Genomic DNA, 144,179 nt, shown 5'->3' with positions numbered 1-144,179 from the left:
GGGATTGAGCAGAGGAAGCAATTGGGCTGCAGTGGAGTCCCAACAGAGCTTCTTCCAGTCCTATGACAAATCCGAAGCTGGAACGGCCGTGCAAAGTTGCCTGCGTCAGAGCAAGGTCAGACTTCAGTCCCCTGCACCAACCAGTCTTTAGATGCAGGCAGAGGCAGCACGTTAGGCAAAGTGACTCTTCCCAGCCCAGTGCAGTCACCAGAGAACAGACACTCAGCTCCGAGAAGTCTGCTGTCACGCTCCCCGCGGCTGAAGGAGTGAGAGCTTCCGCTCTGAAGGGTGGATCTGAGCGGTGCTCCACCGCACCGAGCACACTGAATATACCGACCTCTTTCTACACTCATCAGAATAAAACATTTAACTAAGCCTGTTGTTTGTGTGGCTCAATTGTACACCCTTATTCTGCCACCATACCTATTCTCTAGGTCATTCATTAAGTCATTCAGTTTGGTTCAATTCAACAACTGTGTATTGAGTACCTACAATAGGCAAAGCACCGGCCAGCTCTAATGATATGCGAATGGGTACAGTGTGGTACAGAAGAATGATAGTCACCTTAGAAAGTGTTTATTAGGCTTTTACCACACATGACAGGTACTGTGTATATCATTCGATTTTCTAACAATCGCATAAGTTAAATTCTTCTCCATTTTTCAGTTGGGGAGACTCTGCTGAAGAGGTGTAGTAACTTTGCCAAGGTGACTCGGCTAAGAAGGTGTGGAACAGGGTTTCAGTCTGAACAGAACGCAGAAATAAGCCCCTAACGGCCAGGCCTGGAGAGCTGGCAGAAACATCCTGAAGCACGTAATCCCGAGAGCAGCTTTGGGTGATGATTAGGATAATCAAGGAAAATGAGGGTTAAAGGACATTCTAAGAAGAAAGACTACCACAGCCCAAAATAAAAACAAACAAACAAACAAACAAAGAAAACCCCTGAGGTGGAACCACAAGGAGTTCAAGGTTACTAAAGCAAAGCAGAGAGTAGCAAGGTAGGCGGAGATAGGGGCCGGGTGAGCCTGCTAGGCCACGCTAAAGAATGTTTGCTTAATCCTAGAGGACAGAAAGATATTGAAGGGTTTAAAATAAGGAAAACAAGGTGAAATTTGTGCTCCAAAAGGTGTCTGTGCTTAGTGGAGGATTTGGGGTGCTGAGCCATACTGAAGCCATGTGCATTAGCTGAGGAGGAACAAGGAAGAAAGAAAACACTGCGATGGCTGGTAGCTGCCTGGCTCTTTGGTGGTATTGCTAACCCAAGAAATTCAGAAGGTGGGGCTGACTGTGAGGAGGAACAGCTAAAGAGCCCATGGTTAATTCAGGTTTGCTCTTGTGTTTAAGGAGCTTATGAAATATACAGGTTAATATGTCCACTGGGCAACTGGTTATTTAAATCTGAAGTGCACATGAAAGGTGAGGGCTGGAGTAGTTTGGAGGCTATTCTATATTAAAAACCATAGGGATAAAATGACATTGTGGAAGTTTTCTATACTGAGTGTAGAAAATAAGAAGAGTAGTGAAATAAGGACCACACTTGGGGAAGAGTGAGCAGGGAAGAGTTTACAAAGGAGGTCAAAGGGTTAGAAAGGGAGGAGAAGTCCCCAGTGTCGAGAGAGAGAGAGAGCTACAATGAAAAGAGCAGTGCCCAGTGTCAAAGACATGGAAAAGGCAAAGTTTAGATGATGCCAGTGCTGGAAAGTATTTATAGGGTTTGGCAATATTGGACCCAATGTAGACTTTCCCAAGTGGAGAAGGTAGGAATTCTTTTACCCTGAGTTGGAAAGGTGAATGGGAAGTAAAGGGGAGCTGCGTGGTGTTGAGAATTTGTTCAACAAGGTTGAAGGGAAATGAGCTCAACAATGGCTGCTAAAGGGGGCCCAGTGTCAGAGGGACATTGCTTTTAAAATTTTTTTCCTAGACAACTAATATATGTCAGACGTTAGGGAGACAAAAATGATTCACATCATTCTGGCCCCTGCCTTCAAGAGACTCATAATCTAGTGCAGGAGACAGACATATAATAGCAACAGTAAACTGTAAAGAGAGTAGGAGCCCTGGCTGGTGTGGCTCAGTGGTTTGAGCACTGGCCTGCAAACTAGAAGGCTGCAGGTTCAATGCCTGGTCAGGGTAGACGCCTGGACAAAGCCAGGCGAGCCAGGTCCCCAGTTGGGGGCATGTGAGAGCCAGCCGATCAATGTTTCTCTCCCTCTTGTTATCCCCCCACCCCCTCTCCCTAAAAAGGCATAAATGAAATCATAAAGAGCGTAAGAATAGCAGTATGATCAAAGAACAACAGGAAAAGGGAGGAGAAAGCCCCTGACTTTGCTTGCAGGTGAAGGAAGTAGATGAATCAGTAGAAGATCCACAGGTGATCAGGAGGACATGGAATAGCTGTGGACAGCATGGAGGAGTATAAAAGATGGGCACGTTTGTCAGAATGAATGTGCAACATGGCGGAGTGCAAGAGACTGGTAGAGGCAAAAGACGATGCTGGAAAGGTGACTGAGTTCAAATCACAAAGGGCTTTGTTTGCCACATTGAAGATTTGAACTTTTTCTGCTAAGCAATGAGGGAGCTGACTGAAGAGCTTCAGGCAGATCAAGTAATAGGAAAACTGTGTTTTATGAGCTGGTAAGAGAGAAGTGGGTGGCTTAGAAGAAGCAACTCAGGAGTTAGGAAGACCAGTTACGAGATCGCTGCCATTTACGATGGGAGAGTGACTAATGCAGCAAGGATGGAAAAGAAGAGGAGCCATAGAGTTGAAAGAAAATTAAGAGAATTCACAGAATATGATTATACTGATGGGAGGACAGGCAGGAAAAAGAACAGTGAAGGGTGCTTCCAGATTTCTAAATTGGTGGCTGAATAGATGGCATTAGAATTAAATGAAATGTAAAACAAGAAGGTTTTAAAGTTTATCAAAAATAACAAGTTTGATTTTGAGATGCCTGTGTAACACCCAAGACTGCAGGTTACCCATGAACCCAGGGCAATATGTGGAGTCAGGGGATGAGTGGGATTTGGAGGTAGGTATTCGGCAAATGGCAATTAAAAGAGGAGAATGAGCACAGAGTGAGGGGCCTGAGGTCAGAATCCTGGAGGGCACACATGTAAGGGTCTGCGGAAGGAGTAGAAAGTGCTTGGACAAGCTGTTGTATGAAACGAGAGGGAGAAAAGGCCAGGGGAACATAGGACTGCCGAACCTGGCCCGCAATGGAAAACTTCCTTTTGTAGGGGTGCTACCCACAGGGCTGTATGAGTTTCCATAGCACTGTTAGGGGACCCGAAAGGATAAGGAGAATTGACCCATGCTGGGGAGTCTGCTAGCACGGAAGTCAGGAGGAAGTAATGTCAAGAGGTCCTGGGGTACAAATCTTTTTGTTGTAAAAGCAATATAACAACATTTTGAAGAACAGAGAGGGACAATCTTCGCATTGTCATTATCTCCACAACTGCTGTCTGAATGAGGGTATCACCATACACACAATGTACATAATTACAACCATATCTTACTTATAATCCTCTACCTTTTTATTTTAATGTAACCTTACAACATAAGCATTTTAAATGTTGTACCATGGCTATTATAATTAAGCAATAGGTTTTAATAAGTGCTTCAAAATACAATTTTGGAATACTCCAGATCAAAGATCAAGATCCTCCTTTTTGTGAAAGCAAACAAGAGGATTGTGAAATTACAACCAAATTATCAGAAATAAAGAGAGACATGACTCATTTCTGTATTACTGTTAGAGACCTATCATATTCTTATTGCTCTTATCTTGAGGCTACAAAACATTACTTTTCTCTTTTGCCTGCTGCATTTCTCAACCATTTGAAGTTAGAGATATTAACATAAATTTGTTCAGAGTACAAATTAAGGTCAGTATCTAGTAAGTGCAAGGATTTCATTAGTGGGTCTTCCTCTACCTCCAGACCTAGTACATAGTAAGATACATAGTAAGAAGATACTCTATTTATTCATACCTTAGATACAACATAAGAAAATTATAAACTTTCACTGCTTCTCATTTCTTTCCCTGGGGCCACAGGGCATCTCTGGTTTCCTTCTTGGTTGGAACAGATTTAAGCTTTCTGAGAGACTGAATGATTTAGTGGAGTGAGAATTTATTTTACTTTATTGCTGAACCCCTGTGAGTTTTCTCTGGCAAAAACAGATCCAAACACACATGAAGAAAACTTATCATTGTTCAAATTAGAATTAAAGGCGTAATAAAATTTGCAAAAATCAAAACACAGACTCAAAATCTTGTGCCTGTGTTTTTGATTGCGAGTTCTGTGTTAATGAATCTTTAGAAACATGGTCTTGATATGTGATCTGGAGTATCTCAATATTGTAACCTGAAACACATGCGAAGAACTCATTGGTCAATTACAATAATTATGTTAAAACATTAAAAATGTTTACATTATAATGTTAAATATTAATGTTAAATTAAAATAAAAGTAGAGATGATCATAAGTAATCTATGGTTATAGTTATATACGTCATATGGCAGGCGATACACCAGTTCAGACAGGAGTTGTGTGGATGGTGGGAAATGTGAGGATTCTCCCATCTATTTTCCAGAATGTAGTTATATTTCTGTAGTTAAATGGGAAAGAAAACCCATTTGTGTTTGCCACAGCTAAAAAATATGTAAAGCTCATTCGAAAGACATGATTCTATTCCTTGGCATCTTGTCTTTTCTACTCTAATGACCTTCAGCTCCACCTACTTTGAAAACCAGACCTTGGAGTTTGTCACTCACTCTCTGGAACAGCTAAGCCTCTGGCATCTTAAATCCCATATTTCATCCTTAGACCACAGCTGGCAATCCTTCTAGCTTGTTCATGCTTTTACCACGGGACCTGCTTTTCAACGTCATCAAGAGCTCCAGTTCCTTCTGTCTTACTTTATTCCTAGAACAGCCTCTTTTTGCTCCTTTGACATCTCCACATTCTTGACTCATCAATTCCGTCAATATAACATTTTTCGTGTTTCCTTATCTACATTCCAAAGCATTGATTTCCCCTCCCCACAGATGCATTATGTTGGGAGAACATCTAATCTTACAGGGATTGAGAGACTGAATCCCAATCAGGAGGCAACTTGGCCCACTGCTTATGGGAGAGATAGGTAATTGCCTCCTCCACATCCTTCTTCCTTACTGATAGAATCTAATTTTCATTAGCATGACGGTACCCATGCCCAAAATTACATTTTTCAGAGCCTTACAAATAGAGGTAACCAATGAGCTACTTGCCGTAGTTATCTGCTCAGGTGTTCCAGAAAGCTCTGTAAAGGGAGTTGACTCACCTGGGAGGTGTGCTCCTTTGCACCTTTGTCCTTTCCTGCCTCTTTATGTCTTTAGCTGAGATATGACAGCTGGAGCATTAGCATAAATTTTACAACCATGAGGGAACCTTTTTAAAAAGTCTCTGCATGCGAGGGACAGACAGTGGGACAGAAGCCCAGAGGAGTCTGGGTGCACAGAAAATATTGTGTAATTACAGCATAGCCCTGAACCACCAGTTGCAGGCTTTTTTCTGTGAAAGGAAATAAACTTCAATCTTCTTAAAGTCGCTATTATCAGGTAATTGTTACTAATAATTTGACAATTCCTAATAAACACACTTTTTCATTCACTCATTTACTACCATGTATTTGCTGACTGCCTGTTTTGAATTCAGCATTACATTACAAGTTTAGGTAAAAAAGTAGAAAAATAGAAAAAAAGTAGGAAAGTAGTGTTCGAGTACAACTAAATCCCTTTTTCTCCTCTTTAGAGAAAGACAGGCATAGCTTACAAATCAAGATGAATTTCATGGCAATGTGCGCTACTTTTCAAGTGCACTAAAAAGTATAGGCAACAAGTGTGCTGGGTTATAAAAGATGGTAGAGGTGAGATGGGGGATGCAGTGATTGGGAAAGGAGGTGGTGAGGCTTGAGTTGAATTTAAAAAAGAGAGAGAGAGGGATGGGGGAGGGTTAAACCATTTCTCTTCATGCTGGGAGGGAAATCATGGGCAATGGATCAGAAAGAAAGATAAAAATGATTACGTTCAGGATGCTAAGGCCCAGTGCCTGGCAGGACTCACCCTGCCAGGAGCCCCCAGGGCAGGCAACCAGCCCCCTGTTCCGGGGCTCTTCCCCTTTCAAAAATACCACATGTTTATAGCGTGCTTGGGGACTGTTAGTTACACTCTGTACAACACTGTCAAGGGCACAGTTTTTTTGTACAACACCAAGCTTTCTTCATAAGGTGGTTGTAAGAATAACAATGGTATGGGATTACTAATATTTCACAGCCCCGGGCCTTCATGTCCCAACCTGTCAGCTGATGCCTATGGCATCTGTGCCGAACAAAATTGCTCTTCATGGTGCAGTTTATTGAGGCCTCTCTGACATAGAGAAAACTGCCTGGCTTCCTTTACACAGCGAGTGTGCCTTACTGTGCTTTTGTCTTGTTGTGCTGTATTGTATCATGCTCTCACTACAGGTTTTGCTGTAACCTTTTACCAAATAATAACACAACCAGATACACTCATCTTCCTATGGTCACAGTTTAGAGAGCTACACTGGCTAGTCAGTTCCTTAAGTTACCTGTATGCAGTCTTTAACCATCTGTGTACTGCTAATGTAAGAAAGCAAGAAAGAAAAAAAACACTGACTATAGTAAAAACTAACCCATTTCCGTTTCCTCCTTTTCTCCTCAGTACGGATGCTGACATGTCTCTAAGCGTTCAGTTAACGGACCTTTTTCCTCAATACTTTTTTTCCCCTCATGAGTCAGCTGCTATCTCTTCAAGTCTTTAATATTATTAAATGCTGTTTCTCAGATTTCTTCTACAGCCATTTAGCATTTCAGTGCAAGGCTAATCTTTCAGTAACTCAATGCCTTAACTTTTAAAGGCCTGAACCTGCACAAACACTCTTAGCCTGTTTTAATTTTGATGACCTGACTTCATTTTCTAAAACCTGGTAACGTTTTTTAAAAAAATGTCACAGGCTGTGTGCTGGGCAAGCCAGAGATCAAGCTTATAGAACCTGTGGAAGGAAGGTCCTTGGGAAGACTCCTCGGAGGTGGGAGAGGACAGATCTTTACCTACCCCTGCTCCGAGATAAGGACCGCCGCCCTTGCACCAACTTTGTTATGGCTCCCAGTGTGGGAGCTGGTGGCAAAGATTAGGGTCCTTCTTGAGGCCCTAATTGCAAGGCATTAGACCCAAACATATTCACCACAAGGAGCAATCAATCACTCAGGGAACAGCATTTTCTTCAAACAGCCCCTATGAAAAACCAATATGAAGGGCCTTAAGTCTTTGGATAAGTTTACCAGCTTCAGTGTTAGGTGTGATGGAAAAGTCCTATAAACACTTAAAGGCACACTTTTTTATTTATTTATCTATTTTTTTGAACTTGGACTATGATATTAAAGAATTGAACACTGACTCTTTCTATTCAAGATCTTACAACAAATGAAAAGTTAACTATTCTATTGTAATTGAAGCCCATGCCAGCTATGAGAGGAAAATGCACCGCTTTCTACCAAGAAGATTAGAGGCTGTTTCTAGCAAGGCAAAAACCAGTTATTAAAGTTTTCTAGCTAAATAAAGACTTTGTGTGTTACTGGGGATGTGTAAGCAATTAGCTCCTGCCATCACACACAGGATACGTAAAGTGGGATGTAGGAGAAGCATGGGCAGGGGCTTAAGTAGAGCTCTACTGAGCCCCACCTAAATACACTTTCCTGCCTTATAAGGTTAACATCTACCGCAAGATACCCCAGATGAGGTGTGCGGAACTTAAAACCCCTTTTTACAGAGAGTCAGGGTAGATTCAGGATCTGCACAGAGAGCTTCAGATCCTTGCTCTGTCTCTCACTGGTGGTGGATCGTAAACAATTCACATAAACTCTTTGAGCAACAATCTCCCATTTTGTAAAACAGTGTGAATAATACCTACTGTGCAGGGTTGTTGAAATATTTAACTATAATATACATAAACTATCTGGCATATAGGAGGGTTTCAATACATGATAAATATTGCTATAAATATAACAAATCTCCATGTTTCCCTCCAAATACACACACGTGGGGGGTGAGGGGAGAAGTGAGGGGGAGAGAATGGGCAATAATTATATGCTGTTGAGAAAAAGGAGGTCTCCAGAAACACTTTTGTTACTCTATCATTTCACCATTTCAGGTATAATATAGAATTTACCCAAGCTATGGATTTTACATCAGGTCATCTTCCATTCGGAGGGACATATTACTTTGATTTCCCAGAGAACGAACAAGAAATATTCTTCAGGGGAGAGGGAGAGGGAGAGATTGCCCATCAGTCATGTCTTCCTCAAGAGGCTGATCAGTGTGAGTCTACCTGGCTAACCCTCTGAGATCACCTGAACTCTTTTTGCAAGAGCTTCAGTAATACACCCATACATTGAACACAAGTGGGATATGTGAAGGGGAGTGAGCAGGTGAACATCCTCTCCCTCATTCCTGCTTACCACCCCCAACCACATACACATGTCATTCTCCATACGATGATCTGCCTTTCTAAGACAGAGAAACAAAGCAGGGACCTCCTTTCTTAAAATACTACCTTCAGTGCCTGACGTTTCAACCACGACTCTGAGGGTCTGTAGTGGAAACATGGTGTGCGACCCAGAACCCCTGTATGCGGAGCCTGTCTTTCCCTCCACTGCTAGGAGAATTGCCTGTTGATGACTCACAACTGACTCCCTCTCCAGGCATTGCCCTCAGTCAAAGGGAGCTACCTTGCTGTCCTAGGGCAGCCAGCATCCTGTGACTACTTGGGGTGAAAGTACAAAGGCCCTGCGCCCTTGCCTCAGTTCCGGAAGGGCCGCTCCAGCTCTAGAGCTCTGCAAGGGGTCCGCGGAGGCAACTGATTCACAGTCCAAGTTTTCTTCCATCTCCTCTGAATGGATGCTGACTCTTCTTTTTTCCCTCGCCCCCTAATAGGTGTTTGTTCCAGCTCTCTCTCCTTGCATGCAAATCTCCATCAGAGCCTGTGTATAAAAACTCAGTCTCTGAAAGATTCTGAAGATCAAGCAAAACTCAGATAAATACTCAAATACTTAACCACTTCCACATATCTGAAATATTGCAATTGAAGGTGGGATGTAGAGAGGCCGAGGGGAATCTGAGCTTACATTAGTGCTGTAGGATGCAAAAGAGAAACAGGCTCCAGCTCTTGAAACAATGACTGGACCGCTGCCAAGGGTTTTGCAGAGTGTACTTCTGGACTCTGTGTGCATAGAAAGCAGAGGGGGATGATAAAATGCCAGTCATTGTCCACTTCAAACAATTCAGAATCCACCCTGAGGCTAGCTGAAAACTGGCTTGGGAAGTAACAATGACGTGAGCAAATACAGGAAATAATCACAATAATGAGCTTTAGTAGGGTGCTTCACAGATTACAAGGCATTTTCAAACACTGGCCCTTTCCATCCTCCTGACAGAAAACCACCAGATAAGTAGGCTTGTTCTTGGTACTACCACCTCCCTATGAGGAGATAGATACTGGCTCAGAGAACTTCTCCCTGTCGCACACCTGAGCCGGGACCCACATGTAGTGGTCACTCCATGCCCTGGGCACATTCCCCCAGTCGAAGATGCTTATCCCCAACAGTACCAGCTTGACGTTCTCTCCTTGGAAATTTCATCACAGACAATTCCGTATGTAAGATAAGGAATGAAGTCAGAAACATGAGCCACTTGCTTCATAAAGGTGTATGATCTCGCTTCCCAGAATAAGGCATTCACTCGGTATGAAAGATTTTTTTCATGGGTGTTGTGAGGACCAAATCTGAGAGTCTTTAGAGACTATCTGATTTAAACTATTGAAGTAGGAAGCATGCAGTGTGTATTTGTGGAAATTTTGTGTTCTTAATAAATTTAGCCTTTGTTTTCTATGAGACCAAACCACTCAGGCTCTTTGCTTAAGAACTTGCCTGAACCGAGAAACACAGACTTCTTCAGTATGAGAAGGTGGAGGGATTCGGAGTGAAGGATAGGGCAACTGAGTAGTGATCCCCTCAGAATTCTGAGGAGGGGAAATCAAGACAATATCTCCTGTAATTGCTCTCATGATTTAATTGTTTTGTCCCCTGCTCAACCCCATGAACATTTACTATTTTTACTGCCTGACTTCAGGATGTATCTACTGAAGAAGCAGCCATGAGAGTGATTTTTCAAGTATGTTTTATTTTTTTTTTTCATAACCTCATAAATGCACAGGCTGCTGAAAAAAAAATAGCTGAAAGAAAATCTAGAAAGGATTGTTATCCTGACCTAAATGTTGCATTGAGGTGTATGGGACCTAAAAATATACATATATATGGCTGTCATATTCCATGAGGGAAATGTGGGTTAAATATTCTTTGTTTGATATTCTACTTAGTTTTGTTGAACCTTTAAAGCCATTTTCACTTCTTAAATTGCACTACTAGCACCCACAAAGAAGATCAAACCTGAATTTCTTAATAGGATATACTCAAAGCTTAAATATGTGTTATATGATTTAAGGAAGCATATATTTGATTACTGCTAAGTGGATCTCCCATTTGTTTCAGTGTGATTTATGAGAAGCTATTCTTAAGCTGTTCTACTTCCTAGCTGTTTTGATACCCAGGGTGTCCATTTATGGCACGCCAGAGGGAAGCATGGCATTAGGAGTAGATTTTTCTTACAGCGAAGTCGTGAGTCTGCATGAACTTTTTAAACAAGAACTTTGAGTGCACTCCAATCTGGAACACATAATTATTTCATGCTGACTAAAATCAAGAAGAAGAAATATGTGACTATACTCACAGATGTAATTACAAATTACTACCTATGCCTCATCATTCCCATCTACTCAAAATCCTTGCTGGATTTCTTTACTTGAGCTTAGCCAAAAGGCCGAGAAGCAATCTTTGCTGGATTTCTTAAAATGATGACTTCTTATTTCTGTAATTGAAGGGAATTTTGAGTATAACGTCACTCTGTGTCATTTCCAGGCACTTTTTAATGCCTGATGATATTGGTTAGAACTTGAGGGATGATTCTAATGACATTAAAATAGTTTCACAAGCACACAGGAAAAATTCCTCTCCCTTTCTGTCCTTTTATATTTATTTACTTTTTCCTTTCTACACAGAATGGCAATAGTCTACAATAACTCCTGAATTTTTTTTCAGTGTGACTGAATGTTTAAATGCATCATTTTATAGATATCGTTTGACTTTTTTTTTTTACATAAATGCATGATAGCCTATGTTTGTCAGAAGGAAGCTCATTTGCCAGTGTCCTGTCCATTAACTCAGTCTCTTAGATACTGCTTCAGTTTCCCTCTGTATCAGGCATCTTTCCACCTGGAAAAAATATCATATCATTTTTTTTAATTTGAAGTATTCACTTATTTATAAAAGTTTTAAATAAACCCAATTCTAGTACTGATACTAGGTAACCTGGCTATTTCTACTCTATGTTATTTAGAAAATACTTATTCTTCTTTTGTTTTAGATCTTCAAGCTAGTCATTTCTCTATGGCAGAATTTGTTCTTCAGTCCCCTGACAACTTTAAAAAATCTTTCTCAGATTTTTGCTCTGACCAAATGCTTATTTGTATCATTACAGAAAAATAAAACTTTCCCCCCATCAATTATGTTTCTTGGGCATTTAATTAGTCTCTACTGAATCCTGGCTTCCAACAGCTATCCAGGTGGAGAAATTAAGCATCCTAAGCTGTGGCTTTTTCTGTAACCCTTCCAATAAATGGAGGCCATTCTGGAAATCCATCAAGAATGCTCTGTGGTACTGTAACTGGGAAACCTTTTCTTACCTTTCCCTATGTACACTAATCCTTATCCTTTAATATACAAATCAAATTTTATCTCCATTGTGAAGTTTTCTATGATTCATCTCATTCCTATTTGAGAATTGACTCATCTGCTTGCATGAGCAAAACCAAGCATATTTGGAAGTCAGTGGCTGGGATCACTTTATCCTCAGAGTCAAGTGGGTTAGAAAACTGGTTGGATGAGCTCATGGAGCTATTTTAAGGTAAATAGAATAGTAAGAGAGTTTTTGTTGAACAATCTTGACCACGTCATTGCACAATGGCTTTAGAATCAAACAAATCTAGTGTGGACTCAGTGAAATGGATACAAATTTATTTACTTTTGTAGACATAGGGCTATTCGTGTACTCTATTTTTTTTGAGGGAGTTTTATGGTTTGCTCTCTTCAGGAAGTTTTCAATTTTTTTTTAACTTTTGAAGTTTTTTATTCCTTTTTTGTTTTTTACTGTTCAAATTTTCCTTTAAAAGTTTGGAATGCTTCAAGAATCTGCGTATCATTCTTGCACAATGGCCATGCTCATCTTCTCTGTGTTGCTCCAATATTAGTATACAAACTGCCTGCGTGGGCACAAATTGGTCAGTTTCATATGAATTGTTCACAATAAACCCTTACTACTACCCTTTAAATGTTGGTGCTGATGGAAACCAAAATTTAGTGTAGACTCATTAAATGTTTAAAAACTATAATTAAGTTGGTTGGATCTGTAGTGTGAGCTTTCCCCTTTCACTTGAGATATTGGGATATTGGTTACGAGTATCCTTTCTCTTTTTCCCTATTCAGTCTGCATAAAGTTTTATCCATTTTATTGATTTTTTTCAAGGTACCAGTTTTTGATGTCATTTATTTTCTCTATTGTTTTTTTTTTTGTTTATTCGTTTATTGATTTCTGTTCTTATCGTCACTATTTTCTTCCTTCTGCTAATTTTGAGTTAAATTTACTCTTCTTTTTCTAATTTCTTCTTTTTATTGATTTTAGAGAGAAAGGGGAAGGGAAAGAGAGAAACATCAATTTGTTGTTCCACTTATTTATGCATTCATTCATTGGTTGATTGTTTAGGTACGCTGACTGGGGATCAAACCTGCAAACTTGTTCAATGGGGACAATGCTCAAATCAACTGAGCTTCCCAGTCAGGGCCTTTAGTTTCTTGAGATTATTAATTTGACATCTTTCTTCTTATCTAATATAAGCTTTTAGTGTTATACATTTGTCTCTAAATATTTCATTGGCTTCATCCCACAAGTTTTTATATGCCATATGCTCATTTTTGTTCATTTCAAAATATTTTCTAAATTTCTTTTTCACATGTACACTATTTAGAATGTAGTGTTTAAATTCCAAATATTTGGAGATTTTCCAGATAACTTTGCTATTAATTGTTGATATCAGCTCTCCATCTGGCCCTGAGTTTGAAGTTATGACTCTATCTTCTCTAGGATATGATGATGGGTCCCTACTAGTATATGATCCCTGAAATGTGCCCTCCAACTTCATGTACCCCACCCTCTTGCCCTTCAGTATTCCTCATAGGACTCATCTGAATGTGCCTGACTCCCAGTCTTCTACATGATGTGATAGAGGGATCAGAGACAATGGCAAATTTGATAGAAAATCAACAGATATCTAATTTAATCAAATTAAAAGACTACCAAAGTGCATTAAGTGTTTGGCAGAGGTTAGATAAATAATACACAGACTGCATTTCTCTGGAAATAGGCAGTGAGAAAAAGGGCATTGAAAATGCATTATGTGGTTTTACTCAAACTTGATAATTAATAGGGGTGATAAAATTAAGGTATAAAGGACTCAAGATTGTTAGTGAAACTTTGACATAACCCTGCAATTCTTTCATAATTGTGTTCCTCTTTTTTAACATGGCATTTTTTCTCAATTTTATTGAGAAATATTTACATATCTCACTGTATAAATTTACAGTATACAGCAGGATGATTTGATTTACATATATTGTGAAATGATTACCACAATAGGTTTAATTAATATCTATTATCTCATATAGATACAACAGAAAGAAAAATAATTTTTGCCTTTGATGAGAACTCTTAAGATCTACTCTCCTATGTATCATAGCTCAGTGTTAACTTTAGTCATCATATGTACAATTACTAATACTTATTTATCTTATAACTGAAAATTTATTCAGATGTGTGAAAATAACACACATCTGATGTCTCATGCACTGTTGGTGGGGACGCAGATTGGAGCGGCCACTGTAGAAAGCAGTATGGAGTTGCCTCAAAAAAATTAAAAAGTTAACTACCTTATGACTCAGCGGTTCCAATTCTGGGGATATATCCAAATAAATCAAAACACTAATTTGAAAGAATATATGCACCCCTATGTTCATTGCAGGGTTATTTATAATAGCCAAGGTCTGGAAGCAGCCCAAGTGTCTATCAGTAGTTGAGTGTATAAAAAACCTGCGGTACATTTACACAATGGAATGCTACTTGGCCATAAAAAAAGAAGGAAATCTTACCCTTTGCTAAAGTATGGATGGACCTGGAGAAGATTATGCTAAGTGAAGTAAGCCAGTCACGGAAAGACAAGTACCATATGATTTCACTCATATGTGGAATCTAATGAGCAAACAAACAAACAAAATAGAGACAGACTCATAGAGACAGAGAACAGACTGACAACTATCAGAGAGGAGGGGGGTTAGGGATGGGTGAAAAAGGTGAAAGAATCAAGAAAAAACACACCATCATAGATACAGACAACAGTATGGTGATTACCAGAGGGAAAGGAAGGTAAGAGAGGTAAAAGAAGGTACAAAGAGAATAAATGGCAATAAAAGTAGACTTGATTTGGGGGTGATGAACACACAATACAATATACAGATGATATGTTATAGAATTGTACACCTGAAACGTATATAATTTTATTAGCCCATGTCACCCTAATAAATTCAATAAAAAATAAAATAAAAATCAGCAAATTGATTTGTGATGTTGCTGAAGTTGACCAATCAATTTTACTGTAGTTTAAAGTTACTTCTCATTTTGGGGGATAAAAAATAATTTTCTTGTTAAAAATTAAGGCACATAATTTGCTCTTTTGGATTAATGTTGTGACCCTATCTAGCATCACTAACTGATAGAGTACTGATTGCATTATGTTAAAAGTCTTTGGGTATTGAATTTTAAAATGTTTTATAATCACAAAATGTATCCTAGAGATAAAAAGCAGATTTTATTTTATAATAAAAATGACTTAGGAAACTTGGTTGAACCGAAAAAAAAGGAAAAAGCAAAACAGAGGGGGGGAAAAATGGAAGGCTAGCGGTTGAGGTTTTAACTCTTAGGGAGGATAAAAACCATTCTTATAATCAAAACTTCTAGTTATTTATTATGATGGTAAAGAGATTGAATGACTTTTTACAATCTTGTCTTCCTGGCCACCTGTCCACATTCTCTGTGCCGCTGCGGCTGCTGCTCTAAGGGAAAATAAAGATGCCCTGGGTTGCTATTGGGTTTACTGTTAGTGACGTTCTCACTCGTGTGCCTCAGTCAGCCCTACTGAAGTCTGGAAAAGTGTGATAAATAAAAGTCAGATGATGGACTGTGAATTGATTAGGAGCTTTGATATCATGTTTAGCATTTGGTGGGTTTTGTTTTGTTTTGCTTGTTTTCTGGATCCATTCTACAACTCTGAACAGCTAGCATTCCATTTCAATCTCAACAGGAACTAAAGAATACTGAACACTATACTGTTTCAGCTATTAAAAGCCCAAAATATCACTAAGAACAATGGCTATGGAAGAAAAACAATAATAAAGTTTGTTTTGTTTGACAGCGACTGACAATGGTATCATTGTCCACACATGTCTGTCTATAAATACTGTTAGACATCTTGCAGCTCTTTCCCCTCTAGTATAATCCAGGCGTGGAATTGGTTGATCAACCCATCACCATGGATACTGAAAAATCTGCCCAAGAGACCTCAAATGCAGATCATGGATAAAATTGTATCTGCTGCTGTGACTGATGCCAGTTCTCTCTCCCTCTCATTAGGAAGAGCAGCCCCAGGGAAGAGGCCAGTGTCCCCAGAGGCCCCCATCCCCTTGGGTCCGGCTCTCACCCTTTACCTGCCTCTGCTTCCCAGTCTCTCCTGAGTCCTGGGCCCGCAGGTCCCACTGTGTATGCACACAGGAACCCAATGATACCAGCTCTGGGCTCACTATTTGTCTCTGGGATACCCACATCTAACCTTTAAGGATTTACCAATTTCTCTCTTGATCTAAACCAAGGATGAAAAATCTGTTACTTTTGTTTTAGCTTAGACAAAATGCTAAAACTGAGAAGAAAGCAATGAGTTTCAAAACAAAACTTAATTCAAATTCTTGTTCTTCCTTTAACTCACTATAGACTTTGAGTCAATTACCTCACTTTTAATTATTCATTCATCCAAGATTTTCTGAGGGACTACTATGCAAAATATGCTTAGGCCATAGATATGCAAAGGAAAATGAGAAACAATTCTTGTTCTCAAGGAGCTTACAGTGGAAAACAGAAGATGGAAATGCACAGCAATGTTTACATGCTGGGTGGCACAGACCATGGGAGGCGGAAAGGAAGGAATTCTTACAGGATCACCTCTCCCAGACCAGGAAGGTCAGAATGGGCTTCTGGGAGGCAGAGGGTCTGAGGGTAAGGACAAGCAGGAGGCAGTCAGTGCAAGGGGGCAGGTGGGCATAGAGGTACAAAAGGAAGAAAGAGTAAATGATCACGGAATTCAAAAATAGAAAATGTTATCCTGGCATGCCACCTGACCTAGCATGAAAAATTGTCATAACAATATAAATATCATTAATTAGTTATTCCTATTTTTAATTATATTTATTGATCATGCTGTTACAGTTGTCCAAATGTTTTCCTTTTAGCCCCCCTCTACTCAGCACTCCCCACCCCCTCAGGCAATCCCCCCACTATTGTTCATGTTCATGGGTCATATGTATAGTTTCTTTGGCTACTCCATTTCCTATACTGTACTTTACATCCCCATGGCGTGAATGCCTTTAATTAGTTTTTAAAGCTGAACTATAGACAAAACTATTATCAATGGTTTCAGCATATGACATTAAATATTAACATTATTTAACCACATAAAAGAAAATTATTACATTTACTCTCTGATGTAGGAATTCCACTCCTAGGTATTTCACCAAGACAAATGAAAACATGTCCACACAGAAACTAGAATAAAGATATTCTTAGCAGCTTTATACATATTAATCCAAACTGGAAACAACTCAAGTGTCTATTAACAGTGAAATGGATAAACAAATTGAATTTATACAATGCAATACTCTTCAGTGGTAGAAAGAGATAAACTATTGATACATGCAACAACATGGATTACTCTCACTGACGTTATACCAAGAGAAAGAAGCCAGACACACACAAGATATAAAATACTATGTTTATATTTATGCGCAGTTCTAGAAGAGGAACATCTACTCCATAGCGGAAGAAGTCAGATGAGTTTTTACCTCTGGAAGGTGCAGGGGACTGACTATGAAGAAGAACAAAGGGAAATTTCTGGGGTGATAAAAATGATAAGAGATGTGGATTACACAGGTATATGCACTGATTAAAACTCATTGGATTGCTTCTAATATTTGTGGCTTTCACTCTGTATTCTTGACCTAAATGAAAATAGCCATTAAATTTTCATTAATAGGTTCGCTTTTTTCCAACGATATCAGTTTAGCCATTCTGAGGCTACCTCCTGTGTATTCTAGGCTTGAGCAAAATTCTAGGCTTTTGAAAATAATGGGATCCAGCTTTCTCATGTTGAGGAATAGGGTAACAAATACAGAAAAGAAGAAGACAAAAACTGCTGTCCAATCTGGAAACTATTAGCCACATGTGGCTTTTGAACCCTTGAAATGAGGCGAGCCCAAATTGAGGATGTGATGTAAGCATCAAATACACACTAGACTAGAAAGACTTGGTGCAAAAAAATGTAAAAAAAAAAACCCTCAATGCTTTTTATGAATCTCAATTATATTTTGAAATGATAAGATTTTTGACATATTGGGTTAACTACATATTATTAAAATCAATCTTAATTTTTTTTTTCCAAACATTGCAACTAGAAAGTTAATAGTTACATATGCGGTTCGTATTTGGACACTGCTCGACTGGAATCAGAGCTATCATATTTCAGTCTGTCTATCTTATCTATCTTATCTATCTATCTATCTATCTATCTATCTATCTATCTATCTATCATCTATTTTTTTTCTTCTCCAAAAGGGTCTGGAAACAATGACATGCCAGTAACAATGAGCACCCGTAGTACCAAACCTTAGTACCATTCGGCATTAAAAGAAAATACAGCTGCTTGGAGAAAGGGCCAGTTTCAGGGCTGGAGCAGAGAAAAGTACAACATGAGCCTGGAACATCTTATTTCACAAAGAATATAAAGGATTGCTCAAAAAATGATAGGATATATCAAAATGACATAAAAGAACCCCTGGGGTTCCCACTAGCCAACTCTAGGATAATATGAGCATCAAAATAAATGATGACAGTAATGGGTTATTGACCAGCTAAATAATGTCCATGTTAAAAAAAAGTAATGCTATTACTTGCACACACATCAGAGTCAAAACAATTTAAATCAAATAACAAGTAGTCAGTAAATGCATATCTAGCCCCCAAATTTAAAACTCAGTCATATTCCTATAACTTTACAATTGAATACAGAGGATTGGGCAGATTTATTTACTAATTTGTTTGTTTAATTGGTTTACGATAACCTCTTTTCAAAAGGTTTGAGTTTCTTACAACAGAGGGCATATATGGACTATGCTATTCAAAAACACAAAAAATGTTTCCTGTTAGACTCATGGCAGGTTTGGACGCAAGGAAGAAAGTGCCTTCTTTTCGGAATTTTTTGAAAAAACTAAAGAATGTTCATGGAATCGAAAGCCAAACATGTAGTAGCTGACTCCACGGGAGTTTAAAAAGAAAAAAGAAAGCTTTTTCATGAAAGGGTTAAGTGTTGTCATAGAAAATGCAAGTATGAGTGCAGGGATAAAATTTGAATAAATAAAATGGCAAGAAAAACTGGCAGAGACTATGAATCTTTGAACTTCAAATTAACATTTGTCATCAGCATCAGAAGTACCCCAGATCCTTCACTGTCTAAAACCTCTTGGCCTTCACTAAAACACTTGGTGATGACTGTAAAGTAATACATTTTACTTTAAATGCAAATAACCCTTCGAAGACCAAGAAAGAAGAGATCTTTTTGAGACCTGATCTTTTGGTAAACATGATACCATCTACAACAAGAACATAATCATCAGATTTGATTGTCAAACCCTTCAGAGCTGCAAATAATTTACTATGTCCTTTAAAACTTATTGTCTGCATATATTGAAAATAAGAAAACACTATACTTCATGAGTGCGTGTGTGTAAAGTAGCAAGGTTGCTAAAGGAAGAACAGCATGAAAAGTCTTTTAAGCAAAATCAACTGAGGGTATCTACAATCACTATTTTTTAAATATGATTTATTTTAATCTTCACAGTTTAAAACATTATAAAAGACAAAGAAAATGCACAACAAATGAAAAGGAGATAATTTAAACATGCCAACCCTGAGTAATGTCAGAGTTGCCATGAGTCTTTCAATTCTGCGTTGAGCTTCCTGGCAACCAAAACAATGGGCACACAAAATTATAATGCTTTGTTATTGGAATAAGGAAATATTCTAGTTCTTCAAAAAGGAAATGCTTTCTTTGACTTTAAATTTGAAAAGTGCTTCTCATGTGAAGAAAGGAGAAATATATCATGTAATCTAGTATAGACTATCTTTGGTTGGATTTTTATTGCTAATATCACATGATTGTCTATGGCCGAGCATAGGACACTAAGGTGCTGTTCAGTGAAGGCAGTCCTAGGAGGGTTAAGGAATGTCTACTAAGCATGCAGCCTTCCCACGCTCTGGGAATACCACTGTCCTCGGGAGAACACACTGTGTTCTTTAAGGTAGATCGAAGTGAAGGTATTTTTCCACTCGATTATATCATGTCATACAGACATAGTCCCTGAAGTCAACTGCCACAAAATTCACCGATTGGTTTGTCAAATAAACATAGAAACAAAGGGTATGAAAGTTGGAAAGGATTTTAGAGTTCTTTTGGTCCAATAATAAATTAGAACAGCTAATGTCATAAACGGCATCTCTGCCAATCAGCATAGGAACTCAGCTTGCACACCAGGAGGGACAAGCGGGCTACTCTCTAACAAGGGCACCTGCTCACTGTCGGAGACAGTTCTTTTTCACGTTATATTGACAACTTCTGGACTATAGTTTCCACCAGCTTTTAAAATCGGTCCTCCTGATCAACTGAGCAACCATTTAAATATCAGAAGACACTTGTGATTTACCATTTCTGCCCTACCTTCCCTAAGCTAAACATCTTCAGTTTATACTATTCACTGATTTAAAATGATAATATGACTTAAAATTAATGTAACACTTTAAACTTTTTTTTCAGTGCTTTGTATACATGATCTCATTTTACCTTTATATCTCTGGATGCCATACAATAGGTATCTTACACATGAGTAAACTAGCTTGCCTAAGATCATACCACTGGTTTATAGCAGAATGCAGACTAGAGGCTGGATCTCTTCAATTTCTTCTTATTTCCACATTTAAATAAGCACTTGTAAACTAGACTGAACACTCAATTACCTCAATGAATATTTAGGGAAAGAAAATTTTGAAGGCCTTTTACTAATACTGAGAAATAATCAAGAAGACACATTTATGGTAATGATCACTCATAAATTTACAGATTTTTCAAAGTGCTAAGAACTTTGTATAGGCATCTGAAACTTCTACAAAGTATATTAAAAGAATTTCTCTTCTGTTTTCATCTAAAAGTTTGACCAACTATAGGTTTGAGTTCAAGCATAAGCTTTCTGATCATCTCAACTATAAGATAATGTACTAGTATAAACCCTCTGGTTTGCCAAATAAAACTAGAAATCCTAGACTAATTTTTAAAATGTGTGAGAATTCTAGGGCTTTTGTACTTCAGTCATTTCAGATACTGTTTTCCTGCTGTTTTTTCCTATATTCATCTTCACCTACTCATATTTATTGAATTTCTGGGCATTTTCTGGTTCTGCTCTTCTGTGTTCCCAGCAAAGAACCTCAGAATTCAATTTTTTTTTCTTTAAACAGCAAAAATGAAACTTCACTGCATACATAAATCTTCACCTGTTGTGATAAAATCCTTTAAGGCCTTAGAACAAAATATAAGGCACTCAATTTAAATTCATAGAAGTAGCAGTAGTTAATGGTATATAATAAAAATATCAGCTTCCAAGTGTGCCTCCAAGGCATTTCATCAGAGTTTAATTTAAAGAATTCTCATTGTGCCAAGGAGGTGTTCTACCAGACCCAAGTCCACTGAAAAATCGAGCAGGGAGACATCTCTGTGAGACACTCTGCCCTTTGTCCTTTGCACGTGGCAGTGTGTACCACCCATGACACTCTCCTCGGAGGGCAATGTGACACTGTTGTGACGGGGTGGAGGGAGAACTGGAGAGCCTCTTGACCTGTGCAGGAAATGGGAGAGAAAACCTTTGATGATGGGATGGGTGACTTGGGACTCACTCATAGCAGGTTGGACTACTGGGAGTATTGACCTGACTGTGCGTTCTATTTGGGTAGAATATTCTTTCTCTTTAGTTTCTCTTTTCCTTTCTGAGTGTGTCCAAATGCCAATTTAAACCATTTTCCTAAGGAACCAACTAATGCACAACTAATGGCTAAAACTAGCCATTATGCCCTCTGGCTACAAAATGGTCACAGTCAGAAAGGAACAGACTGGGAAGCCATGTATGAAATTTAGACCAACCAACCTGTCCTTCAGATATTGACAAAAGCACCAGCCAGGCCCAGTTCCGATGCTGAATCACCTAATCATTCAGGCAACGAACAGTTGTTGAGCACCAGTCACTCAAGTTACTGTGCTACTGAAATACAGTATGTAGTTCCTTCAACTTGCACCTTCCTGGGATTCTTTAGTAAGAGTCTTACCTTTTAAAAAATAATTTAAAAATTTTTTTCAATTACAGTTTACATCCAATATTATTTTGTATTAGTTTCAGGTGTATAACATAGTGGTTACACAATCATATACTTTACAAACTGAACCCCTCCCCACAATATTTCAAGTACCTACCTGGCACCATACACAGTTATTAAAATATTATTGACTTTATTTTCTATACTGTACTTTACATCCCTGTGACTATTCTGTGACTATCAATCTGTACTTCTCAATCCCTACACTTTTTTTACCCAACCTCCCAACCCCCACCCTTTGGGCAACCATCAGTCTCTTCTCTGTATCTATGAGTCTATTTCTACTTTGTTTTATATTGTTCTTTAGATTTCACATATAAGTGAAATTATATGGTATTTGTCTTACTCCAACTGACGTATTTCACTTAACAAAGTAGTGAGATTTCAAAGAATCCTAGCTTTGAAATTACCATTCCCTCTTCCCCAGTCTTTGGTGTGTTTCCTGTCAAGAAGCAACAGCATCATGCAGGCTTTAGAGTGAAATAGTCTGCTTCTAACCTAGGTCCTCAGTGAAGGGAGGTTATTTATTCTTGGCTCCTGGTATTTTCTTGACTCTAGAGAGACTCCATCAATGCCTTCCTGGCCTCTTCATTCTTTTGTCACTCTGCCTCAGGGAATGAAGAGCAACTTATTTGATTGGTAAATTTGTGAAGAGCAAGCAGGGCCCCCAGAGCTGACCCTTGTCATGCTTGAGGGATGGCTATAGTAATGCAAATATCCATGTCTTCTTTTCCACACTAAGTTTCATAAGGGGGAGCCCTACAGGAGGACATGTGTCCACCTGGGCTGGACTGAGGGATAAGGATGGCCGGTTCTGAGCTGCGGGGTTAGAAAACCTACAGTTGCTGCACTCCTAAGCCACGTTATCCCTCCCGGCCTCAGTCAGTAGTAGGTATGGTATTCTGATCTCCCTCTGTCCTGTTCCTTGCCTGTCTCTTAATGGCTTAGAACTCAGGCCCACTATTTAACTGTGTTTTCCTTGGAAAGTTATTTTACTACAGTCATCACTATCCGCTCAAGTTTTTGAGCATCTTCTGGTTCCTCTTCTGAACATTATCATTGTATCAGTCGGGCAGGACTGTGACTGTAAAATGCCTATTCAGATAGGGCTTTGTTTTCAGTTAAAAATTTACCCTCCCTTGCTATTATTTTAATTTTAATCTGGTCAGCACCTGATTGCCTAAATTCCTTCTTCCCTTTAACTTCCTCTAATAAATGATCTTCTATCTCATTTGCCTTCAACAATTTCTTTTAAAAAATATATTGTATTTCTTTATTTTCAGAGAGAGAGGGAGGGAGGGAGAAAAAGAGGGAGAGAAACAATGATGTGTGAGAGAAACACTGATTGGTTGCCTCTCGCACACCCCCAACCAGGGAGCTGGCCTGCAACCCAGGCACATGCCCCAACCTGGAATCGAATCCGTGAGCTTTAGCTTTGCAGGATGATGCCCAATCCACTGAACCATCCTGGTCAGAGCAACACTTTCTTACTAATCCTGTCTATCTCTGTAGACATTGCCCTAAATTAACCTAAATTTGGTTCTTAAAGTGTGGTGCCAGGACCAGCATCACCAGCATTTTCTGGGAATTTGTTGGAAATGGAAACTCTCAGCTCCTCTCCACCTCCCAGATCTACCGAATCAGAAACTCCGGGGTGCAGTCCAGCAGTTTGTGTTTTAACAAGCCATCCAGGTGACTCTCGGAGCACAGTCAAGTTTAAGAACCAGAAGCCTAAATCATTGTGTTTCTGTTCCGTTCCATAGCTTGTCTGTGCCCAGATATTTCTCTTTCTGCACTTTAGTCTCTTTTGTGATTACCATTTTGTTTAGTATCGTTATCTATTGTTTCATATCTGAAGGCCCCACTCTCCAACCAAAAAGGGAAAACAAAGGTAACTATTTTACCCTTAAATGATTTAAAATTAGATTCCACAAGTCTTTCTTATACAGACTTTTTGTCCACTCCTAATTATTATATCTGATTCATTGAAAATTCAGGCAACTTTGTTTTAATGTAGTTTACTAGGTGGTTCGTTTTCACAGTCATTGTATAACAAACCCACTCACAAACCTGTGAATCTTGGCTCTGTGTTTTGTTTTTAATAGATAAACAGAAAATCTCCTATCACAGGAAACAACAGGTAGCACTGAAAAAAAAAATTGGTTTTCACAGCTCTGGTTTCCCAACAACTTGAAAAGCATCAGGCAATTCAATTACCCTAAAATTGTCATCCAATTTGTTTCTCTGTGGGAGAGCTAGTATTCTTCTGTCATGAAGACCAGGAAATTATCTGCTTTCTGGAATACGTGAATCTTTTCCTTCCTATTTTTGCTGAATCTCTGAAGGAATATTTAGGGGCAGCAGGAATAGGGGGAGGGGTGGGGCCAGGAGCAAGAGGAGAAGAGGCAAAATGGGAGCTGAAAAATAGATGTTTTTCATTTAAAATGACCCCAAAATATCACTATTTACTTTGTTAAATATACTTTGAAATTATCCTTTAGTATATTTTATCTCATGCTTAGGTACTTCAAATATTTGAATGGTTTATGTATTTACTAATTTCCATCCCACCATTCCTCAAATGTTTATGCAAATTAATTTTTGATCAACAAAATTGGTAGACATTCATGATTTTACAACAAACTGGTATTAATGTGTAACATATTGGAGAAATGTCATCCTCATGCCATTCATTATGAGGCATTTGGGTGGGGAGGGAAGCAAGTCATTCACTTAAATTGTAATGAAAGCATTTCGTATTTATTAGGATATAGGAATCTTGTTCTCAAGGGAGTATTTCACAGCTATTATTCATTGAATCTGTTTCCCTGGAAGGGAAAAAAAGGGAGCCCACTGAGTGAAAGGCAATGAGTTGAGTCATTGTTCAGCTCCATTCCAAAGGACTACTCATTCTCAACCTTAGGTTCAAGATTCTCTGACTAAGGATATTCTTTGTGATCTATTCGCACTTGGCAACAACTCAGACATCACTTTTCTGGTCTCTGATCAGCTACCACCTACAGGACCCTGAGAGGCATCCATGGAACAAAAAGCCTTCTTGAGGAATGAGGGACTTTCAGGGTAAAGCATATATTCCTAGAGTTTCATTTTCAGAGCTCTTCTGAGATCCCCACATTATCTACAATGGCCAGGCATTGTACCTTATTTTCTATACTCCAAGAACTTAAATTTGGTGGTGGTGATGATAAGGGTCCTTTTTTATTTTATCTTCATTGATTTCTATCTTCTGTTCTCCCTTCATCTTACAGGAACAACATTTTGGTCTCAAGTCCTTTTTTCTAATCCTAGCTGATCAAGTTTCTTCTTGTGTCTCTTGGTCTACCAACCAATTTTGACTTCGTTTTTTTTTAACACTGTCTCCTTGAACACTTATTATACCCCTTAACTTTTCTTGAATCTTCCACAGTAAACTCAGTCCCTGATCATCTCAACTTTTTCTGTCTCCACATCTGAGCCACCAAAACTTTTGGGAAAGATTACAAAACCATATCAAATACTTCTTTTCAACAGTTCTTTCAGAACCCTTGAGTGAACTATACAGCCTCATGCAGGACAGTTGTTTGTTTAGCCTCCTGAAACACCCCATCACAATCCCAGCTCCCTTACTCTATGTAGGTGACCTTTTCCCTTGTTGTCAATACACCCTTTTCTGCCTCCCCCTTCAAACTTCCTTTGTGCTTCCACTTTTTTCTTTTTTCCTTACTCCTTCAAAGGGAGCTTTGCCTCTTCCATATTCAACTTAGTCATTCCTTCAAACTCTTCTCTATTCCTTTTCCTGGCATTTGCTCAACCCCGTCTCTGTCTCCTCTTCTCATCTCTATTCTTTTGTTAGGCCTACAAACACTCTCAGTACTTGCCCCTGCCCCCCTGCCAAAAAAAAAAAAAGCAAAACAAACAAACAAACAAAAAGAACAAGGAGGCAAATGTCAACTTCCCTTGATTTTGTAACCTCTTCAGATTCTTATCTTGGTTTCCTTCCAGGCTAAATGTGTTTGTGACTGGACCTTTTGAAAAATTGACCAATGCCACATTTTCTCATAGAAATGGTTTTCTTGGAAACTGACTAATGCTACATTGTCTCAGAGAAATCATAGAAATGGTTAATGGCCACCAATAAACTCTAATCACCAAATCCAATTGTTTTATTATTCAACTAACCTGACCTCTCCAACATGTCTGCTCTTACCAGCTCATCTTGAACTCACTCCTTGCCTGGCTTTTGGGGAACATACCCCATCCTAACTGTGACCTCTTTGCTTCCTTTAGGGGTTCCTTCTTCTTACATGATCTTCTGACAGGAGCTTTCTTCAGCCTCTTTAATCTTTTTTGACTTCATCAGCTCACATGTTTTAAACTATTGTTTCTTGTGGATCATTCCAAAATCTAAATTCCCGCTGCCATTGGACATGTCTGCCTTGGGTATTCTAGAGAAAGGGTTGTAAAACTATTTCTGTAAAGGACAGATAGTAAATATTTTGGGCTTTGCAGGCCATATGGTCTGTGTTTTGATTACTAAAAGCAGCTACAACGTGTAAATGAATGAGCATGGCTATGTTTCAATAAAATTTTATTTATGGGCACTGATATTGGAAGTTCAAATATTACAAAATATTTATTACAAAATATTTTTGTTCTTTGGGCTAAAAAAAAATACACAAATTATAAAGTTATTCTTAGCTCTTAAACAAAAAAGAACCCAACCACAGGCAGCGTGCCGGGTCGGGCCCTCTATGTCCAGTTTGCTGACCCTGGTTCCAGAGTTGCATGTTCCTCAGCCACTTACTCCTCCCTCCCCATTGTGACAGTTTCCTCTTTAAGACTGTCTTTATTTTTATTTTAAAATAAAGAGTTTGTGCTATGCCATTTCCTGAAGGTACAGACTTCCTCCGGAGTGGGCTTGGGGAAAATGTATCAATACCATATTCCCCTGTATAGATAGGGAGGTTAAGGCCCAGCTTGGATTTGTCAGAGAGTGAAGCAGTGCTAAAGCGAGCATTAGAATTCAGTTTTCTGGATTGTTTGGACCAAGACTGACAATGAATCATCACACAGCAGTGAACTGCCAATATATGTGGTTTATATATTTCAAGACAGAAAACTTATATTGTTTCTAGGCCTTTTGACTAAGATCAAGTACAGAAAAGTTATCAAGGTTCTTCTCAGATCTACAATCCATATGACATTGCAGGTCCCCCACCCCCCCAATAATGCTTCTGCTTAGCTTAGTCAGATAGCCAGAAACTGGTGGAAAAGGGGAAGCAATGTTGTTACTAAGGAAAAGTTTCACAGATGCTACTTCAAGGTTGAAGTAGAAATCTCCATATGCATAATGAAGATCTAGGTAACAACTATCATAATTTTGGTACTGGCAAAGAGAGTTAATGCCCTGTACTGCATTTGAGCGGGGGGAGCAAGCTGCATTTGCTATTAGTTCAAATATGTCGAGAGAATAAATTATTTTCCTGTAGCTAATGCCTATTTTATCCTCTTAAATTGTACTTTCTCAGAACTCACACAGAGTTCTAAGAAAACTAGTATTCACTTAGCTTTTATGAGGCTATAAAGGTCACAGGTTCTTTTTTTTATTGCATTTTTTCCATTACCATTGGTCAGAGATTCTTTTATAACTTCTCTTCCTACCTCTTCAATTTTAGAACTGTGAGAAATGAATTCATCTTTATAGGCTATGAACCTATATGTTTGATTCTTAGCCATAAGCCAATTTGGCACTATTTATTTTAACTTCCATATTCTAATATCTATTCTGATGAAAAACTTTACAAAGGCCTAAATTATAAGTGTTATTTTGCTTTGCGAGGAAAACAAAGCCAACCAAAAAGCACAAACAAAAACATACAGCAAAGAAGTACCATTAGGTACAACACCAATTGTGGGTATAAAAACAAACCATGAACAGATGTGTGTGGGATTCTACGCTCTATTTAATTTAAACTGTTTTTTTTTTTTGAAATTCAACTATATTAATTTGTTTAAGCTTCTTTCATTGTTGTATTATAATAAGAGTGACCCCTGAAGAAGCTTGTTTCTTGGGAGTACATTTGATCATAATTTGTCCCTAATTAAAACAGGATTATCACAGGATACTATATCAAAAAAATGTGCTTCTGAGGTCGATATTCTTTTACTTACTTTCCTTTAATATATGTAATGAAGGCCAAAACATACCACCCCTTTCAAATAATAACTCTTTGGCAAACAGATTTTCATGTTTGAATGGAAGGTTGAATTAGCTTTATCAATTTCTTAATGTATAGGGAAAAATCACTATCAGAATCAAATGAAAACCGTTTGAAGACTCTAGAGTTTTGTTTTCCAAAGAAAATTACTTTTTGCTTATATAGTTTCATTATTAAGCATATTGAGGTAAAACACTTCGTAATAGACATTCTCATGAAATAATTTTTGCAGGAGTGTTATTGTACAGGCTAAGCTGCTGTAAGGAAGCAAGCCTCAAAATCCAGTGGCCCGAAGGACGGTGAGTTTACTTGTCTCCCAGGTAACGGTCCAAGATAAGCTTTCCAACTTGGGGGGCAGCCCCGCTCCAGTCGGTCATCAGAGACCCAGGCCGGAGCGGCTCTGCCATCAACAGCTGGCTTGCAGGGTCCCTCTGGCCGTCGCCGTTCCAGCTGGCTAAGTGGAGGAAAGAGAGGGACACTCAGACTAGAGATAAGCAGACAAGGCAGGAGTTCCTCAAATCACTTGGACTCCTATTCCACGGGCAAGTATCCAGTCGCACAGCCACACCCAGCTACAAGGGAGGCTGGAAAACACAGTCTCTCCCCTTGCCAGCAAGAGAGGAAAAACAGAAACAGCGCACCACCACCGTCTCCACATACTCTGACCGTGGAAAATCATACATGACCAACACTATGCATTGCAAGGTCTCGAGAATGTTATACAAACACCATAAAATACAAGAAATAAACAGGTTAATTTTTTTTCTATGATGGAAGTATTCAAGGAGGTAAAAACGGAGGCAGGTCTCTGATTTTAGGTTACCACATCCGAAAGATTTTTGTTACCAAACGCACAGGGGAAATACCCAACTTAAAATAAATCATGTTCTAAAAGCTGGGAATTCATTTTCTCAGAGAAACAATGTTCTAAAAATGGCCAGCTTCCAAAATTATTTCAAAAGGGCTCATTTACCTCCTGTGGTACATCTGCAATGAAAAATAGTGGAAGACAATACTGTACTGTAGCACTCAAAATGGAACTGTTGGGTAGAAATAATTTTTAAGAATATTTTTAACAAGGAAATTAAGTTTAATTAGAGAAGGATACAGTGGGGAGTAGGAAATGAATACTTTAAAGTCACAGTGAACTCTCCAAAGTGTTCAGGCAGTAGTTCTTTACTTTGAATACACACCAAGATGTGTGCTCTTGGCTTTTCCCTCCTTCAGGGTTTATCACAAGCACAAGGAAAATGCTTATCAGCCATAAATTACCTGCAGGTTTTTTGGAACGAATGGGAGGGAGAACATAATGAACAGGGGTGTTAGAGTAGAGGAGTCTACAGAGTAATCAGGTTGCAGTTGGGACTGTCAATGGAAGAATGTGCAAATCGGTAGAGAATTTTTATAAAAATTTGAGCCAAACAGATGATATACCTGGACGCAAGATCTCAACAGACGGAGATTAATGCTTTTGAGAATAATGCTTCACAGTCTCCTTTATGTATTTGACGATACAGGAGAGAATGTAAAAAAGGTTACATGAAGGGAGGAGAAAGCAAAATACAATCAGATTGCAGGAGAGTTAAGATTATGTGCTCTCTTGCACATTTTAGAAGGAGGGGTCCAAAGGGTGGTCAGGTATTATAAGGAGGGGTCCGAAACGGGTATTTCAAAGATGTGTTAACCTCGATGCACAGAAACAGTGAACAGCGCTTGCTTAGAGCAAAGATAATCCTTTAGTAAAGAAGTTACACGCTTGGGGTGTGAGTACCCAAGATTTGCCCGGGTAGGAATTTATGATCTGATTATTCCATGAGCTTACTTTCCATTGACCGCCACCCCCCCAACTCTCCTGCTTTTTTTTTTTTTTAAATCCACAGGAGACAGAAGAGGAGGGAGTAAAAGTGTCATGTATGCATGTCTACAAGTACATGTAAAGAAGGAGATAAGCAGAGGGAAAGAAAGCAAGACTGACCTATGCATGATCCCTTATGGGAAAGGATGAGAACAGTTTGGGTTGAGTTTTCCCTGGTCTGACTTCCAGGAATTTGACTACTGCCTGCAATGAGGGTCTCAGATTAATAGAGGCAGCAAGTGACCATGTGGAGAGAAAGAATGTTCGTGAGCTGAGAGGAATTTAGGGAGTGACTGACTTCTATTTTTTTTTTTCTTAATTGGCACAAGGAAAAGTTCATGGTTTAAAATTAAGAAAAGGTGTCCTGGCTGGGTCGCTTAAGTTGATTAGAGAGTTGTCCCGATATACCAAGGTTGTGGGTTTGATCCCCAGACAGGGTACATAGAAAAATCAACCAATGACTGCACAAATCAATGTTTCTCTCTCTAAAAAATCAATTAAAAATAAAATTAAGAAAATTAAAATATACCAAAACGGAAATGAGAAGAGTCTCTATGGCAGAAAAGATACATCTAAACAGGGACCCTATGAATATAACCAGTGTAAGCCTCTTTGTATCTTGTAAGTACATATTTGTTTTCTTCTTTCTAGCTGTTCTATTTCAATACAACTTAATAGTTCCCCTACTGCTTATAACATGATTTCTGAAGGTGTTTGATCTTGTGTGAAAAGGCAGTTCTGAGCAGCTTGATCCGCTGGGACGGGGTGGAGGGTGCTGTAAGTCCTATGTCTTAAATGCAGTGGAGGGCTGTTCTCCGTGAGCCTGACTGACTGCTCACAGCTCATTCACTGTGGAAGGCACCAAGGAATGCTGAGTTTTTTCACCTGTCAACTATAATCAAAGAGACACGATACTGAGCTCCTCTCGGTTGCCTTGAATGGCTTTCCAAGTAGCACTTGGTCTAACAGTGGCACTGGCAACAATGGACCATTGCCATGGGTTTCGAGAGCCCAGCCTTTAATGCGTGAACACAGAACAAAGATCGCTTTAACTTCTGAAGATGAAAGCACCCTTTAAATTCTCATATTGGCTGCAAACTATTTAATACATGCTTTTTGTGGTGTCGGAGAATATCAATACAACCCCAAATATGTCAGCACAATTTTGCTCACAAATTTCCTTATTCCAGCTAATTGCTGTGTTAACTATTTTGCAGAGGTCAAAGGTGATGAGACAAGGGATAGAAATGATGTGAAGTTTAAATATAAATTTTTTTTTGGTATTCTGTCTTGAGTCTTAACTCCGAGTCTAATTAGCTGCATTATCTTGAGCAGGTCCCTAGACATCTCTGGATTTGATTCCTCAACAGAAAATTGAAGGGAGTGGATGAGATGAACCCCTCCAGCTCGGCAGGCTATAATTCAATTTTTTTCAGCTTCACTTGTACTGTGACGGGAAACTTTATTGGAAGCCTTGAATTTGCAATACTGCCCCTGCCAGCTGTTCTGGTTCCTTCTGTCAGAGGCCACTTGGATGGAGTTGAGGCCAGTGGAATTCTGTGTGCAGATCTAAGCTGCCAAGGGACTCTTAAAAAGGTTTTCCTTTACAACCTGACTATGCCAAGTCAATTTTACAAAGTGACAAACAGGCATTCAAAGTCATCACCAAGAAACCCTTCAATATTATTCTGCTGCTCAGCTCTTGCCCTGCCACACAGAATTCTAATCCAGAATATTAATGCTAAGCCTGGGGTCATATTTTAAATAAAACATTGATTTTTTTTTTAACCTGACATTTCAGAGGCCTGGTTTACCAGTATTTTCATTTGCAGTAATAAACTCTGAATGAGGATATTTATCAGCAGAATGGACCAAAAACAAAAACAACTGTACATGGAGAAACTTGTCTAATACTCGCCCACCTGGGAGCTAAGAGCTACAGCTGGTACTGGTACTGGGACCGATTTCTGAATTCTCGCCATGGCATCCCTTCCCTCTTTCCCCTGCTACTAACTGACACGTAGGGATTTCTGGTCTTGCTCCCCAATCCTTACCCTACCATGTGACACCACATCAGGGAAAGCATCTCACTAGAAGGTCAGGCCTCCATCCGGAAACTTCTGAATTCCCTAGAGAGACCGAGGGTAATAGCTAATTTGAACTGAGGCCTTCTCTAGGCCAGACACGGTCACTCATTCAAACAGTGTTCAGTAAATAAGTACTCACTATAGTCATCCCTTCTTACTCATGCAGAAGTTGAGACCCAGACAGATTAAACGAAGCACCTGGAAGCCAGCACCCACCCCAGTTCTAGACACTAACCCACACTCTTTGCAGTTTGCCGGGAGCCTTTTACAGTGCGCTGTTCTCCTGCCATCCAGGGTGGGGGCAGAGTAGCCAGAAGAATAAAGAGGGGTTCAAAACGGACAAAGAGCATCAGAAGACTTCAGTGTTTCATTTGCAAATATCCTATCTTTTTAATAATTGTCTTTACTCAGGCAGGTCTCTGAAGAGAGCTCTGGAAAGTATTAATTTGCTTTTCATTTATGTAACAAAAGGACTCACTCAAGCACCTCTTACATGCATTGTAACTACTGAACTGGCTACTGAAGAGTCGGTCTGAGAAGACACAAGAACTCCAAGACGTTGTCCATGTCCTACGAGGATTATAATCCCATACTTGAAGACTTTCAAACCACTTTTGCATCCATGTTACCTCCCAATGCACCTTCTCTTCTGCCTATATTACCTTCTGCATATATTAAGAATTTAGGAAATCTTCTATAGTCTGTTTTCTCTCAATTTTAGAAATTTGAATCATTCATGTGAATTCTGCACTATCTTTAAAGTATGTCCTAAGGATGTCCTTGAGCTCTCAGTAACATACTTATGTACAAAGTAGTTGCTCATCCAAATCACCACTTCTTCCCTTTTCCAGCCCCAACCTACTGGAGAGACAGTCATGAAAGTCACCTGCCTTGGCTGGTACTCCCAGGGGGTCCCCACTGGTTTCCTTTGTCTGAATGGCACCCAGGCTTGGGTGTGGGCTGCTGGGGTCTAGAATTTTAGGTTCCCATATTTCATTTTTGTCCCACTTTTATTGAACTTAAATTTTTTCCTAATGACTCCCTTCTGTCCCTTTATTTGCCCCTGCATAGAAACGGTCAGTTAGAGTCCTTACCTACAAGGACCCCCACAGCACAATCCTGATTACTTCTTTATTACAAGAGAAGGGAGTTTGTCATGCTACTCCATCCTTGATTAATTTCTAACACTGATGAAGTGTTTTTGTTTTAACCAACACTTCCCTAGGGAACATCAGCTGCTAAAATTAAAACACAAAAACAAAAACGTCAGTGCCCTGAGGAGAAGAAAAAGATTTCCTTTTCTTGGTTTACTCTCTGAAACGATCCAGGGCTGAACTGATTATCTAGTTCCGCCTAGAATCACTGGGGTGTTATGCAGTTTTTTCTGCAGCTTGACATGCTGTCATGACCCCTATTAGTACATGGACTTCCCAGTTTTGAGGGCAGCAAGTACCATGAGGCTGTTTCTTCTTAGGGTAGCCACTCTTTGTTCATTTATTTGTTCTAAAGCTCCAGTGGCTCATAGAGCTCACAGGATAATGATTTTTTTGGGGGGTGGGGGGGCGGGGAACTAATGCTCAGAAATTGATACATAAAATAAATGCTAGGAGTAAAGTCACAAAATACAGTAAAAAAAAAAAAAAAAGAATTATATTCCCTAGTAAAAAACTCTCTGAAAGCCTCACCTACATTTTATTTTTAGATCTTTGAGTTGGTTTCTGAATTGTGTTTGGGTCATTATTAGAAGCTGGAGCAAGCCTATTCTGCCATGTCTCTTCTCTTTCTGTGGCACCAATTATTTTAATTTCTGATTCATGTATTGGGAATGTGAGAGCTACATGTGACATCTGATGTAATTTTATAAGCTCTCGCCACAAGCACGATGCAGTCCCACCTGGAAATGCGGCCCTCCTGGAATAAGTACACGTGGGGGATACACAGGGACAGTAGAAGAAGAAAAGGGACCCCCATTAGGCAGCCAGATCTGCCAGGCAATGCTGGGGTTCAAAGAACCAGTGTCAGATCATGATTCCATCTTAGCGGGGTCCAGGGAGGCAAAGGGCTTGCCCAGCCAGGGTCACAAAGTTCACGTAAGCAGGAGACCTAGCACTCACTGGCTCACTTCTTAGGACGGTCCCTTACCTGGTAAAAGACAGAAGACCAGGAATTTCTGTACAATGCACATAGATAGTTAACTTAGTCACAGGCATCTGTGGGGACATGGGTAACAGTGTGGTGATTGCCGGGGCGGTGGGGAGGGAGTATAAGAGAACTAAATGGTAATGGGAAAAATACAATAAGAATTTTTTAAAAAAATGCACATAGTTACCTTAGCCATAGGCTTCTGTGGATGACTTTCCCAATTTGATTATAAACTAACTTGGAAACTCGTCAAGCATCCTGGAATAGTGGGCTAACTTACTTTGCTAGGCGTACAGCCCACAGCGAGGGGGCACTGGGCTGCTGGGCCTGCCCCATCCTTACCCCGTCCCACACGCCCCGCACACGCTGGGCACCAGGTGCAAGGGACCTGTCGAACCCAGGTCACAACTTGCGATTTTATTCTAATCTTTTCACCTTGAATCTGTGCCAGTTCTATGCTTCATTTTCTCAGCTATTTTTGATTCTTGACTCACTTTTTAACTACACATTGCGGTGGTAAAGAACACAGACTTTGAAGCCAGACATCCTGGGTTTGAATCTCTACTCTGCTACTATCCAATGATGGGATATGGACTGAATTACTTAGTATCTCTATGTTGCGGCTTCCTAATTTATAAAATGTGTATAATAATAGTATCTACCTGATATTATATTTAAGAACTTAATATATGAGAAGCATTTAGAACAGCGCCTGTCACAGAGTATACTGAAACAGAAAATTATAATTATTGGCTTTGCTGAAAATATCTTCTCACCCAACAGCCTGAAGATAATGATAACAACACTTATGTACCAGGCACTGTACTGAATGCTTTGCACACATTGTGCCAGTTAATCACAATAATTCTTTATGTGCTGCTATTATTATCCTCTCTCTCCCTCCCCTTATTTTAAAAGCACAGATGCCCTGGAAAGTCTTTATTAAAATCACACCTTAAAAAAAAAAAAGAAAAAGAAAGAAAGAAAACTCAAGTCAGAGAACTTGAACAACATGCCCACGGTCATTCAGGTAGTAAGAAGCAGAGTCAGGACTTGGACCAAGATCTGTCTTGGTGACTTCTCCATCTCTCCAAGAAAAGAGCCTTAGAGTTCTTTTAAAGTTCTTTTATTTAAATGAGTTGCCTTTACCTCCCAGTACAGGTCAGGAAACCTGGGATCTCCACAGAAGCCGAAGGGCAGCAGCAGGAAAGGAACGGCCTCTCCGGAAGGTGTCAGGCGTGGGATGACGGCTCGATCAGCGTCTGAGCCTGTCCACCCCTGCCTTCCACTGTGCCACACGGCACCCACTCCGGCGGTACTGCTGGAGGCCACCCCCAGCCCCTTGCTTACTTAGTACAGTATCAGGAAATGGTGTTCTGATTCTGGGCGAAGTGGTAGTATTTATAATTTCAATGAATCGTTCCTGCAATCATTTATTTCTACCCCAGCCTTAGAACAAAGGGAACATCTCTTTCTTTCCCAGATTCGAAAACAAAATACAATTTTTCTCCCTTCCTTCAAAGCCTGTAGTAGCCAGGATCTCGTCACTCTTGCCCCACACCCATTCCCAGCTGTCATCTTTGCTTCCATTCGTCTAAAATAATGTCTTCAGTGGAAGGTCTCAGGCTGCAGGGTCAGGGGAGGGAGGAGGCGCAGAGGAGCTGATTTTGCTGGAGGAGCACCATACACCGTGTCGTCCCTGCTCCTGCACCTCCTGCCCATTCCTGTGTCTCCTCGGGAGCCGTCTGCCTCCTTCGCTCCCACCTTGCACCCCAGAACCTTCCAGGACAGCCTCGGGGTGCTCCCCTGAAAATACAGGTGAATTAGCTACATAGCCTCTGTTTTTCCCCGCACACCCACCAGCAGCACCCATGCTGGGCTTGGCTCATTGGGCTAAATTTGGGGAGGGAATAACATGGGAAGGATTTTTACTGTTTCCTCTCCCACACCTGCCATCATCATAGTTAGCACACTGGAGTATGTCAGAGAAGCAGAAGATGAACGTTTGTTACATGAAGAGTAGCAGAAAAGCTGTTTACAGACAGACTCTGAGTACGGCTCCGGGGGGGGCCAGGGGAGAGAGAGGTTCCGGTGGGCCGCAAAGACACCAGCGGGAGACTAGAAAAGGGGAGACTGGCAAGCGGGCCTCAGATTTAAGCCTTATCCAAGGGTTCCTTGTTCTGTCCCAGCCTCTCTAGGTCTATCCTAAATTTTTCCAGCATCCTTAGTTCCTTCCCTGCTGGGCGCCATGCCTCAGTCTCTGAAGCCACCATCAACTGCCTCTCCTTAGCACAAAGGGTAGGTGAGAGAAGAGGGAGTTCCTAAGCCTGTGCTGGAAGAGGAGATGTCTTCCTTGCATCTTTACTTGTACTCTGAAAATATTTTCCTTTCTAAACAAGGTCATACCCATTGTTTGCCCTCTGCAGTACTGTTAGTAGCATGTTTCAGTTGTCACAAGATCCTCAAGGGTTGGTCTGCCGCTCTAACCCACATATGACGTGTAGTAGACGCTGGTGACCTGCCCAGATGACCTTCTAGGGCTGGAACATGTGTCCCTAGCTGCTGTGAGCATTGGTTGCCAACTTTAGAAGCTGCCTCACTCTCAGAGAATTAACTTTGCCCTTGGGGGAACAGAGGTGCCTTGCGTAGGGGCCCATGAGTGACTGACAATGGAGGAGCAGAAGGCCAGTCTCCTGCCCCAGGGAACCAGCTCCGTGGTGATTCCTGCTCGTCAGTTCCCCAGAGGATCAGTCTGAAGCTGGTTTCCAGCAGAGACCACATCCTTATGTAGCTTTACCCACCTTGCGCTATGCAACCCCTCACACTCCCTGTCACCTGAAGCATGCCCTCAGCAAGTCACTTGCACAAGAATCCCGATCTCAGGCTCCACTTTCAGGTAACCCAACTGAAGACTCGTGCTCTTGCCACTAGAGGTCTTGTACTGTCACCAGAGCAATACGTCCCTGGGGATCCAAGAGTGAGATGACGAGCAGCTTGACAGGACCCCAAACCTAATTTGAACATATAACCCAAGTTGGTTTACAATAGTCCTGAGCCTAAGCCTAATATCTGCTCTTTCGATGAAACTACCAGATCTGTTCTATCAAGGCCAAAATGAAAACTTATTTATTCATACTCTCAGGTAATTAACTACAAATATGACTTATTATACTTATGGAATTAAATACATAGCACTTACTATTAATCAATGCATTTGTTACAATTCTTAAAAATGTGGCCGAATGACTCTAAATTATTTTGTAATGATTATTCTTGCTATCATCATATAAATCTCACATTTTTAATCAGTTGTATTTTTTCCCCTCCTGAACTGTAAAATCTGCTATTGTGATTTGCCGGGTCCCTGTTAAGGAGGCTCTGGTTAGTCTAGCAGTGTTATTAAACAGTTCTGATTTCCAGTCTGCAATTAATAAAAATATAATTAAATACATGAAGGCAAAGCAGAAGATAATTTAATCTTTCTGCTATGATTCAGAAGCCATATTAGGGTCATCATTATAAACCTCAATTACAGTGTTGCGGAAGTGTAGGGAGATTGATGAGTGGCATTCAGGGCAAAAGAGTGTCAGATAGACCAGCTTTTCCTCCACGTTTTATAACATCAGATACCACATTCATTGATTTCTCCAATATACTGATCCTAGTATAAGCTCTTGTAGAATCCACTATAGTTAATTTCAGCTGACTAAATCCATTCTTCTAGCCTACAATAAAAAAACCAAGGTGGTTTCATTTTCATGGGGTTATCCTCTCTAAAAACATCTACCTAAATAAAGACCCAATAGTATTTTAAATTCTTTTTCAGAATATATTTGGTTGTATTCCTCTTGGTAAAACCTGTTGCAGTTTCTATTTATTTTCTTTCCATACTATACTTCATTGTTTAGCAAAATATACTGATCATCGCCTTCCTGCACAATCAGATTATTAGAGGGTCTTTTAAGGGGTTCTTGATGATTTGGTAACTAAATTTTTTTTAAGAAGAAATTATCATTAAAGTTAAAATTTCTACATATCTGAGTATGTTGGATGTTTCTAAAAAGCCCCTTTGTGTTGGTTAAATAAATCACAGTACTTATAGATCTTTGCAGTATTTCAGTATGTATATAAAATTTTCATTAGGAAGGGGAAAGAATACTGTATTTACTTGCTTTCTGCACACACATATACCAAAGGGACTTTTTTCTTTTTCCTTCCAAACTTATCACTAATAGTGACTAAATAAAGGCTTGTAAGATAGGCTGAATAACTTTAAATGATCCCATTTGTACAAATTTTAGCATATGACTAGGCTTCAAGATAGCCTTGATGTCACAAAATTCCTGCCGTAACCCCAGCTGTCATATCCACATCCCAGGCAAGAACCGGGCTTCAGTCAGCCCTGCCAGTACCCTACCCCCAGACACACAAATAAGTTTTCCTGGAAGCCCTATACGACATCCTCCGTACACATACCATTGGCCTATAATTAGTTACATCTGCAAGGAAGGTTGTGAAATGAAATTTTTCACTGGACACAAAATCAGGGTTTTGTTACTAAGAAAGAGGGGAGAAAGGGAATGGGATAGGCAGCTAGCATTATCTGCCTCATTTTCTCTTTTCGGATATGTTTCCTTAGATGAACTGTGAGCTCATAGAAGGCTAAAATTATGTCAAATTGATTTTTGTTGTCCTGGAACCTAGCACAATACCATAGCTCATTATGTTGTGTGTCTCTGTGTGTGTGTTTATTAAATACAGAAGAAATGGAAATTTTAGCTAGTTATAGTTTAGAATGAAGATCAAGGAAAATTATAACAGGGGAGCAGGGGGCATTAGTTTATTCCATTTATATTGTCATTCACTTGTTTAACTGCTATTTCAACTAACAGTGGGGTTCCCAGTCTGAGCCAGGCCCTGGGCCAGGCTTGGGGGATACGGGGGGATAAGCACAGCACGGTTCCTGGTTTCAAGAAGAGGGTAGGGGTGAGGTTGGGAGAGGAGAGCGAGGGCTCCCCACGTGAAGGAGCAGGTTCAGGGCAATGTCACTAGAGAACTGAGAAGTGGTCCTGAACCACTGTTGGAGAGGTTAGGGAGCTCGAAGTCGTGCGGGTGAAACAGAGAGTGGGGAAGGAAGGCGGGGGAAAGAATGATAGGTAGGGCTGCGTAAAAAAGAAACTGGGATTATATGGAGAAGTCCAAAATTTATTCCTCCCAGCACACATACCTATTTGCTGTGACAAAAATGTGTGTCTCTCCCTTGGACCTCCTCAGGAAAGGATTTCCCACCACTTTGCCCTGCATGGACCCGGCCCATTGATGAGCTTCTAACCGACCTACACTGCAGTCACAACTGTGTGCCGTGGACCGTGCGTACGCACTGGGCAACAGTCTTCCCAGCAGTCCATCTTCCAGGGTGATGTTCCTGGCGGGATGCTGGTCTAGACATTTATACCTCAAATTTGACAATATGACTTGCCAGGGATTTCCAGAGAAAGGGATTTATACCCGGGAGCTGCAGATGTGAACCTGGGATTCTTAGTGTGTTAATGCCTTGGGTTTCAGTTTCGTAAGTCATTGGAGGGACCCATGATTTAGTTGAACTAGAGTCACCATTACAGTAAATCCCTTTGACAATTTGACTAGAAATAGAGACACTGGCCTCTCTTCCTGTATAAAATTCAATTCACTTCATAGCATATAGGGCTAGACAGTTATCCACCCCAATTCCTATTATTTTTGCCTATATAGATTAAGAGATGGTCCCCTAACCATGAAGCAGAAAGCACAAAGAGAGAGAGATTTAAAGATGTCGTGTCATTGGCTTTGAAGACAGGGGGAAGAAGCCACAAGCCAAGAAATGCAGATGGCATCTAGATGCTGGAAAAGCTAAGGAAATAGATTTTCCCCTAAGGCCTCCAGATAGAACAAAGCCTATACTTTGATTTTAGGATTTCTGACCTCTGGAACTGTAAGATAATACATTCTTGATTTTTGCCACTGAGTTCATAGTAACTTGTTTATAGCTAGCAACAGAAAACTAATTCTACATAATTATATATCTCTAGGTGCTATCCCTCCTGTCCCTGTTCATTCCCACTGCTTCCTACATAAGTCTCTCTCCCTTGGTATTCTCCTCTTTTCTGAACCCTTTCAGATTGTTTTCTTGAAATTCAAATCTGATTACGTCATAGGGCTTGAAGTGCATGAACACTCACTGATTTCTAGGTAGGTTACTTTCTGGGAATATAATTAGAAACCAGAAATAGGGGTTGTTTACAACTCCTGTCAAGGATATTTGTTGTGATCTAAGGAAGGCTTAACAGGGATGTGATTATAGCTAAGAAAGCTTAAAACAAATTGCACTATACACTGAAGAAAGAATGCGTTAACCACGTCGGACTGAGGTAGGAAACAGATTTATCTGGATTTATCCAGGATTGGACAGGGGTAAATTTACTGACTTCAACAGTCATCAGCAAGGCACACTCTGGTTTATAGGCGGGGCTACCTCACCAGGTACGTATACACTAGTAAGTGCTTCTCCTAAAAAGTGATACTGGTTATTCAATCATAGTAAATTTCATCCTGATTTACATGCTAGTCACATGAAAGTTGGATGTCTTGAGTCGGGCAACTTGTTCATCCCTGGATGCATGATGAAACTGATGTCAGTACCCTACGGGGGACCAACAGAAATTATATCAAGGCTCTTCTACGTGGTATGATCCAGAATCCTGGTTTAGCAACAGCCACACTGCTGCCTGGTATAACAGACCACCACAAAAGAGGGATGACTTCACAACAACAACAACAAAGAAGGGGGAGGAAAGTTCTAAGAAGGAAGGAGAGAGAAGTCAACATTTGCAAATGCCACCAAGTAAGATGGGGATTAAGATTTTCCATTAGATTTGGCAATTTAGGTGGTGACTGTTCAGCTGAGCGAAAGGTTGAGAAGGGAATGAGAGCTTAGGATATGGAAACGTTAAGTTTGGAAAACTCTGAGAAAAGGATCCTTGCTCTACAGAGTGATCTTTAAATGAAGTTCCCTTGGTTTTTATGTTGGAATCAAAGAGAGATCTTCTTCTTCCTAAATCCTTCAAATGTTGCTTAGCCAAACTTGAGTCTTACCATTTCTTTCTCCTCAGTTAACCTCCGAGGTAGAGGAACTAATGAGCTGTGCAGTAACTAAAGGTCAAAAAACAAGAAACAAAAGGCCTACAAACCCCAAACTCAACACAAACAAAACAAATTGGGCCCTGAGTAAGATGAGCTGTAGCAAGTTGTGCTTCAAATTTAATATCCTCGTTTTGATGATTAATAAAAAAGTATCTGGAGAATTAAAAGGGGCATTTTTATCATTGGAATGCCTTCTTGCATCTCATCCATTATTTTCACCCCCGCCTTCCCGCAAATTAATTGCTGTTGCAGAATTGTGGGCATATGTGAGCACAAGCTGGACCAAAGTCTGAATTTTGTCCAGTGACTAGAGTAATTCTGTGTCCCTCCCCCGCAAAAAAAGGTGTAATAGTGAAAACAACATACATATCTGCATTTCTAGATGAAAGCACTGTTTCTTTCCTTCCTTAACTATTTGCTATATTTAAAGGGAACTAAGGGGAGGGAGGGTCCCGAATGTGAGCCCAGCTTTTTCTAAACTTGGTTACTAATGTCTGATTCATTCCCTGTTTTTTGTAATTTCTGTCATTGCCTGCTTCTGAGAAGGGGGTCGCTGAATCACTGCCACTCCAGACGATAGCAATTCAAACCCAGTCCTGGAGGTTGGAAGGGCTTTTTTTGTGTTTTTGGTTGCTTCTGCTGGGAAAGCCTCCTACTTTCCGGGGTGACCATAGAGGGCAGTTTTATGAGAGTCACCCCGGGCTATGGAAGATTTTGCTCTCGTGAGAGTCAGTGAGGCACTGGTCATCTCACCATTTTGGCTCTCTGGCGCCCAGGCCTCGGTGGCCTGGGAGTGCGTGGCGGGCGAAGAGGCTGCAGGGGCCGGAGCGAGCGTAGCCCGATGGGCCCGAGAGGCCCTGCCGTACTCCCCGCCGTTTTAAAAGCTCCCACAATGCAGCGCTGGCGTCCCAGTTCCGTTACAATGTCTCTCCCGGCGCCGGCGAACCGGCTAAGCGCGGGCGGGGGAGACGGGGAGCCGCGGTTGTAACCCGAGCGCCTGGCCGAGGGGGGCGCCCCCGCACCGCTCCTCTCGCGCGCTCAGACCGCGGCACGGCGAGGGGCGGAGCCGCTGGCCGCCCGGCCCGGCCCCCGGCCCGGCCCCCAGCCCAGAGACACCGGCCGCGAGAGCGAGCCGGCCGCCAGCTCGGCTGCCTGTGCTCGCCGGTGCCCCGCACCGAGACCGCCTCCCGGCTCTTGACCCGACCTCGCCCGCCCGCAGAAGCGGCGGCGGTGCTGGGGGCGGCTCCCGCCGACTGCAGCGCCGCCGCTGCCCGCGCGCTCGCACACTCCCGCAGCCCCGCCAGGGGCGTCCTCACTCACCTAGCGCCGGCCCGGGAGGTGTGCGGAGAGGACAAGCCGGGGCCTCCCTCCAGTGCGGAGCGCGATCCGCGGGGCGCCGCGGAAGGAGGCGCGCGGGGCTGCGCGGCCGGGGACCGGCGCTGGGTGGCCCCAGGGCTTCGGACGCCGCCGTGTCCCCAGCGCCCCGGCCAGTCCTGCCGGGCGGCCTGCGGGGGCGGCGCAGTTGCGAAACTGAGTGAGTATTAACTTTACTCGGCGGCCGCGGTTTCTGGGCAGCGTTTGGGACCCCTCCTTCCTCCTGCTGGAACCTCGGAGTCCCAGATCCCCACTCTGCACCTGGGGCTTCTTCGCCCATTCTGCCCCCACCCCACTTCCTCCCGTTCACCTTTTCCCTGCTGTGTTCCCGTTTGCGCGTTCTCTCCGCCGCACACTCGCGTATGCCTGAAAAGTACGAGCTTGTTCCTCGCTTCTCCGTTTCCTCCCAGTGTCCTTGGCAAGGGAGTTTAGAGGCCACTTTTGTTGGGAAGGGAAATGTGTGTCTGGTTTCTCTAATATTTTTTTCCTCCAAATGGAAATCGGATGCTCGATTGCCGGGTGGCGGTTTGACGAAATGCTTATTTTCTCCTCTGAAACAATGATTGGTTTATAGGTTTTTAAATTTTGTCTGAACGGTGAACCCTACTCCGTCCCTATTCCCCTTGGCTGCCAACCCGTATAGGGAAGGGAGTCCAGAAGAGGAGACTTTCAAAGTAGTCCTTCTTGCACACAGAAACTTTGAGAGGGTAAATCGTAGGAAACTTGAGATTTCACTTGAAGGGACGTGAGCTTTGAATGTGGGTCCTTGTGCGGCACTGAGTCTTACAAGCCGAGCACCTGGTTTATAACTGAGTGTCGCGTTGTTATTTTAGCATCATAGAGCCGCCTGGTGTTGCTAAACCACTACTTTCTCAGCATCAAATGGCATCTTGAACAGTGCAAGCATCAGACATAATTGCGGGTCAGTATTGCCCCTGATCTTTTAGGGATTTAGAAGGGAAATAGATATGCACGGCACGGTTCAAAGCTGATTGAAACCCATCAGGTTAGCCCTGTCAGTACATCAAAGCATTGCATTTAAAACAATTACTCCAGCCTGGTGATGGTGAGGACCAGCATTTATGGATTTTTCCAGTATGATGTGGCTCAGCAGTTCTTCATTAGATCTGTTGTGTCCCCACAAAGTGCCTTTTGATATGTATAGATGTGTTTTTCTGTCAGTTGCATTAAGTAGTCATTTTGGTAGACCTCAGGTAGTTTGTTTTTTGGTTTTTCCCCCCCTTTTTCTTTTTTAAAGTCTGTCATCTTTCGGTTGTCAGGAGTTAGCAATCAGGTTATGAAGGAACAGAAAATGGGAAGCTTTCTTAATGGATTTTCAGCATCCTGTCCTTTGCGTGGTTGAGACAGTAGTGAATGCCAGCTAGCCCTCTGCAGGGAGAGGTGGACACAAGAGATCAGGACACAGGACACAGCATTATCATTTTGGAGAGTGGTTTGTGGGTCTTCATCTTGTAGCGGACACATTAATGGTATTTTTAATTTTACGTATCTCCATGGAGAACTCTCCCCAAGCCATAAAAATTACATGTGACCATACGCCACATTAAGAAGACTGAACATAATTTGATGATTATTCTATTGAAGTATCAGACCCAACAAAATGTAATTTGTAATGTAGATGACAAAACCTTTCAAAAATCGCCCCCCTGCATCATTTTCTCTTTTTTTAAGAGTCTTGAGCTGGTACTTTCAATATAGACAAAATTGGCAGTAATGCATTGAGTTTTTTCCTTCTAGGCTCATTAATCAAGCCTGATTTCTGGGTTTCAGTAACTCAGGGGAACATCAGAGAGCTGAGAGAGAGAAAGGGAGGGGAAGAGAGAGAGAGCAAACCATGGGACTGTGCAGATAGGAAAGGCATTTCAGTTTGCCAGAGTGTCAACATGCTTCAGGGAATAGCAATTGAAAAGGAGAGAGAGAATGTTTAAGTGTTTTTAGGGTGAATGTTTACTGAATTTGACATTTGGTTGAGATATCTGGGAATTGCAGATTTTAAATTCTTTGTGGTTGTGGTGTCATTTCTTTTTGCCTAATATTTCTTTAAGGTTTTGATTTTTTTTTTTAAAATATGAATCTCAATCCTTGGCTTTTGTAGACTTCTGGCCTGGGTGGCTTGCATTTTTGACTTGAATGCCTTGTTCATTTTGAGGATTGATTAGTTTTTCAGAGTTCTTGCTTACTAATTGATCTGCATTTTTGACTCAGATGTCTTGTTCATTTTGAGAAATGATTAGTTTTTCAGAATTCTTGCTCATTAATTGGTCTGTCTTATGTTGATGTATGTAATGACCTGAGAGTAAAAATATGATTTGCTGCTGGATATTGCTGCTCTTTTCATTATGGTTGATTCCTGGCACAATGGCTTTGCTATTTATGGTAAAACATTAAGGTTCTAGATATCTTGTTAGTGTTCAAAAGATTGCAGAACTCTTTGCAGGTATAGATGAGAGTGAGAAAGGAAAACATGCATTAAATCTGAGGGTTTGGATTTAAGAAATAACGTATTACCTGTTAATTCTTGTTGAGTTGCTAGCTTGCTCCAATCATGGCCTTCAAAATTCAAAGTGTAGAGAGAGTTTCCAAGAATTCTGTATAGTGGAAAGAATGCTTACCCCGCAGCCAGCGAACCAGACTTGGGTGGCAGGTGTGACTTTGTCATTCCACGCAGAATGAGCTTGGCCATGCTACTTTAACCTCTGTGATCTATAGTTTGCTTCCTGTGAAATAGGGACACTGCTACTAAAAGGGATGCTGGGACAAGCAGGACACCTACTGTAGTTCCTGGCTCCTCTTAGGCAATGAATGGCAGCATCTCAGACTTCTCCAGAACTGAGACCTAGATTATTGAACCTCAGATTGTTTCTGCTCTTTTTCATTTCATCCATCCAGAGCGGCTCAGGCCAGAAGGCTCGAATTATCCTTTCCTCTCTTGTTCTGTCACCCCCACCCGACCCGTTTGACACAAAGTCCTATCCACTTTTTGGCAAAATCTCTCTCGAACCTGTCTGACTTTTCAGTCCCCATTATGCTACCATTTTAGTGCAAGCCACCCCTCTCTTTCCCCATTGCACACACTCCACACCCATTCCGATCGCTTTCCCATGCATCCCGAGAAAGAAGAAGACGTCACTTGGCTGTTTAAAGGCGTCACAGCTCTTAGGAAACACAGTTGTACTTGGGATGAAATATGAAATCCTTCACGAGCCCACAAGGCCCTCTGTGGTTTGGCCCGTGCTTGCCATCTTCATCTCATCGGTCACACTGGCAGTTACCCGGTGGACCCACCTGAGGGCTGTTGCTCATGCTGTTGGTTTTTCTTATTTTATGACCATCTCATTGAGTAAGTTCTTGTCCTGGGTGCTGGTTCACATATCCCTTTATAAAGTTTTCTCTGGGAAGGCCATCCTTAGCATCATGTGACTTAAAACTCCTTTATTTTCTTCCTCATAGCACAGTCACATTTCCCTTAATATTTTCCACAATTTATAATTATATTATTGAATTGTTTAATGTTTCTCTCTTGCCCTTGAGGGCAGGAATGCTGCCTGGTTTATTCACTAGTCAATACCCACTGCCTGGGGGGTGGGGTGGGGGTGGTGTATGCAGTGGGTGCTCAATAAGTAGTTATTGTTATAATGAATAAGATAGTAATATCAGTTTTATATTTTGTTTAGATTTCCTTCTCATCACTGTTAAATCTGCTTTTCATAACAGAAAATCCAGACTGGCACTCTCCTGTGTTCCTTTTTTGCTGGTTTTATGTGTGATATGAAACAGCCTTTGCAGCTATCTGGTAAAATTAATGCTTTTAGGCTCTGTGAAAAAATTTACAGTAAGAAATTGAGACACCTTTTAATTAGTGTTACCCTTGTGATTTTTCTGTTGTCGATAATCCTTTTTTCTAAGTACATCATTAAAATGATTATGCTTTTTTCATCAGCACGGGATTACTGAAAGTAAAAAATCCTACCATGTCATTGTTTTACACATGTCATGTGATAACATGTTAGTCAGCAGCTATTGATCGCTCACTGCTAGATTTCAAAGGAAGGTCGGGAAAACTGTAGTAGAAAAATGAGAGTCACAGCTTTAAGGATTTTAGTACTGTCCAGCTGTTGATGTGACTTGCATAAATAGCTAGGTTTCATTTGACCACTTAATTAAAGTGGAGGAGTACTGTAGTTGTTTAAAAATGGGAGCCACCTAGAGGTCTGGAAGTTCTTTTTCCCTGTCTCACTAAAGCATTTCTTGCTTTAGCCAAAAAAGTCTCATGACTTCTGAAAGCCAAGGAAGGTTTAAAGCTTTGCTTGAGTATTTTTGTCATGTGGTTGCTCTTTACACAATATTAGTTTGATGTCCTTACAACTCAGAAATACTTATTTTATTATTATTAATGTTTCTAGTCTCTATTTCTTACATAATCACCAACATTTTCCTTTGACTAGTTTTTAGGACTTTAGTTTCCTTTTAGAATTTTTCCATATACCCCTAGAGGATAATTAGTTCTTTTCTAGTTCTGTACCTTGTAGGCCACTAAGCATACAGGGAACTTGGCAGTTGATTCTAGTTCTTTTAGGATTTCTTTCTTTGTACTCAACCTTTAGATTTCCCCAAAAAGTTATACCTCTGAGTGGTCTGTAGTCTGAGGTTTTGCCAGCCAGAAGCTGGATGCCTTTGGGTTGGGAGAACAGGGAGGATTAAAGCAGCATTTTTAAACTCTATTCTGTGCCATGCTCTGGGCAGAGTGCTCTCACAAAAGAGGAGTGAATACTTCACCTGGTCAAAATCATAAAATGGAAGCCTAAGTGTTTTGTACATTCACTCAAGGAAGTTGTTCCTGTTATACCATCATTTTCCTACCCTTTGTTTTCTGGACAGGAAGGTGTGACAAGATTGAGATGTCCTCTCTAGCCGGACCCTTTACCTTGCCTTGGTGCTTATTTAATCCTGGTTTTACTTGTATAAAATGAATGGGAGTGGGGCCGGGAGGGGCACGCCGTGCGCTCTGCCTTTCAGGTAGGCCTGCGTGCCCCTAGGACGTTTGCATCATGAGCAGCCACCGCTGTGGAGGAGAAACAAGGTAGGGTTGGAGCCCTTGTTATTTTTTTCTTCATGTTCATATGCTTAGTGGTTACTTTGGGTGACCTTGAACAAGTTGCCTGGAGCTTTTTAGTACCAGTAATATTTATTACCCATTTATTTCACAGTCTTGCTTTAGGATTTAGAAGACTTATATTTGGCATTTTTTTTTTTTTTTTGGCCACATTCAGATATGTCACAAAGCTTATGACAGTTACCTCTAGAGCTGTCCAAGTGTGATGCATTTAGGAAAATGTTTTGTGAGAGAAATTTGACCTTCAGCTGCACCCAGAACCAAAGTCTTGCCCCTGCCCTCCCCGCTGCGACACACACACAGAACCAAGGACCAGGACATAATTGGAACTTGAACACTGGAACCCTTTCAGAAGTCAAGGGTCCGTTGTCCAGGAAGATCTGAGACTGATACCCTTTATCATAAATGCCAAGTTCCAGGGTCCTCCAATTAAAACGTGCCCTACCAGCACTCCTGCATACCTGTTCCCCTAATCCTTTAAAAACTATTAACCTAGTCCAGCAAGATGGATTTGAGGCACCAGTAGGTCTCCCATCTTCTGGGTTGGTGCCTTGTCAATTAATAAACCTTTTCTTACTCTAAAAAAGAAGGGAAGGGAAAGAAGGGAAGGAGGACAGGAGGGAGGGAGGGAGGGAGGAAGGAAGGAGGAAGGAAGGAAGGAAGGAAGGAAGGAAGGAAGGAAGGAAGGAAGGAAGGATTTTGTTATTCAGTGCTGTAAGAAATCAGATATATAGGTTATAACAAGAGAAGAGTTGTGATAGTTCCCAGCAGGTTTTACTCATGGGGGGAAATAACTACCTTATCACTCTTGTTAACTACCATTGGCTTCTGCAAGCTAAGTCACGTTTATTTATAATTCTAGAAATTTATTATTGGAAAATCACTTAAAATATTCTTACAGATGTAAGTATATACATTGAAAAACTTAGTGTTTCCTTAATGGATAGATATTGGACAGAAAAGTAAGACCTTACTCTTATTTTTGCTTAAAATATTTGAATATATTTATAATCTGTAAAACCCCACTGTAGAAATACTATTTAGTCTACGGTCATACCACCCTGAACACGCCCGATCTCGTCTGATCTCGGAAGCTAAGCAGGGTCGGGCCTAGTTAGTACTTGGATGGGAGAAATACTATTTAAAGATAGGTTGGGAATGCTTTGCAATATTTAAGGTAAAATTTGGCCATTTCTAAAGCAAGTTCTAATACCCGATGGCACTAGATGTCAGGAAATCAAACCCACAACCCTTCATTCAACAAAATAATGCTCCAGGCAACTGAGCCACACTGGTCGCAAGGCGCTCAGTCTCTCTTGGCGTTCCTGCTCCTTCTAGCTGTCTCCTTTATCAGCCATCTTCTTACAGGAGTGCTTAATGCTTCTGCTGCGTTACCTGCCAACTCACTCCCCAGCCAGGTACCATTTCTTAGACACATTTCTTCCCACAGGTGCCAATAACTTAATTGCCAAAAATCAATGGAAACTTTTCACCCCTAACCAAAGCCTTTTGTAGCAGTTTACACTGTTGGGCTGTTTCCCTCTGTCTTGAAACTTCTTCGTGACTTCCTGTCACAATTCTTTCTTTATTCTTTTATTCATTCAGAAATGAACTACATGTTCTTCCATTCATGGGGCTGTAGGCAGAGAACAAAACACACAACAAATGAATGAGTGATTTTACACTTTTTTAATATGATAAATGCTTCGGAGAAAAAGATGAAGCAAAGCGGAAGAACTGACAATGCTGGTGGCGGGAGGGCAGGTGTTATTTGATATTGGACTTCAGGAAGTCCTCCGTCATGAGAGCACATCTGAGTAGAAGCCGTAATGAAGCGAAGGAGCCACCTCTGCAGTGGGCAAGCACACTCCAGGTAGAGGAGGCAGTGAGGCCGAGGCCCGGGAGCAGGTGCATGCAGGCGTGCCCACGCCATCGCAGCCAGGCCAATGGGGTTGGGGGACGGCTTGGGGCAGTCGCAGGAGACGAGGTAGAAGAGGTAGTGGGAGGAGGGTCCCCATTGTATGGCCTCGCTGTGTCGAGGATCTTGGTTTTCGCTCTTGAGTAAGGAGGCAGTTGCGGGTCTTAGAGGAATAAATGAAGTGGAGGGCAGCCCGGAGTATTAGGGAAGAACGTGAACGCTGGGGCTGGCCGCCTGGGTTAAAATCCCAGCCCCAAGCTCACTGGCACTGTGACCATAGAGGAATTGTGTGACTTCCCTCTGTCTCATCGGTGAAATGGGAATAGAAGTGATATCTATCTCATAGTGTTGTGAGGATTAGGTGAGTTAATATTCGTAAAGAACAGAGCATGACAGATAGAGAGTGTTAAAAAAGTACAGGGCTTGTTAAATAAAATCAGTAAGATTGAGAGCCTCATTTTGCTGCCCTGTGGAAAGGGCTTGTCAAGGGGAATTGAGAATAGAATTAGGAAGCCAAGACATGGAAACAACCTAAGAATCCACCAGTGGATGAATGGATAAAGAAAATGTGGTTTATATACAAAACTGCATATTCAGCCAGAAAAAAAGAATGAAATTCTGCCATTTGCAGCAACACGGATGGACCTCGAGGGCATTATACTCTCTGAAATAAGTCAGAGAAAGGTAAATACGATATAATCTCATTTATATGTGCAATATTAAAAAAGCAAAAAACCACCGAGCTCATAGACGCAGAGCACAAACTGGTGGTTGCTGGAGCTGGGGGTGGGGAGGAGGGTGTGGGTAAAAAGATACAGACCTACAGTTTTAAGATAAATAAGTTCTGGGATATAATGTGCACCATGGTGACTTAAAAAAAAAATAACTAGAAGCAGGAAGACCACTTAGGTGATTGCAGTGGTTCACACTAGGGATGGCTTAGATGATGTGCTAGCGGTGGAGGTAGGGATGGCCCAGTGACCAAAAGGTTAGATGTGCTTTTCCTCCCATCTCTGATCTTTCTAAGACTTCTTTGTTACTTCCTTCTCTCCTGTTGGACCAGGGGCTCTCAAACACAGTGATACTATTTGGAAATATGTGGGGGCATTTTGTGGTTGTCACAGAGACTAGGTTGTAGGTATTTCCTGTTTACTGGGCAGGGGCTGGGCTGGGGTGCTCAGCATCCTGGGTGGTGAAGACTGGTTCCTTGCAATTTGTCGATAGTGTCTGGCTGAAAAATGCTTCTTTAGACCTTCTTACCATGTCTCCTCCCCGCTCCCAGGCCCAGGATTTCTTAACCTGAGTGGGCAGCAGGGGTCCCATAAGCTGCCTGTTATTTCTCCCAAAATGTTGTTTGTTAATGTACATTCTGGGCTGGGGGGTGAGCATTTTCATCAAGTTCTCAAAAATGTCTGTAACCTGAGAATGTATGAATTCCTGTTATGAGTGGGCTCACCCACTGTCATTATTTTTGCTCCAACCTGTATGGTGACGGACTTCATATCTGTCCCGGCACTGCTCTCTGCTCTCACTTCTGGACACCTCTATGCCGAACCAGTGGCAGTTCCTCAAGGTCAACACCTCATAACTTCTTCCTTTATTTCCTGCCTGGGTTTATAGCACCATCACTTACTCCTAATCTTTCCTTTCTCATGCCACCTCACCTTGATTAATTCATCTGTTCCTTCTGATTTTACCTCGTGGACAGCTGAGGAACCCTTTCCCATTTCCCCATCATTTGCTACTCTAATTTAGCATCTCATTTAGATTGTTGCCACTTCACTGGCCTCCCACCTGAGACCCATCTTTCACATGCAGACAGTTGAGCTCTTGGATGCACAAATCTCGTACTGTCACTGACTTGCTAAAACCTCAGCTCTGACACAGAACCTCTGAAACCTGGCGCTGGTCCCCCGCCCTGGGCTGGCTAGGTGGCTGTCCTGCCTCCACGCTCAGCTGTGCTCCAGCTCTCTTCCCTTATTTGTCATCTGCGCCTGGCTATAGCAAAACTAAATAAGCTGTCTCATGTGTCGATGCTGACATGTGGAAACATGCTATTGGTCACACACAAAAAATGGTTCAACCTCTCCCTTACCCACGAGAACACTATACTCTAAAACCCAGCCTGGCTCCCTCCCCTCCTCCTGCAGGAGGCGCGCACTCCCTTAGGAGTCCATTTCCCTTCTTCTGTACCATATGCCTGCATATTTCCCTTCTCCCTTTGCATTTTAATTTCCAATGCAGTTCAAGGTGAGCTTCTGAGAGGCTCTTCTTAACCTCATTTGTTCACAAGATCAAAGCGACTAAGAGGACTTGAAGCTTGCAGTCCCCCGATGCAGTTCAAGGAGTGCAAGTTGGTTCTTTGAAGCTTTATAACTAGTTATGCCCTTGCTGCTGGATGTTCTGTAGGGCATCTTTTTCTGAAGCGGAGCAGCTCTGTCTGCATTAAACATCTCTTGAGGCAGGTGGCTCCTTCACGGTCTCCTTGGAGCCCTGGGGAGCCCCTTAGCAGCCCTTGGTGTCAAAGTTCACTCCTCACCACTCGAATTGCAAGAGTGGGCTCAGCCTTAGCTCTGCTCAGCCCTTTTGTTCTAGAACAGTTTCCTGGCCTTCTGAACTAACATTGGGCCAAGCTTCCACTTTTGGCCCTGATCATCTTGTTGTATATTCAGAATGAAAAAAAATTAGGAAGATCTCTCTTCTCTGTTCTGGTTGATTATTACTGCTAGGTTATGATAAGTATAGTTAGTCTTTTTCACCCTCAGGCCCATTCATCTTCACCCTTCAGGGTTCTGCCCAATCTTCATATGCAAAAGAAAGAAAAGAAAAGTATTTTTCACAACTCTCAACTTTGCATAAGCTCTCCTTTTGTTTCTATCATAATTGCGTGTCTCCTTTTGATTAGCACTTGAAACATGTATCATACTTTTGTATTAGCAGATATGATGTGGTTAATAAATGTTTGTAAAAATATTTTAAAACATATTTTAAATACAGAAAGCACAGTCAGCCACAGACTAAGGAACCAGAAGGCACCCACCAGGCAGAGTTTTCAGAGTTTGGCTCTGGGGCAGGCATTTGTTCCCATCTGTACAGTTGTGATCTGGAAGCTGAGGAGGAGGTGGAGGAGTCCAGATTTGTTTCATAGTGCCTTTCCTGCTAGACTGGAGAGCAGGATTCATTTTTAATTATCCACTACTTTTTAGCTCTTTGCTGGCAAGAGTTTGTCTGATTTTCATTGGATCCTTGGGGTGTGGCACTGTTAGTTGTCGAATGAATTCACTATGCTGGCTAGTATTTATACCCTCCAGGGGAACCACGCTAAACACCCTCTAAGCATTTAGCTGTGCAGACTAAACAAAGAGTTTGAAATATAACTGACTAAAACATTCATGTTATATGGATGGCCGAGGTGATACTGAAATTGAGACTGTTAGGAATGGAGCTTTTACTTGGCTTCTGAAAACACTTCAACAAATAGTAAGTACCTGCCATGTTCAGGAGTAGGTTCTGTGGAGGATACTAGGAGGGGCGATGTGGCCTGTGGTTTTGGAAAACTTATTATTGAGCAATAAGGATGTGGTAAATATATAAATAATTACATATGACAGAGTATGCTATAATATGTAATTTTATGAATATATAAAAGAGTGTGAAGAGAGTGGCTAATTGATTTAAAGGGTAAAAGTATTCACTACGGTAGTATTTATCATAATAAACATTGGAAACATTTAATAATTGATAGCAGTTAAGTAAATTATAGTACGTGCACCAGACAGACAGTTATACAGCCATTAAAAAATTCATGAAGAATTTATAGTAATTTGGGTAAATGCATATGCTTTTATGTTAGGTGAAGTGTCAGAATAGAAACTTAAATATATGGTGTGATCACAATTTTTTTTGAAAAAGCAGACATAGCAAAAGGAAAAAAAGAAAGCACCAAGAAGAAAACACATCAAAATGTAAACACTGCGTCTGACTTCAACTGTATGATGTTATATATGTTTGTATATATATCTTGCATATGTCTATATAGGGTGGGGCCAAGTAGGTTTATAGTTGTTCATATGGAAAAATAATACAATAATTGGTAAATAATAATACAGGAATAAACTCTGTTTTACGTACCCACAATTGTAAACCTACTTTTCCCCACCATATGTACACACACCATATGTGTGTACATACTGTAAGTACACACTTCATTGAATTTTCACACACTGAACATACTCATACAACAAGTGCCGAGGTTAAGAACTAAAACATTACCCACATTCCCACAGGCCCCCTCGTGCTTCTAACTTCCGATGGCATTCCATAGTTTTGGAATCATGTAAATAGAATCATACAGCGTATACTCTTTTGTGTCTGATTTTCACACTCAACAGTGTCTGATCCATCCATATTGTTTATAGTTATATGTTCATTCTTTTTATTATGGATGTCTTAATCTTATGCTTTCATCTTTTTAATGTTTTCAAATTTTTCTATAATGAGCATGTATTTTATAATCAGAAAAAGATTTTTTTTTTTAAGAGGCAAAGGCAAGTTTATTTGTCAAGGCCTTGAGTAGACTTGGGAGGCCACATGGGACGTGTGAGGGAGAGTAAGTTGGGGCTATGCTGAAACAGATGCACTTCAGTGCAACGTGAACTCAGCACCAAGAGGGCAAGATTCTATCTGTTTTGCCATCTAGTTGTCATGGGACTGTGGACACATGCTTTAATCCCTTTGATCTTCAGTTTGCTCATCCATTGGTTAGCTGGGTGTGATGCTGTTATCCTTAGATGATCGTGGTCATGAGGATTAACTTGAGTTAATGAGTCTGTGAGAAGGTCTGCCATATGGTGAGATCCTTTATTTAAAAATCAGAGTTAGAGAGGATGGATGATCAGGGAGGGAAGCTATATCCAGTTGCCTTTAATTTTCTCTGTGAAGTGAGGGGTGATGGTTACTTGTAAATGAAAGCACATGGCTTTGAGGTGGGAGTCTGAGCAAAGCCGAGACGCTTTGGGGCAGGCGGCCCCGCAGTGCTCAGTGAGAGGGGGCCCTGGGGGGGAAGCGGGGAGAGCTCAGCAGTGTTAAGGGCCCATCTGCGTTTGGAGCATAAACATCAGTGTAGTATGCTGGTTTTCCCACCAGGATATTTGTTTATTATGTTTTATTTGGACTAATACTAAACTGATCATACCAGTGGAATGGAAGAGGCAAAAACAGAAAGAAAAGGGAAGAAGGAAAGCCCAACTGATGTAATGTCTCAGGGACTCGCCTGGCCTAGCACCGATTACCAAGAAAGTTGTGATTTTGGTCTAGACTCTTAGGATGCTTCCCTAGCCAACAGCTTAATCCTTTACTGTAGGTTCTCCTTGCTTTAGATTTTTGCAGGACACAGTTCAGTTTTTCAGCCTCTTTTGTGTCATTGTATGATTTGATCCATAACAGTTATAGGGAATGATCAGATCAGACTGTCTATAGTTGGGGAACTCAGCGCAGGAACCCTGAGATGAATAGCTGAAGGCCATTCAGCAGTGAGTGTTCAAGGCGAGATTAGAAACGGCAACCTCATGACCCTGTCTAGTCCAGGGCTCCCTCCACTATGTCATTACGCCATGGCCTCGCCCTGGAGCGATTCTGACTACCAATGAATGCATGACAGCTATGTTGTTCTGGTATCAGGAAGGCGTTTGTATGGGTTCATCCCTGTTGGGTGTGACTTAAGTATTTTGAAATGGCTCAGATTGTGGGATACATTTGTAATCGTTACACAGAGAAACTAATTGGCCTATATGGGAGTTTGTCCATAACCATCTTGTTATTTTTTTCCCCCATTTAAGGAACACTGTAACTTTTTATAGCCTCTTTCATACAACTGGATTATTTTGTTTTGTTTTTTTGTGGGGGGGATCTGGAAATAATCCACCCAAATCATTGGAGAATTTATCCTTGACTTCCTATATTTAAATGGAAAATTGTTTTCTATCTTTCAGATATTCAGCAAATTAACAAAGTAGTTGAGTTAATTTTGTGAATCATTTTTAAGCACTATGACTTAGCAAGTTAAGTGTACAACTTAAAATATTTGTTTTCAAAAATTGAGAATCTTGCTTTACAAATGCAGGTGGCTCTTGAACAGTGCGGGGCTGAACTGTGTGGGTCAATTGAAAAAAATCTGTGTGTTGGTGGCCCCACACACTTCAAACTCATGTTGTTCAAGGGTCAACTATACACTCTTTAATTTTCCCCAGAGCACCAGAGTTGACCTTTCAAAAGTCATAATTAAGAACAACTGAACCCTAGCTGGTGTGCCTCAGTGGGTTGAGCGCCAGCCTGTGAACCAAAGGGTTGCTGGTTCGATTCCCTGTGTGGGGCACGTGCCTGGGTTGCAGGCCAGGTGCCTAGCAGGGGGCGCGTGAAATGCAACCACACATTGATGATTCTCTTCCTCTCTAAAAATAAATAAATAAAATCTTAAAAAAAAAACAACAACCACCCCCAACACAAGTAAGTTGTGAGGTAGCTATAGGATGGGCAAAAACACTCATTTTTATAAGAATCACTCATGTCAAATTCTAACCTGTGGAATTTCTGTCAAGACATGGTGGTATTGGCCCTGGGAGAACTTTGGAGGTGGTCGTACCATATCCTCTTTCAGAAGAGTAGTCACTGAAGAATTTGAAGTGGAAATTCACACAGTGGTAGGATATGGGACTAGTACTGTGACACTCCGTGGTTTAAAATCCTCAGTGGCTCCCTGGTGACAGTAGGATCAGGCCTAAGCTCCTCTGGCCTTTGTGTCTCTGAGCGAGTGTGGAGTCTGAGGCGTTTCCCCAAGTCTGATAAAACAAGAGATACAGAAGAGAAAATAGACAAAAGTAAGTACTTGTTTATTGATGACATTATATTGATGACAGTAAGTTTCAGGTCTGTCATGGAAATGAAGACGGAACTCTTCTAGCATTCTATTTTTTTTAAAACCATACGATAGACTTTAGTTGAATATGCAGAGGCTTCTGATAGGGAGAGCTGGTACGGAACACTCTATTCAATTCTAAGGTCAAATCAAGTTAGTTTTAAGCTCCTAAATGTCTGGGAATAGGCCCAATACCCTTCTGTATCTGAAGTCAGACTGGCCAACCTTACCTGTCTAATAAGAGTACCTGCAGTGCTGGCTGCTGTTTGTTTTGGCTAGGTGGGACGCTATGCTGTAATGCTAATAATGGAATTAAATGCAGCATTCTATTTAGAGAAGGGAAGCCAAAGACGTCCCTCATATATTCTATTTTAAGAAAAAGCACACACACACATATATATATATATACACACACACACAACAAAATGGGCCATAATTTGGGCTTTAAAAAAAAGAATTTGAATCAATGCAGTAACTTGCGGATGAAAAGAGGTGTTGTAATAAATCATGAATTCCTTACTGGACAGGTCATGGTGGGTAGTCACACCTCGTGCCTGTAACTTCTTTGGAGAAAGGTTTTTAAGCCACCCCTGTCCCTTGTTCTTGTGTATCTAAGTTAACACACCTTTGAAATGCCAGAAGTAATACCCCTTGAAGGCATTAACCACCCTCTGGAGAGAGCCCAGAATCTTAACCATCTTGCCTTGCTTTCTCCCACCAATGTGTGATCTTCTTTAAATTCCCTTCTTAATTCCAAATGCATAAAAGAAGCTGCAAACTGCCATTCTGCAGCACATTTAAGATCTTGCTTTCCTGCACTGTCCTCACTTTTGGCTCAGATAAACTCATAAAAATTCTCCACAGGTTTGGGCTTTCTTATGTTGACACTATTATGCTTCCTGTATAGCATGGGCAAGACCCTTCGTCCCTAATCATTCCTGTGCCTTCATTAAAAGCACCTTGTAAGAAATGAGGTTGTTGCTCTGGCTGGTGTGGCTCAGTGGATTGAATGCCAGCCTGCGAACCAAAAGGTCACTGGTTTGATTCCCAGTCAGGGCACAAGCCTGGGATGCAGGCCAGGTCCCCATCAGGGAGCATGGAAGAGGCAACCTACCAATGTATCTCTCGCGCATCGATGTTTTTCACCTTCGCCTCTCTCTAAAAGTAAACAAATAAAATCTAAAAGAAAAAAAAAGAAGAGAAATTGTTGCCTAAACGAGAGCCCTGGAAATCAGCAAGGGGAGTTGTGGAAATGTTGCGGGTCCCTCCTCAGGCGGCTTCTTCGCTTCCTGCCACAGGCGCCCTCCCTCCGGTTCAGTGGTCATGTGATGTGGCTGAATTTATTTCTTGTGTATGTAATAGCATTTGTTACCTATTCTTTAAAAGCAAGAAAATTATAACTCTTTTAAACTCAGAATAAATTCCATAAAAAAGTTTCTCCCCCCCCCCCGGCTCACTATTGGTTTTATTTTATCTGGGGGTTTTTGATTTAAATAACTAAGTGGGCATCATGTGCAGGGCTGTGTTAGGTCCTTTACCCACATTTTCTCTTAATCATCACAACTCTGCAAGGTCAATTTACTCATTTTATGAATGAGAAAATAGGTTTGGAGAGTTTTGTGGGTGTTTTTTGTTTTTTGTTTGTTTGTTTGGGTTTTTTTTTTTTTAACTACTGAAAGTTAATTAAGAGCCCAGTGGGAAAAGCTGGTCTCAGAGTGTGAGGCCAACAGAGGGAGAAAAGCGGGAAGAGGAAGGAGAGCAGTCCCTGCAAGTGAGGAAAGAACGAGACAGCGCGCAGATCAGTCAGCCACAAGCCCCGAGGCTCCGGGTACCCAGTGCCCTCGTCATGGGTGTGTTTAGCCTTCTGTATGTATGGGGTGTGTGTGTTTATTTACAAGGGCTTTATGATAGTGTTTGCAAACTCATTACAGCAGTGAGGCAGATGGCAGTAAGGGGCGAAGTGGGCCGGGTGTAAAGGATGAGTGGTTAGGGCTACGGCAAATGAGAGAGTACTCAGGTTACCTAAAGGCAGGCGGGCCCCACTCAGCTCCTGCTGATTACTGCCCTTAGGAAATGGGGGTGGACCAGCTTTTGGCAAATCTTCAGGGGTTTTTTGTTTGTTTGTTTTGTCTTTTTTTTTTTTTCCAGAGAAGCATGTATCTGGATTTTTTGTGTGATTTCCATCTTTTTAAAAACATCAAAAATTCTATGTTGGCTAAGGAAAACAATAGTAGGTGGATTTGTGCTTTAAATTGATCAGTGTCTTCCTCTTAGTAGGTGGGGATGGTATTAAGTTCTTAAGCTTGTGAAAGAGGATTTCTTGGTTACCTAGTAACCTCAGCCAGCTACTACTAACCAGGCAAGGACGGTAGCTATAAATGCCTAATTTTAATTTTTTCATAAAAGGAGATGTAGATGTCAGACTGTTTTCACAGTCTCATTGCAAGAATAATTTAAATTCAAGCTAATTTAAAAATTATGAAATAAGATGTTTCAGCTTGGTGATTTTTTTATATAATTTAAAATCTATGAAAACTATTATTTTAAGAATGAAGGATATCAAACTACGCGCTTTAAGTAACTATTTAATGTTTTGAGGGGTGGCGTTGAAGGACATGATTAAGCATGTTATCCTATAAATTTAGATTTCATCCGGTAGAAAATAGGCAGTGATAGGTACTTTGTATGGACTGTCAGGAGACAGGGGAATAAAAAGAAAATCGAGGTGCATTGTTAAGGTGACAATGTCCTGGTTACTGGATCAGTTTTAGTTCACTCCTGTTGTTCTGGCATAGTAATAGGCCCTTTCCTCCTGGATGGTAAAGTGCATGGTCCCCCTGTATGTTGGAAGTGTTTTTAGTTGCCGGCAGAGGTGGAATGAGGCAGGTGTGCTGCGTGACCTTGCTGCTGCGTGTAAATCAATCACTGGAGCAAAGGCTAAACCAGTCTTCACCTTCAAGTGACTCTCAGCTTTTCGTAAAGGATCTTTGCTGTTACTATCAGGCTTTTACTTGTCAGCACCATATAAAGTATGATAAATTATTTCTGTATCGTAGTTTTCAAAGCCATCCTCCTTGTTAACTTTAACCTACTCTTATGGCTACATCAGATTTAATTTGTGGTATGTCAGGGAGGCATAGCAGTAACATCTTCAAGGATCTGTGGGTAAATACCAAGCTTGAGTGCAATTGCTGGATCCTATGGAAAGAGTATATTTAGTTTTGTAAGAAACTGGCAAACCATCTTTTATTTTGCATTCCCGCCAGTGGTGAATGAGATTTCCTGGTGTTCCACAGTCTTACCAGCATTTGGTTGTTGTCAGTGTTTTGAATTTTGGCCATTCTAATACGTGTGTAGTATCAGCTTCTTTTTATTTGGACTCCCCTGATGACATATAGCATAAAGCATCTTTTCATATATTTGTTAAGTATCCTCACATAAAAATACTCTTTGCATTGGGAAAGAAGTGGTCTTACTCCCATCTTACAGATGGGGGATTTGGGGAGGGGTGGCTAAAAATTGTATTTCAGGGAGAGAAGACCTTCCTGCCCGGAGGGCAACTCTGAGCCCTGGCTAGCAGCAGCATGGCAGGCTGGCTGGGAGCGCAGACTGCAGCAGGCAGGGCTGGGCTCGTACACAGACTTTGCCATTTACTAGCAGGGTGACCCGGGTCACAGGTTATTTAATCACCCTGTGCCTCTTGCCTCATCAGAAATGAGGAATGAATTAATAATATACATAAAATACATAGAACAGTGGCTTGGCACATAAAAAGTGCTATTAAATGAAATGTTTAGACAAACTCTTTTTCCTAACCCTAGCTTGTAGCAAGTGATTCTCCTGGTCTCTGTGACCCTGTAGCAGAGCCCATCCTCAGTCCTAAAGGGAGAAGCTGTTATATCCAGTCTGGTTTCCCCAGCATCCCAAGGTAGGAGTGGCCTTAATGAGTTCTGTTAATCAAGTCATCTTCCTCCAAGATCCTGCATCTCCCAGGGCTGTAGAGATGTTACCAGTGTCAGTCATTAAAAAGACACACCAGGTGAGCTTATTCCCAAGAGCTCTGCAGATGAGGCTCAAGGAGATTATGACTGTCCCAAATTCGCTTTCCAGCAGAGCTGTGATGGGGTGGTTTTTGCTGTCTGTGCCCAGAACATGTAGAGGAACAGGCCAGTTTTCTTTTTGGAGACTTGATTTCATACAGCGTGAATGAACTCACATTTCTTGTGTCAGTGGATGGTTGCTGGCACCAATTCAACACCAACAGGAATCCCCAATTCGGGGTACAGTGAAGGAGAAGAATTGAGCAGTGCAAACAGCTCAGTTGTGATACAGCGCGGCTGTGGAACAGGACAGCTCTGAGGCGGCCCTGCTCTGTTCCACCTGCTTCTGTGTACTCTGCTCTGCCTCCCCCTGCACCTCCCCTGTCTGCTCCACTCTGCCGGCTCTGCTTCAGCGAGACTTCTTTAGTATTCCAGTTCCAGAGGGGAATGCAGTCTTCTGTCTTCAGTGGAAAGGGAAAGGGTGCTCCCTCAGCCAGAGGGGAGTTGACTTATTTATACAGAGAGAAGTCCTAGTCCTGATTCATGATTGGTCTGGCCTCATGCAAATAAGGACTCCAAATCCTCACAGTTTGATTGGTGCTCACTGTCCCGATTGGTCATAATTGAGCTGATCTGATTGGTCAGTGAAGATGCTGTTGGGGCTGTATCTGTGCAGCTCTGAGTGGACAGGGAATGCCGCAGTCTTACTGGTTGATATACAATTTCTGGATCTCCTTTATAAGGGTTGGCTCAGATGGCAGGAGCACAGTGTGGGCAGGTAGTTTAGTGCAGGAGGCAGGTAGCTCAGTGCTGGCTTCTCCCTGAAGTGTGGCTTGCATGAGATGCCTCTATTTAGGAATGGCTGCTGGCCCTGGCCAGGTAGCCTAGTTGATTAGCATCGTCCCCATACACCAAGGTTGCGGATTCAATCCCCATCTGGGCATATACAAGAATCAACCAATGGATGCATAAATAAATGGAACAACAAATCAGTGTTTTTCTCTCTCCCTCTCCCTTTCTCTCCCCTCAACTCTCTCCCTCCTTTCCTCTCTCTGAAAGTCAGTTTTAAAAAAGAGATGGCTGCTAGACATTTTTGTTGTTGTTTGTTTTTTTTTTATTTGAGCCCAGTTAGCCACCAGGATCCCTTCTTCGTTCCTCTTCTTTCTCAACATTCACTCTAGTGCAGGCTGGACCATGGAGGCTCGTGGTTCCAGGTGCCCTTTGGAGCCTGTGATGTGCAGGCTGCTGTCAGTTTCCACATCGTGCCAGGGAAGCCTACCTCTTCTGTGACCACCGCTGCTGGCCACTCCTCCTAACCCAGTTTCTCTCTACATTGTACAGGGATTAGACATCCATTAGCTTCCTCCACATGTTTCCCACACTTCTGACTTATTTCCTTTCTGTTTGCTTTAATCATTTTCCTTCTTTACCTACCCCCCCCCACCTTCATTTATTCTTACTCACTGGCCCTTAGGTGTTTATGCCATTTTTCTTGTCCTGGGGGTCAAGACTGGACCCTTGACTTTTAGAGCCATTGCTAGGCAGTAAACTGATATGAACTGAAACTCGGTGTGAACTGACCAAAATCCATGATAAACGATGTGAACTATGCAGTCTTGCCTCTTAGCTTTCTTTTTCTTAACCAACTTGAACATTATTAACACAGCGTAACAGTCACTATCATATGCCGTCAGCAAGGGGGAAGAGAACTCCAAACTAAACCAACAACTGTGGGAGACGACATATAATTCCAGAAACAATCTAAAGGCTTTCCTTCCTTAAGGCACTAAGACAGGAAATGATAAGGTTTCAGAAATATGTACGGTATAATCAGCACAAGCGCCTGGCTTAAATAGTATTTAAGCATAGACTCTTCTTGAACTTCAGATAGCTTTGTTGCTCATGCTTTTCTTTGAACTGAAATGAGGACATTTATTCAAGATTAACATACATTATGAAACAGCTCAATTTAGAAAATTAGATAATTGTTTAAAGCATACTTGAAAGTGCCAACATATTATAGTAGTTTTCAATTTCAACAGTAGCTTATTCTTTGCTGTTGCTCTATGTTTTGCCTTTTTAAATGTATGCTATAATTTTTCTATCAACCCATATTTTAAATGGAGAATGAAAATCATTATCACTTAAAATTAATTAGTGTTATTTTAAAAATGAGTCTTTGTCACATTTGAACTTACTCTTCTTTATGGTAGGGTCTTTTTAAAATTAGTTCTCTGAGACCATTAGGAAAAAAACAAACAAACCAGGAGGAACCTTCAAGCATCCAGGCAGACATGCTTCAGGTCGGGACCGTCAGTCCTGACAGCCGTGGGGTTTTGCTTGCTGTCTTGTAGCAGCACTGAACAGACAGGTAAATGGGCAGCGATAAAGCAGGGTAATCAAATCAGATAAGCTAAGAAGAAGTTAACTAGAGCAACTTTCAGTATTTAGAAAAATTTCCAGGGTGAGTGGTGGTGGCTAGAATCGATATTTAGGATTTCATCTGTGTTAATACAAAAATACAATGTAAAGCCACATGTGTGTTTTTTTTAATTAATTTTTTCTCTATTTAAAAAATTGCCCTGTTCCTCAGTGAATCCTTCCTTTGTGGGGAGAAGGAAAAGAGAAACCTGTATCCGCTAACTGCCTGCATTGCCGCCTGGGGAAATAGCATGTCGGATCCCTGTTTTGTCCTCTGCCTGGCCTTCCCTTTACCCTCATCTATTGAGTTTGCCAGATTTGGCGCTAGGTGCTGGGACTGTACAGAAGAAACGAGACAGGGTTCATTGGTACAGTAGGGGAACGAATCTAACATATAACACAAAACAGAGGGTACCTCCAAAGAATCTTTTTAGCATGTTTAGAGAAACTCTCTGTCGAAGGACTGTTTACAACTTCATTGGTTTTGTTACCTCTGTGATTTACTTCATTTAAATTAAAAAATTTTCATTTAACTTTTAAAGTTAACTTTTTAAATTTTTCCTGGTCTTAGAAAGCAGCTCTCCCAGGGGTGTGCCTATCCCACCTCATTTCTTCTGCAAGTGCACAGAGCCTGGACTTTCTGAGTGACGGTAAAGACAGCTGTGTAACATCTCCTTTGCAGAAGGAACCTACTTCCTCTTCTAGTCTTCAGGTCTTTTTCCCTCCCGTTACCATCAATTTGATGTTTTCTCTTAAAACTGCAGCTCAGCCACGTGTTCTGTCTTCATCACTGGACCACACCAAAGATTATACTTTTCCTTTCTCAGTGCTTACCTGATGTTCCCATGTTGCTTTTGTCTGATGTGTGTTCTATAGGGAAATACAGATTCTAAGGTACTTTTCTTACTAACATTGCATATGGCTTTTAGCAGAACTGAATTATACTCAGACGTAGCATGTCTGTGGGTTTTGAAGGAGAAAAAGACCCTTGAATGTTCCTACTTTTTATTATAAAATCCAAAAATTTAGGAGAATTTTATATTTGCATAATATTCATGATTTTAATTTATGTTATGGATACAAACAGATCTCTCTTATGAAAATGTACTGTAACATTTTATTTACAGTTGAATATTTATATGGATTTTTCTCTTTTCAATAAAAAAAGACCATGATTTGTTAACTTTTTTTCATTGTTGTTCAAGTACAGTTGCCCCATTTTCCCCTCACTGCTCTCCCTCTGCCCCACTGATTTTTTAACTTTTGAACACCTTAGGGTGACAGAGTGGAGAGTAGCTAGCTTCCTTCAAAATCTTTAGACCTTTTCTTATATGACCTACAAGACTTACACAGCCAGAGCAATAAACTCTTTTCTGGTTTCTACAGTAATAAAAATGCTGCTGTTGTCCATTGATTATCCGTCCTGGTGGGCCTAATTTGGAGGAAGGGACTATACCAAATCAGTAGTCATTAAGAGACAGCCACAAGCAAATGAAAGGCCTGCTTCCTTCACTCAGTTTATGGGGGAAAAGAGGAGGGGGGATAGTAACACCTATCGAGAACTGGAATTTATTTTGCTCTTTAGTTCTTAATCATTCCGTTTTGCTTGAGTTCAGTGTATAGAAATTGCAATAACCTGTTATTGTGTTCATTTACATCAATAGCTTCTATTTGCATTCTTTAAATAAAGGCTATGTGGATGACAATAAATATATTAGTTATCTATAGCTGCATAACAAGTTGCCTCAAACCTGGGGACTTAAAACAATAAACATTTTTTAATCTCACCTAGTTTCTTTGGCTCGGGAAGCCAGGAATGTCCTAGGGTGGGTGGCTGTGGCTCTGGGTCTTCCAGAAGGTTGCAGTCCAGATGCCATTCCAAGTTGTAAGTAGTCTATCTGAAGACTTGACTGGGGCTGGAAAATCTGCTTCCAAGGCTCTTTGCTCACATGCCTGGCTGATTTGAATGGGTTGTCGGCAGGAGGCCCCAGTTCCTTACTACATGGACGTCTTCGTGGGGCAGCTTGAGCATTCATTTAATGTGAGCAAGTGATCAAAAAAGAGCAAGATGGAAGCTGCATTGTCTTTTTATGACCTGGCCTGGAAGTCACACATTATTTTCATGATATCCTCCTGGCTATGCAAGTTAACTCTGTTCATTGTGGTAAGAGAATACACAATGGTATGAAGACCAGGAAGCAAGGATGTGGGGAGACTGTCTTGGATGCTGTCTATCAAAATTTGGAGAATGCCTTATAAGCACGTATTTTGAAATGTCCTGTGCATAACCTTCCTTTCAATTTTATCAAAATTATATAATTATTGGCGTATAGAGGTTTCTAATTTTTATTCATTTCCTTTGACCCCAAATTGTACATATTGGTAATGTGTTGATTATTCGTCCATTTCAATTACTTATGTAATAGATATCTCCTTTTCAGACATGTGGTCATAGGAGAATTGTATCTAGATGAAAGGAACCATTTAGCTAGACAGGGTTTTCACTGACAATATGTCAGCATTACTGAAGAGCCCTCTGCCATTCTGTAAAACCCTCTGAATTCATCAAGCCTCAGTGGACATTTACTGAACATCTCTTATGTTCTGGGAACAGTGCCAGTGAGTACAGGTAGCCAGCCACTTGGGAATACCTGGAATAATCAATCTGGTTGAGGGAAGTTTGCAGGGCATGTGAGACATTTGAGTTGCCTCTTGGATGGTGAGTTGGAGTTTGGTCAACACAAAAAGTTCGTGAGGCCAGGCATGGGAGACGACTGCACCTCATAGGGGCTAGAGAGATGACAACCGGGTACAAGAGCCTGAGTCGCTCACTTCCTGTCAGGTTTGACATTTATCAGAGGCACCCCAAGCACATTCCCAGGACAGCGGCAGGACGGGGACACTCCCCATCCCAACCCAAAGCACCTTGACTTACGCAGAATTCTACAATTATAAACATCTAAAAAGGAGAGATTTTAATGTCAGTGTATATGTAAGTTGGTATCATTTTGAATTATATACGAGGGAATAAGCATCATAATCTCCTTGGCCATTTAAGTGTCTGGCTCTGATAGTGATAGCTTTATTTTATAGGCAAAAGATAATGATTGTTTTAGTTTTGGTAACTCCTTCTCAACTGCCCACTATTCACTTCCAGAAGATTTCCTTGAAAACAAAACTAAAAAGGGTGATGAGGTTTTAAAGACGGAAAGATGGGTAGGAAAAGAGATTTTGATTTAAATAAATAAGAATCCCTTTTCCAACTAGGCTGGATTCCAGATATCTTCTAGGAATTAGGGTGGTTAGTCTAGTTAGTCTCTTCTCACAGGATTCTGAGCTCCGAGTTGCTCAGAGTTGCCCCTTCATTGCTTTTTCGGTGACATCGTGCGCCATCCATGGACAAGCCCTTTTACAAGGCACATCAGCCTCCAACGCATGTCTTTCTTCCAGCTTCTTTGGGAGATGAGTGGGTCTGTTGAAGCCAGAAGCCTCTAACCCATCTTATCTAAGAGGATGAAACAGGAATTCTGTGATACCTAGTTGGCCTAGAGCCTATTCATTTTCATTAGGAAAAAAATTTAATGTGACTGCTAGTCCTCTTTTTTCTTGTAAAACTTGGAAGTATGCACTAATGCACCTTTGCACTAAAGCTATAACTACGTAAAACTAATCCGGAAATGAGCGGTGTTTTTTATAAAAACTATTAAGTTATATGAAGTGTTAGTCTAGTAACCAGATTTGAAGACAATGTCTCCATTCAGGATTATAGTCGCTAAGCAAGGAGGGCCCAAGGATGGAAGGGGACACTTTGGACTAACTTTTGCCTTCCTCGGTTGTGTTTGAAATTTACTTATTTTCGGCTAGCTTGCATCAGATTTGGGGTCTTCCTGCACTGTCTACTTACACTATTTCTAATTTGATTTTTCATATTATTTTATAACTAAGAATTTGATTATAACTTTTTTGGCGACATTACTCTTCATGATAAAATTCAGTTTCCAGGTATATTAAAAAAATGGTTGACAGAAGATGGTCTTGTCACCAAAGTAAACCTTTCTATAAATAAATGCAGAAACATCTGTTAAGGGTATAGTCTGGATGTAGCAGACATAAGAATTGCGTCAATCCTCACCTTGTAGCCAAGATTTCTTTCTTAGGCGTTCTTTATAACTAATGCCATGGCAGGGTTTCACATTCTCACAGCATTAGGCGATAGGATGGTCAAAGAACTGGTGCCAAGTGCCTCTCTTAGCCAACGGTTGTGATTTTTACTCACCAGGGAAAAGTGCGGCATGCTTTTGTTTTTATTTTTCAGTACTGAAAGCCTGAGCCCTCTCCTTCAGCCTCACTTTTAGGCCCTGACCTTAGGCAGTTTTCCAAATCTCTAACTGTTAAACTGCTTTCAAGAAATTTCTGTAGGATTGCAGGGAGCTTTGGTCAAGAGGAAAAGAAGGCTTGAAGTCTCTCTAGAACACCATGGGCCCATCAAATGACCTTTTTAAGAAACAACTGAAATTCCTTTTTCAAAGGCACAAAAATACTAATTGAAACCAAACCAAACAAACCCACCCCGTAAGTACTGCAATTCAGGGAGGATCAGAAAGGGAAGGAAAAATTCTTCTTGGGAGAACAATCTGAGGCTGAAAGCTTGTGCATTTTTGCTCTTTAATGATTGTAAGTTAAAATGGGGTGACTTAGCATTTTTAGGATAAAAATAAGCCAGGCCTGCCTGTTAAGAACTCCGTGTGCGTTTTTAGGTGCCTGTTCCTGGAGCCCTACTCTCCCTCCGGCCCAGACTGCCTCTCTTCCCACCTTAGGCCTCTGGCGCAACAAGGTGAGTGTGCACATTTGTACTCCTTACGTACATCCTGAAAGAGTATCACTGACAGTGACTTAAATAAAATTAGTTTTCAAAGTTTGGGAGACTTTTAGAGATTGTGTTCACTGGTGAACTCTTAAGAAGCATCATTTGTAAGCCGTTTATTTAGAGCAGTGTAAATGTGGTTAACCATGGTATCTTCTGCCACCTTAGTGTAAAGCCTAGGTTCAAATTTGGGTTGATGCTGTTAGAATCATGAGACATGCTTTGGGTTCCAAATTTGAAGTCTGAAGCCAAATATCACAAATCGTATTGCTGTTCTTGGGCTTCCTTGAACACTAGTCCACTAATGCTCACGGACAGCCTCAGAGCTCAGGCCTGTGTATTTCTAACAGTGAAAGGCTGGAAGGTTTTGAGAAGTGTGAAATATATCCTATAGTTTGAGCTTTCATTTCTTTAGTAGCATCAGTAATTGATTCCATTAAGTAAAGGGGGGCACAAAGTCCCTTGAGATGAGAATATACAACTAAATTACTTTGCACTTGCTTTTTGTGTGTTCCATGTGTGTCGTCTCTATATCTCTTGAACATCAAAGTCACTTCTTGGTCCCAGGAGGGAAAATAATTTGACCTCGTTTGTAGTAAGTGAATTACTTAGAATAAACTGTTCACATTTTACAGGTGAATAAAATGTGTAAGAGCACCAGCCAGTATATAGTCTCATAAATTCCTTAATCCCTCATTTGCAAAAGTTATATGCTTGCATTTTTTCCTAGATGATGGCATTTCGAAGGTCTCACATACATTAATTTCCCCTTGAAATAAAAAAAGTATAACCTTAGAGCCCCTAGTAATTACTGGATTATGTGGAAGGAATGGAGTCCTAAAAGCACAAGTCCATGTTCTCACCAGTTCACTTGTCCTGTGGACTGTGCTGCGTTGCTTGTGGATTAGGAGAGATTATTACTAGAAGGCCGCAAGTGTTGAGAGTAAATGATGGTCTGATTGTAATAAGGCCATTTGGTTTTGTCCATGTGAGACCTGAAAAATCCTAGTTGAGCCTTGCTCTTCGTAATGCCTTACTTTATTATTTGTATTACAGTCTAAAGAAGAAAAGCATAAGGAAAAAAATGTATTATGTATCTCAGCTGAGTAAAGTTTTCTCCATGATTGGACAGGCACTTACATTTTAGTTTTAGCTTCCAGTACTGATAAAGCTGTTCTATAAATCTTTCTTTTATACATGAATTGTTTCTGTTTAGGAGGATTTATATATTGAGTTATACCACGAAGGAACTGTGGTTCAAGTTTAATATTGAGGGATTGTGTACATTCGAGTTTGAGCAATTTAATTATTTTGTTTCTGTTGAAAAACTGGTAGTTATCCACTAGTATAGGTAGAAGAAGTATAAGTTACTTCAGTTTGCTACTGAATAGTTTTCATTTTTTGCTGTTTCTGCTCAGATGCTCAGTATGCTAAAAATTAAATGACCGATTCTTGACTTCAAGTACAAAGAGGCTCCTTTAGCATCCTGTTTTGTTTTCCTTTTTAAATTAAGTTTTGTTTGATTTACATAAATGAAGGGATCCTGGGCTAGGACTTAGCTGGCTATACATGAATCTTATAAAACTTTTTTTGCCTGTGCTAGTTACTGAAGTAACCCAGCTTATTCATAGAAGGGAGAGTATATGAATTCCCCAAGTCTTTCTGAATGAAGCATCTAATTTTAGTCATGTTAACTTGGATGCACAACAAAGCCAGCTTTTAATTCTCAATATTGCTACACTGTAAAAGACCTTATGCCTTTTTTTTTAAATGGAGCTACTTTAAATTTTTAATGTCTTACAATCAGATTATCTGTACCAAATTGCATTTTCTCCATAATGATGCAGTTTTTTTTCCCAAGCCATTATTCTTTTAAAGCATGATGATAGAGAATAATTCACAGTTTATCACAAGGCCTCTTTGATAGGTTTATAAATTTGAAACTGTGAGAGCAAACTATAAAGCCCATATTTTCTGTAAAAAAAAAAAAAAAAAAGATTGAGTAAATCAAAATAAGATCTTACAGATTGTTTATTTGCTTCTCTGTTTGAAATAGGACTTCCCCCACCCTCCCTTTTCTGGTACCTTCCTGTAAAACCATTAGTGAGGGGGAAATAATGATAAACAGGATTTAGCTCTATATTCTTCTTTCATAATGGCCTTGCAAGTAATTTCCCATAGTTTCTGTGATGAAGTGCATGGTGGTAACATACTGTGCCTCTGGTAACGAGGAGTACTTTCAAAATGCTCACAACATTTTATATTTTAAGCTGTGTGTGTGTGTGTTTTGAGTGTTTTCAAGTTAGGTTTTCTGTCCTGTGTAGACTTAATGGAATTTATTTTTGTATGCTTAGTCTTGGTTTTCAGGGGTTAGATTAGGGTATTTCTGAATAAAACTGGCAAACAGATATTTAGTGTTGTTACAGGTAACACATGCACACACATTTTAGGAGGCTGGAAGTGTTCTTGGAGAAAACAACTTGGTAGAAGGGGGAACATTTTATGTAATTTAAGTTGTCATAGTAACCTGCATCAAGATGCATGTACTTGGAATCTAGGCCTGAAGAATTTTAGTGACAATAAACATTCCGTTTGCATTCATCATCATTTTTTTTTCCTCCAAGAAAGGAGCCATCTATTGTGACCTCATTATTTCATTTCTGTTTTTAGAACAGAGAGAACAGTTTGCATTTTTTTAGCATTTTGAAACTTCCCTGGGAGAGTAAAAAAGCAAAGTTTAGTTGTTTATATTTGAAGTTGACATTTTTTGATAATGTATCTCAAACTCATTTCAGATGGGACAATATAATACTTAATGAAGAAAGAAATAGTTTGAAGAAATTGCCATATACATTTGTTAAATGCAAATCTTAATATTAAGAGTATTGGAATCTGGTTTTCATGGAACTCTGATCAGGGAATGTTTTGATTTTGCTAATATCAAATTATTAATATTTTTACTTTATGGCATCTTATACTGTTGTCTTAAGCACAAATGTATTTTAATGAAAAAGATGGGGTATCATTTTTATAAACAGAATAAATTTACTTTGAGAAATTAGTATCCAGACATTATTTTTAGGTATGCTGTCTTTCACAAAGGACAATAGAATATTTTTTCTAAAAGAAAAAGGTTTTTAATGTTTGCTTCTCTCTTGCCTTTTGCAAAATGCTGTTCACTAACCAAAATGATTTGCAGTTAAATGTTCTCCATAAGTAAGAAATGTTAAAAGAAGTAGGAGGGAAAGGTGTGTATGCCCATTCATTCTAGGAAACTTGGAAAATAAACTGGAAGAGTTTATGGCTAGTCAAATAAGAGTATACAAAATGAGAAGTTAGAGGATATAACCATAGTATCTGTAGATAAAAAGTGATAATACTTTTCTAGGTATTTTTCCACATATGTATGAGAATCTCAATCAAATAGATGATTCTTTTAAAAACATAAATCAACAAAATTTAAATTTTAAAAAGTACAAAGGTAGATTTAGAAAACCTAAATAATCCATTTAGTGGCAAAATGTGAAGAAAAATAAAATCACTCATTCTCTCACTGTTTAGAGAATTATTTAGTTAATATTTTGGAAGTATCCATAATTTTTTAAACAAAATTGGAATCAAGCTGTCAGTAACCAAAATACCAATAATGGTGAAAAAACAGAATTTTATCTCCTGTTTGAATTAACAACATAACCAACTATCATCACTACTATCTGAAATAGCTCTGAAATATGAAGCTAGTGTATTAAGAAAAGCAAAAGAACTGTTGAAAAGGATAGAATTATTTATAGATAATAAAAAATCCCCAAGATGATCAACTGAAACTAATGGAGTGTAGTAAAAATTCCATTATAAATAATGTAATGTGACCTATATAGTAATTATAACCAGTTCAGGAGTATGAGAAAAAAGGAGGCCATTCATAGTAGCAACAGAAAGTATGCTGAAGATTAGACTTTGTAAGAAATGTGAATGGCACATAGAAAGGAAACTATTAAACTTCACCATGAGGATGTGGGCACTCAGTGTTTCTAGATATGAAGACAATTCATTAATCATTTTATTCTCTTTATATTTACTCGTAAGTTTAATATAATTTTAATCAAAATCTCAACAATAATGTTTTTTCCAGGTCAGTGATTCTGAGTTTCATTTTTATAAAAAATAAGAGCCAGAAAATGTTTATATAAAGAGGAATTATGAAGGAAAACTTGTAATGCCAGGTATTAATTAAATAGTATGATGTTTGTAAAATAGACAAATATTTGGAAGAGAATAGAAAGCTTAGAATAGGGGTGGAGACATGGAACAGGCTGGTCCCATACCCACATGTGGCAGATAAAAATTGGGAGGGATGTCTGAGGAGCGAGGATTCCCAGTCCCATGTCAGGACCCCATGGCCAGGGTACCAGTGCCAGAAAGATAAGTCTCCATAACTTCTGGTTGTAAAAACAGGTGGGGATTGAGGTTGTGGATGACAGAAACTTCTGGAGCCTCAGGCAGTTCCCCTTAAAGGGCCCATGCACAGACTAACTTGAGCTAACGCTCCCTCTGAGCTCCAGCACAGGAGAAGCAGATCGAAAGTCATCAGAGACATACTGAGAGGAATTGAATTGTCCAGCATCAGACGAGAGCTGGGGAGCAGCTTTCTCCCAAACAGAAGTACTGGCAGTGACCTTTGTTTTTTCTTTCTGAGTCCTCTTTCCCACAGAGCCACAGAGTTGACAGGCAGGTGCCATATCTGAGACTCCATCAACTTGGCTCACACTGTTTGCCCCACTCTGGTGACTCCCTGGGCCCTGCCCCATCCATCTTTCAGGACCACCCAAACTGTTTCCAGTGGCTTTTCCGTATAAATGGCTTGTCTTGGCCCATGCTTCAGATTTTCCTAAATTCTCTCTAGCAGGCAGCATCTGGCTTCAGCAAGCCCCATACCTCTGGCTAAGTTGACCCCGCCCCAGCACTAGCAGCAGCCAGCCTCGGTTCACACAATGGCATCGCCTGGGCACATCCCAGCCCAGCACAAATAGCAGCCATCTGCAGATTGCTTTGGAGCTTATGCTGTGTTACCCAGGCAGAACACAATCAGGGGCTGACTTTGGACGTGCCAACAGCAATCAAGACTCAACTACCACAGGAGGGGTATACACAGCCCACAAGGTACTTGAGTACCCAGCTTGGGTAATAGGGGAGGCTGTGCCACTGGAAACTACAGGCCATCTAGTACATTAAGCCACTATACCAAGCCTGGGAGACATAGTAGCTCTAGCTAATACATAGAAGCAAACACATGGAGGCTTCCAAAATGAGGAGACAAAGAAACATGGCCCAAATGAAAGAAGAAAACTCTAGGAAAAGGGAACTAAACAAAATGGAGATAAGTAGGTTTATTAGATGCAGAGTTCAAACACTGATTATAAGGATGCTCAATGAACTTAGCGAGAACCTCAACAGCATAAAAAGATCTGGTCAGAACTGAAGGGTACACTCATTGAAATAAAGAACAATTTATAGGTAATCAGCAGAAGAGTGAATTAAGCTGAGAATCACATCAGCAATTTGGAATATAAGAAAGCAAAAAACAACCAATCAGAATAGCAAGAAGCAAAAAGAATCCCAAAAAATGAGAATAGTGTAAGGAGGCTCTGGAACAACTTCAAGCATTCCAACATTCACATCATAGGGGTGCCAGAAGGAGAAGAGAGAGAGCAAGAAATTGGAAACTTATTTGAAAAAATAATGACAGGAAACTTCCCTAACTTGATGAAGGAAATAGACGTACAAGTCCAAGAAGTACGGAGAATCCCAAACAAGATGGATGCAAAGAGGCCCACACCAAGACACATCATAATTAAAATGCCAAAGGTTAAAAATAAAGAGAGAATCTTAAAAGCAGGAAGAAGAAAAAACAGTTACCTACAAAGGAACTCCCATAAGACTGTCAGCTGCTTTCTCAAACTTTGCAGGCTAGAAGGGATTGGCAAGAATTATTCAAAGTGATGAAAAAGCAAGGACCTACAACCATGATTACTTTACCCAGCAAAGCTATCATTTAGAATGGAAGGGCTGATAAAGTGCTTCCCAGACAAGAAATAACTAAAGGAGTTCATTACTTCTAAACCAGTATTATATGAAATATTAAAAGGTTTTCTTTAAGAGGAAAAACATCAAAATTATGGTCGATAAATACATATCTATTAACAAGTGAATCTAAAAAACAAAATAAACAAACAGGCAGAACAGAAATAGAAGCATAGATACAAAGAATGTTTTGATGGTTGCCAGATGGGAGCAGGTAGGGGAAATGTGTGAAAAGATGAAGGAACTAAGAGCTATACATCATCGGTAGTTACAGAATAGTCTTGGGGATGTAAGGTATACCATAGGGAATAGAGTAGCCAAAGAACATAAATGGATGACCCATAGACATGGACAAGGGTATGGGGGTGGCCTGAGGGAATGAGGAAGACTGGGTGGAGGGGCAAAAGGGGAAAAAATTGGGACAACTGTAATAACATAAACAATAAAATATAATTTAAAAATATTTTCTCTATATGTAATATGTAAAAATAGTTAAGACCCATATATAAAGAATTATTTCAAGTAAGAAAATACTCAATGCCCAATTAAGAATTAGTTTGTAGTATTTAGTAGACAGTTTTAAGAAGAGTATAAACAGATAAAGACCGAGGAATTTGTTCAATCTTAATACTTAACAAAGAAATAATCTATCTGGTATACTATATCATTAAAGATTCAGAAACATATGTATAACACATATATGTGACCTATACATAAAGTATAATATAAGCAGACCTTGGTAATTCCTAACGTTGGCAGTGGGAGAAGAATGCTCCCATAATGCAACTAGAAGGCAGGCTACTCTGCCACCAGTGATAGAACTGTCTGCCTGCCTGCTTACCCACCTGCGTATCTAGTTTGTTTAATGAAATGGAAAAGTGATATTAACCTAAAAAGTGAGACTGTAAGGACATAATACAAATTATAATGCCCTTATATTGTCACGTCTTTTTTAAAATATATTTACGAATAAACGAGAAGGCAATATACAAAAGTGCTAATGATGATTATCCGAGAACTACAGGGAACTAATATTTTTGTTAACTCTAAATGGTTATTACAGATTTTCTTTAAAAAAAATTTACATTCGGAAAGTTAAAAATGAATTGTGTTTTTGAAAACCAAATATCTAAGATTTCTATATGCCTTCATGGAAAAATATACTTATTGTAAAGATATGTTTATTGAGATGGACTGTACACAGAAATGAAGACAAGGGGATTGTCAAAATCACTGGGCAGGGCTGGACCGACTGCATTCCCGGCTGCCATTCATGTTAGACTGTGGTGTGTACCTGTGCACCTGGTATTGTGCTTCCTGGAAGTGGGGGGGCCCAGCATTGCTGGGAATGATAAAGAGCAATGTGTCCCTATTTTTATTGTATCTTGAAATTGGACACCTGCTAATTTTCATGTCTGTCTCTATAATTTACACCATACTGTTGGGTAAGATTTATGTATAGGTGTTTCTGCTGTGTTATATACTTACTTCTTACACTTCCTTAATGTATCTTTATAGTCCATTAGACTAGACATTGTAGGTGGCAATCATAACTAATTTCACAGGTGGTTCCTCAGTTTACGGTGGCGGGTTGATCTCTGTTGGTTGAAATAAGCACTTTTTTGACATTGAGAGGCATGAATTGTACTGTCGTGCCACACCCACTTTTCTCTGCCCTCTGCCCTCTGGTGAACTTTTCTTCTTTTGTACTTCCTCTGTTTTGGATAAATCATTGTCAAATAGAAAAATTTTTGTAAGTATTTCAAGTATGAATTTTTATATCCTTTTAATTGACTTCATGTGAATCAAGGGCATTTGTTTTGTACACCAGCTGCAGGGCTGTTTTACTTCCTTAGGAAGAAAATCTAGCTGAATCTTGAAAATTGATAGAATAGTTGATAATATACATACTGAATGTGTTTTTTTAATAATTTTTAAATAACTTCGAATACTACAAAAAGAGGAAGTAATAGACCTCAAGTTTTGAATCATATGCAAAAGGGTCAAAGCTTTTTCACCATTCCCTTTCATAGTTGTTCTCTTGATAAGCAAATACGTATTCAGACCTGGTATTGCCCAGAAGGTCTACTGGGAGTTAGCAGGTAGTACCATATTTTGCAGTGTATAATGCATACCGTTTGCCCAAATTTTTGAGGGAAAGATAAGGATGTGTGTTATGCATGGATAGTACTAATTCCGTATGTATATAAATGTTTTAAATTTTTTTATTTATGCTTATGTGTTAAAAGTGTAACTCTAGACAGCAATAACAATATCCATATGCAAAATAATACTCTGGAATATGACAATCAGTTTTGTTTCTAAATATATAAAAATAAATAAATAATTGGATTAAAATGAAAGATTTTTTTCTTGAGATTTTGGACCAAAAATGTGGGCGTGCAGTATACACGGGAATGCATTATACATGGCAAAATATGGTGAATTATGCAATGGTGGAATGAAGAGCATGCTATGGGAGCACAGGGGGAAGTACTGTAACTGGGTAGAGGTTAAGGAAAGCTGCTTATGGGTATCCCTGGAGCCAAGTATTTAAAAATGAGTAGGTTTATGATAATTAATTGAAAGGATCAAAATTATTTAGATGTAGACAAAGTTCTAGTTGGAGGGTAACTCAAAGTATTAATGATTTGGAGTAACCTAAATTTCAGATCTCTCTGTTAGGAGGTTCTCACTTATTTTGTTATCCTAAGAATTGAGTTCCTTGTTCTGCTCAGTGCAGATCTGAGAAAGACCTGCTGAGGTCGTCTGAGGAATTAGCCATCTTTGTATCTCTGAAACCAAAAGTCTACAGCAACATCCACAGAACCTAGAGAACTCTCAGGGCTTTGTGCCCGGGATAATATAGTCACATGGTCCCATGATTATCTCCTCAGACGAAGCTGTAGTAATAAAGGTATAGCAGAGAATCATGGGCTATCTTTTTTATTTTTTTTTGATTTTATTTATGTATCTTTAGAAAGAGGTGAAGGGAGGGAGAAAGAGAAGGAGAAAAACATCAAGCACAACCCAGGCATGTGCACTGACTGGGAGTCAAACTGGCGACCTTTTACTTTGCGGGATGATGCCCAAACAACTGAGCACACTGGTCAGGGCAGAATCATGGACTGTCTTGATCATACTGTTTGAGTTGACATATTTTCATATGAAAAACATTTAGGACCAAATGTGTAGAGAGGATACAGATGTGGATATGTACAAGATGAGTGGTGATCTGAAGGAATTGTGGGGAGAGATGTACAAAGACGGGTCTGAAGAACTTGCATCGAGAGGAAGTGTCCAGAGAGGCAGGCAGCAGACGCACTTAAAAAGGACGGAGGTGGTTAGAGATATGGTCAGCGCTCCTCTCGTAATTAGGAAGTTGATGATTATGAGACCATGGAAGAGCCTATTGAACTTAGAAGTGGGGAACTTTCTTTGTTTTGTTTTTAAGTGGCTCACAGTGAAAATTGGAATGACAAGAAGTCCATGAGTAATAATGGATGAAATAATTATCCTAGTTTTTAGATCTTGTTATTTCCCTCAAAAGTTTTATCTTTATATATTCCGGCCATGTATGAATGAATCTGGCAGCAGTACAACAGAAGTTTTTGTTGCAGCTTCTTTGGGATGAAGCCAGCTGAGGTTGAGGTTGTGTCGGCCCCATTTCTAAGAGCTGATTCAGCCATGTGTCCATGGAAGAAGTCCCCACTGCAAATGGTAGACTTTTTTTTTTTTTTTACTTTAGTTAGTATTACATAACCAAGAGGCCCCTTGAGAATTTCCTCAGAACCTGTTTTCCAAAAAGATTAGACAAATCTTTCCCAGTAGAACTTTCCTCTTTCTGGTGAGCAAGATAATTTTTGATGTTATAGTTGCTCTTCCTCTTCACCTTCAATCCCACGAACACCTGAGTCAATTAAATGTGATCATGTGATTAATTAATAAATGGAGGCTGACCCTTGAACTTCAGTGATAAGCTAGTGTCTTTGAAGCTTTTGAAACAATTAAGTATAATGTATGTCATGCTTAATTATTCACTTTATTAGCTGGCAGAGTGTATGAGTTAAAGGTTTGAGCTCTACTTGCAGACTCAGCCTTGATTCAGATCTAGGCTTTTCCCTAATAAAATGTGTGATCTTGGGCATGTTTTGGAACTTCTCTTCATTGTGGTTTTTTTTCCTAAGAGGAGGGATAATAATAGTACCTACCTCTTGAGATTATTATGAAAATTAAATAAAATGATACATTCAAAGCATCTAAAACAATTCCTGGCATATGGTAAGTGCTTAGTAAGTATTACAAATGACTTTTTAAAAAGCTGTGAGGCATTTAATATTTTAAAAGTGAGAAAAGCAAATCTCTTCTTCTTCCCAAAATACCATTATAACTGGCAAGGAGTATTTGAGTGTTGCTTGTGTGAAATGCAGTTTTATTTAGTCTTTTTTCAGTGGCTGTAAGTGGCTTCATGTATTTCTGAAGGTAAGAGTAGAAGTAATCTTCCCATCAGGCCTCGTATCAGTATACCACTCTTGACACCTAAATATTAACTCTGCTCACCTATTATTTTTATTATTACTGATTTTGTAAGGGAATTGAATTCTTAAAAATTCGTGGGGACTATGGTTAGTATCCACATTAGTTTTTTTCTTGGGCATTCTGTATTCATGATGTTTCCTTCCAAGGGAGCTTTAAGAGCTGTGCAATATCATCTTTGAGCTCTTTCCCTCCACCCAAATGTACAGAATCAAAATAAAGGAAAGTGTGTCTGCTAGAATAAAGAGAGAGAGAGGGAGAGGGAGAGAGAGAGAATGAGATTGATTTCCATGCAGTCAGCAGCATGTTATCCACTGGGCTCTTTGTTGGCATGGGCTCGTCCTCGGGGAGCTCAGCAGTGTTTCACCCAATAAAAAGGGCGGAGTTCCCCTTGTGCGCTGTGCCCACAGGACTTCCCTCCCAGCTTCTCCCTTGTTGCAAGTAATTCAAGAGTATTTTAGAAACCCATGGGAAAATGTGGCTTCTTTATTGAGAGCCAGCTGGTGGGACAGCCCTGTAGTGCTCGTAAAACTCTTTTAAATAGGTGAGTCTAGGTTGATGCTCACAAGCAAACTAATGAGAAAAATATTGTTATGAGTATTCTACAGATGAAGAATGATCCTGCATGAGTTTAAGGGAGTTTAGGGTTACACAGTTAAAATTAGCAGTGAACCCAGGTCTGCTGATTCTTAAAAACCTGTGTCCTTCCACTGTTACTGCTTTCCAATCAGATTCATTTAGCTCACGAAAATAATGTAATAGGACCTGGCCTAGTAGTTGAGCCTATTCACATTAGCTGTTATAATCACAGGGTTAGAATTTCAAATAAAATCATAAGATTTGACACTGTTTTTAAGTGTTAAAACTTTACTTTTTATAATAAAAGGAATTAGTTTCCTTTTAGCTATATTGTTTATTCTTCTTGGTTATACAAGGTCTGTCCGGAAAAAGTCCAGCCATTGTTTATATAATAAAAACGGTTTGTACAACATCGATGTAACCTGGAAGCCAAGGAGACTCAGCTGGAATGTGCATGCGTGGGCAATGACAACTTCACTGTACTAGTCAATTGGGATGGTAGATGCCATTGAATGAGCATATATTCTGTGTGGCCATTGCATTAAAAAAACTGAGTGAGCAGAGCGATGAATCTGCATCAGATTTTGTGTTAAGCTTGAACATTCCTCTGCAGAAATTATTTGGATGATTCAGAAGGCCACAGCTACGGGCAGCTGGTGATTGGTAGCTTCATCATGACAGCGCGTTCACTCATGCATCGTATCTTGTGCAGAGGCTTTTGGTGAAACATCAAATTACCCAGGTGCCTCAATCCCCCTACAGCCCAGATTTGGCACCCTGAGATTTCTGGCTTTTCCCAAAACTAAAATCACCTTTGAAAGGGGAGAGATTTCAGACCCTCAGTGAGATTCAGGAAAATATGAAGGGGCAGCTTATGGCAATTGGGAGAACTAAGGGAGGTCACAAGGTACCTATTTTGAAGGAGACTGAGGTATCATTGTCCTGTGTATAATGTTTCTTGTGTTTTCTATCTTCTTTAATAAATGTCTCTAGTTTTCATTGTACATGACTGGGTACTTTCTGGACAGACTTTGTATATAAGCAATTTCTAACTTTAAATTTTTTAAGGTTTTTTTTTTCATTATATGTATATTTTGTCATTAAAGTATATTTCATGTTGATAGAAGTCTTTTTCAGTATGGCTAGTGTTGAGTAGGCCGAGATTAAGACTGTTTCTGAAATTCTTGGAGGAGTGTAATCACCAGTTTTTATCTTATACTTGCTAGATAGGTGAGTGGTCTCAGGAAGCATAAAATGGTTCTATTTTTGAAACAATTATTTTTCTAGACCTCATTCTAAGCAAATGGCACATTTCTCTATTGTGTGCACAAACCACAGGCCGGTAGCATTGGTTTGAGGGATATGAGAGAGTGGGTTTTTGTTGCTTCATGGATCGTGTTGGTGCGCCCTGCCTGAGTGGCCTGTACCTCTGCTCAGCAGATGCAGCCACAGCTGGCTGGTGCCATATGTCCAATGACTTGCTGAGTGAGAGTCATTCATTACAGCAGCAAACACTGACAGGGACCTGCCTGTTTCAAGGTCATGTTCAGTGATCAGTCACAAATAAGTTCTGAAAGACTCAAACTCCTTTAGTAATACTAGTAAAAGCTATTTCTTATTAACTAAGAAATGTATATCAGGTTGTATTTAAGTCTTCATGTCTGTTGTTATTTAGCTCTGACAAATTTAAGGATTATTATTCCCATTTTAGAGCCAAGGAAACTAGTAATTTGTCTCAAGTCATACAGCTGTTAAGTAGTGAGGCAAGGATTTGAAACCAGGGCTTCCTGACCAAGATCTTCCATATTAAGGATGGTAAAATGTGTCATGTGAGTGGTACTTGTGCCTGTGGCAAACATAATTAATTGGTCATGGTATTTGTTCATGGTGATAATACTGATTAACCTTTTCAACATTGCATTCTTGGCATCTGTGGTCGATCACGTAGTAGGCAAGATAAAACATACGTGCTATCCTTGACTTTACATGTGCCTGTATTAACTTTCTCCTAAATTCTAGTGTGCCTGTTTGCTTTTGGGAAATAATAAATAAGGTAAATTGGGACTTTTTGCCTTTGGGAAATAATAAATAAAGGTAAGTAATTGCATGCTTATAGCAAGAACATGCATGCAATATTTTTCTATAGAAGTTTTGATTGATGTGGACATCTGAGTTTAATACATAAAAATCATCTCCATATCAGTAAAATTAAGGCAAGTTGATTACTGATTTCTAATATTTATTTGTTTGAAAATTTTCTCAAATGGATATTTGAAATAAAAAATTTTGACAGAGCTCATAGAGCTTGTTATAATGAAAAAAGAGCAGAAACTGACTGTGAGGTCTTCGTTAAATTTTTATCATACATCAAAATACTAATCCTTTAAAGTTTAAATTTAAAACTCTGAGTTATTGCTGCAATTGTGGAAATAAAAACATGAGAATTAGATTGATTGATTGATTGATTTCAAGTTTTTCTTTTCCTTTCAGACCTTACTGCTACTTCAACTGAAGATAGCATGTTTTATTTTTTTAAATCCTCACCCAAAGACATGCTTATTGAATTTTTTTTTTTTTTTTTAAGAGAGAGGGAGAGGAGAAGGGAGAGGGGAAAGGGAGAGGACTATTGATGTGAAAGAGAAACATCAGTTGGTTGCCTCTTGTCCGTGCCTTGACTGGACCCTAACCCGCAACCTAGACGTGTGCCCTGACTGGGAATCGAACCCATTCCCACCAACTGAGCCATACTGGCCAGGGCTGAAGGTAGTGTTTGAAAAAAATTTCACATATGGTTGGCTAGATGTTCCAGTGTTTCTCTTGACCCCTTGATTTAAAGGTCTCTGCCCACTCCAGGATTACTGAAGAACTTCTTGGCACAGGATTCAGAATTGAAGTGTTTGAACCAAAGAGCAGGAATACCTACGATAATAAATTATCATTCCTCCCCGTTGCTTTGTGTTGAAATTTCTAGCAAATGCACGCTTCCTTTTTTTTCCTCTGAAATCTGAGACACGAAACTGAGAAATAGAAAAATAATTTCTATCAAAATATTATTTCCACAGATAGGCCATCAGCCAGCAAAGAGATTGAGGTGAGACTTAATCCAAATTGACATGTGAAACCATGGAAAAGTGTTTATGCTTTGTGTGTATCTTTAAAGTTAGGCAACATTATATTTTAAGTTACTTATCTCAGTTTGAAAAGAAATGAAAATTTCCCTTACTTATTTTTGTACTGATGTAGTTAGGAGAAATTATATAATACCTAATGTTAGGTGATCTATTATTGTGTTGAAAGAAATGCTGATTCGAATGTGCTCTCTGGAAAAATAAATTAAGAGAAATAATTCATTAGTAATGTTCCTACATTCACTCTGCTTGTTCCTGTTTTTTCTTTATCTATAAGGTCCTAGTTATTTATACTTTGAAAACAGGGAACAACACTTCTCTATAACACTTGGACCGCAGACCCCACTAACTCTAACTACTCATTACTTTGAAGTGCTGGTGGTCAGTTGGAGTTTATAATTTGTTACCAAATTACTATCATTTTTTTTCATCCTGTATTTTGCCTCTCAAGCAGTTGTATTCTCCACAATTGGAATGTCTAAATGTTCAACTAAAGAGTTTAGAGGCAGGAAGAGCCTGTTTTCCCTTGAAACACATGGGAAATTTATTCATTTTTACTTGTTTTAAAACTTTTAAAAGCCTAGAAGTGATTAGGACTGTTTGGGGGTTTGATTGATTGATTGATTGATTGGCATTTTATTCTTGTATTGCCTAATGAATCTTTTTGGTTCTAAAGTCTAACTGGTGCTTTTTCTTTGCTTCATTTATAGTGGTCCTTTAGATTAAGAATTAGCTTCTACCTTACCTAGATTTTTAAGATCTCTCCATAATTTTGGATCGTAGTTCACATGTCCAGGATTTTTCTTGTAATGCTGCCTTAAGTAATCTGATTTGATATCCATGAGCCTGCTCTAGAAAGTCACAATCTGGGATATGAGCGATTGGCACAGGTTGAGGGGGAGAAGGATGGTGTTTTATCACACACTAATGTTTTATTAAAGTATAATTGCCATATAACATTATATTAGTTTCAGGTGTACAACATAATGATTCTGTATTTGTTTTTACTGAGAAACCATCACTACAATAAGTTTAGTTAACATCTGTCCCCTTATATAGATACAAAAAAGTTTTTCTTGCTATGAGTTCTTTTAAGATCTACTCTGTTGGCAACTTTCAAATATGCAGCACAGTATTATTAACATCATCATGCTGTATATCACATCCCCATGACTGAACTGTGGGTTTATTTCTTGCTCTCTATTCTGCTTCAATGATCTGCTTGTTTTTATGCCAATACCATACTGTTTTGATTATTATAGCTTTGTAATATAGTTTGAAATCAGAAATTGAGATGCCTCCAGCTTTGTTGTTCTTTCTCAGTATTGCTTTGGTTGCTCAGGGTCTTTTGTGGTTCCATACAAATTTTAGATTATTTGTTCTATTTTTGTGAAAATTTCCATTAGAATTTTCATAGGGATAGCACTGAGTCTGTAGATTGTTTGAGGTAATATAAACATTTTAACAATATTAGTATTCCAATTTATGAACATAACATATTTCCATGTATTACTGCTTCCTCAATTTTTCATTAGTATCTTATAATTTTCAATGTACAGGTCTTTCAGCTCTGGTTAAGTTTATTCCTAGGTATTTTATTATTTTTGATAGGGTCACAAATGGGAGTTCCTTAATTTCTCTTTCTGATACTTCTCATTTTAGGAGGAACTTTATATTGATGTTTTTATCTACATAAAATGATCTAAGAGACTGAGCTTTATAAATTGCAAAGTTCTGTGCAGGTTTTATGTTGAATGAGAAAAATTTTTTAGGTAATTATAAAGATAATATATAAAATTAATACCTTTTTTAGAATTATAGTTATTTATAAAGTTGTTTGTTGACAGTTTTTCATGTCAACCTTATTTAATGAGGTGTGAAAATATTTTCTTCTTCCCCTTTCCATTGCTTACTGCTGTTTGATGTGTATTTTCCTGTTATATAGATGTTGATTTATATTTTTACTCATATTAATAAGACAGGCTAATGAAAATATTATTTGAAGCTCATTTATTAGTTGAGACCTTTCCTTTTACTTTTCACTTCTAGTGGTTTGTAAAATTTATTTGATTTTTTTTTTATTTCTCTGCTATGCACAAAGTAGAAAAGTATTTTTTCATGAAAGTATTGGCTTCAAATTTTTAGTATTTCAACTGGAATTTTTTTCATATACATGAATAATATTAATTGAGAAAACATTTTTGTTTTTCTTTGGTTCATATGAGAGTAAAAATCCATATATGATTAGGTAAATAAAATATTTTTAACAAAAAAGCTTTTTTCTGATTGCTTTTGTCTTTTTATTACATCAGTATTGTTAATTGTTAGTAGAGATATTTATCCAAAGGTACAGAAGGAAGAATTGGAAAGTAATGCTTTCTAGTGCTAGACAAATTGAGTTCCTGTCAGGAGAGAGGAACTGCATGGTTGTTTGAACAGAGAAAGTTTATATAAAGGACTTTAAGTGTAACAGGGGATTGATTCTAAGTAAGAGATTGATAAGAAGAGAACTCTGTAGGATACGGAAATAGCAGATATATTATCTCCATAACTACTACCCTAACTAAGGCTGAGACAGAATACTGAAAGAAAAGGCCTCTTGGAGCTGAGATTCAGACCTTGTTACAGAGAACGTGGCTGTGGTCCTCTGGGTGACAGAGAAGTCATTTTGGTGCCTCCTTGATGGAACTTGCCAGAAACCCACCCCCTGGAATTTGCTGAGGAGGTATCACACCAGATGCACTATACTGTAAAGCCACCCGGAGCTGGTGCTGGGGAAGCTGCCGGTTCTGCTTTGGACTTGCAGGAGCAGGGCCTTGGAGAGGCGGCATTTGCTGCAGGCCTGCACACGGCGGAGGCCACCCGCCCCGCGGCGGAGCTGCTGTCGAGGAGGCACACCACGGAGCAGTCCCTTTCCTCCCGCCCTCCCCACCGTGTCTCTCCAGTGCCCTCTCTTGACATGGTGCAGTTGTCAAAGAAAAAATATTTAAGGACCGAGATCCATTTTCATAGAGCAGGCCAGAAGGATTAATTTGGAGCTGAGAAGCAATAATAACCAACAGAACCTGCGAGATCATTTATGATAAGAAACATTTTTCCTTTTCCATGTGCTATGTTAGTCTGTGAGATAGCTTGATTTCATTTCTACTAAAATGTCTGTAAGAGGCATGTGAGTTGTTAGACATAATTGGTTTATTTAACTTGTAGTGTAATGCCAGAGCATATCTTTAGAGCATATCTACACTCTTGAGAATACTTAAGAATGTCTGTGTCACTATAAAAGCTAATTTTTGTTTATTATTTTTTTAAAAAGCATTGTTTCATTTCATCAAACTTCTTAGCTGTATCCATTAGAATATAAGCATCTACATAAATTTTCCACAGGTAATTGGCCACCACCTATGAAGACTTTATTTTTGCATAAAGTATTTCTGAAAATAGCTCCAGAAATTTATTTCTAAATTCTTGACATTATTTAACTAGACTTAAATTTTACAGCATTTTGCTTTGATACGAATTATTGACAAATAAGATTCATGAGCTAAAAAAAAATAAAAACAAAAAGTTTATAAAACCAAGTATGTATCATTACTCATCATTAGTAGCTAACCAGAGAACATGATTTTAATTTCTCAGAGAATCATAGAGATGTATGGAAACTGAACACTTAAAATTATTCAAATCTTGAAATCACTGAGCAGAAATTACAGAGGTGTGGGTGAAGCTGCAGAGAGCATCTGTAGGTGGTCCGGCGTTGCTCTAGCTGTGCCCGCTCCCGGAGGAGTGGGCAGAGGATGGATACTGGACCAAACCAAGGATATTGGTCTGCTTACCAGAGCCTTTCGCTGCTTTTGGAAGATTAGATCTGGTCCCAGGCCTGATGTCTGGTATTGGTCCCTTTGTAGTCAGTTAAGCGACTTAGAATAACTAGCTCATGAATGGATTAAGTAAATATATCCAAAATTGCCCAATGAGCCTTTTGTTCTCTCAAGAACTGGACTAAATTCTGGTGAATCTGAACGTCTCTTGCCTCATGGCAAAGTAAGAATGTTGCCTTCTACCTGGTTTGGCTTGGCAATAGTGGGGACGAGGAGTGCTGTGCTGTCCTTGAATCACAGGGATGGACTCCACAAAGGCGGCCGAAGAGCGGTCCGTTCAGCTGTTCGGTGTGGTCGCAACTGTGCCTCGGAGAGCATCTCCGGCATGAACGGCAGATACGCTTGAGGACACTGGTTGCCCTTTCCAGTGCACCGGCGTCAATGCCAGCCTTCTCACTCACATCGAGCAGCGTATGTTCTTTTAAAATAATCTTAGTAATAGCAGAAACCTGTCACATGGGGTAAGTTTGCTTTTCAATATAAGTAAATGTCGCAAATTGAGCGAATAATAACTATGAGTTCAGGAATACTAAACTCGTACTCTTTAAAGAAGGCATGACCATTAAAAATGAGACACTTCGGTGTATCATAAACTGATACAGAAGAAATTTCTAAGAGAATTCCAAATACAGTTTGAGACGTGGCAAAATATGAGTAAGTATGTATTTCTCCAGTTGCCTACACTAATGAGTACAGCACCCACCTGCATGTGAAGTATTATATCATATGTTAAAGAAAAACATAGTCTCATTACTTTATACTCTTAACTCTCCAAAATGGCTTCAGTGCATCCAAATCCAAACTTTTGCCTCCCAAAGCAGACTAAAAAATATAAATTTTTTCATGCATAGGCTCATGTAGAAGAGTGGGTGAGTGTGTGTGTGTGTGTGTGTGTGTGTGTGTGTAACTGAATTAATTTAAAAGATGTCTTGAATTTTTTAAATTTCCTGATTGTAGAAAAAGATTTATAATTTTTCAGAAAGACACTGAGTTAATGTTCTTTTAAAGGAATGTTTGGATTAAGGAAAAATGTACTACTCAGATTTTAATACTACATTTTTAAGTGATTTTTTAAATAACTGTCTTACAAAGGGGGATTGAATTTTCCGGATGTCCATTGTTTGAAGATGATTTTTCAGTTGTGTCTCTGGAGGTGCCTCAGGGCTGTAGTTTAATATTTGCAGCTTTATGTCATTTGTCTAAGATGGAACAGGAAAAAAAATGAACATAAGGATCTCATTTGGTGTATATCACAAGTATATTCTTGTTACTTATATGGCAAAAAGAGTAAATATTACCTTATATGGCAAAAGAAGTTAAGGATCTTCAGTTATTTTCCTGGGTTATCGGATGGGCCCTAATGCAGTCACATCTATCCTTACAAGAGGGAGGCAGGGAGTTTTTGAGACAGAAGATAATGAGGTAATGGAACTAGTGAGGCAGAGGTTGGAGTGGTGCAGGGATGCCTGGAGCAACCAGAAGCTTGAGGAAGCCAGGAGCAAATTCTGCCCTGAACCTTTGCAAGGAGCAGTGCCCTCATGATACCTTGGTTTTGGCCTTCCATATCAACAAGATTTGAGACAATTAGTTGCTAACCGATTCACCTTGCAAGCTATCCTAAAGGAAGTTCTTTAAAAAAATAAATAAATAAAATTTAAGTAACATGAGATCTACACAAACTTCCAAGTGTACATTACAGTATTGTTAACTGTAAGCATGATGTTATGCAACAGATCTCTAGGACTTTTCCATCTTGCATGACTGTTATTTTATACCTATTGAATGGCAACTTCCCTTCTCCCCCTCCCCTACCTCCTGGCAATCACTATTTTTCTTTCTGCCTCTGTGAGTTGCTGTTACGCATGCCTCACATAAATGGAATCAGGCGGTCCCTTGACTTAGCTTTTTTCATCCATGTTGTAACATATAACAGTATTTCTTTCTTTTTTATGGCAGAATAATTTTTGATTGCAAATATATATTACATATATATCTATTTATTTATGGCATTTAGGTTATTTTGAGCTCCTGGTTGTATTGTTTCAATGGACATAGGAGTACAACTACCTCTTTGGGATTCCGATTTCAATTATTTTGGATAAATACCTGGAAGTGGGGTGGCTGGGTCACATGGTAGTTCTGTTTTTAATTTTTAGAGGAACCTCCATACTGTTTTTCTTAGCGACTGCACTGTTCTACAACCGTCGCCCACCGTCAGTGCACAAGGGTGTTAATGTCTCTGAGTCCTCACCAACCCTTATTTTTTGGTGTTTTTTTGTTTGATGGTTTTGTGTTTGTTTTGCTTTTTTAATCATGACCATTCTAACAGGTGTTAGGTGATATCTTAGTGTGGTTTTGTATTTCCCTGATGATCAGCTGATATTGAGCTTCTTGTCATGTATTTTGTTCATTTGAATATTATCTTTGAGAAAGTATCTATTCAAGTCCCTTGCCCATTTTTGTTTTTATTTGCTGAGTTATAAGAGTTCCTTACATGTTTTGGATACTACGCCTTTATCAAATATGTGGTTTGCAAATTTCTCCCATTTTGTAGGGTGTCTTTTTCACTCTGTTAACTTTTCTCTCTATTTTGCAGGAAGCTTTTTAGTTTGATGTACTCCAGCTTGCCTGTTTTTTGCTTTTATTACCTGTGATTCTAATGTCATATCCAAGAAATTATTGTCAAGCCCAATGTCATGAAACATTTTCCCTATGTGATCTTCTAGGAGTTCTACAGTTTCAGATCTTATATTTAAGTTTTTTAATCCATTTTGAATTTTTTTTGTGTATGGTGTGAGATAAAGGCCCAGTTTTATTTGAATTACAAAGTATGATGCCTTCAGCTTTGTTTTTTCTGAAGATTTATAGCCCGTTTGTGGTTGTCATTCCATATGAATTTTAGGATTGTTTTATCTACATCTTGAGATTTTAATAGGGATTGCATTGCATCTCTAGATCACTTTTGATAGTTTGGGCATTTTAGCAATACTAAACCAGCCAGCACGTGAACATGGGATATCTTTCCATTATTGTGTATATTTTTAATTTCTTTCATCAGCACTTTGTTGTTTTCAGTGTACAAGTCTTTCATCTCTTCGGTTAAGTTTATTCCTAAATATTTTATTCTTTTTGAAGCTATTGTAAGTGGGATTATTTTCAAATAGTTTATTGTTAATATATAGAGACACAACTGATTTTTGTATGTTGGTTTTGTATCTTACAACTGTACTGAATTTGTTAGTTCTAACAGTTTGTGTATGTGCATGTGTAGATTCTTTAGGAGTTTTGTACATATTAGATCATATCATCTGCACAGGTAATTTTACTTCTTTCCTTCAAAAAAAAAAAAAGATGCCTTTTTTCCCTTGCTTAATTGCTTCAGCTAGGATTCCCAGTACCATGTTGAACAGAAGTGACAAGAATAAGAATTCTTATTACCTTGTTCCTGATCTGAGGGGAAAAGCTTTCAACTTTTCACTATTGCACCTGATGCTATATGTGGCTTTTCATATGTGACCTTCATAAGTAAGTTGAGTAGTTTTCTTTTAGTCCTAGTTTGTTGAGAGGTGTTTTTTTTAATATCACAAAAAGGGTATGAATTTTATCAAATGCTTTTTTACACCTACTACATCATGTGATTTTTATCCTTCACTTTGTTATTGTAAGATGTCATGTTTAATGGTTTTTGTATTGTGAAACCATCCTTGTGCCCCAGGAATAAATCCCACCTGGTCATGGTGTATGATCTTTTTAACTTGCTTTTGAATTTGGTTTGCTAGTATAATGTTGAGGATTTTTGTATCTATGTTCATCTGGGATATTGGCCTATAATTTTCTTTTCTTGCACTATTTTTGTCTGGCTTTGGTACAAGGTAATGCTGGTTTTGTAAAATGAGCTTGAAAGTGTTCCCTCATCTTCAGTTTTTTGGAAGAATTTGAGAAAAATTGGCATTAGTTCTTTAAATGTTTGGAAGAATTCACCATTGAAACCATCTAATGCTCAAATTTTTTTTTTTTTTTTTTTTTGGTTGAGAGATTTTTGATTACTGATTCAATTTCCTTACTCATTATAAGTCTGTTAGGATTTTCTGTTTCTTCATGATTCAATCTTGGAAGGTTGTAAATTTCTAGGAATTTATTTTGTCTTGAGTTTTCCAGTTTGTTGACATGTAATTGTTTACAGTAGTTTTTGATCCATTGTATTTTGTTGAAATCAGTTGTTATATCTCTTCTTTAATTTCTAATTTTATATGAGTCTTCTCTCTTTTTTGCTTAGTTTAGCTGAAGTCTTGTTAATGTTAATTTTTAAAAGAACTATTGTGTTTTTCCTATTGCAGAAGTTCTCTATTTTATTTCTATTCTAATGTTTATTAGTTCCTTTCTTTTAACTTTGCACCTAGTTTGTACTTTTTCTGGTTCCTTGAAGCATGAAAATTAGGTTGTTTATTTGAAACCTTTCTTAATTTACATGTTTATCATTATAAACACTCCTTTTGAGACTTAAAGTCAATAAATTTTGCCATATTTTATTTTTTTTTTGTCTCAAGATATTCTCTAATGTCTTTTTACTTTTTGACCCACTGGTTGTTAAGTTCTATCTAATTTCCACATATTTATGGATTTTCCAGTTTTCCTTCTGCTATTGATCCCTATAGTTTAATTCCATTGTGGTTAGAAAAGGTACTTGTTAAGGTTTCAATCTTAAATTTAAGACTTCTTGTGACTTAACATGTGACCTATCCTAGAGAATGTTTCATGTACAGTAAGAAAAAGATATAGTCTGCTGTTGTTGAGTGGATTGTTCTTCATATGTCTTTTAGGTCCATTTGATCTATAATGTTGTGCAAATTCCCTGTTTTCTTGTTCATCTACTCTAGGTGACCTGCTGTTGGACATGAGATATTGAAGTCCCCTACTATGGTTATTTGTTTCTCCCTTCAATTCTGTCAACGTTTGCTTCATATATATTGTGATTTTCAGTTCGTGTATAAATGTTATGTCTTCCTGGTAAATTGACCCATTACATTATATAATGCCCTTGACTTTAAACATAGTGACAAATGATTGGGCATTTAATTTGATTAAAATTAAATGCCAATTATAATATGATCCTCAGCTGTAGAGGATAACAGGCTTCTGCTTTGTGGTTCTGGCCTTGGAGCTAAGGATGGGAGATTAAATTTGAATGTCATTAAGTCATTAATAAAATTAAACATTTATTAAGCATCTACTGTGTGTTAAGCTTATCAACATGTAGTAGTTGATCCTGGGAGAATTACTGTTGTCACTCAAGGAGAGGATGTAAATCAGCGGCATAAAAGAGCCAGAAATTCAGTAGTTAATGTTAACTTGGGTAACAGCAGCCCACACTGAGGACTCCTGGAAAATGACCAGAAGGATGGGAGAAGCCATGGAAAGGGGAAGAGGCAGTCAGGACAGGAATGTTGACGAAGGCACGGTCAGCAGCGCTGTGCTCTAGAGACATCAGAGAGGGCAGAAGGAAAGAGTAAGCTGAGCATGAAAATGTAGCCCACCAAACATGCGATTCTTGGTGAACTTGTTGAAAGTATTTCATTGAAAAAGGGGAAGGACAGATTATAGCGGATTTTGTGAGCTGAATGGAGATGAATTATAATAATTAGAATTTGAAGGATGTACAGATTTAATTTTTGCTTATTTAAAAATGTTTCACTTAGAATTTAATTTTCTTTCCCCGTATTCTGTGGGATTACAGGTAATGGTATTTTCTTGTAGCCTTTCCCTGTTTACTGAATATTCTGTAATGAACATATTTTGCCTCTGTACTTGGGAAAGGAAGTTGTTAGGTATCCAGAAGACATAATGATGTTCAATAGCCTTATTTGCCAATATACTGGAGTACAAAGCAACATATTCGAAACAAGTATTTCACAAACTGCTAAAGACTGCTGTGGGTCTACTAAATACCCATTTCTTTGGGATTTCCTTTGTGCTACATGAAATAAGAAAGATGGTGTTTTTGGAAGGTTCTGACCCCCTGGGTAATCATAAAGGCTCCATGCTAAAGGGTCTCTTGGCTACTGTAATCTGCATACCTGAAATTGGAAAAACCTACTCTAACCCTTGAATTTTACTTCCATCTGTGGCTACAGTAGAGTGACAGTAAATGGAGAAAATCGGGCTCTCTTTTAACTAACAGAATTGAAACAAAAGAGATGGAAACTTTGGGTTGTCAGCTCCTTATCATATTATATATGAGCCGGAGTAGTGAGGAAGAGCGTTTTTACTGACCATATATTTTATTCAAGATACTATGATAAATAAGGGTCTCCTTCTTTCCAATTTAATTACAAATATATATGTTGAACCCTGAAGGCGTCCTGGTCAATTTGCCTTTTCCTTAAAGCCAGATTAGGACACAAAACTTAAATGCAAAGCTAATTTAACAAGCAGTATAAATCTTTACTGCAGTCTTTAGCTGAAATTGTCCAGAAATGGTTATATTTAAAATACACAGTGAAAATTCCTGAATCTTCTTTCATCCACTTCTCTTCATTATCTCTCAGTAGCATGGTAGCTGTTCCGCAAATCTCTTTCTCCCAGGGAACTGCATTCCTTCCTCCCATCCCTCACTGCTGGACTCAACTGTTATGTACATAATTTTAGCCTTTCAGGCTGTTTTCAGTTCTGGTCTCCATTACCTGTATGTCTGCATTAAGGGGAAAGGTTGGAGGGAGGCATTCTTAGATATGGTTTGGGTGGAGAGAGAAGAATATTGTAAACACATGGGCTTTTCTTCTATCCTTATAACAAATACACAGTAACTGACAAGTACTTCACAAACCCTGCTTTTCATCTCTCTGGGGAAAGGGTGACCTCTGGTGGCTAAAATGATAAGCCCCAAATTTGAGACAAAGCCTTATCTCCTCTCGGCTGAAATTGTACACACATGTTCATGTTTTGTCACTTTTTAAACCATCTCATATACAGTCATTCCAGCAAGTCAGTGTCTTTTTCCACCATGTTTAAGTGCTAGAGCTTTTGTTACCCATCTTTTGTAACACTGTATTTCTGACTGACCTTATTAATTCAAGATCCAAATATTTTCTTAACAAAGTATAAAATTCCCAACATGACTGTCTTCTTGATACTCTTTTAGATTATTAAAACTTAAAACTTTTCTATTAGTTTAATTATTATTAGTGATCATTCTAATTAGAAAAAAAGTTTTACCTGCTTGTTAAAGAAACTCTCAGTCTCAAACTATGCTGTGTGATATGTAGTTTTGGCTAATATTTATCTTTGAATCAACCCTCTCATCAATATTAAATGGGTTGCTTCCTCAGAAATATTTATCCTTCACCGTTTAGGTCATCAGTAAGTGGCAGCCAGATTATTAGTTTTCTTTTCATGTTGATCTTCACTGGTTTGTTTATTTGTGCCTCACTATGTGTAAAAAAAGGATTTAGGGAAACTTAAAAAGAGGCATATACTATCAAATAAGGTAAAAATAAATTTTAAAATAAAAATGAGGCTAAAGGGATATCTTTCTTGTGGTATCGATTATACTATATGTTTAAATTTTCTTAAAATTGTAATCCATTTTTTCTAATATGTAATTGACAAATGTTATAGTGAGTAATAAAGTTACACTTAATGATAAAATAATTCTTAGTAGTTTTTCCCTGTGATCAAAAACAGCGCTTTATTCAGGAGAAAAGAAAAAAAACTGTTTTGTTCAGGAGCCCTGGTTTTCAAATTTTTCTGTGACAGTTTAAATTTCCACTTTTTCTCATGCTTCATGATCCTGAATTATGGGATTGTAAGAAACAGAAATTAATTCATTCTGCATAATTGCATTTGTTTTCAAAGAACTTTCTATGAGGTTTTGTAGGATGACTTTTTTAAATCACCTGTCTAGATAAGATGGATTCTGTGCTTTTGTAATCTAATACTGAGTTTTTGTCTGTAATACACAGAATTGGTTTTACAGCCTGTGATGCTCTACAGAGTTATGGCTTATACCATAGGCATTTTTGCTGAGGTGTTTGGTATGAAACAGAAATTCCCATTACTTTTAGTGCAGTGGAAAAGCGTATTATTCTAATGAATGATATTTCACTTCTTTTGTAAACCAAATAGCTCTCTTTGAATTCCTATTTTTTCCTAAAATTAGATTTTAATAGATAAGCAGCCCCAGATTAATGTCTGGAATAAAGTTAGGACTCAAAAAGCATTTCCACACACATACTGTACAGACAAGTGGTTAGTTTTTAAGATTAGTTGTGTATCACAAAATATATCCAAACTCTGAATGGCACGAAGAAAGCAATCCACTCAAAGGCCAGACTATGCTTAATTATTACAGTTCTTGGGCCATTTACCACTACTCTAAGGCATGTTATTTTAAAAAATAGATATGGTGCACTGTTATATTATTTCCATAGAAGCATAGTATTTCATTGTCTCATAGTAAAAATAGAGATATTTAATAGCCTGTTATGGAAAGAATGTACTGATTGTTCAGTATTCACAAGAGTGTTTTTATAAAGTATCAGTGCCATGGAGATGATCTGTAAATACAGATATTCTCTCTACTATTGATACTGTGGAGTGTGCAGGAGGCAGGCATCCAAGCACTGTGTGTACAGAATTTAAAAAATAAAAAGTAATTGTATTTTAGTGACTCTTTTTCTGTTCTTATGAAAAATATTCACTATTGAAACACACTGTTAGAATTCTTTGTGCTCCTTAATGTAGAGAGAGAAAAAATGGCTTACTTGCTACCTCTTGCGTCGGCACTTCTGGTCTCGAGTGTGCGGCCAGGGCATCCTCGGGGTTCTCTTGTTCCGCATTAGCATCCTGTCGGTGGTCTGTTACGGACTGTTCTGCTGAGGGCCAGGTAATGAATAGGGCAGGCTTTGCTGGCCAGGTTGTCTCTGTTGTAACGACTCAACTCTCACACTGTAGCACATGGCCGCCATAGAGTGTAGGTAAATGAATGAGCATGACTGGGCTCCCGTAAAACTTTATTTACAAAAACAGGCAGCAGGCCACAGGCTGCTGACCCCTGCACGACGGCCATGGCACTAGTGAAGCTGGAGCAGCCGGACATGCAGGGGACCCTGGTACATACCTGAATCCTGACCGCCTCGGCTGCAGCTGCTTTCAGAATAAATGAATATCCTTTACCTGAAAAAAACAATGCAGTAAGCTTTCTTTCACAACTGGTAGCCGAGTGCCCAGGTAATTTACTTTTTCTTCCATTTTTGAGGCATTTGGGATTATGATATTCCGCTACTACATTAATGAAGCATTTTACAATGCTAGACTCCTTTCCATACTATTTTGATTTTGCCGGCATTACAATTTCTATACCTCAGATGTGAATTTGGGGGAGTTGCATTGTGCTAGATTTCTGGCTTACTTTGATTTTGCTTACCTGTCAAATATTTAAAATGTCAGTGCTCCAACATGCAAGATTTAGTTAGCGTGTGTGTGCCTCTGTGTGTGTGTGTGTAACTGTATCACTTACTTGGATTAGCAGTGTCCATTTGGCTCTCTGCCGCACGTGAGACCCATCCTTTCTCATCATGATGGTATGAAGACAGTGTAGAGTTCTTGAGCTGGATTGACCACCTTTTGTTAAAGCTGTGTCATGTGTGTAGGACAGGTACAAACCACACTCGAGCCAGGCTGAGGGAAACGCAGGATCTTGGCGGCAGCGTGCCGGGTGGATTGCAGAGAGGCACAGCAGTTGTAAAATTATGAATGCCTGAGATGATAAAGGTTTTGAACTATTGGCAATGAAAATGGCAAGCAGCTGATTGAGAGATTTTAAAATAAAGGACTGGAAAATGAGTGTCTGCTTCCAAAGGTGCTTGTTAAGTGGAGTCCAAGTGATTGTAGTGGGGGTGGGAGAGCTTCAGAGAAGGGCCTTTAGTAGCGATTTCAACATCAGCTATACATGTAAACCTACAGCAGGTCTCATCATCATTGAAAATATTTCTTATTTAGAGAAATTCAAGAAATCTGAAAAGATGCCTCAGTAGTTTCATCTGGCCTGTATGTTTTACATGCATTCCAAATAAATTTACCAGAAGATCTTGTCTCTCATCATCACATGCTCCTTTAATGAAATACATATTTCTGTGCATGTAGTTCAAATTTGCGTGCATGATAGCAGCAGCCTACAGCACATGAAGGAAACTGCCCATACCCCAGCAGGCCTACTGACTAACATATGATCTTGGGAAGCTTGGAAAGTTTATGTCTGGAAAACTTCTGGATTAGGAATTTTTCCATTGAGCTTGCTTCACTGAAAAGATCCTTCCTCTAAGGTAGTTTGTATCACGTTGCTAGTCCAACTCATCCATTTTTGCAAAGATTTACTCACTTATTTTTACATATAAAACTTGTAAACGTCTTTTGGAAAAGCTGTGAAAATATTATTATGTTATTGTTTCATATTTTTTTTTTTTTTTGAGCGGAAGGGGGAGAAATTTGAGTCATTAATATAAAACAATTCTCCGGTGTCTGTATGCTTTTAGATTCACAGCAGGTTTTTCAGACTTATCTAGGTGAGGAACTTCGGAATGTTCATTCAAAACAAACTTCTAGCACTGTTTGTGTAGAGAAGTATATTTCAAAGTCAAGTTCTAGGACTCACGGGAAGCTTTCATGGCTGAGTCAAAGGTTCCCTTGGGGCAGATGAATTTTTAGAAAGGAGAATAATAATTTTTTTTAAAAGGATACGGAAATTAATACACTGGTGTTCAGCAAAGAATTTTGAAGAAAATATTTCCTGGCAGTTTGTGTTTACCTGCAATGTAGACTGTAAGAGAATTTTGATCCATAAGACCTCCAAATCTGTTAAAGGTAAAAAGAACTAGATAGATTTCATTAGCACGGGCAATGCCCCATCTCTTTACCCCTCTATAATTATTTAAAACAGAATTCGGAATGGGAATATCAGCTGAGAAATTGTGTTGATATTTGAAATGCCTGGGGTGCCAACATAATTAAACAGCATATGTACACACATTGGCCCTGTTCCAGAACCAGTTACTATGTGTATAACATTAATCCCGTGTGCCTACAAAAGCTGTTAGAGTAAACATCTGGAATCTTTTACTACCCAAACTAAAACATTACATAATCAGTTAACAGAGCTTCTTACCCGTAGATGTACTACAGAGAGCAATTTCTGTGTGTGATCTTGTTTTAAAGCAGACATGTGTTAAGAACTAAATGTATCAGATACTTCAGCCATCCTTGAAATTTTACTTTTCTTTAACATAAAAATTAAGAGCAGTTTAAATGTTGCCAAAGAACTCAGTTTAATGCCAAATAGTCTGTAATACTTGGTGATCAAATTTTACCAAAACTGTGTGGTTCGGATCTCAGGCCGTTATAGAATACATTGGACCTCCTTTGAGCAAAAGAATTTGGTATCTACTCCTGTAAATATTGAAGCGCTAAGCAAAACTTGAGATCTTTCAAATTGCAATAGAAAAACCACAAATTGTTTATAGCAGTTTTGGTTTTTACAATATAAACGACAAGAGTAGTGAGCTTTTCCATATTCTTTTATATTTTTTGACTTTATTCTTTCTTCACATTTAGTAAGGTATTATCTCATGCTTTTATACTAAAGCACATTGAAATTTTCCAGAATATAAACTGTTTCTTTAGAAAAATTACATTAATATAATTTTCCAATTTTTATTTTGGAGGGAAAATTAATAACATGAAAGGGCTGTTGGTTTTTTATGATGGAGATAAGGTGAAAGTGAATATTCTCCATTTTCATAGAAAGAAATAAACTTAAAAGGCCATGTGTTTTTTTTTAAAGCATATTTCTTGGCAGTGGTGAAAAGTTCTCTTTGCATTTAATGTGCAACCTGCCTGGTGCCTGCCTGGTTGGTGCTGGTTTGTCACCCCAGGTCAAGATTAAGAGCAAGGACAGCAGTCAGACTCAGTTCACATCCCAGCTCCATGTTGTACTAGCCGTATCGAGTTAGTTATCCTTTCAAAACTTCTACATTCTCATTTGTAAAATGGGCATGATAATGATACCATATGTGCCTGGCAGAGCAAGCTCTTGGCTTCCGCTGGTGCTCCCTCCCCATCACCACCTCATCGAGCCGAGGCGAGCAGGATGCCTGGGGCTGAGCCTGGTGAAGTGAGTGCCAAGGAGGAAGATGCTCTGAGCAAAGAAAACAGTACACACAGGAGCAAGGAGATATGGCTACCTCACAAAGGGGAAGTGTAGTCCAGGAAGGCGCTGAAGTGAGGTGGGCAGTGATAGGAACATGGACTTTATCTTAAAGTTAGTGAGAAACATTCATGGGTTTAAGCAAGAGAAGCCCAGATATATCGGGTTGGCCAAAAAGTCCTTTATGTTTCTTCCATACGATGGCTCTGATAGTGCTTATCTTTAACCTCATTCAAAACAGTTTTGTTAGATTGTATTGTGACAGCTGTTATATCAGCATACATTTAAAAAACAATTTATCAAATTGGCGAATTTTTGTGCAGCCATTTTAATAGTGAAAATGGAAGAAAATACGCAATATTTTTGGTATATTATGTTTTATTATTTCAAGAAAGGTAAAAATGCAACTGAAATGCAGAAAAAAGATTTGTGCAGGTGTGTGGAGGAGGTGCTGTGACTGATGGAAAGTGTCAAAAGTGGTTTGCGAAGTTTCTTGGCACTGTTGACATTTTGGCCAACTAACTCTCTGCTGTGGGGCTGTCTTACGCATTGGAAGATGTTGAGCAGCACCCCTGGCCTCTACCCACTAGAAGCCAAGAGCAGGAGATAGCCGACATACTCAAAATATCCAAATTAAAGTTATGGGTGAAAATTAAGAATGTGTCTTTTATTTTACAGAAAAAGGTAATGGACTTTTTGGCCAGCCCAATATATTAAGAGAGAGAAAATGAGTGAATGAATGAATGAAAGAGAAAATGAACTAGGTTGCTCTTGGAAGGATTTAGGCTGAGGTAAGAAGCTAAAATGAAGGATGAGGTTATAGATAGCTTTATATTTTTATCTTTTGAAACTTTTCTGGTGTTTTTCCCTCATATAATGAACACTTATTTTTTAAAAAATGTTAAATGTGTAAGTTTATAACTTTTTACTATCAAGATTCCATTTTATCTTTTGTCAAATCTTCATCCCGTTTGTAAACATTTTATTACCAAGTTGTATTTCATTAATAATTTTCTTGTTTTTTTATTAGGTGTTTATGACTAGCAATCAGATTAACATTGAAATAACAAGCTTAGCACTATAAATTTAGGTAATTGTTTTCAAAAGCAAATAGATTTCATCGCACAGGCAGCCCTTGTATGATTGGTGGACCTCCATGCCTACCTCTGAGGGCCCCTGTACATTCGGAGGGGGTGCCCCGTGCATGCGCGCATTCATGAGATGCTTAAGAGATGCAGGGGAATGAGCTTCAGAGGCATGGCTGGGTCCTGAAATCAAGAGCTGCCCCTAAAGGTCACCACAACACGTGTTGTTTCCCAAGAATCAGAGACCAAAGGAAAAACAGTGCTGCAGCCAGACTGAGTGTGAAACAACTTAAAAGTTTCTTTAAAAAATAAAGAGAGAAAAGCAGATATGTGTTAAGCCAAGTCCAGCTCAATTCTTGGACCGAGCTTGTGACCACATAACATTCTTACAGTCTCACCTCTCCCTTGGCGTATTGTCTTTCTACCCTACTACATGCCTTCACTATCAGTTATATCGAGCTGTGATTGTCTCTAAACAGAGTGTCCATGGCATATGTGCTTTGGATGAACTAATGTCACTATAATAAAATAGTTGGCCTTGTGAATAATGTTTTCATGTTTTATACCACTGTTTTTATTAGAGTGAAGCTTTGCTTCAAGAGCAAAGTCTCAAAGGAAAAAACATCCTCAGTTCCTTTGGAAATAGAACCGACTACAAATGAGAAAGATGCGGTGAAGACCACAAAGATAAAAAACTAAAATATGTGGTTTTGACAGTTTCCTGAAGTCACTTTACATTCTCAACTCTGAGCACCCCAGATGCTGCATACTTACTTATGTTTCCTTTTACTTTGGGTTTAGAACCCCAGCTTCTGAGGCATGTTGGGAAGCCCAGAACTATGGAACTAGATATTTGGCTTTTAAACGTTATCTTCAACCTCTACCTTCATCATTGTTACCCAAGACACATTAGGAAAAAAATTACTTGCATAACCTTCTTTAATTCCCAAGATTAATTTAGGAAAATAATTCAAAATGCTTTGTTCTTTATAATGTTCTTGCTTTAGTAAAAAAATAAATAACAACTTTTTAAAATGGAACATACCCAGTTCCTTTCCAACCAGGTATAATTAGTGCTCAGTGAAGCCTCATCTCCCAGTGCACAAAACTAGGACATTGTTTTGTCTCTTGCTGGTTTTATTTAATTTGACTTTAGTGTCTTTACAGTGAATTTATGCCCTGATAAATTATTCAAAGACAGTTCCTTCCTATCACTCACATAGAAATGTGTGGAACATCCACAGATGTTTATTCTTCCTACAAAATAATTATAGGACTTTTTCCCCTTATTTTCCTTAAAAAAGTGTTTACATTCTTAAAGTGTGATTTTCAGTTGCCTGTTTTTTAAATTAAAAAGAAAACTTAATGACAGTAGAATCACAGAACTGGGAGGAACCTTATGGGTGCCCCGCGTGATTGGGCAGGGGACCCAAGGGGTGTGGTTCTGTGAGGCTTCTCCTCTCGGAAAATTGAGCCTACTGCTCAGTGGAGGGCCCAGAAGGTGAGTTCTTAAGGTGACTTTCATACGATCCCCAGAAGAATTAGCTTTGCTAAAAAGTTAGGACAATCTCCACTCCTTGATTTTGCTTACGCAGATGTAAAGTGGCCTCTTTATTTTCCTGCTGCTTATAGTTCCCTTGTGATAAATCCGGGTCGGGGAGGATAATAAGGGCCTGCGTGACTGAGTCCTGTGGTGGATGCCAGGTGAGGCTGGGTGTTGGAGGGGGGAAGATGAGAGATCTGCATGCTTTCCCTTGTTTTATAGCTTCACTCTTGAACAGATCTGTTAACCTCAGCTACTCCATGTTTTCTTATAGTGGTGGTGAGAGGGAATTGTTACAGATAATAGTGATAATTTCTTTGCCTAATTTAATAAATTGTCTAACACTGATCAGCACTATTTGAATTTTTTCAGGGTAAAAAAATCAAAAGTACTATTTCAGAGTTGTGCTACTTCTCATACTGAACCGATTGCCCACCGTGTAAAACGTCGTGGTGTGCAGACGGTACTAGTACTGAGTGATTCCGCATCTGCGTGCTTTGCCTCTCCCTGTTACCTGTGAAGGAATCACTCTGTGACCTGGGAGGTGAGGTGACAACTTTTGCTTTTACTTGTTATTTAGTTCTTGAGTGATGTATTTAAATAAAAGGCATAACTAATGGCTTGATGTAGAAAAATCAATTGATTTGCCAAGATTTAATAAATAACTATAGAAAGAAAAGAATATTTGTTATGTGTGGGGGGTTTTTCTACTTCGTTCCATGTGTTGCTGAATGTCTGGCCCTGGTGGTACCAGGAGTCACAAAGAGCATATGAATCACATTGTGTATTTAAAATTAAGTCATAATTTTATTTTCTTGACTTTGATCATCCTCTCTGCAAATGTGAGTATTGGATTTATTTAAACAGTGGCTTTTTTGTTTTGTTTTTGGTAATGTTTTCATTGTTTTTGCCTTTTTTGGCTGTTCTTGAGTCATGGCTTTAAATATGTTAGTATCCCTGATTTTTCAAAAGGAAATTAGTACATTGCTTATTTCCTTAATAAGATTTTTGGTTCAATAGATGCAAGTAGTGCAAATAATTGGTTGCTTAGATTTTAATTTAAAAAATTAGCAACTAAATTTTCTTAGTCATTCTGCTACTACTAATAGGTAAATTTTAAGCAGTGGAAAAACTTCCAACAAGAGCCCAAGTTTGTGCTTCTGCTAGTGCTTCAGTCCACTGTTTACAGACAGAGAGCCTCTCAATGGTGAAAACATCTGTCCTAGGCTACCACACTGAAGCCTCTTTGATGCCCCCGCCCCGCAGGCAGCACCTCTTCCGCAGTAAATTCCTTAGGCCTTACATCTTCGATTCCCATCTTATAAGTGAGGTAACTGCTGACTTTACTGGACTGTGACTTTTTCATGTTTCCTGAGCATTAAATATATTAAAATAGAACTAGCATGAATACTGTATTTCAGTTTTTTAGAACATGATTTGCATTGTTTTACTCTGTGTGATTTTTATAGTCTTACGGTTTAATAATTTATTTAGTCCAACTTTCCTCTGAATGTGTTGTTACCCATCCCATAGAAAAACAAGCCGTTGAAACACAAGCCGTGAGTTTTTGAGGATTCCTTACATTAATTTTCATATGTACAATTTTTAGAGTATTTCACTGTTCAGTTTGTTCCTGAGGGGTCTATCCTGTTTCGCTTCTTTGATAACTTAGATGGATTAATATTATTATGTCTTTGTGGAAACTTGGGCAGTCAGAAATACATAGATCTCCTGGCTCTGACACTGGATCATCGTATAACTTGACCATTTAGCTACTGGTTAATTCATTAATTCAATGACCATGTACTGTGTTCATAGGAGCCGCAGCTGTGAAGAAAGGAGGGAGCTGTGACTTCTAATTTGAACTATTGCTAAGAAAGCAGAGAGTGTGTGTGTGTGTGTACGTATATATTTATTAAAATACTAAATTGCAAGTCTAGATTAGTCTTAAAAAAAGAAGCACAGGACACCCAGATAATAAATGTGTACAATAATGCTAAAGAGGGTAATTAGAGTACAGGTGAGTTTTATGGCTTTATGTCACTTCTGTGATACTTAGATGTGTTGGATCTGTCTTCTCAGATCTAGATGCAAATTTCTAATTTTGCCGGATACTGCTAACAGAAATGTTTATTGTTCTTACAGATTCAGAATATCCAAAACTTAACTTTATTTATGGCTGAGTCATACTAAAAAAATAAATTACTAGTTATTGTAAATGGTTTGGAACTTTTTGAGTCTAGTTTTAAAAATGAAAGGAGGCATATGTTTATTTAACTTTTCTGAAATTTTTCTTTTCTTCTCATTCTTTTCAGAAGTAATATAGTTATAAATAAAAAAGGTTAGTTTATCTTCTCCCCACCTAAAGGAACTCAACATAGCAATTTAATAACTTGTTGACTGAGAAAACAAATAACCTATTTGAGAGAACAGTTAAGGGAAAGTATATGTTATGTTTACTCTGTATAATCCCAAACTATGAAATAGGAGAGAACATTAACTGGGGGGTGGGGAGGGGGGTGGTGTGTGTGTGTGTGTGTGTGTGTGTGTGTGTGTGTGTGTGTGTGTGTTCATAATCTCAGACAGGTTATTTAGGTAGGTAATTTATAAGCCAGAATCTGAAGATAATTCAAGAAGTCTGTGTTGTTTACTTTATCAATTCCTTTGTTTTGATTTCATTAGATTCCTTACATTCTTTTTACTGAACTCTGTGAGTTTGTAGGGTGGAGCTTGTCTTCCTTCTTAACTGGTGACATGTAGCCTGTTTTGATTAATTTGTTTTTAGGGAGGTAAAAGCTTTGCTTAAATGATAAAGTATTGAAAAAGAGCTGTGTCAGGAGAATTTTATACTCTTCCGAATTTACCCAATTCATGATATTAGATATTAATTTTTGCAGTCATTTTCCTATTGACTTTTTTTTTAATTTTTAAAAATAGTTTGTTGATTATGCTATTACAGTTGTCCCAGTTTTTCCCCCTTTGCACCTGGTACCACCAATTCCCTATAGCAATCCCCCTCTTAATTCATGTCCATGGTTCTTGCATATAAGTTTTTTGACTACCCCATTTCCTATACTGTTCTTAACATCCCCCTGCCCATTCTGTAACTACAATTCATACTTCTTAATCCCTGAACCCTTTCCTTCATTCTCCCCATTCCCCCTCCCTACTGATAACCCTCCAAAATGATCTTCGTATCTATGATTCTGTTTCTGTTTTGCTTAGTGTGTTTTTCAGATTCAGTTGTTGATAGTTGTGACCTTATTGCCATTTTAATGTTCATAGTTTTGATCTTTTTCTTTCTTAAGTAAGTCCCTTTAACAGTTTATGCAATAATGGCTTGGCGATGATATACTCCTTCAGCTTTACCTTGTCTGGGAAGCACTTTATCTGCCCTCCATTCTAAATGACAGCTTTGCTGGACAGAGTAATCTAGGTTATGGGTTTTTGCTTTTCATCACTTTGAATACTTCTTGCCAGTCCCTTCTTGCCTGCAAAGTTTCTTTTGAAAAATCAGTTGACTGTTTTATGGTAGTTCCTTTGTAGGTAACTCTGTGCTTTTCTCTTGCAACTTTTATGAGTCTCTCTCTATCTTTAACCTTTAGCATTTTAATTATGAGATGTCTTGGTGTGGGTCTCTTTGCATCTGTCTGGTTTGGGACTCTTTGTGCTTCCTGGATTTGTATGTCTGCTTCCTACACCAAATTAGGGAAGTTTTCTTTCATTACTTTTTTCAAATAAGTTTTCAATTTCTTGCTCTTTCTCTTCTCCTTCTGGCACCCCTATGATTCAAATGTTGGTACGTTTGAAGTTGTCTCAGAGGCTTCTTAGCCTATCCTCATTTTTTTTAATTCTTTTTTCTTCTTTCTCTCCTGATTGTTTTCTTATGTTCCAAATCATTTGATTGATTCTCAACTGTATCTACTCCACTGTTGATTCCCCGTAAATTTTTCTTTTTTTCACTTAGTGTAACCCTCATTTCTGCCTGGGTCTTTTTTGTGTTGCTGACGTACACTAATGAGTTTCTTGAGCTTCCTAATAACCAGTGTTTTGAACTTTGTCTCTGATAGATTGCTTATCTCCATTTTGTGTAGTTCTTTTCCTGGAGTTTTAGTCTGTTTTTTCATTTGGTCATTATTCCTTTGTCTGCTCATTTTGGCAGCCTCCCTGTGTTTGTTTCTATGTATTAGGTAGAGCTGCTTTGACTCCTTGTCTTAGTAGCATGGCCTATTGTAGAAAAGTGTACCCAAAAGTTGAATAGGGAAGAGCCTTTGGTAATCGCCAGGGTCAGGCAACCCATGTGAACCAGGTTAATGGAATCTTAGGTATGGTGTCGCCACTCTGTGGCTCTATGTGGGGGGTGGCTCAGGAAAGGGACAATGGCCGCTGTCTGGCCTCTGGGGTTTTGTACAGGAGGAAGCTGTTCCCTGGCACTTTCTGTGAAGCCAGACACTTTAACTTCTCCCCGTGTGTCACTGGTGCCCTTCCAACTGCTGCCTCAGCGCTGGAGCCCAGAGGCAGTGAGCCTGTGTACACCCTGAGTCCATTTTGGGTCCTTTAAGAGGAGATGCCTGAGAATCTCAGTTTATCCTGCCACTCCACTCCTCCCCCAGCGCCCAAGATTTTACATCCAGCAGTTACGGGGACTCACCTTCCTGGCCTTGGACCCTGGGCTGGGTGCTTTGGTGTGGGGCTGGGATCCCTCGCTCCTGAGGTAGCCCTCCCAGTTTTTATCCACCACTTGTAGGTGTGGGACCGCCCATTCTGCATCTCTGCATCGCCCCCACTCCTATCCATCTGGATGGATGTGACTTCTTAAATTCCTTGGTTGTCGGACTTCCATACAACTTGATTTGCTGTCAGTTCTGGGCGATAGTTGTTTGTAATTTAGTTGTCATTTTTTGCTATGATTGTGCAAGGAGGCGAGCCGTGTTTACCTAGGCCTCCATCTTGACCAGAAGTCCTATCAACTTTTTTGTAAGTACAATTTACTTGCATATTTCCTTTCCCTGAGTGTTTAATAACTAATATCCATAAAAATATTTCAATTTAATATTTTATTTATGATCACATGGAAATCACAAATTGTAGATTAAAACAATAGTATTCCTTCTTTAGGCATTGCCTTGGGATATATTGAAGAATTTTGCAATGTGGTATAATATTTACAGTAGCATCTCTAATGGTAAGATTAACTTTTATTCCAGGAATTTCAGTCAATACTGCAGGGCTTTACTGGACTTAAAGTACTTGGATGCCAATTTTGTCGCCTCTGGGTTCACACTGACCCTTTTGCATTAGTTCTGTGCTTTTCCCCTGTTAAATGTAAACTGTCAGTTTCTTTCCTGTGCCGTTAGCACCTGTGTTATTCAGCAAACACACAGTGTGACATGTGTCAGTCATTGTGCTGAGGGAGGGGTCCAAGTAGTAGTATGGGAATCAGAGGAGTTCCGCTGGTAAGTACATTGAGAGCTACCACGATAAAACAGAAGCACAGAGCTTTGGAAGCACAGGGGAGAGGGGCCAAAAGATTGGGAAAGGGCCTGGAAGGGGTCTGAAGTGCTCTTGAAGGACGTACCAGAATCAGAAGCACTGTTTTGGTGGAGGGAGAGCAGAGGTGCCTGAGGGAATGATGCATTAAACTGCCTGAAATGCCTCGGCGTGAGTGTGAGGGCACCCGGGAGAGCTGGAAGGTGATCAAGAGGCCATACACACCTCAGCGACCTGTAAGGAGTTTGGGTTTTATCCTGGAGGCAGTGGGAGCCATTCAAGGATTCCGAGCAGGTGTGGAGTAAAGCCTGTGTTTAAGAAAGACTTTTCTCTGCAAAAACAAGTAAAATGGATACGCAGGGGGCAGGCAGGATGGGAAGGCAGGGGAATGCATCAGTTAGCAGGCAAACGCAGAATGCAGTAACCACATTCTTAGCTGCAAGTGTTCAGAGCAGGATTATTTGTAATAGCCCCAAAATGAGAACAACCCAAATGCCCATCAGTAGCAGAGAGGTGAGTAAATTGCAGTGTATTTGTACAGTGGAGAGCTCTGCAGCAGTGAGAAAGGAGGAACTGCTGCTGTGCACAGCAACAGCAGCGAAGCTCAGCAGAAGTACAGCTACACCAAAGAAACCAGACAGCACTTCGTGTGCTGTGGTCCATTTATACAAAATTCAGAAACAGGCACAACTAGTCCATGATGATAGAGGTCAGAATGAAGGTTGCCTTTCAAGGAAAGGATTGGGACCAGGATAGATTCTTCTTAATCTTGGATATCATTAGACAGAAGTGTTTGCTTTGTAAAACTTCATCACACTTAGAATTTCTGAGCTTTTTTGTAATATGTTATGCTTCAGTGAAAACATTTCTTTATAAATCCAGTTCTCTTACGCCCTAGACACGTACACTATTCCAGTGTCATCCCCAGCGCTCTTCTATCTAAATAGTGACTTATTGCCTGGCTGCTGCTTTCCTTCTCAGGGAGCAAGAGGCAGGCTTCCGTGACCTCTGGAGTAATTCTTGGCTATGTTTTTTGACCCATTTCATTCCATGGGTTGATTTCCCGCAAGTGACCTTTGCCGGGATTAGCATTGGATTATCAATGCTTGAGCTTTGCCCTCTACTCTGAAAATGTAGGACTTGGTAAAGTATAAACACGTAGTGGACATCAGATGTACTAATAAAATGCAAATAAATTTATTTAAACATAAAAATAGGGTCCCCACCCCACTAGGCAAGCAGTTTGACTTGGGAAATATAATGGGATTTTTAAACAGTCAATTGCTTCAGTAGCTATACCCTACAGTTGACCTTTTATATTTATTCATGTGCCCTACGTTAGGTGTATAGCTTTCCTCATTCAATCTGACTGCTGATTGACAAGCCATTGCCGTCTTCACCTGGCACTGCGGTTTCCGTGAAGGGCAGAGAATAGGCCTAAGTCCAGTTCTATAAATAGGATATTGTCGAGTAGAGTATCAATTTAGTCAACATCACTGATGATATTTAAAATAAATATCAAGCCTTTTACTCTGAAATTTTTCAGTGTACATCTCAAACTTAGCATCTATCTTCTTCAATAATACTGGATGGGAACCGCATAGCACAACACCTCCTAAATTAATTGAAGCCCACAATGTCCCCAACTAAATGTAGAGTGTACATGGTATCTAAAGAGGGTGACCAGTAAGGATAGTGTGAGGAATAAAGTGTGAGAATTTGGAACAATAGCATTATTTGTTTTATTACACTGAATAATTAACATCTATTAAAGTTTTATTACATGGAAAATACCTTACTTTAAAATATCACCAAAAGGTGCACCTATTTTTGTATCACACCTAGGGATTTAATTACTTAAACTAGATTTCCTTCAGGAACTAAGTGGAATAAGAAATTATTCTTGAGTCTTAAAGATTAAGGGGAAACTACCTTTCAAGTTGTTTGAATGGACACTTTTTAAATTTTCTATGAATTAAAATAGTTACAGTTTAACAAAGATTCTTGGGGATTATGGATGATGCATCTTTACTTTTGCCTAATCTAATTTCTGACTTTGAGACTGTTAAAGCATTTCGTACTTTATCCGCTGAATAAGTATAGTAACGAAGTTTTAAAAAAAAATTTAAATAGTGTTGATTAAATCTTAAAATTAAAGTTAGTAGAAATTTTATAATCTAGTAACTACTTTAACCCAAGGAGCTAAAATTTTTATTTTATATATTTTGGCTTTAAATGTTTACATGTAAATATAGCTTAGAAGTGTATTACCTGCAAATTAACATGTTTTGATATATAAAGTTTGGCTATTTGAAGTCACTACTGTAGCTGTAAGTCAAAACAGTGTTTTGTTGAAAGTTCACACACGTAATTAGAAAAGTCGTGTGTCAGAATTGATGGGCTTGATATTAATGATACTATGAGAAGTCCATGGTGATCTTGACTTTGTGAATGAAAAATACTTTCCTGTTTATTCTCTATGAAGTAAAATAGTGGGTTTCATTGCAGACTGCCATAAATATTAAAATCGGGAAAGAAATTCATTATACCTGAATGGTGTCTATAAGGTATTGAACATAATTTGCTATCACTCAAATGGATTTAAAAAATCACTAACGAAGTAGCCCACAGATGTCAGGTTTGGAGAGGAAATGAGCCTGCCTTGTGGACAGCTTCTGCAGTAGAAAGGACGTAGGCGCTGGCGGTCTGGTAACAGCGGGACTCAGGGCCCAGCTCTGTCCCTGCTTTTTGAGACAAGGGAAATTGGGAGCTTTCGTTTCCATCAGGAACCTCCGGGGCCATGTATGCCTAGTTAAGTCTGATTCGATTATTGAACATCTGCTCTTTGCTTCTTCTCAGTTCTGTGGCAACAATTAGGCCAAATACATTATTTAGCTTCATAGAATTGGAATTTATAGCTCCCGTGGTCATATCTGCTTGATTACTTTCTCTCCTGAGCCAAGATTGCTGATTCCAAATGTCCTTGCAGACTTTACCAATAACTTTATCTTGTAAAGATAAGTAGCTTTTTAGTGGTTATGAGCATTATCAGATTTGGATCTGCCTCTTGTTGGCTGAGTGACTTTGGATGAATTGCTGATTTTTCTATACATCATTTCCTCTTTTGTCTCATAATAATGCATGCCATATAGAGCTATAGATGGGTATAGAAAAGATTGCATAAAAATACCACATGAACAGTTACCATTTGTAAAATCATTCAAACACCTCATGGAAACAAGAATATGCCTACTAGATTGACTTCTTTGGTGTCTAGCTGACAGAACACTGAAAGCAGGTGATTTGCTTGAGAACTTAAGCCTGCCGCATCGTACCTTGGAAAGAGTGCCTGGAGAAGGCGGCACGGAGAGGTCAGAGAGCCATGGGCAGTGGGTGTGAAGGACTGTCACAAAAATGACGGAAAGGAATCAAGACCAACACACAGAAACACAATTCCATGTAGGTCGAGGCCCCCAATGGCCTTGTTGCATGAGGATAAGCCCAAGCCAATGCCCGATGGCCGCCATCTCTCCAGTGGCAGTAGCCCTGGGTCACCTTGCACTGGAATGCCAGCATTCTCCACACAGTGCCGCTCTCTTTGACACATGCCTCTTCTCTTTTTTCCTTCCTTTTTACCGTTCCAGCCTTGCCATAGCCTTCTTCCCAAGACACAAGCCTGCCACCACCACCAAAAAATACATTTTGTTCTACTTGGTTCTAAGGAAGCTGCAGATTCCTGACACCTACAGATGTCAAAGAGGGGAGATGAGCACGTGACGGTACTTTCTTCAGGCATGTAAAGTCCGCTCGTTTCCAAGAGTTTGCTGAAACAAAACAGGTAAGTTGTCTTGCCTCTCAGAGCCAGCCACCTACTGGCCATCAACTAATACAGTCATTTCGCTGAACACAGAAGGCTGAGGTCATGGATAGATGCTAGCAGAGCCAGTCTTTGGAATACTGTATTATTAATTTAGATTATTCTGAAATCTGAAATTAAATGACTGTGCTTTACATATATTGAAATAAATTAAGTGTCCAATATAGAAGTTATTGAGGAACTTGTTCCTGTAAAAAATTTAGTTAAAACAGACCATAAAATGGAGATTACCACTAATGAAAGAACATTAGCATGAAAAACCTATACATGGTCTGTTCTTGCTAATTTTCTTAAATGTTTATAGTAGGTGGAACAGTAGGGGACCTTGCAACTTAATTTTACTGACACAAAAATCTCTTAAGAAATATAAAAATAGTAGACCACTGGGTTCCATTTCTTGCTATAGTACTATAAAAAGCCACTTACTTTCCAATTATGTCTTCTGTTAGGGCCCCAGCCTACATTTGGCCCTTCAGAACTAGTTGAAGGCTTGTGTGTAGCGCCAAGTTCTGTGATGGTTGATCTCCTGGTAAAGCCCCCAGGTCTGGGATAAGAGGCCACGCTCTCAAAGGCTCAGCGTGAAAAGCCCTGAACTCCGGCACCAGTTAAATCGTGCATTCTGCTACACGTGCTGCTTCGTGCTCTTTCTCACAAGCATTTGCAGCGAGCAAACCATATTATAATGTGCTTCTACTGAAAGAAAGTCACTGAAACCCTGGTGATACTTGAAAGGTACATTTAGGTACAAATAGATTTGTAATATTTCTCCGTAAGCAGGTATACTTTGACACCTTCATTGTAAACCAACACTTCAAAAGAACACATGTCCTTGTTTTTTACTGATTCTAGCCAATAAGAATAGTAAATAAAGAACAGTTAGGAACTCTTACTATGTGACAGAGGCAAAGTTAACTGTTATATATATATATATATATATATATATATATATATATATATATATATATGTGTGTGTGTGTGTATATATATATATATATATATATATAAACTAGAAAAACATTTTGTCAGTGCTGGGAAATGAGGCTGACCATCAGACACCCATTATGCTGGCATGTGCATTTGGGTAGCACAGGCCCCCTGAATCGAAACTGTAGCTTCTTACCATGATTTAGTTGGTTTAGCTCTTTCTTTCTCCTGGAATGGAAAGTGTGCGCATATTGTCTGATCATTGTTTATTGATAGAAATAAATTTCCAGCAGGTGATAAATGAGATTTCTTAGTGTAACTTAGGACATTTTAAAAACATTTATCTAAGTACACTGAATCCTTTTGGAGAAGCCTGCCTTATTTATTCTCTAATTTCTTTATTCATACCAATTTTGAATATATGTCCCTAAATTACTAGGTTTGTGCCCTTGGGAGAGTTATATAAGCTCTGTTGCCTTTCTCATCTTTAAAATGAGGCTAATGACCTCACTTGCTTGTGTATTGTGTCTCATTTATTGTGTTGTGGGGAATAAATGAGACACAATACGCTGCGCTTAGCACGTAGACGTGCACAGGCTGCCCCTTGCCATGATGCAGAATGGCCGCTTGAGTATGTAACGTTGGGGAAATGGTAAATCGTTGCGTGAGTTTGAATGCTGTGACCTGAGGATGCTGGATAATGGAGGGAAAAGCATGGGTTTATTGGATTTAATAATTAATATGCAGAGATTGCTTGGCATTGACCTTTTAAAAATGTACTATGAAAGAGCAAATCCGATTATTTAGATGAATCTATAAAAAAGAAAAATATGAAACCCATCTTTAAAAGACATGGCTCAGTCATGGCCCTAAAAACTTCACTTAGAGAAAAGTTTGGGTTCTATTAAGTTTTCTCGTTTGTCATATATTGTTCCTACTAAAATTTTAAACAGTGTATCCATTGCCACTTCTAGAGGCTTCAGAATACATTAAAAGCTGGCAGAAAGCTCATTTTATATACAGTCGTACATCAGAACTCATTGGCTTCAGAACTCGTCAAACCCTGTACTCATCTCATTTTGACAAGAAAAAAATGTCTCAGCACTTGGCACTTGCTTGGGCTTGTCACACTTGCTAGAACTTGTACGAGTCACGACGCCACCCTGCAAGAGAAAATGCTTCATCATTTGGTACCCGCAGGTTTCAGCCCTCGTCATGAGTTCAGGAACAAATTAATGAGGATTGAGGTGCACTGTATAGGCATATTTTCCCAACATTGGTAATTTGTATCCTACAGTTCAGCGGGATATTTCATAGGCATTGTGCCCCTTTTTCACACCCCACCCCCATGCTAATCACTGTAAGTTTAACCAAGTCCAACCAGTTTCTCTACTACAGGGTATCAGAAGCTTTATCTTGCTCTGCACTGTCTCTCAGAGACGGTGTTATGAAATGTTTCCCAAATTGTTGGGCTTAGAACCTTATCTCCCTGTGGTGCATCTCATAGGACTTCTGTTGTCAAAACTTTATTTTGGGGGGCACTTATTTATGTTACTGAGATCGTTTTCCTTAGCACCCACTTTTAACATTGTGTACATTTTTATAACAACCTGCTTTCTGTGACACCATTTGCAGAACTGCATTATAGCAAAATAATGGGTTTGCTAAAAACAACTTATGTTTAACCAGATTTCCAAAATACAGACCCAGAAGAGTGTTCAGGGGTAGGTAACCCATAGCTGGCGTCTGAGGCAGTTTCCCGGAAAGCTGTTTTCTTTACCCCCTCCCCCCTCCCTACCATGTGCTCACTCACTCCCTCTCCTCCCAGGCTGTGCTTCCTCCCACCATGTTCTCCAGGCTGTTCTTTGATCTTCAGTTCCTTTCTCCTCTCCACAGGCAACAGGTGCACACAGACATTTTTTCCTCATCTCAGGAACCATTTGAACATTAAAAAGTCAATATCTTTTAGATGGTAACAATTGTTCAACATTATTTAATTCACACATCAGACTAGTTTTAGGATGAGATAACCTAAACTCACTTTAGTGTTTTTATATATTTTTTTTACCGGCTTTCTATACAAAGAATTTTGTATCTGATTATTAATAATTCTAATAACTACTATTCAGAATATATTGTGTTCATTGTGCTGAGTCTCTTTATTATGCAAAAAAATACCACTAGTGGCTTGCTAGCATCAGTATTTGATTTAATTAAAGAATTGTAGATACTAGGTGAAGATTTTATTATAACCCAGTTTATCTGTATACTAGCTTTGCAATAACCTAGATTTTGAGCAAAACCAGCAGTGAAGGGGCCCTGGCTGGGTAGCTCAGCTGGTGAAAGCATCGACCGGACATGCCAAGGTTGCAGGTTCGATCACCTGTTAGGGCACATACAAGAAGCAACCAATAAATGCATAAATAATTGGAACAACAAATTGATGTTTCTCTTCTCTTATCTTCTGTCTTTCAAAATCAATTTTTACCCCTGGCTGGTGTAAAAATTTTGAGCACCGGCCTGCGAAGCAAGGGGTGGCTGGTTCGATTCCCAGTCAGGGCACATGCCTGGGTTGCAGGCCAGGTCTCCAGGAGGGTGTGTGCAAGAGGCATCCACACATTGATGTTTCTGTCCCTTTCTCCCTCCCTTCCCCTCTAAAAATAAATAAATACAATCTTTAAAAAAATCAATTTTTAAAAAACTAGCAGTGAATGGAATGTTACAATTGGCAATGAGCTTCTTATATACTTGTATCTAGTGTCCAAGGAATTACTCATTGGCTTGATATTTGCCATCAAAGAAAAGTTACACTGTGTAAAAATAGGCAACCAATTCTTGTTTTTTGTGAGAGCCTTTGGTCACAACAGTTTTGTCAGCTGATAATTAGGTCACCTTGTTTTATATGTTTTTTCTGTTTTAAGATACCTTATTTAATACATATTATTGATTCATTAACATTGAACTGACAGCCAACAGCACTATAACTAGAGCCTGAACAAAAGTTAAGTAGCACAATATTTTCTCCATAAGGCACATCGCAGTTTCCTTGCACTTGGGAACACTAACTAGGCAGCACTTCAGCCCAGTGCTTGGGGGCCATTTTAACCAGTAGAATAACCAACAAAAACCACAAAAATGCAAAAACAGCACTAAATAGACTGAGGCAAGGACTCTTGTGGACAGCATGAAAGCAGAAACAAGAAGGCAGAGCGTTGAGTTTGTCTAGCCTCAGCTGGGAAGAGCAGGAGGGCCGGGCAGCTCAAATTTGTCACTGCTGTGAAATACACATACATGTGTATAAATGACTGTGAATGTGCCACAGGTGTTGGTTTGGGGGTCACAAATAAATCTTAGTGAGTGAGTGAATTCACAAATAAGGAACACACGGGTGATGAGGCTTGACTGTAATTGCTCTATTAAAGCACTGGTCTTGGGGGAATATGTTTCCACAAATGCAGATGCTTAATTCCAGTAGGCTTGTAAGATAATAAATGGTTCTTAGCTAAAGAACACTTGTTCACCAGTAGCATGTTCCTTAACAAAGCTAGTTCTTCATGATCAAAATTATTAAAATAATAGTGGTTTGAATATAGAAACCACATGATGAAAACACTAGCTCACCTATATTCGTACCCTTACAGTAGAACCTTACTTCTACCTGCATTACTGTTTCCATGGAAAGAATTATTCCAAATGCCAGCCGACATTCCAAAGCCTTTTTTGCCTCCTGAGTCTAGTTCCAATGATGACCAGTCCAACCACACGCACCTACAGTGTAGGACTTTTGTTTTTCCCTCTAGCCTAGTTCTGGGGCTGGGAGTAGAACTTGGGGAGTGGGGTTCTGGAGGGTATGAAGGAAGGAAAGGGCGGCAGCTCCTAGAAGGTGATCGAGGGGCCTCACTGGGAAGAGAGACAGATTCTTCAAATGAGTCTCGTGAACAACACCCTGATGTTCAGGGGAGCTAGAGGGGACTGCCAGTACAACCCCAAAGCGGACAAGCCATATATTAAAAACAGTGGCCCTCCTAGAAATAAAATTTTGCACCATGTGGTTCGTTGATCTGATCTACTGAGGCATTTCCTGCCCTCCTTAAGGACTCAGTTTTGAAAGGTATCAGTGGTGGTACACACGCAGCCGCTGGTCTTCTCCGTGGTGACCTGTGGTAGGAACCCTCTGGGCAGGGGGATAAATACCCTCCACATTTATACTAACTAAGCAGTACTATTTATGCCCTGTGTTTTACCACATTACTATATAATATTTAACAGATGTACATGTGTTTTATGTTCATTTATATTCACTTAGTGATGTAAAATGCAAGGTGAAGCTGATCATTTAGATAGGAAAATAGGTGGTGGTGTACTAAAACCTTTATAAAAATTAAAAATAAGCCTCATAAGTTTCTTTGAAAAGACAGGTCTCTTTGTGGAGAGAGGAGACTTTTAATGAAATCTTCTGTCTTCCTTCTTAGGTTCCCCAAGTTTAAGTTTTGTTAATAACATATGAGGAACTATGTATTAAATAAATGTTAATGCAGCTGAGTTTTCTTAAATTCAGCTACTTTAACTAAATAATTTAATTTTAATATATTAACACAATATATGTTGTTTGGCCATTTTTTAATTTTTCATTTTATTCCAAGAAAGAATACTACATATTCTAATTTTAGTTGAGTGCCTAGCAGAGAAGGAAACAAATTTTGTTTTAAGTCATAACTCTTCTGTTCCCTTTCTTTAAACGTTCTCTAAATGGATTGGGAACAATAGCATATTAACCTCTTTCTTGCAGTGTAGAGTGCACACCAGCCTATTAAAGAAAGGTTCAAAGAAATCTGCATGTAAAGGAATCTGTTTAACTTCATTTGCTGGATTTCCCATCACTCTTCAGTTTTGGAACCCTTTCTCCCCAGAAAAAATTAATTCCTCACAGGACTTCAGCTGAGGAACGCAGTACAGGGATTAGCCCGTCAGGCAAGTGGCCCTTTCTCGGTGCAGCGCGGCAGAGCGAGCTACCAGCGCGCCGGGCAGCTAGCGTCCAGCCAGTGCTTTCCCTGGTTGCCAGGGTGGCAAACACTATTTTTGTAACTTCTCTGGAGGAAGTAGGAGTATTATTAGGTCTATTCTCCTTCAGTTCACATGTATTTCTGACTCATCCTCCCAGATGACCAGGTGGCCTTGAACTGCCTTAGGTCTTTTAAGAGAATGTACAAGGACTAAGTTACTGTTTATAGTAAATACTACTTTACAAGAAAAAGTTTTAGTGTTTTTTTTAAATAAGCCTTTGAATAGGTCTTTAATCTTTCTCCTGTTCTCTATAATTAAATTATTGTTTATTACATTTGAAAAAAACAACAAAGAAATAGGACCATCATAGGAAAATGGACAAAAATCATAGTTGATTAAAGATTTAATACGGGAAGAACTGAGACTTTCAAAACCCACAGGAAAAAGAATTGTGTGTAATTGATTTGTAGAAGGCTAATAATAACATTCAAATTAAGAGAAGAAATCAAGGCATTTGGTTTGACTATAGGAGAATATAAAAATTTCTGCTTGACATACAGTACAGCTAAACAAAAAAAAAACAATGGGGAAACACAGCAAGTATAGCAGAAGTTTAAGTTTTATATTATTAGATTAACTTAAAATTTAAGAAAAGTAACAAACCCCAATTAAATAAATATGAAAAGGACATATATGGGGAAGTAGTCGGCCATCAAAGGAATTCATTTCCTTCAACGGATGTTTTCTGTGGACTGAGCCTTCCGCTGCACGGGGTGCTGGGATTTCAGCGGTGAGGGCGACACTCTCAGTCACTTGGGGAAGCAGCGAGGGACGCGCGGAACCAAGGAATGCAGTGCAGTTAGGCAGACAGGTCTCCAAATGCTGCTGAGGCTGCAGAAACTGGTTCAGTTGCTTCTCATTCCTAAAATGACCAAAACTCTTTTTATTTCTCTTTAACCGCAGAAAAATGGTTCTAATGAAATAACTTTTTAAAAAACGAAACAGCTTATATGTTAACAGTACGGCTTAATTGAGTGTATATAGATTTGTTTATTTACCCAATAGAGAGTAACTTTCTGATTAAAATTATAATTATAAAAATAGTAGTAATGTGAAACAGTGTCATGATAGGTGGCTATACTTAGTTTGTGCTGCTGAATTTGGTTCTGTAAAGTAAGAAAGCACATGGTCATTAATGGCAATAGGATTATCATATTAAAATTTGTTTTGCGTAATATTTACTTACTAGAAGAAAGACCTAGATTCATTCTCTTAAAAATGTTTTTTTCCTCTTTTTAGCTGACTACACAGACTGCCTTCTCCATGTTTCCATAGCCAGAGACATGACCTGACACCTTTGATGACCAGTCTCAGGGCCCTTGGGTGACTGACTGGCTGGTGCACCATGGAACTTAAAGTATGGGTGGATGGCGTGCAGAGGATCGTCTGCGGGGTCACCGAAGTCACGACTTGCCAGGAGGTTGTCATAGCCTTAGCTCAAGCGATAGGTAAGTGAATTCCCTGGGTGGCTGAGATAAAGTGCTTTGTGGGTCCTATTGTTTGTTTGTTTGTTTGTTCGTTCGTTTGTTTTAAATATAGATTTATAGTGGGTTTTGTTCATTTGGTTCCCTAATACAGCTCACAAGCACACTTTTACTTATTACTGTTCCCTGCACTGAGGTAGATCCGTGAAGACCCTTGTTCTCTGGTTCCCTTCGTGTTTTACAAATCTTGAGTCCCGAGTCTGTACTGTCTTCTCATCTGCTGTTTATCCTAAACAATCATTTCTGGAACTAAAGATGTCAACCCCTAGAGTCCTGGGTCCCAGACCCCTGATTAGGAAAAAATCCTATTTACTGTTTATTATGTATACTTTTAGAAAATAAAATACAGCAGGTTAAATAACATCATTCTTCAGTAGAAAGATAATGTAATCTTTCTTTAAATCTAATTATTATGTAGCGAAGTTGTCAAGTATATGCTTATTGGCTTCAGCTTACTCAGTTACTCTGTTGCAACTTTTCTTCTTATTTACTCGCAGTTTATCTTTATCACATTTTATGTGTGTTCTTTTAGTTGCCTGAAATCCTTTTGGGCCACAATAACGTCATAAACACCTGCATCAGTAATGCCAGTAATGTGGGTTAAAGTTTATGTTTGCATCTTAAACCCATTATTTAGCAAACATGTGGTAAGAGGAAACCGAGTGTTCAGCTCCAGGCTAGGTGCCTGGTGCCTCTTTGTCTTTGAGCTCCTTATCAGAAGTTTATTTTGTGTCATGCTCGTTTATATTGGAAGCATGTCAGATTAGCTTGGGATTGAAACAAGTAACCTTAGCATTCCATAGAGGCAGTTGTGCCACCTGCATTGTGGCGGATGCATTGTTAGAAGATGGCAATGCCCTGTACAAAGATAGAGGCTTTCTTTTCATTTCGCCTTAAATGCTATGTAGCACACTCATATATCAACCAGTGCTGAGAATCCTGGCTTTCACGTCTAACAAAATGCCATTGGGACTAATATTATATTAGGGACTTAAATTTAATTATTAAAGAGGGAAGAGTTGAGGCATTTAATTTTATTTAATATTCTTTGCACAATTTATTTTAGTAATTGTTTCTTTTAAGTTTCACATAATTTATTTGCATTAAATATTCAGCTGTGTGTGTGTGTGTGTGTGTGTGTGTGTGTGTGTGTGTGTGTCTCCTGCTTAACAGAAACTAGGATTAGCAAGTGTCAAACCTAACTCTGTTGTATTTGAGAGTCAGGGTAGTTGAGGAAGCTAGCAAGCTGCATCTGTCCAGATGATGACCACATTTTCTACACAGAATTGCAAAGAGAAAATTCCCATATGTACCAGGTGTGTTTGTCCTTTGGGACTGAAGCGCATGCTTGTTTGTGAATGAGCTAAAAAGAAGTTTTAAACTGAATTTACACCCCATTTTTGCTTCCTCAATAACTCATTCCAGACCTGTTTTGAAAAGTTGACAACTTAAATATGGATGTTTTATGGTATTTCCCCACACTGTCTTTCTGTATCATAAATACTTCATTGAATTCAGAATTCATTGAAGAGATGACTCAACCGGCAGCCGGCCAAGCGCTGTTGATCCTTGCTTCCATTGTGCTGTGAGATTTCCTCAGCATCAAATTCAGGGTGCTTCTGATACGTACTTAAATCTTCATCTGTCTTATAGCGAGAGCTATTGGTATTCTGTCTAAACACTAAATAAATTTTATAGTATTTGACCTAATTTCTGCTATAAGAAATATTAGAGGGTTTGTTAATTAGGGGAAATTGCTGTTGTAACAAACTATGATTTAAGACACTAAAGTTTAGTTATACTATTAGCAGAGTATGGACTGTCTGCATGTTTCTATTCCAGATTAGGGATTATTTTGTTTTTCTGGGTAACTCAAATTACTACAGGAAACAATGAAGATATAAAAATATGTACACAAGTTGGCAGTCTGCAAATATGACAGCTAACGTTTTCTAACTCAGTGCTGCTAAGCAATCCATTCAAATTAGAGCTACACATAACTTGATAAATGATGTTTCATGTGTCTAGTAGTATAGAAAGAATACCGTTTCCTCTGGTCTTTGACAACCCTGACAGGTTATATTTAAGTAGTAGAAACAGAACACATTCTGAAATTATAAGAGATTATAACTAAAAGTGAAATCATGATTGAAACACTTAATTGGCATGAATTGGTTAAACTGCCCAGCAAGAGTATATATACTGCATGTGTTTGGTCCTTATATACCTTAGGCTTTCTGAAACATTCCCAATGTCAGATATTGTATGTTGTTTCTTCCGTAGTAAACTATCCAAGAAATGTCATTATTTCAGAGTTCAAACTGCTTCTCAAATTAGCATATGAAGCAGAAAGCCTTTGGCAGACCATCTGTCCCAAGTTGAAGTCGAGAAAATTCATTTGCTTTTACAATAAGCCAGACCAAAAATATGAAAAGAATGCATTTCTGCCCTCAAGTAGCGTAGAACTTAAAGTACCGCTAACAAAGGTCAGAGAGGAAAGAGAAATCAAGGAGACTGAGGGAAAGGCTGTCTGAGGGAAAGTGCTTCGCACTGCGTGGGTGCCTACTGCCATTTAAAGTGCTAATGAGTCAGAATTTTTCTCTGTTCTCACTTCCTGTGATCTTGTTCCCATATCTCCTTCAACTGAGGCCAGGCCTAGCATATATTAGAAACAAATTGATTGAGGAGAGGGCCCAAGGGTGGAGCGGACTCTTCTTCCTAAGAAGCCATGTTACATATAGTTTGCCCCAACAAAATCAGTTTCCAAACACATTTTAAACTGAACTCTAGTTTTGGTATAACACTTCTTTCTGTACTCTGGTGGTCCCTCCAAAGTAAGGGGTCCTCCTTGTTTACCTTGCTTGCACCCTTGCTTTGCCTAAAGTAGGTGCTCAATAAAACAGTCTCTAGGACAGTGCTGTCCAGTAGGAGTTTCTGCAAGGATAGAAATGTTTCCTGTGCTGTCTAGGATGGTAGCCACGAGCCACATGCAGCCATTGAGTACCTAAGATTAGCTAGTATAACTGAGAACATAAATTTTTAATTAAAAGTAAATGTAACTAATACCTATTTTAGTAAATAGCACAGTTCTAGAACTGGTATCTCAGACTTAAAATGTCAAAATTCAAACCCTGTATCTTTACTGTCCGCCCTGCCAATTTCTTCCTCTTCATCTCAGCAAGTGAGAGGTCTTTTCTTAATTGATTAGATCGAAAACTTTTGTATGATCTTTGATTTTTTTTTTCTTGCTCTAATACCTTACAACCAGTACATCAACAAATCCTCCCTGCACTGCCTTCGGTATATATCCAGAACCTGCTGCTTCTTTCCGCAACCACTATTACTGCGTCAGTGTAAGCTGCCATCATTTCTCACTTAGATTTTTGCAGTGACCACTCTCAACTCACCTTCCTGCATCCTGGTCCCCTCCAGCCTCTTCTCAACAGATTTAAAGTAATAGTTTTAAAGTAGTTGCATCATAGCACTCCTCTCCCCACAACCCCTCAGGGTCCCTGACACTCAGCAAATTCCAAAGGCCATACAAAGGCCCTCAGGCCTCTAGATGAATCCCCACTTTACCCCCTCTCCACTCTGACCTCATTTCCTGCCAATCCCTTTTGATCATCCCCTCTTGAACATACCAGACATTATCACCTCGGCCTTTGCAGCTGCTCTTCTCCCTGCTGGGGATACTCTCTGCACCCAGTTATCTTCAAACTGCTCTCCCTTGGATCTCTGCACAGCGGCCCGCCCTGACCACATGTCCACGGACGTATGCCCACCTGCACACACTCACACACTCCCTATCTGCCATGCTCCTATTTTTCTCTATACCACTTATCCACCTGACATATTACATAGAGGCCACGATCCATTAGCCACGTTTTGAAATCTAAAAAATTCTGAAAGCCTGAAGTTTATCATACTTCATTTATTGGCCGTACTTCTCAGGGCTTGAACTCATTTGGCGGTGAAAACGGATCTGATTTGATACAAGGCTGTTTTTAATCTATATTCATTCCATTTGGTATGAACTTTGATGCATTTTACATTAGAAATTTTAATGTTTGATTATAGAACTACAGGGTGGCCTAAACCCAAAAAGGCCTGAATTTTCAGCACACCGGGAGGCACGGCTGCTGGGGAATGGACAGCAGGCCTACCGTCCGTCATGTGTGTGCTCCCGGGCGCCTGCCTCCGTGTTGGTATTGCTTAGGCTCACAGCCTAAAACCGTGTTGAGCATGTAGGAGTCACTCATGACATATTCGTGAGTAAGTAAATGAATTTTTTCCTATAAATTCAGGCTGAACTAGGTGACCTCCTAATATCCCACTTGTCTCTAAAATTATGAGATGATCCTTTAGAAGAAAAGGAAAATATATTTTAAAGATTTTGTTTATTTATTTATTTTAGAGAAGAGAGAAGGAGGGAGAGAAACATCAATGTGTAATAGATACGTAGATGGGTTGCCTCTCGCATAACCCGGGTATGTGCACTGACTGGGAACTGAACCAGTGACCTTCTGGTTCTCAGGCTGGTGCTCAACCCACAGGGCTATACCAGCCAAGGTGGAAAAGAATAAATTTTATGTTGTCACATTTAACTCTTAATTTCATGTGTAAATTATCAGTTTTAGAAATTTAACGAATTGGTCAATTTTACATCTGTTTACAAAGTAATGTTATTCATTGTAGACTATTTTGAAATTTAGAAAAAGACAAAGAAGGTAAAAGAATCACTCATGATCCTGCCTCCTAGAAGTAAACACTGTATGCAGTGCTTTTTATTTGCCTGTAGATGAACTTAAAAAAATAAGATGTCACTCTTCATAATCATTTATAGTTTTAAAGTTTCATTTTTCATGTACTAGATTGTGAGTTAAATTTTCCACATGATTTAATCCTCACAAGAATCTTAACGAGGAAGGCACTCTTATTATCCCTACTTTACATATGATCAATCGAGGCAGAGAGATGTGAAACAACTTGCCCAAGCTCATAGACTTAGTAAGGAGGTAAGGAGGGTCCTGGGGTTCCAACCAGTAGTCTGGTTCAAGGACACTGCTCCTTACTATGATACCGTGTTAGCTATACTCCCTATAATCTCAGTGGACAACTGTTCAAAAATATTTGATTAAATTTCACTGAAAAAGAAATAAGCACCTTTGGTAGTAAAATATACTGTTGTTTTTTTTTTTTAAATAACCAAGGCCCTCCTCTCCAGTTATAGTTATAATAAGTAATCATTCTCAATTTTAATGACTGTGAACCTGTGTAATCCCGAGCCTGCATTGGTCAGGATGGATTCAATTATGCTGCATTAACAAACAATCCCCCGAATTTTAATCGATTATAGTGTTAAGAGTTAGCTGTTATTTTGATTAATTTTATCTATAGAAAGTAACTAGCACAATACATCAAATAGTAGGCATAATAAATGTTAATCATTATGAAATCAATTAATGTTTTTATTATTTTTAATAGTAATAAGCATATCATATAATCCTAGGTAGGTCCTAAATTGGGGTGTCCAACTTTTTGGCATCTCTGGGCCACACTGGAAGAAGAAGAGTTGTCTTGGGTCACACACTAAATACATTGCAACACGTAATCACAAAACAATAAAATGTTTTAAGTTTACGATTTTGTGTTATGTCCCATTCACAGCCATCCTGGGCTGCATGCAGGCCTAAATTAATAGGCAGTAATTCTGTGATTATGTGGCATTCTCATCAACACGCAGGGAAAATAGACGGTGAATAATGTAACTGCAGGTTGAATGCACCGCTGGCTGACAGGTTACAGTCAGAGAGATTTTTGTCTCACTGTCATCATGAAATAAATGCTGTACGGTAAAAATTACCTTGATAACTACACTCAGGACTTAAGAAAGATTCATTGGTGAATTTGCAGAATAGCAGTATATCATCGGAAATTTTAACTTTTTAAGATTTTATTTCATCACTGGTAAATTAAGGATAATACCCATAGTGAGTGCTTAACTCACAGAACCAATTAAGATTGCATATGTTCTGTATAAAAAAGCACCAGAGGCATTTCACAGATTATGAAATAATACCATGTAAGCTCTGTTGCCCAAATCAATGCTCATTTTAAGAATTCTAAATGATTATGGAAAGGATTAGTCATATTCACTAGAGTGTGCGTAAGAATCAAAATTTTTATAGCTTAGCAAAGCATCTGAATAATTATCGGAATAATTCAGTGGGGTAGGATAAAGAATAAGGTGTTACTGGCACTACTTCCAATATATCCAGAAACAAAAAGATATGTTAGCATTAAATTCAGGGGAGCCAGCTCTCTGTCATGTACTTTTGAATAATGTACAGTATTCATCTTTGGTGTAAGGAGGATTTGATACTGAAGAAAAAAGTCAGATGTCAAAACTAAAACTTATGAGGAGAATTGATGATCACGATGTTTAATAGAATGTATATCTTCAGGGTCTGACATTATTTTTGACAGATATTTGTTGTTCAACATATATTTGTTGAATAAATAACAAGATGTGACTTTTAAATGATGATTTTAGGTTTGTTTTTAAGGAGGAACTTCAAAAATTTTTCAAAAAGCAATTGTTTTTGAAAAATGGTTGTAAAAGAAAAAAAAAGAAGGTTGAAATAAGGGCATAATATTTCTGGATGACCCATATTTAAATATTTGAGTTTTGGGTATATTTCAAAAACTTGACATTACTTATGAGTGATACATTGTGCTTTAAGCTGGGTGAGCATAATCTGTTATTTCCTTTTAAGTTATGTCAGTCATCCAGTGAGATTCCACTCATGCATTAAAATCCATGTGATTTTCCTCATTATATGAAGTTAATGATTCTTGGGATTACACTCAGTTGGTTCAACTATTCAAAAGTATAGTTAAGATTTTATCTACCATTACTTAATGTGGTACATGGTCCTAGGTACCAAAATGTCTTAAACTATAAATGCCACAGATAGATAGATACTCCTTTTTATTAGTTTTAAAGCTACATCATGGTAGTATGCAAGATAGAACTAAATTTATCCATTTAATAAAATGACTGCAGGGAGTTTCGCAGGAGAAATGGCAAGGCCCTGGCTGAGAACAGGTGTTAAAAGCAATGATTATGGGCCCTGATAGTGCGGCTCAGTGGGTTGGGGATTGTCCCACAAAATGAAAGGTCTCCAGTTCAATTCCAGGTCAGGGCACAGGCCTGGGTTGTGGGCCAGGTCCCACATTAGGGGCAAGAAAGAGGCAATCGATCAGTGTTTCTCTCCCTCTCTTTTTTCTTCCCCCTCTCTAAAAATAAAATCTTTTTTAAAAATGACTATGGGATTTAATTTTTACATAGACTACCTAAAAGCCAATTTCCATAATAAAAATCAAAGCTACTAATTCATTTACCTTTTTTTTTAAATATTGCTGTATGGAATTTTTTTTCTTTTTGCCTGACTGCACTGATCGTGCATTATTTGACAAAAAGGGAAACTGGCAGTAAAAGCAATTTTAAATAATCTACCAAGACATTCTTAGAGGGCAGCATACCATTAAGCTTTGGAAAAATCAGCTTCATATTTCATTATGACTAAATTAGAGTCTTTTAAATTTTTAATTTAGCTTTTATAATATAAAGACCGAGTTTTCCTTTTGAAAATACTTTATTGGCCTGATAGCATGCGAGGGGCTCTACCGATCTAGTCTAACCCCTCATATTATGATGAGGGCACAGAGGTCCAGTGGCAGGAGAGAGAACCTGAAAGCAGTTAGTAAGCCATGGGGCCTGGAACACAAAGTGCTGTGATCTTCAAAGGGATGTGTGCCTTGCAGATTTGTCATGTGGCTTTTCTTGGGGTGATTCCAGTAATTTTTAACCCGAAAATCATTAGAAACCAATTAGATTTCGGGAAGCCAATCCAATATGCTAAGGCTTTCTTTTCCATTCCCTTTGTTTGCCCAGGTATTTTTCATAATAATAACAACTAATATTTGTGTAGCACTTTTCAGCTTTACAAAACATTTTTATATTTTACATCTCCTTGACTGTCACAACAACATTGTTAGGTACGAAAATACTCTTACCCTATTGATGAGGAAACTGAAGCTAAAGGAAATGTAATAATTTGTGCAAATCATGTAAATAGATGGCAGAGGCAGATTAGAACTCCAGAGCTTTTGTCCTTTCCCCTCTCTCCGTGGTTGGGAGTTGCTGAAAATTGCTTAAGGAATTTTTTTTTTTTTAAGTCAGATTGTCATGTTATACCCCTATGTAGAGGAGGTCTCTGGTCAGCCCTTTTGTTATATGAATAACAATGTCTTCAATACTAGCTTCCATGTACTGAATACCAACTATGGGCCAGGTGTTATGGTAGGTGCTTATTACATTTGACTCTCACTCTTATAACTGTAAGGTATTGCCACTGGCCCCATATAGAAGTAAAATTATGCTACTTCCAGTAAGTGATTTAAAGGAGAACACTGCGTATGCCTAAAGCAGTATCATTTTTCATGTGCTACTGGTGAGTTGCAGACACGGTGTTTGTATTTACATATCCAGATCTCCATTTAATGAGATAGTAATTGAGAAAATACTACTTACTGTTGGTTCAGAAGCTAATGAAATTAAAAAAGAAGGCAGGGAAGCCCTGGCTGGGTGGCTCAAGTTAGTTGGAGCTTTGTTACTAAAAAGGTTGTGGGTTTGTCCCTGGTTGGGGCACATACTGGGGACAACCAATCAATGCCCCCACCCTCTCTCTCTCTACACCCCCCTCACTTCTTCCCTCCCTCCCTTTCTCTTTCTCTAAAATCAATAAATATATCATCAGTGAGAATTAAAAAAGAAAACTACAATGGCTAGATGGTAGGGGCAGTTTTTTTTCTTTGTAATAACATTAACTACTAATGGACACTTCTTGTTATTGAGATATAGTTAACATAAAATATTCTATTAGTTTCGGTGTCTAATGGGCACTTTTAACAAAATTAATATAATCCATCCCAACTACTCACCATAAGTAGAAATATTTAGGAGTATGTCTAAGCTAAAGGCATTACATTGTCTTCTGAAATTTTATGTTCCATAATTACTAGTTAGGTTCAGTATATATTTTTTTAATTAAAATGTGATTTTACTCTGTTTTTGTTTTTAATACTATTTTTGCCTTTTACATTTTTATTTTATATATTTATTTTTAGAGGGGGAGAAGGGAGGGAGGAAGAGAGAGAGAGACATCAATGTGTAGTTGCCTCTCACACTCCTTCCCCCTGCTGGGAACCTGGCCCACAACCCAGGCATGTGCCCTGACTGGGAATCGAACCAGCGACCCTTTGGTTCACAGGTCAGCATGCAGTCCACTGAGCCACACCAGCCAGGGCAGCCTTTTAAATTTTTCAAAAGAATCTTTGAAGCTATTACTATTAAAATTGAACAAGCCCCTCCCTTCAGGCCCCTCTTTTTATATGAAATTATTTTGGAGGGTTGTATTTAGTGAGGTGATTTTCTTCTTATTTGCCACAGGTGTGCAGGAAGATACCAGATGTGTAAATTGGGGGGTTGCCAAACTCTCATGGGCTGACAGAGGAAAGACCTGTCCAGCTGCTTGGTAGCTGCGTAGCAAGTCCTCCACTGGCTTCATGTCTCCTTTCAGGTGGAGAAATGGGCCTGCAACCTCCCCAAGCCCTGATGTGCAGAGAAAGCAAAGGATTTACCAAGTGGAAGTTTATTTGGATTTTGAAATTCTACCTAGTTCCTGGGACTAGGCCCTCGCCACTGCAGTGGGTGTTCTAGTGTCCTCCTTTGTTTCAGCTGGAGGCCTTGCCCCGAGCAAGAAGGTCTGGGTACTTGGGTATTTGACAGAAGTATAAGATTCTCACTGAGGTTACAGTATGAAGTTGAATTACTAAGCAAGCCTGAAGAGAATATGCAGTTCGCATCCTGTAAGTTTATGCTGTTACATATCTTAAGGAGTTCAACGTTCAGGTGCAAGTTTCACAGGCAGCACGGGCTGGACCTTGATGCTGACCAAGAAGACAAGATTCTCAAACAGCACCCTCTGTTTCATTAGGTTAGCTATTGCACATGCCATTTTGACAGTTTATTCTTATCTTTTTGATCTAGGTCGAACTGGAAGGTACACTCTCATAGAAAAATGGAGAGATACCGAAAGACATTTGGCACCTCACGAAAACCCTATCATATCCTTAAACAAGTGGGGGCAGTATGCTAGTGATGTACAGCTTATTTTACGTCGAACAGGGCCATCGCTCAGCGAGCGACCCACTTCAGATAGTGTGGCTCGGATTCCTGAGAGAACTTTATACAGGCAGAGTTTGCCCCCTTTAGCCAAACTGAGGCCTCAGATTGACAAATCAATCAAACGGAGAGAACCTAAACGGAAATCATTAACATTTACAGGAGGTGCCAAAGGATTAATGGAAATTTTTGGAAAAGGTAAAGAAACTGAATTTAAGCAAAAGGTGCTGAATAACTGCAAAACAACAGCAGATGAATTAAAGAAGCTGATCCATTTGCAGACAGAGAAGCTTCAATCCATTGAGAAAGAGCTAAAATCAAATGAAATAGAAATACGATTTTGGGAGCAAAAATATAATTCTAACCTTGAAGAGGAAATTGTCCGCCTAGAGCAAAAGATCAAAAGAAATGATGTAGAAATTGAAGAAGAAGAATTTTGGGAAAATGAACTACAGATTGAACAGGAAAATGAAAAACAGCTGAAGGATCAACTGCAAGAAATAAGACAGAAGATAACAGAATGTGAGAGCAAATTAAAGGACTATTTGGCCCAGATCCAGACTATGGAAAGCGGTCTTGAGGCAGAAAAATTGCAACGGGAAGTCCAGGAGGCACAAGTCAATGAAGAAGAGGTTAAAGGAAAAATTGGTAAGGTCAAAGGGGAAATTGACATTCAAGGCCAGCAGAGTCTGAGACTGGAAAATGGTATTAAAGCTGTGGAAAGATCTCTTGGACAAGCCACCAAACGACTACAGGTAAGGACATTTTTACAAAGAGAATGTTTCATCTGTATTTAAGAGTTCATCTATTTTTTGACATCCTTAGTGACTGTCCATTTTCTCTGACATTTAAAGTTAGACACCTTCCTTAGTTTACGATCTGTTTTAGAATTCTCGTGACTTACCATAAAGCTTAGATGTGAAACCAAAACAAAGATGTGGCCAAAGCCACACTCATCCTTGCTCCTTGGGAGGAGCTGGTCTTACTGTGGCAGTTGTAGCCTTAGGTAATTGGATATAGGAAACTGGAATCTCAGCTGGAATGGGCACTAATGATAAGAGAGAGAATCCGGCCCTCTTTCAGAGGTAGAGAAACCCAAAACCAGAAGAGATTGCCAAGGATTGTGTGGCTAGCTGGCGGCTCATCCGTTCACTTCTGCACTGTCGCTAAGCCCATCTCCTTTCCCTTCCTTTCCCCTGCCCCCAGCGCCACCGTCCACGGTCCCCTCCTTTGCTTTGCAGAGGAAAGGGGCACAAAGGCTCCTCTCTGATATTTTCCCTCTCTCAGGTTTGAGTATAAGAACATTTGTATTTTGTGACATGTGCCCTGATGGCTCAGCCTACATTTCTTGGATACCCATATTCTTGAAAAGAAAATGAGGTGATGTTTTGTGAGTTGCAAAGAGGTATCAGTTGATTTGACATGAGGAAGACACACCGTTGATTATAACATGGCTACTTAAATTAATTAAAATTAAATGATATTCGGTAAAGCAGTTTATAAATATTAAATAATTTTAAAGTTGTTTTCAGTCCCAGCTGGGCACATTCCAAGTGCTCAGCAACACGTGCCTCGAGCCTGCCTGGAGCCTTGAGCCTGCCGCTCTGGACAGTGCTGGCTTAGGGGCTTGCTCTTCAAAGCCACGCGGCTCCGGGGCGCACTTGTTAGAAATTCACAGTCTGTGTTATAACAAGATCTCCAAATAGTACCTGTGCACACTGAAGTTTAAAAAGAGCTGCTTTAGAATATGAACCGTTCCCAAAACAGAGAAAGCTGAGGTTTCAGGAAGAACTGTGATGTTATTTCTCTGTCATTATATACAGTGAGAGAGAAACTTCCCTCCCCTCCAATTTTGACAGTCTGGAATTTCTCACTCAGTAGAAGGTTGTTAACCTCTCATTTGTCAGTATTTTATTCTTTGAATTCATTTTGACACTTCAGGGTACAATCGGAAATTGTGTTGCCTTTGAGGTTACTTACAGGAAACACTAATTTATGTCCGTGGTTGCTAGTAAATCCCACTAGCTGGTGAAAGATACCTAATAATCAAACTAACAACATATTTCCAAGTACCCGCTACCCTCCCTCTTTCCTCAGTGTATTCCCTGCCCCTACCCAGTCCTCAGACAGACCCAGCCTCGGTGGGGCCTTGACACTTTCTTACAGTGCAAAAAAGGAGAGAAAGGGGAGAAAATCCACTGTAATCATAGAACAAATGCGGCTCCTTGCTTTTAGACCCTTCCAGCTGTCCAACCTTGATCTCCTTTCCTTAGGGCTTCTCAGTTCTCCAAACCGCCTTCTTCAAAGACATAAAAGCCCCGTGGTGAGACTCCGGCGGGAATCCTGCTTTCCTCAGGCTGTGCTATAAATCTCAGTCACGGGATCCCATGAGAACTTACAGTTTACAAAACACAAGAACTTGAATCTCATGGACCAAACGACCGTTCATTTTGCAGTCACTTATGAAGTGTGCAGTAGCGGAAATTTAATTGTTAACAGCTTTGCAAGATTGCTGTAAAACACTGCAATGGATAGAAACCAGTATTTTATTGACATGTCGTATTTATTTCATCGGGTACATAGAGTATCCCGTACAGAAAAAAGCATCACATTTAAGAGGCCAGACTTGCTTCTTTTTTGGCCCATGCCACACAGAAAGCAACCTCTTTAGCCCATTGTTATTGCAATAAGCCAGATTTGTTAAATGTGTCCTTGTGGAAGCAGGTATCCCACATTTAACCCCTGTAGCAGATGGACTGTCACCAGGATGTCTTTTAGCCAGCCAATACTGAATCCTCAAATTAAAAAAAAATTCTATCTAGGACAAAGAACAAGAACTGGAGCAGTTGACGAAAGAGCTGCGGCAAGTCAATCTCCAGCAATTTATCCAGCAGACAGGGACAAAAGTGACCGTTCTGCCGGCAGAGCCCATTGAAGTAGAGGCCTCGCATGCAGACATAGAAAGGGGTAAGATGTTGAGAAATTTGCTCCTCTCCCCCCCACTTCTCACTAGTTATGTTTACATAAATTTCTTACATTCAGTAAAAGTGTCATCCAACCCATTCAAAGCTAATTCTTGGGTCATTTTTATAAACTGTTTGATATATTTAACTGTTTCCATGGAAAATTGATAATATTTAAGTTATTTATTTACCTAAATGAGCATGATATCACCAAATCTTATATTAGTTTCCTAAAGTGTGAGTCCCAGTCTGAATTTTAGTTTCTTTTTTTTTTAATGCCCCTTCTTCCTCTCCTAAAATTAATAAATTTGAGCTGTTATTTAAAAGATACTTCTAAGTCAACATATAAATATGGTCTGAACAACCAAGAAAGAGAATCAAATTGCTCACCTTCTTTAGAAGATCGTTAAGTGTTCAAATCACTGAAATCTTGGTTTATCACCTGAGATGGTCAAGCACAGTTAGCCTTCTTCCGTCACCCCAGGACCCACAGGGGCTGTAATTGTCATGACATGTTCTTTGATTCCTTAGGGCAGGAGAAATTCTAATTTGTCATATTGCACAGTGCTCCCAAGCCGATGAGTCCCTCAGACGACTTTCTTTGTTTCCTGTGTAGAGGCACCATTCCAGTCTGGGTCCCTGAAGCGTCCTGGCTCGTCTCGGCAGCTCCCCAGTAATCTTCGTATTCTGCAGAATCCCATCTCATCTGGTTTTAACCCTGAAGGCATATATGTATAACATTACCTGTCTTTAGGGGAGGGACCCAATAAAGGTACCATGGACAGTGAAAATTCTTTCTTTGATTTGTGCCAATGATGAGCAGAGGATCTATTTCACAAGCCACCGTATCTTTTTTCTGTCCTAAATTGCATACCACTTGGAGCCATACCCTGTGCACTGATGCTAAAGAACAAAGAAACTATGTTTTCACACATCAACAGTGTTGACATGTTTATCCAACAGCTGTAATACAAAGCCTTCATTTTTATTTGTAGCATTTTGAGAGCATTAGAAAGTATTATACTGTATGTATACATAAATAAAACCGTGACTTAAAAGAATGAAGAGACATATGTGACTGGCTTAGTTTAATTTATTCCATGTAATCAATTAATGTGTGAATGTTGATGTTTTAATATTTTTTATCAATACTTCTCTTGTGACGGAATTACATGACTTACTGTGTGAGTATGACTGTGTGTGCACGTTGCCAGACTCCAGCCGAACACGACTGATTTGCAGGTGTCGTAGGGTGCTCCGCCGTTGAAACTAACTCCTAAAGAACCCACTTGCATTTATTTTGTGAATTTGTCCTAGCCATTGTTTGATTGGGTGAAATAATTCAGGTTTTCTTTTTAATCTGGAGTTTAATCTTTTCTTTACAATATTTTCAGTATATGAATGACCACATACCAGAACAGAAATATTTTCATGAGGTAGATTGTATATGATCAAAAGGTTTGCAGTGCTTCCGACACCGTTGAACAAAGATGGGAATGTTGAATATCCAGACAGGCCAGGCAGTTCCTAATGCACTGTCGTGTTACGTTTCTGCCCTGCCTTACCGTTTCACTCTCATAGATCCTCAGAGTTGCCATAAAGCGTACATCGGAGACATCTGAGGACCAGGTCAGTCTACTTCAGGAAGGTTGCTTTAAGTGATAGGTTCTTAAAATAGCCCACTTCATTTGTATGATCTTTCGGTGTAAGCGCCCATAAGTTTACTCTGTAAATTATGGACTATTGCGATTTCTCCAGTCACTTACAGAGAAAGTGGTTTGGAGTTAGGTACTTTTTACCACGGAAATAAAGTTAAAATCAGTGTTTGTTTTCATTTTTGAGCTTGACTTTTATAGGATATTAATCTCCATTTGTACATATATTTTCTTATTTATAAAACCACAAGTCAGCTCTCCTCCCATGAGTGGTGATTTAACTAAGACTCACAGGTAGTACCTAAATGGATGTATGTGGTCAGATACCTGTTAGCCATATTCACATTCCCTCTGATCAAAATTTGGTACAATGTAAAATTCAGACCTTTTTCTGAAATTTATAGGTTCTAATTCTGAGGAAAATACATTCTCTGTATTATTTACATGCAACAAAGTAACAGTGGATTAGTAGATTAATGCCATGGTAACAATAAAAAGATGTAAGTTTATAGCTTATGCATGAGGGCAGCTTTGGATGTTTTAACACATTTGACTTATTTTTGATTTAATGAATGCTGAGAATGCTGCTATATTTAGGTTTCCAATGGAAAATTATAAGAATGGCTATGAAAATATATAGAAGCTTCTAGAGAATTGAAAGTAATAATGCAGAGTTGCCTTTTCTAGCCCAGCTAAATGGCAGTCCTCAACTAAAGATATTATTTTCTTTGGGTTCTTGGAGTTATTGAGTTGACCTTGCCATTATACTACTTGCAAATAACTTGAGAAATAAATGATTCTTACCTAAATAACCACAACCTGTATACATTTCCTCCCAATTTATAATAGTTATTTCATATATACATGTGATAAAAATTATGAGAATTTAAAAAATCAAAATAATTTGTAGATTTTGTGACAATAATGATTTGTGTATGCCTGATATATGCCTTATTTTTAAAGGGTTCCATCCTATACTGAGTCATTTTCTTATTGTTATTCAGAGAAATTGTGATCTTATTCACAAAGAAAAATATTTTTATAAATTGATCACATTCTATGTAAATCAAAATGTTAAACTGAAGATTTATTGAAGTTTTCAATCGTAAAACGAAAAGATGCCTTGGCATGCCGTGAGAAACACAAAGTCAATATCCAAGCTGATTGTTGCGAACTATTACCAGCATTCATCTCGTAAGTGTGCGAGGGGCCTGGCAGCACCCCGCGCTGTGGCGGTCTGGGGCGCCCTAGCCCAGCGCCGCACGCGACCTCTCTGACAGCTTCATCCGGGTTCTCAGGCTGCCAGACAATCGTTAGGGATCTCACTACGGGTGAAAATACTATTTCCTGGATGAGGAGAGTATACAAACATGAATTTGATGACTACGTTGAGCAGCTGTACTTTCTAATTAGTTATATTACTTCTGGAAGCACACCTCTAAGACATATTTTCTAAGTGTGTTTTTAAAATAATGCAAGAAAACTCATTTCCCTAGAACATCTTAAAAATATTTTAGTTGTCCCTAATCATTTTTATCAATTGTGAATACAAATGAGTTCGATTAAGTGCCATACCATTGGATACAGTGCGGGGCTGGGGAGTGCAATAGTGCACAAAAATGCCAGATACAGAATCCTGCATCTGGGGCATATTCAGGTTCCAAATACTAAATTAAGAGGACAAGTTTTTTGTTGTTATACTGCAAGTTCTTTTATTGTGGTTTTTCTACCAGTATTAAATACATGAGAAGATAAGTTTTTGTTTTTAATCAAGCAATAATTTGAAATAGCATTAGTATGTATGGCCCTTTGAGTATCTGTCATCCTCATAGAATGATCTGCCGTGGGCTGCCACAGTCCTTTTTTCGTTCTTATGCGAAACTTTGGTTTATTAGCATTTGTATTTTGTCTTTATGTACAGGGAACTCATATGGGAGGCTGCAGTTGGTATTAATAGGAACAACCCATTTCATTCAATTTCCCCAGTCATCACTAAACTAACCATCAACTCCCACAGTTCAAATTAGTCATAATTTGTCATAAACTAGAGCTGAAACAAGACTGATATGGTAGAAATACAGGACTTACGGTGTGAAATGTGAATTTTAACAGTGTTTAAGAAGAGCAAATAAATATTTGTGTCCAGGGCATAAGGAAATTTTTTACCTGCATTAAAAGAAAATTTTCTTTGTGAATAAGAGCAAAACAAGAAACTTTATTAAAACCTGTTCTGTGAACATCTTTCCAAATTAGAATTATAATAATGGATTGAGGAAATAACATGGAAAAAAGCAAAACCGATTTCAGGTGTGCAGAGGGTACGGGCAGCTGGGCAGTTCCCTGTGTGTATCGCCTTGGAAAAATTGGGCCTTAATTTATATGTAAATAACAGTGCTGTGTTCACATCCCTCTTCTACCTACTAAAGTTGTCTTTATTAATCTATATTGTGTAAAATTTTGCTCATAAATGTTACTTTTATATTATGTCCATTTTTTAATTGCATGTTTATACTCTTCGCTACAGTGTTTTGAAGTTTTGGGTGAAGGCCATCAGCTGTATGGAGAAGACAAAACAATCACTATGCATTCAGTATTGCTGCTTTACGTTTCCAGAGTCAGCTCTCGGTGCCAGGACAGTGATGCTTGAAAGCTGCGGGAGCTCTGTTCCAATGCATTTTATATGTTTTTAGAAACCAAATAAATGCAGATTACTATTTAGTATACTAATTATATTAAACCAGCAGAAATATAAAGGCAATAAAGTATATACATATATATATGGGGGGAAGGGAAAGATTAAAAAACAGGTTTACAGCCAAACATGGTGATGGCCCTAAACGTATTTCTCAAATCTGTCTTTCCTTATTGACCCAAGGAGTATTTGAGTTGCTGCAGCTTTACACACAAAATTGCCACGTTCACGCATTGTGGACACATAAATATGCTTTTAGTACTGCTTTGCTTATGTACAAATAAAGTATCTGTAGTCTGTATTATATGTAATTATTCTTTTGACTTTCATTTCAAAATGTATATTTTCTGATTATTATCACTATCTGTAAAACAAAGGATCAATATCTGATATTCTCCCAAATAATAAATTTTCAGGATTCATTGGGGCATTACATTGCTGGCTTGTTTCTTATGTGTTTAATATTTTAAAACACAATTTTTATTTCCTTTAAAAAATGCCAAAGAGGATACATCCACATATCAGCAGCACAAGGTTATTTTTTTCTAAAAGTAATGTTACTATAACTAAGACTCATTGCTGAAAAGGTAGTTGCTTCATCCAAGTAAAAATTAAGAAACTAAACATCTCCCTTTCATTTCAAAAGTAAAAGAAAAAAATGTTTTTACTGAAGCTCTGTATTCCCAGATCTCCAAAACCGTGAGAGGAAGAGAATTAACACTTTAGTACCTACTGCATACTCCCCAGAGGCGTTGCAGGGGACAAACGGGCGAACCAGCAGGGGAGGGTGAGGGAGTAGGAAGGACTTCCCCCGCAGAAAGAAGCGAGGAGGCATGCTGGACGCGTGCAGGGCCGAGGTTGGCAAGGGTCAGCTCACACCAAGCTCTGAGTGTGTACATTCCGACCAGAGCAGGCAGCCTTCCTTGCCCTCAGCCCTGTCGCGCTCTCCCTGACGTGCAGTTGGTTTTGTCCTTGCCCTGGCTAAGAGCCTCTCTTCTGCCCCTGTAGGACCCTAAAGCTGGTTGCCATCCCCTCTTGCAGAGAGGCCATGCACTGCCCACCTGCTGAGGAGCCCCTGGCACCCTCTGCACACCCCACGGGGGAAGACCTGACATGCAGAGCCTCCCGGGCAGCCCTGCTCGGGACCCAGCCTGCGCTGCCTCAGCCGGGCTCTGGGTGCGTCGTCCTGGCTGCTGAGGCTGTCCCTGGAGAGACGCTACCTGCTGCTACCTGCCGCTGCCTGGCCGGTTCAGGCCACAGCAGGAGGAAGTTAAAGGTCCCTACCAGGCTCTGAATGCAGAGACAAATCCTGAGCTGCTTCTGGTTTCTAACATAATGTCTAGTTCACAGTAGGCACTCAAAGGATGTTTGTTTCTCAGTGCTATTTTACTTACCTATTGCTGTGCAACAAATGGCTTAAAATAAGTCCACTCTATTATCTCTCCTGATTCTCTGGGTTGTCAGGAGGCCCACTGAGCCGGAGCAGCCAGGATGGCGCACTCACGTGGCTGGCAGTTAGAGCTGCCTTGTCAGCTGGGAGACTTCACTGTGCGGGTGAGAACACTGGGGCCCTGAGGCGGAACAGGGACTGGCCAAGGGCACACACTGAGTTTATAACCAGAAGGACGTGGACTCTGCATTCAGAGCACCTGGGCATGGTTTCCACCATGCACCAGCTGAGTGACCTTAGACAAGTAACTTTACCTCTTTCTGCCTCAGTTTCCTCATCTGTAAAAGGGGAATTGGGAATCACAGTGGCACCAGCTCGTACGTCAGAGAGCTGAGCTGTGAGGATGAAATGAGATGACAGCAGCTGACATTGTGAGCTCACGTTGACCGTGCAGGCTCAGCGCTAATGCATCAAATAATAAGTGCGGATCCCTCAGCCCAGAGGCAGGTGTCTGTTAAGTATGCAGTGATTGGCAGAGTCTTTTGGCAGAGGTGACAAGTGCAAGTTCACCAAGTGCAAATTCAGCTTCTGCTCCCACATCTCCTGTGACAGGGAGCTGGCCCCCTCTCCGTACTTCCAGATATGGCAGAAATGTCTGCTTTCTGTCCAGCTACATTCTGCATCCCTACATCTCTACACCACGCCACTCGCAGATGCGAAAACCAACTCGCAGAGGTTAAGGAACCTTTCCAGGGTCACACAGCAAGCAGGGGTTTAAAGTCCTGGGGCCCAGTCAGCTGTAAGAGGGTGGCATTCCCCAAGGGCCTGCGGTATGCTGGGCCAGGCCCACGGCCGTGGTTTTACGTCCTCAGGCCCGCTCTGCTGCAGGCGGTGTTCCCATTTAACAGGCTGGGAAACTGAGCCCCAGGGAGGCAAAACCACGAAGAATAAAGGCAGAGCCAGTATTTCCATTCAGGCCTGGCTGGGCTCCTGGCTGGGATCCCCCCACTTAGGCCTGGACCACCTCAGTAGCTGCCCACCCAGTCTCCCCACTTCTGCCAGAGTCCCCTGCAGTCTCTTCCCAGCTAGGAATGGCCTGATCAAACAGGGAGATGATGTGCCTCCTGGGCTCGGAACCCTGAGTGGCTCCCAGCTCAGTCTGAATAATGAAATTGTTTACAGGGAGGTGGGTGGGGGCCAGGGCATCAGCCCTCCCCCACCCCCACCCCACCCCCTCTGCAGTGAGTCGCAATGAGGGCCTTTGCACTCTCCCTCTCTCCTCCCCAGGGCTCACTCCTCACCCCCCTGCGCTTCTGCCCCTCTGCATGCCACCGGCCTTGCCACTCTGTTTAAAACAGCCCCACCTAGTCCTCTGCACTCCCAGCCTTTTTCCTGCCCTGTTTGTAACCCCCATTTATAACATATTTACCATTTTACTTTTTCTAAATTTGATTTTTTTTGTATGTTTCTCCCCACCAGAACACGAGTTCTCCGAGAGCAGGAATTGTCTTGTTCTTTCCTTTATGTTTGTATCCCTAAAGCCTAGAAATGGTGCCGGCATGAGAAATATGCTCAGTGGATATTTGTTGACTGAGCAAATGAATGAATGAATGTCGGCTGTTGTTACCATCATCGGGCCCTCTCTCAGCCACCCAAGTCATATCTCGCGGATCTTCTCTAATCCTCCCCTGTCCCCGTCATAAAAACCCTCGGTCCCCATCCAAGCCCCTGTCCCTTCCTCTCCTCCTCTCCTGCCTGTCTCCTGTCTTCGGAATGTGCCCTTATCTGGAGATAGAACCTTTATAGAGGTGATGCGTTAACATGAGATCCCTGGGGAGGGCCCACTAACCCAGCAGGAGTGGTGTTCTTGTAAAACCAGGCAATGTAGACAGAGTTTCGTGCAGAGGGGAAGAGATGAAAAGGGACAGGGAAGCAACAGCCAGGGGAGGGGTCTGGGGCCGGTCCCCCCTCACCGTCGCAGACAGAACCAGCCCTCACACTCCTTGACCTTGGATATCCAGAACTTCTCCAGAACCGTGAGAAGATCCATTTCTCTTTGTTTCAAACTGCCTGTGTGTGTATGGTCCTTTGCTATAGGAGCCTTAGCCAACTAATGCAAGAGGCCAATAAAACCAGTGTATTTCCCTCAGTCTCACTGTGTCATCACGTCCAAGGGTACCCACTAGGAAACACTAGAGCCAGAGTTCTCAAAACTGGGCTTTCATCCACCCTGAGTGGTGACCAGTAGAATTCACCACGACCTTAGGCCAGTGAAGCGGCTCCTCTCAGGCAAAGGGGACAGTAGAGTGAATGCAACTCACTGGTCCTGGTGATGAGAAATAAGCAAGGGATGTGATGTACTTTTATTGTGAAACCTGCAGCAGTACAGTGCCTGTCTCTTAAGATGAGCCTCCTGTTTAAGCATCACAATGCGGCGCGGAAGAGAAGTGCGCATTCCACTGGCTTCGGCTTAACTGTCGGAACCAGGTGGCCGGGCATCCTCTCATCCACTTCGGAGTTCTAAATTCTTTCCCCTGCACCTCTTAGTATAACGGATAAAAATTGGAACTACCTCCAGTGCCTTCCCTGAGTGGAAGGGAGAGACAAACCATCGCTTAAAGATTCCAGCCTCGCCGAAACATCATTTGTCCTCACCCAGGGGGCTGAGGAGTCGCCCTAAATTCAGATTACACTGCCCTGACGTGGCACCTTGCAGAGAAGCAGCTTCCTATCAGGGATTAGCTGAAAGTGATTGTTCCCATGACGATTTGTGTTTGCTCCCTTTGGCTGAAGGCGCTCCCGTCCCCCCTCCTCAGGGTTCCTTTCAATACTTCTAGGCTGTGATCAGCTTGATTTCTGACACATTGGCTGCACTTCAAGAGAGGAATGTAGATAATTTGGCAGATAGGATTCTGTCTGAATTGTCAATTTTTCAAAGGTAATCGAACATGTCTTTACCCATAATTTATTTTGACTAGATATGACTGCAGCCAGGATGAATGGTTGGTTATATCCTCTCTCTGGTCAGCTGGAGGCTAAGACCGATGACTCAGATTCTGGTGTTGGGAACAGAACACATTTCTGAAATCTTTTGTGACAAAAACATCGGCTGTAGATTTGCAGTTAAGCCAAGTGTTTATGAAGCTGCCAATCAGTGAACTTAGCCTTCTTTCTTGAGGTCTGCCTTGCTCTGATCGCTTCGGTCCAGCAGAAGACTCTGATGGCATATTTATGAAGAACTGGGCAGGATTTCCTTTCAGAGAGAACTCCCTCGGCTCCAAAGAAAACTCCATTCCACAAAGTAAACTTGATGTCAGCTAAGCAGGTGCCAGCTAGTGGCATCTGTCACTAAAAATACATTTATTAAACCATATTTTGCCTCAGAAGCAATTGAAAAATGTTCATACAATTTTAAGTCCTCTGAATCACTCATATATCTTTTTAAAAATTTACATATGTAAAATATAGATATAAAACATGCATGCACAGACATGTACAAACAAACACACACACTTGGAGCTCACTAACCCTTAAATTTTTCAGTCTCTTTATCTTGAAATACTCTGTTTACAAAAATGAGTTTAAATGTTTTCACTTTAAGCCCATAAGGAGCTCACTGGTCCCTGTGCATTGCTGAGTAGGGAATGCCTGTGTCTGGGACCCCCGGGCAGACGCCAAGGCAGTTCCTCCTGGATTCTCTTGCTGTCACCTCCACCGTGGTGCAGGTGTCCTGAGCCCCACGTGATGATGAATGAGATGGGTCTCTGACCCATCTGAACATGCGTTTGCATCAGCAGGAAGATTTAGTAGACTCTGTGCACCCTCAGGATAAAATATTGTCTGGGCTTGTGGGAACAATTTGTTTAAGAAGAGTAATTTTTAGAAATTCTTGCAGTGGCCTTAGAGGGGCTGAATTCTAGAGTGGTTTTATTTCAAATACCTGTTCTTCCTGAACAGGCATAAATCAGGGCCAAGGTGTTGAGGAGCCACAGATGCAGGGACATAGCTGACTTATTTCCTGCATGTAACCTCTCTGCACAGATGGCACATGAGCTGTATGTGTGTTAAGAATTTGCTGACTCTGGGTCTTGCATTTTCCAACTGCAGCCCTGATTATGACATGAATGCTGAGTCACGGTGAGGTGAAGCTGAGTTGTGATATCAAGATATGCTGAGTCATAGGTATGTGAAATTCTGAGTCATGATATTACTGGGAAGACCCTGATTAGGTTCTTGCCTTGCTTACAAGAGAAGAATTCAGGGGAGAGGCAACACATACAATGTCTTTCCAGAAAAAGTCCAGCCATTGTTAATATAATGAGAATGGTTTGCGTAACATCAATATAACCTGGCAGTCAAGGAGAGTGGACTGGAATGCGCGTGCATGAACAATGACAACTTCATGTACCATTCAATGGGGGCAGAAGACACCGTTGAGTGAGCACATGTACTGTGTAGCCATCAAATTCAAAGACTGAGTAAGCAGAGCAATGAATCTGCATCAAAATTTGCATCAAGCTTAAACGTTCCTTTGCAGAAATTATTGGGATAATTCATAAGTCTGCAGCTATAGGCAACTGGTGATTCGCAGCTTCATCACAATGTACCTGCTCATGCATCATGTCTTGTGCAGAGTTTTTTAGTGAAACTTCAAATCACCCAGGTGACTCAGCCCCACTACAGCTCAGATTTGGTGCCCTGCAACTTCTAGATTTTCCCAAAACTAAAATCACCTTTGAAAGAGAAGAGATTTCAGACTTTCAGTGAGACTCAGGAAAATATGACTGGGCAGCTGATGGCGATTGGGAGAACTGTGTGAGGTCCCAAGGTGCCCACTGTGAAGGGGACTGAGGCATTATTGTCCTGTGTACAATGTTTCTTGTATCTTGTATCTTCTTTAATAAATGTCTCTTTTTCTATATTACGTGGCTGGATACCTTCTGGACAGACCTGTTATAGTAGAAATGAGATAGTAAGTTATTGAGCCTGAAGTGGCAAGCAGACACCCAGCTAGTCTGAGTGCCCCATGTATAGTGGAAATAAGGTAAGGTTGTTAGTAAGTTTGTTCTATATACGTCAGCACAAAGCTGCAAGTGGGCACCCCACTAGTCTGATTGCACCAACTATTGAGGTTTTGGGGTTTTTATGCTTGTAGTTAACTTCTAGGTTCTCCCTCTACCTCCCTTTTCCAAGGCCTTGGGACTAACACACAGTTTCAAGCTTTTCTTTCCAGCTAGTGGAAATGATACATAAAGAATTTCAAAGGCTCCCCTCCTCCTGCACTATCATGGTTTTTCTTGTGATTCTCAGAACATCTGGCAATCTTATCAGACAAGGCTCAGGACTGCTGAGTTAATGGGTGAAACATATCTCCTTCCTTCTCCATGTTTTGGTTTACTGTCTGTCCTGCCTAATAGTGATGGGAAATGCTGAGTAATAGTGTCAAGAATGCTGAGTCATGGCATTGAGAATGCTGAGTCATTGTGTCACAGAATTCTGTTGTGTGTGAGTAAAACGCTGAGTCACGATGTCATGAATGCTGAGTCATTGTGTCAATGTGGCTGGCATGGTGTCGAGAATGCTGAGTCATGAGGACTTGAATGCTGTGTCCCTGATACTTAAAGTGCTGAGTCATGGCATCATGCATGCCAAGTAATGATGTTGTGAAATATTGAGTCATGTTGATGTGAATGCTGAGTCATGGTGATGTGAAATGCTGAGTCACATGATTGCTGAGTCATAGTGTCATGAATGTGGAATCATAGTTTTGTGAATGCTTAGTCATAGTGATGTAAATGCTGAGTCAGGGAAGCCATTCTTAAAAGATGACGTTGGAATGAAGACCTAAAGGAAGTTCCTGCATGCTTGCAGAGATGAAAAGGAACTCTCTGGACATATAGTCTACATTAGGCTTCAGTAAGAAAGGTTTGGGAGGCCTGGCAGGCCTGTGGAGTCCAGTTTTCTGTTTCCAAGCAACTGACTCAGAATATATAGGCCTCTTCCTGGCTATGAGCCAGTAAGTGCTTCTCTCAATTACTCACTTAACCCATCAATCTTCTCAAATCAAATAACATGAAGGAAGAAGACATTTTCAAGATATTAAAAATTTTGTCTGAATTGAATTACCCTTAATCCTTTCCAAATTAAAATTAAATTCATAGGTAAAATATTCTTCTCTGAATAGACTCAAACTTGATCTCTATTCTCCAAAATCCTGGCTAAAGGAATATTTTTTAGATCTAAAGATGCTTTACTTTGTTAGACATCCTCTCCTAATTCAGTGTAGCTTTATAACCTAAAGATGACTATTTTTTCAATTCAAGATCTTAAATAAAACAAGACACTGTCAGGTACTCTACCATATAGTGATCAATGTTAGGCTACGGGAGGGATCTGTAACTTGAGGTCCACGGGCCCCTAGACAAGTTTTCAGAGGCCCCTTGCAATAGAGACTCCCACTATGGACATTTGGGAGGTCACAGAAAAGTATAGAGTGCCCTGAGTAGGGCTAAGATGAGGAGGAAGTGACTGGAGATGGGGCTGTATTGTAAATGCCAAGTTGTATTTCGTCTGGTAGGCAATGGAGAGCCAAACGAGGTCAAAGGACCCTTAAGATCGAGTTGTTTCTTGTAGAAAGTTTGCTGTGCTAATGCTGCAGTGACTGGGCTGCAGTTAGAGGAGCCTGCTGTTAGGGAGGCCCCCGGGAGGCAGTGGTAATTGACCTGCTTAATTGCTTTACCTTCTGTGACAACTGTCCTGATCTTCCATCCCTTCCAAACTATCCTCCAATAAATACCACTGACAGCTCTTCATTCTGTGTCCCTATTTGGCCATGAACATGTGTCTAACACAGCGTGTGAAAAAACACCAGGTGGGTCAACATGGAAACTTCCTAGATCACACTGCAAGCACAGACGGGGAGAGACGGCCCAAATGGTCACACAGCAAAATTTCAAAACCCAATGTCTGACTTATGGCCCAGTCAGGCTGACACATGTAATTAAATATTGCAGTACCTTTATCTCTCTCTATATATGTGGGTATGTGTATGTATATATGTACATATGTATATGTGTATGTGTATATATCTATATATGTATTATGTTATATACACAGTATTTAATTATAATGCATGTAACAGCCAAATCAAAACCTTTCTTCTTATTAAATACCACTGTGTACACACTTTAGAATGCTCAAGGTAACC

The 144,179-nt window shown here is 39.6% G+C and overlaps 1 protein-coding gene and 1 non-coding gene across 4 annotated transcripts; one reads left to right on the top strand and one right to left on the bottom strand.

Annotated features, from left to right (window-relative positions):
* Positions 1–12,337: 12,337 nt before the first annotated feature.
* On the bottom strand, positions 12,338–12,449 carry LOC129085160 (U6 spliceosomal RNA). Its single transcript, XR_008530663.1, has one exon. It is a non-coding gene; the product is annotated as a U6 spliceosomal RNA (small nuclear RNA).
* A 30,159-nt stretch (positions 12,450–42,608) lies between these two features.
* RASSF8 (Ras association domain family member 8) lies at positions 42,609–132,296 on the top strand. 3 transcript variants are annotated; one of them, XM_054591319.1, is made up of 8 exons: positions 42,609–43,028; positions 68,052–68,128; positions 101,557–101,728; positions 110,319–110,512; positions 117,779–117,987; positions 128,138–129,027; positions 131,095–131,239; positions 131,852–132,296. In XM_054591319.1, exons 5-8 carry the CDS (start codon positions 117,885–117,887, stop codon positions 131,971–131,973), a joined length of 1,260 nt encoding a protein of 419 aa, XP_054447294.1. In that variant the 5' UTR covers positions 42,609–43,028; positions 68,052–68,128; positions 101,557–101,728; positions 110,319–110,512; positions 117,779–117,884; the 3' UTR covers positions 131,974–132,296. The 3 variants fall into 3 exon arrangements, with proteins under 3 accessions (XP_054447294.1, XP_054447293.1, XP_054447295.1); XM_054591318.1 differs by lacking the exon at positions 101,557–101,728; XM_054591320.1 differs by lacking the exons at positions 68,052–68,128; positions 101,557–101,728.
* Positions 132,297–144,179: the final 11,883 nt, after the last annotated feature.

The sequence above is a fragment of the Pteronotus mesoamericanus genome, unplaced genomic scaffold (assembly GCF_021234165.1).
Source record: "Pteronotus mesoamericanus isolate MK-2021 breed Mesoamerican mustached bat unplaced genomic scaffold, CSHL_Meso_final scaffold_21, whole genome shotgun sequence".
Taxonomy (NCBI): domain Eukaryota; kingdom Metazoa; phylum Chordata; class Mammalia; order Chiroptera; family Mormoopidae; genus Pteronotus; species Pteronotus mesoamericanus.
This window is presented reverse-complemented; position numbering and strand designations above follow the sequence as displayed.

Coding starts and splice junctions, on each gene's coding strand:
- RASSF8 (XM_054591320.1), top strand. CDS start 117,885: ATGGAACTTAAAGTATGGGTGGATGGCGTGCAGAGGATCGTCTGCGGG. Junction 117,988..128,137: donor AGCCTTAGCTCAAGCGATAG/GTAAGTGAATTC, acceptor TTTTTGATCTAG/GTCGAACTGGAAGGTACACT. Junction 129,028..131,094: donor AAGCCACCAAACGACTACAG/GTAAGGACATTT, acceptor AATTCTATCTAG/GACAAAGAACAAGAACTGGA.